The sequence below is a fragment of the Molossus molossus genome, unplaced genomic scaffold, assembly GCF_014108415.1.
Source record: "Molossus molossus isolate mMolMol1 unplaced genomic scaffold, mMolMol1.p scaffold_m16_p_4, whole genome shotgun sequence".
Lineage (NCBI taxonomy): Eukaryota > Metazoa > Chordata > Mammalia > Chiroptera > Molossidae > Molossus > Molossus molossus.
In genome coordinates, this window is record NW_023425377.1 from 47,019,031 (window position 1) to 47,140,926 (window position 121,896).

A 121,896-nucleotide genomic window follows, 5' to 3' on the forward strand; every position below is an offset into this window, starting at 1 on the left:
AAGGATATTATAAAGGCTACAGGTGAACAACCAGATGAAGAGACACAGGTCTGGAAGCGTACTGAGTGTGGGAGCTTTTGTCCCCGCAGAGTTGGAGTGTACCACTCTCCCTGTACATGGATGTGTTCAACTCAAAAGCTCTCCAAACCATTAGTTAGAGTTTTATGGAGATTCCATTATCAAGGCAAGACTCACTAATTATTGGCCATCAGTGATTAATTGAATCTCCAGATCTTCCCACCCTGCAAGATGGTGGTGAGGATGAAAGTTCCAATTCTCTAATCACATGGTTGGGTCCTCTGGCCACCAGCCCCCATCTTGAAGCTGTCTAGCACCCTTCAGTCACCTCATTAGCATACAAAAAGGTGTGCTTCTTTCTGTAGAGTACAAAGTTCTTTGGGACTCTTGTGTCAGGAACCAGGGATGAAGACCAACTATATATATTTCTTAGTATATCACAATATGGCAAAGTCCTTTGCCCATTTTAATCAAGTTGTTTTCGTTGTTGAGTTATAGGAGTTCTTTATATATTCTTTCTCTTAACACCTTATCAGATATATAAATTGCAAACATTTCCTGACTTTTCACTCTGTTGATGGTGTCCTTTGATGCACAGAAATTTTTAATTTTAATGCAGTAAAATTTATCAATTTTTCCTTTTATTACCTGTGCTTTTGGTGTCATATCCAAGAAATTATTGCTAAATACAATGCCATGAAGTTTTCTTTTGTTTTTAAATTTATCTTTATTATTGAAAGTATTACAGACTTTCTCCTTTTTTCCTCCATCGACACCGTCCTCCCTACTCTGACCTGGGGGGCCCCCCTTTACTGCACTGTTGTCTGTGTCCATTGGTTATGCATATATACATACCAGTTCTTTGGTTTGTCACTTCCCACTCTCCCTCACCCCTCTTCCCTCTGAGGTTTGTCGGTCTGTTCCCCACTTCTATATCTTTGGATCTATTTTGTTTGTTAGCTTATTTTGTTCATTATATTCCATAAATAAGTGAGACCATGTGATATTTGTTTTTCTTAGACTGGCTTATTTCACTTAGCATAACGCTCTCCAGATCCATTTATGTCATCTCAAAGGATAAGAGATCTTTTCTTTTTTTAACAGCTGCATAGTATGCCACTGTGTAAATGTACCACAGCTTTTTTTTTTTTATACTCGAGGACATTTTTTGCAATTATCTTCAGATAGAGTGGGAGGGAAAGAGGAGTGAAGAGAGAGAGAAACATCGGCACATCGAGTGTTGCCACCCACACGACCCCAACTGGGGCCGGGAACAAACCGCAACTGAGGTACGTGCCCTTAGCGAGAATCAAAACCAGGACTCTCTGGTTTGAAGGCTGATGCTCTAACCACTGAGCAAACCAACCAGGGCTGTACCACAACTTTTTTATCCACTTATCTACCGATGGACAATTGGGCTGTTGTAAATAGCGCTGCTATAAACATAGGGGTGCATATATGATTTCTGATTGGTGTTTCAGGCTTCTTAGGATATATACTTAGAAGTGGGATTACTGGGTCAAATACAGTTCCATTTTTAATTTTTTGAGGAATCACCATATTGTTTTCCATAGTGGCTGCACCAGTCTGCATTCCCACCAGCAGTGTGCTAGAGTATCCTTTATTCCCACATCCTTTCCAGCACTTGTTTGATGATTTGTTGATGGCAGCCATTCTGGCAGGTATGAGGTGATACCTCATAGTTGTTTTAATTAGCATCTTTCTGATTATTAGTGACATTGAGCATTTTTTCATATGTCTCTTGGCTATTTGTAGTTTCTATTTGAAGAAATTTGAAGAAGTGTCTATTCAGGTCATCCACCCATTTTTTAATTGGATTATATTTCTTTGGTTGAGTCTTTGTAAGTACTTTATATATTTTGGAAATTAACCACTTATCCTATGTATCATTGGTAAATATGTTTGTTTTTTTTTCAATCCTCACTCGAGGACATTTTTCCATTTTTTGTTCAGATAGAGTGGGAGAGAGAGAGAGAAGCATAGACGTGAAAGGGACACATTGAGTGGCTGCCACCCACATGACCAACCAGGGCTGGGGACAAACTGCAACCGAGGCTCGCGCCCTTAGCGGGAATCAAACCCGGGTCTCTCTGGACTGCAGGCTGACGCTCTAACTGCTGAGCCAAACCAGCCAGGGCGGTAAATATGTTCTTCTATACAGTGTATTCACTTTTCCTTTTGATGCTGGTTTCTTTTGCCATATAAAATCTTTTTAGTTTGATGTAGTCTCATTTGTTATTTTTTTCCTTTCTTTCTCTTACCCTAGGCAATGTATCAGTGAAAATTCTACCACAGGTGATGTCTGAGATTTTGCTGCCTACATTTTCTTCTAGGATTTTTATAGTTTCATGACTTACATTTAAGACTTTTATCCATTTTTAGTTTATTCTTGTGTATGGTGTAAGTTGGTGGTCTAGTTTCATTTTTTGCCTTTACCTGTCCAATCTTCCCAACACCATTTAGTAAAGAGACTATCTTTACTCCATTGTATGCTCTTGCCTCCTATGTCAAATATTAATTGAGCATAATGTCTTGGGTCAATTTCTGGGTTCTCTATTCTGTTCCATTGATCTGTATGCCTGTTCTTGTGCCAGTACCAGGATGTTTTGATTACAATGGCTTTGTAGTATAACCTGATATCTGGTATTGTGATCCCTCCTACTTTGTTCTTCCTTTTCAAGATTGCTGTGGCTATTTGGGGTCTTTTTTTGGTTTCATACAAACTTTTGGAGTATTTGTTCTAGATCTTTGAAATATGCCATTGGTATTTTAATAGGCATTGCACTGAGTCTATAGATTGCTTTGGGTAGTATGGACATTTTAATGATGTTGATTCTTCCAATCCATGAATATAGTATATGCTTCCACTTCTTTATATTTCCTCTCTCTCTTTTGTCAATGTCTTGTAGTTTTCTGAGAACAGGTCTTTTTCCTCCTTGGTTAAGTTTATTCCTAGGTATCTTAATTTTTTTTGTTGCATTGGTAAATGGAATTTTTTTTTTTAGTTCCTCTTTTTGAGTGTTCATTATTGGTACATAAAAATGCCATCAATTTTTTATGTTAATTTTGTATCCTGCTACTTTGTTGAACTCATTACTAAATTTAGGAGTGTTTTGGTAGAGTCTTTAGGGTTTGTTGTTGTTGTTTTCTTTATTGATAATAGAGAGAGAGAGGAAGGGAGAGGGAGACAGAGATAGAAATATCAATAAGAGAGAACATCAATTGGCCAACTTCTGCCTGCTCCCACTGGACCGGGAATCGAACCGGTGACCTCTTGGTGCATGGGTTGACGTTCAACCACTGAGCCACACCAGCTGGGGTAGGGTTTTTTTTTTATGTACAATATCATGTTATCTGCAAATAATGACAATTTCATTTCTTCATTTTCAATTTGGATGTCTTTTATTTTTTCTTCTTGTGTGATTGCTGTGGCTAATACTTCAAGTACTATGTTGAATAAGAGTGGCAAAAGCAGACATCTTTGTTTTGTTCTTGTTCTTAAGGGAAATTCTTTTAGTTTTTGCCCATTGAGTATGATGTTATCTGTCATATATGGCCTTTGTTATATTGAGGTATGATTCCTCTATTCCAACTTTGCTTAGAGTTTTTATCAAAAATGGGTGCTAGATTTTGTCAAATGCTTTTTCTGCATCTATTGGTATAATCATATAATTTTTATCTTTCATTTTGTTTATGTAGTGTATCACATTTATTGATTTGTGAATATTGTACTAGCCTTGCATTCCTGGGATAATTCCCAGTTGGTTGTGATGAATCAATTTTTACATTTTTGCTGTGTTGGATTTGCTAATATTTTGTGGAGGATTTTGGCATCTATGTTCACCAGGGATATTGCTCTGTGATTTTCTTTCTTTGTAGTGTCTTTATCTGGTTTTGGAATTAGGATTATGATGAGTGCATAAAAAGAGCTTTGGAATCATCCTTCCTCTTAAATTACTTGGAATAGTTTGAGGAGAACAGGTATTAATTCTTCTTTGAATGTTTGGTAAAATTCCCCTGTGAAGCCTTGTGAACCAGGGCTTTTGTTTGCTGGGAGTTTATTGATTACTGCTTCAATTTCCTTGGTTGTTATTGGTTGGTTCAGGTTTTCTGACTCTTCCTGATTGAGTTTTGGAAGACTGTATGATTCTAGGAATTTGTCCATTTCACCTAAGTTGTCCAATTTATTGACATATAATTGTTCATAATATTTTCTTATAATTCTTTGTATATTTATGGTGTCAGTTGTTACTTCATCTCTTTCATTTCTGATTTTATTAATTTGGGTCCTCTCTCTTTGTTTCTAGGTGAGTCTGGCTAAAGGCTGATCAATCTTGTTTATCTTTTCAAGGAACCATCTCTTGGTTTCAATGACCTTTTATTTTATTCATTCATTCATTCATTCATTCATTCATTCATTCATTCATTTTTAGTCTCTATGTCACTTATTTCCACTCAGCTCTTTATTATTTTTTTACTTCTACTTACTCTGGGTTTTGTTGTTGTTGTTGTTGTTGTCTTTCTAATTCCTTAAGTAGTAGGATTAGATAGTTTATTAGAAAATTTTCTTGTTTCTTGAGGTAGGCTTGTAATGTTAGGAACTTTCCTCTCAGGACTGCTTTCACTGGTCCAATAGATTTGGGGCTTTTGTGTGTTTATTTTCATTTGTTTCCAGGAAGTTTTTTTTTTTTTTTCCTTGATCTTCTTGGCAAACCATTTATTGTTTAATAACATGCTATTTAGCCTCCATGTATTTGAATGTTTTTATTGTAATTGATTTCTAGTTTCTTGCCATTTTTATCTGAACAGATGCTTGATATGATTTCAATCTTCTTGAACTTGTAAAGACTTAGTTTGTGTCCTAACATGTGGTTTGTCTTTGAGAATGTCTTGAGTGCACTTGATAAGAATGTATATTCTGCAGCATTGGGTGAAATGTTCTGTAAATGTCAATTAAATCTATCTGATCCAGTGTGTCGTTTAGGATCTCTGTTTCCTTGTTGATTCTTTGTCTAGAAGATCTATCCAGTGATGTCAGTGGGGTTTTAAAGTCCCCTACTATGATTGTATTGCTGTCAATCTCTCCCTTAAAGTCCTTCAGCAGTTTTTAAATATATTTTGGGGCTCCTATATTGGGTGCATATATGATTACCAGGGTTATATCTTTTTGTTGGATCCATCCTTTTAATATTATGTAGTGGCCTTCTTTGTCTCTTGTTATGGCCTTCATTTTGAAGTCTATTTTATCAGATTTGAGTATTGTTATTCCAGCTATTTTTTGTTTGTTTGTTTCCATTTGTATGAAAATTTTATTCCATCCCTTCACTTTCATCCTGTGTGAGTCTTTTGTTCTGAGGTGGGTCACTTGTAAACAGCATATACATGGGTCATGTTTTCTTATCCATTCAGCTACCGTATGTCTTTTGATTGGAGCATTTAAACCATTTACTTTTAAAGTTATAATCAATAGGTGTTTATTTATTGCCACTTTTATTCTTTATGCTTGTGTTTTGCTCTCTTTCTTTTTATTTCTTCTTCTTACAACAGTCCCTTTAGCATTTCTTGCCATGCTGGTTCAGTAGTAATAAACTCCTTTAGCCTTGTTTTTTTTTTGGTCTGGGAAGCTCTTTATTTTCCCTTCAATTTTGAATGATAGCCTTGCTGGATAGTCTTGGATTCAGTCCCTTGTTTTTCATTACTTTGTAAATTTTTTGCCATTCCCTTCTGGCCTGTAGTGTTTCTATTAAGAAATCAGCTTACAATCTAATGGGAGCTTTCTTGTAGGTAACTTTCTGTTTCTCTCTTGCTACCTTTAAGATTCTTTCTTTAGCTTTAATGTTTGCCATTTTAATTATGTTGTGTTTAGATGTGGGTCTTTTTTAGTTCATTTTTTTAAAAATCATCATTGGAGGAATTATCCATTTATCTTCAGATAGAGTGGGAGGGAGAGGGAGGGAGGGAGGGAGAGAGAGAGAGAGAGAGAAACATTGACATGAGAGAGACACTTCAACTGGTTGCCTTCAGCGTGACCACAACCAGGGCCAGAGACTGAACCATAACCAAGGCATGGGCCCTTGACTGAAATTGAACCTATGACTCTTTGGTCCATGGGCCAATGTTCTAACTGCTGAGCCAATCAGCCAGGGTGTGGGTTAATCTTGATTGGGACTGTGTATGTTTCCTGGACTTGTGTGGCTCTTTTCTTTACTAGGTTAGGGAAGTTTTTGATCATTATTTCTTCAAACAGGTTCTCTATTCCTTTCCTTTCTCTAATTCTTCTCCATCTGGTACACCTATGATGCAAATGTTGTTACATTTCATATTGTCCCCAAGCTCCCTGAAACTCTCCTCCTTCGTTTTAATTTTTTTGTCATTTGCTGTTTAAATTGAGTGTTTTTTTCCTACCTAGTTTTCTAACTTGCTGATTCAGTCCTCAGCTTCTTCTAAACTACTATTGAATCCTTCCAGGGTATTCTTTATTTCAGCTATGTCATTTTTCATTTCCACTTGATTCTTATTCATAGCTCTACCTCTTTTGTTCATGCTGATGTAGTTTCCACTGAGTTCTTTATAATTCTTAGTAAGTTGTTTGAGCATCTTTAAAACCATTGTTTTTATTTCTTTATCTGATAAACTGCTTGCCTCTGCTTCATTTAGTTTCTTTCCCAGTGATTCCTCCTTTTCTTTCATTTGGAGGTTGTTTCTTTCTATTTTTAAATATGCTTTCATTGATTTTTTATAGAGAGAAAGAAAGAAAGAGATAGAAGCATTGATGTGAGAGAGAAACATTGATTTGTTGCCCCCTGCACACCCCCTGCAGGGGATCAAGCCTGAAACCTGGGCATCTGCCCTGACCGGGAATCCAACCAGGACCTCTCAGTCCATGGGATGATGTGCATTCTACTGAGCCACACTGGCCGGGCTAGGCGTTGTTTCTTTGTCTTACAATTTTAGCAGCCTGGTAGTTCAGGGCCAGGTGAGGTGCACCGCATTGCCCTGGCAGGTCAGTGCATCCAGAGGCGTTGGGTCATGGAGTGGCTGGATCTCAGATCCAGTCCCATTATCTAGGGGGTGCTGGCAGCTCTCAGAGGTGGCAGTGGTGGCGGAGCAGGTGGCTCTCAGTGACAATTGTGGTTCTCAACTGCAGTGACAGTGGGGGCCAGCAGCTCTTGGCTGCAGCATGGCTTATGGGGTCAGTGGCTCTGGGCTGGTGTGGAGATGTTGGGGCAAGTGCCTCATCTGCTGCAGGTCTGGGAGGACTGACAGCTGGTGGCTTGTGTCCATGTGTCACTGGAGGCATTGCTGCCTTGCATGGGTCTGATGAGGGCGTGGCTGGGGTACACAGGTTTGGTGGATGTATGTCAGTTGTGCGCAGGTTTGGCCAGGGCAGGGCTGATATGTTGGGTCCCACTGACTCGGGACCGGTGTTCAGATCTGGCTGGGGATGGAGCTGGTGTGCCTGGGTCCAGCTGCTGCTGGGGTGCCTGGCATGGCTCAGCTCCCATGGCAGTGCTGCTACTGGGTGTGGCTCATGTGGCTGGGTACAGTTTCCTCTGTGGTGCAGCTACTGTGTAGGTTGGTGGTGGCACAGCAGAGGTGGCTGCCCTGGTGGTGCTGGGCACATTCGGGGCCTTGGAGCGCTGGGCCCTAGCCACTCCCTGCTGCCTCCTCCCTAGGAGGATCCAGTGGATCTTCCAAAACTGTGGCACTTTCCAGCCCAAGTGTGGAGAAGCTCCTTGCCAAGCAGCATGCAGCAGTAGCGGCCACTCCCCAGCCCATAGCACCAGAACCGTTCACCCTAAGTTCCTGCACTGCTGTACAGATGCTTACCTATACTCACATCCACTCACACTCTCTCTTGTACATGCTCACCCACTCACACACTCACCCTTGCTTTGGTCTTGCCCACTGCCATGTTCCTTATGGCCATGAAATTTTCTCTGATGAATGTTATGATTTTAGCACTTACATTTCAGTCTTTAATCCATTTTCAGTTAATTTTTGTATATGGTTTAAAGTAATGCTCTGACTTCATTCTTTTTGCATGTGGATATCTAGTTTTCCCAATACCATTTGTTGAAAACAAAAACAAACTCTTTCCCCCATAGAATGGTCATCACATACTTGTCAAAAATCATTTGACCATATATGTGAGGGTTTATTTCTGGGCTCTCTATTCCATTCCATTGATCCACATGTCTGTCTTTATGCCAGTACCACATTATTATGATACCATAGCTTTGTAGTAACTTTTGAAATCAGGATATATGAGATCAACTTTGCTCTCCACTCACTGCATATCTTTTTAATTGTCTCCATAGTTTTGCCCTTTTCCAGAATGTCATATGGTTGGAATCATACAGTACATAGTCTTTTCATGTTGGCTTCTTTAATTTAGCAATATACATTTAAGTTCCCTCCAAGTTTTTTTTTGTGGCTTGATAGTTTATTTCTTTTTAGTGTTAAATAATATTCCACTGTCTAGATGTACCACACTTTATTTGTCCATTCACCTACTGAGGGACATTTGCTCCCAAGTTTTGGCATTTATGTATAAAGCTGCTATACCATAGACATGTAAAGTGATTATTGAGTGCTGGCCGGTTTGGCTCAGCAGTTAAAGTGTTGGCCCACAGACCAGAGAGTCCCGGGTTCTGTTCCCACTAAGGGTATGTACCTCAGTTGCAATTTTTCCCCAGCCCCGGTTGGGGTCATGTGGATGGCAACCACTTGATGTGTCTCTCTCACATTGCTATTTCTCTCTCTTCCTCCCTCTCTCCCTCCTGCTCTATCTGAAGATAAATGCAAAAATGTCCTCATGAGGATAAAAACAACAATAATAAAATAATTAAAAATAAAAAATTAAGTGGTTATTGATATAATTGAATTAATATCTACTCTATCTGTTACTGTTTTCAATTCATTGTTATCATTTTTTATTCCTTTTTTATTTTTTGTCTTCCACTATTTTTCTGTCTTCTGTGGTTTTTTGTTTTTTTTTTGTTTTTCCTTCCCCCAAGGACATTTCTGCATTAATCTTCAGATAGAGGGAGAGGGAGAGAGGAAGAGGGAGAGAGAGAAACATTGATGTGAGAGACACATCAGTGGTCACCACCCACACGACCCCAACCGGGACTGGAGACAAACTGCAACCGAGGTACGTGCCCTTAGTGGAAACCGAACCCAGGACTCTTGGGTCCGTGGGCCCATGCTCTAACCACTTAGAAAAACTGGCCAGGGCTGTCTTCTATAGTTTTATTTGAGCATTTTGTATAATTTCATTTTCTCTCCTTTTTTAGTTTATAAATTCTTCTTCTCTTTTTAACTGTACAACTAGAGTCCACTTTAAAATAACATTATACCACAGGTAGAGCAAATACCTAATTTCTCCCTCTTGTCCTTTAATTTCTGGCTTTCATTTCACTTATCCATAAGCAATAATCATCATATACATTGTTATTATTACTATTTTATTCAAATCTGCTAGATCAATTAAGAATTAAAGGAATCAAAGGTTTTTTACTGTCACTTATTTTTTCTCTAATGCTTTTTCTTTCTTTATGTAGATCTGATTTTCTGATCCCATTCTCCTTCTCTCTGAAAAACTGCTTTGAACATTTCTTATAAAGGAGGTTTAATGGTGACAAATTCCTTCAATTTTTGTTTGTCTAAGTAGGTCCTTATTTCTCCATTACTTTTAAAGAATAATTTCCAAATTGGAGTGTGTGGGGGGATGTTCTCTCAACACTTCAAATATTGCATCCCACTATCTTCTTGTTTGTAAGATTCCTAAGTAGTTGGATGCAATTCTTAACTTTGCTCCTGTATAAGTAAGATGTTTTCTTTTCTCTGGCTGCTTTCATGATATTTTCTTTATCTTTTACTTTTGGAAGTGTAGTATAATATGTCTAGGTGTAATTTGGTGGGCATTTATTCAGCTTGGTGTTCTCTGGGGTCCCTGGATCTGTGGCTTGGTGTCTGGCTTCAGTTTAGAGAAAGTCTCAGTCATTATTACTTCAGATATGTCTTCTGTTTCTTTCCTTTCTCTTTTTCTTTTCCTCTGGTATGCCCATTACGTATATATTATACCATTGAAATTAACCCACAATTCTTAGATAATCTCTTCCTTTTTTTTTTTTTTTTTTGGTGTTTTTTGTTTGTTTGCTTGCTTGCATTTTAGTTTGGGAAATTTCTGTTGATATGTATTCAAGCTCATTTATTCTTTCCTCAGCTGTATCCACTCTACTGATAAGTGCATCAAAGGCATTCTTCATTTCTGTTACACTATTTTCTTTTTTTTTTCTTTTTATTTTTTTAAATTGATTTTAGAAAGAGAAGAAGGGAGAGGGAGAGAGACAGGAACATCAATGAGAGAGAACATTGATTGGCTGCTTCCTGCATGCCACCCACCAGAGATTTGGCCCACAATCTGCGCATGTGCCCCAACCTGAAATCAAACCAGCGACCTCTTGGTACATGGGTCAATGCTCAACCACTGAGCCAAACTGGCTGGGCTTACACTATTTTCAATTTATAGCATTTCTTTTTTATTCTTTCTTACAATTTCCATTTCTCTGCTTATATTACCCATCTGTTCTTGAATGTTGTCTACTTTTTCTATTACATCCCTTAGCATATTAAGCATAATTTATTTAATCTGATCATTCCAACATTTCTGCCATGTCTGAGTCTGGTTGGATGCTTGTTCTGTCTCTTGTGTTCTTTACCATTTAGTATACCTTGTGATTTTTTTTGTTTAAAGCTGGACATGATATACTGAATAAAATAAACTGGTTTTAGTAATGTGGTGGTAAAGTTTGGGGTGAGAAGAAGCATTGTATAGTCTTATGATTAGTCCTGTCCTTTTCAGAACATTAAGAGATTAGAAACAACATGAATGTCCATCAGAAGGGGACTGGTTAAATATATCATGAAACATTCGTGCAATGGAGACCTATCCAGATGCAGAAAAGATTAAGGAACCATGTTAATGCACCACTATGAAATAGTCTCCAAAATGTATTGCTAAATGGGAAGAAACCTACCAGTATAAAATAAAACAAAGAGAAATGCTGCATCTAGTGCACTGTCCTTTGTATAACAAAAAGGGGGTGGTGGTGATGTGAACATATTTGTTCATGGGTGCATAACATATCTCTAGAAAGATAAACAAGGCACAGATAACACTGGCTGCCTTTGCCAGTGGGAGCTGGGGTTCTGGGAACAATGGTGTCAGGGATTCTCACTGTATATCATTTTATACTTTTTAATTTTTCTTTATTAATTATTATTTTAAATACTTTAATTGATTTTAGAGAGAGAGGAAGGGAGAGGGAAAGAGGAAGAGAAAACCATCGATGTGAGAGAAACATTGATTGGCTGCCTCCCACACACACCCCAACCAGGGATTCAGCCTGCAACCTGCACCTGTGCCCTGACCGGGAATTGAACTAGTGACCCTTCAGTGCATGGGACGACACGCAACCAACTGAGCCACACCAGCCAGGGCAACTTTTTGATTTTTAAATAGTAGAAATACATTACCCTAGTGAGTGAATAAATGAATGAAATCTAAAAGATTTCTCCTTATCCTGCAGCTTAGAGTATAAGGAGATTGTGAATGGAGAGATCCACACGTTATGGAATACTTATGCCACTAGGCTAACCTACTTATCATGTAATGCTTCTGATACCTGGAAGGTAGATGGTTTACACCCATTTCACAGACGAGGAAGTGGGGCTCAGGGAGAGAAGAAGCTTGCCTGAGATACGCTGCCACCAGTAAGTTGCAGAGCCAGCCTGGAGCCCAGGTCTGACGCTGGCTGATCTAGCTCATTTATTTCCCTGTGGGAGGTAGACAAGTCAGCTTGACTTCCTACATTATAGTGATATGAGCAGATCCAAAGTGTTGTGTCTCCAGCACGAACTCAAGTTGCTCCCGGGGGAGCCAAGTCCATGGCGCAGGCAGAACACCTGTACCTTCAAGTTCAGCCACTCCCAAGGCAGAATCATCTGCTTCCTTCCCTAGCGACTTTAGCTGCTGGATTAATCCTAGTGTTCTCACTTTCTCCACCTCTGTAAATAAGATCCAGTATAATTTAGGGAGAAAAAATTCACAAAAACCATAACACTTAGTTTATCCCTTAAAATGCAATCAGCTAAAAGAAAGAATTAATTTTTAATTCCATCTTAATTACTCAGAGGAATAATTTATTGGCACAGCCTGGCCCTGCGATGCCCCTGCCTGAGCTCTGCCTGCTGCTGTGGCCCTGAGCTCACTCCAGGCACAGATAAGAAGGGGCAGAGTTGGGGCCAGGGCTGGTGCCCCTGCACACTAACCCTTGCTGAGAGAACTGTGAACTGAAGAAATTCACATGTTATCTTTCTTTCTGCCACCGCTCAGAATTTCTTTAATAAAGCCATGAGATTTATTCCTCGGAAATACACAATAGAAGGGTATGCAGGGTGTGCCAGATCATTTGTGACCCTGGGCTGAAGGGATGGAGCTGTGTCTTCCTCATTATTTCCCTTTTCTTAAACAAATGTTAATTGAACACCTACTTTGTACCAGGCATCTTGTGGGAGCTGAGGATCCAACAAAACAGGTCTCTGCCCTCATGGAGCTGACATTCTTGGGGGAGGGGACACAGACAATAAACCACAAGCAAATAAATATGATCATCTCAACTGGTAAAAGTACTATGTGGTAAATAAAATAGGGCAGCAGGTTGGCGAGTGATGGGCAACAGTTTGCAATAGCAGACAATGAGTCAGAGAAAATCTCCAGAAAGGAGATATTTGGAGGTGAGAGATGGGTAGGGCATACGAAGCAGGGGACATGGCAAGTGAAAAGGCCCTGAGGCAGGGGCAAGACCATGTCTGCAGAGTAGAAAGGTTGGTTTAGTTGGAGTGGCTGAGCTGGGGACACAGCTGATGACTTGCCCCAAGGAAAACCACTGAATGCCAATACACACACACACACACACACACACACACACACACACACACACAGTAGGTGCTCAGTAAGTGCTTGCTGTGGAAACCCTCCAGACTGATAGCATTTGGGAACCCATTTGTTGCCATTTTTTCCCTTCCCAGTTGTGAGGGAAATCCAGATAACTACTTATGTCCAGGAAGCTACTCTCTGCCAGCCCTTACCAACACTGTTTTGATGTGCTAACAACTCTTAATGAGGATACTAATGAGTCACTAAAAAGGCATCATTAGGTTGAGAACAGAACAGTCTACACAAGCAATGTCCAGAACAACCTGGCAATTAGCCAGGAAGCAGACACTGCACCCATCCAGCCTGTGCTGGCCAGCCGCCCCCTCCCCAGACAAGCCAGACCCTGGGAACCCGTGGTTCTGCATGGATCTCCCTGGACTCTGAGTCCCCAGGCCGCACACTATCACGGACCATTTTGTCACTACCACATTAAGCTGTTAGTCTAAGAACTGAGGGAAAAAAAGGTATAAGGATTTGCTTGAATGTATAAGTAGAAGTGAAGACATGACTTGAGGCTGGTCAGGACTTAAAGTGCTAATGTATCAGGACAGAGGTTCTGAAGGGAGGTCTGCAGGCTAAATCTGACGCACATATGTTTTATTTGGCCTACACAGCAGTTCCAAAAATTTAAATCACTTTCCTACTTTAAATTAGTGGGAGACTTTACATTAAAATGTGGATGTTCTGCTTCTCGTGAAAAGCCAAAAGCTCTGACGGCCCTGGACCTCAGTGCTGGGCTCAGGTTGGGTGACAGCCAGCCAGCCCTGGCTTCTTTGTCACAATCCCAACCAGGATCTCCCTATCCTGAGGACAAGTGTCAATTGCCATTTATCATTAAGTTTCCACAGATGATTTTCTCTTTGGAGATTTAAGAAGAAAGGAATCTATTTCTCAAGGCTCCTTTTATCAAAGGTAGGCAAACAAAACACAGACCAAGAGAGAGAAAAGATAAAGGAGAGACTATTTCTTGAAGAAATAGAGACAATTCTTACATGTTTAATATACAAACAGAGAATCCACTGGGAGGCATGGGAAACCAACCCCAGCAGACCTACCACACCCTAGGCTGGCCACCTGAGAGACCTGGGGACTATTGCTCCTCTACAGGCAACCCTAAGAACTAAGTTTTCACTGTTGGGACTTTAAGCGTGTGACTTGCTTTGAGTCCGTTGAATTAATAGTGTGAGTTGCATTCTTAGTGAACTTGAGATTACCATTTTTTATTTGAATATGTATTTCAAACCCCATCAGCAGGTCCTTCCTGACACCTGCTATGGGTCTAGCTGTGGAGCCCACTAAAGACATTGATGGCCAAGCCCTGCCCTGGGGAGCTGAACACTCTGATCAGGGCCTCACTTAAGGGCAGTCAGTGAGATGATGTGTGCAAAAGACCTTTTGAAGGTGCCCAGAAAATTGACTTGCTGGATTACTTATTGCTTGAAGTCTATCAAAATAGGTAAGGTGTGCTCTTGGGACAGAAATCAAGCAATACAGAAAGGGTTATCGTGAAAAGCAAGTCTTCACTCACCTGGACCCCTGGTCTCTTGGTTTCTTTCCCCAGAGGCCTCTGCTCTCCCATGGAGCTGGAATTGGACATGGAATTGATGTCATTTTACTATTGACTATGTTCTGCCAGAAAATATTTTGGTCAAAGGGCATAATCAAATCAGACTTAAGAATTCTACTAAAAGATTATTTTTATAATGAGAAAAAAAATATGGTCCCTAAAATGATATACTCGTGTCCTAATCCTTGGTACCTGTGAATGTGACCTTATTTGGAAAAAAGGTCTTTGCAGGTGTAATTAAGTAAGGATCTGGAGATGAGAATATTATCCTGGATTATCCAGATTGGGCCCTAAATCTACTGAAAATATTCCTATAAAATAGACACAGGGAGGAGGAGGAGGCCATATGACTTTAGAGGCAGAGACTGGAGTGATGTAGCCACAAGCTGAGGAGTGCTGGCAGCCACCGGAAACTGTGAGGCAAGGAATGGGTTCTTCCCCAGAGTCTCAAGAGGGAGAATACTCCTGCTAACATCTGGATTTCTGATTTGGCTTCCAGAGCAGTAAGAATAAATTCCTGTTATTTTAAGGCACCCAGTTTGTGGTGATTTGTTATGGCCACCATAGGAAACTAATTCAGAGTTTCTGCCCATCTCTCTGTATCCCCTCCCCCATTTTCATGCTGTTACTTCCTCTTGCTTTTTTCATTTAAGTGGTGCTTAAAAATCTTTCTCACAGATAGCTACTATGGTCTTCTTTATGCTTGCATAGTTTTCCACGACATAGATGTACCGTTGCTTGGCCCACCTGCTCCCTTATTGATGACACTGAGGTTGCTCCCAACCTCTTACCACCACGAACGGTGCTGCAAAGGGCATCTTTTCCCACACAGGTGTGTGTGTGTGTGTGTGTGTGTGTGTGCAAACACCTGCAAGACCAATTCCCACAAGTGGGATTACATCCAAGAGCATATGCTTTCCCTATTTTCATAGGTATTGCAAATTGCTCTCCAAGGAGGCTATATCACAGAATCGTTTTTTAAAAGTACATTTGTCTCATGATAAAAATAATCTTTCAGTAGAATTATTTTTTTTTAATTTTTTATTGATTTTAGAGAGAAAGGGAGAGGGAGAGATAGAAAGATCAATGAGAGAGAAACATTAATGAGAAACATCCATCAGCTGCCTCCTGCTCACCCCCTACTGGGGATCCAGTCTGCAATCTGACATGTGCTCTGACTGGGAATCAAACTGGTGACCCCTCCCTGCATGGGTCAATGCTCAACCAACTGAGCCACACTGGCTGGGCTTAGTAGAATTCTTAAGTGTGATTTGATTACACCCTGTAACCGAAATCTTTTCTAGCAAAACATATTCAATGGGAAAATAACATCAATTCCCTGAAATTTTCTTGCCAGCCTGTCTGGGTTGGCTCCCTTCTATAAATGAGGGTGCTTAAGTTATGTGTCTGTCTGTCCTCTACGTGACTTCTGTCTGGGGCTCTGAGGTAGGGTGCAAGGACATGGCTCTTTGAGCCTGGACAGCAGTCTGAAAAACCCCTTCCCCTCTGGTCATTGACTAATCCCAACCACTCCATCCTAACCCCATGTCCCTTCTGTGAGAAGAGGAGAAAGGGAAACAGAAAGCCACTGTACCCACCTGGATACTCCTATACTGAGTGTTGAATGTCCAATTTGTCCATGTTTTTCATGACCCTTCACAAGCCTTTGGCTCAGAGGACAGTTCCTGCTCCTTCCCAAGGCAGAGAGGAAGAGGGCCTGGTTGCCTGAAATGCCACCCAGAGGGGCCCCTCTCTCCCCACCAGGACAGATGGCCTCCTCTGGGGTGTGCCCACCCCCGTCAATCCCCCACAATGGTTTGAGAGCTAGAGAGACCCTTAAAGACTTTCTTGTTCATCCCTCATTTTAGGGATAAACCAAGGCCCAGGGAATGAGTTAATCAGTCCCAGGCCACACCCACAAAGACCCCCCAGTCACCTGCTGGTGAAATCTATGTTATTTATTATTTTGGGGGCAAGTCTCTTAACTTCTTGAGGCTGCAGTTTCCTCATCTGCAAAATGGTGTGACTTGACGACCTCAGTCAGTAGCTTCTAAGCAACAAACAACTCTCGGACTCTGAGCGACTCGTGTTTTCGCAGTTGCCTGTGTTGGCTGATTCCACCTGGGCATCACGGGGTGGCCGACTCGGTCTGGCTCTGCTCCATGTGTTTCTCATCTTCCTTGGACCAATGAGATAGCCCAGAATAGGCACTTCTGCCCACATTCCACTGGGATATATGGTATATGGCTGAATTCAAAATTAAAGGGCAGGGGGACACTCCGTTTTGTGGGGCAGGGTGGGGGGGACTTCAAAGTCACATGAGAACGGGTGTAAATACAGAGGGGGTGAAAGATTGGCACCACAACCCAGTCTGCCCAGGGTGTGTGGTCTCCGAAGGCTGTGCAAGCCTGGCAGGCTGCGGTCCTGAGATGATCCGACCCCTTCTCTTCTCTGTGCCCTCGTGTCCTCCTGCCTGTTGAACTGCCCCCGCTTCTTTTTGCCAACTTGGGCCCAGGTCTCCTTCAGTGGATGTTCTGTGCATATAGTTCTGTCTTCTCCCCATCTCTGCTTGTGGTTTTCAACCCATACCAAACCTCTGCTAAAATCTGCTCCCTCTAGCAGAAGCACAGCCACCCGCTGTCCTCTCTAACCTGAAACCTGACATCTGCCTCCCTCCCCCCTAGGCACTCGACAAGCCCCCACAAGCCCTGAAATGTAACCTCCTTGGTCCCTCCTGACCCTGCCACCTCCTCCCAGTCCCACCCACTTTGCTCTGGTTTAGGCCGCCTCCTGGCCCCTGCCCAGGCCCTGTTCCCTCCAAAGGCACCTTCCTTGCTATTACCTGCAAAATCTTTATAGCGGGTTGATCTTGAGTGAAACAAACACATTTTACTGGGTCCTCACTGCTAATGACAGGGACAGCCAGCCAGGACATGTATGGCTTTGTAGGGACAGGATGGGTGTTATGGGTTAAATTGTTTCTCCTTCCCAAAAATACGCTGGAGTCCTAACACTAATCACCTTAGATGTAACCTTATTTGGAAATAGGGTCTTCCCAGAAGTAATCATGTTTCAATGAGGTCATTAGGGTGACCCTAATTCAATATGACTAGTTCCTTATAAAAGAGAGAGATTTGGACACACAGTATGAAGACAGAATGTGTGCACCATCATTTCTGAGGCCTCCAGGAATGAGGAGAAAGACATGGACTAAATTCTCCTTCACAGCCCTCAGAAGGAACCGACCCTACTCACATCTTACTCTGTGAGACAGTAAAGCAGTGTGGGGTCACAGACGGCAGGGGTCCTCTGCAGCAGAGCTGATGGGCAGCGCTGAAAGCACGACAGAGACAGAAGCTGGGGTCAAAGGCCAGAGAGCAGTTTGGTGCAGCTGAGAGGAGAAGCCCTGTCCTCGATGACTTGGAGTCTGACACCCACCTTTTTGGCAGGCACGCCTTGGTTCCTGAGGCTTTTGCTGCTGGGAAGCTTCTAGTGGGCTGCCAGTCTTCCTGGGGTTGCTGCCAGATAGCCAGGGGGTGAGGACACTCATCCCCCCTCAGGGGGTTCAGGGCTGCTGCTCTGAGCAGATGTGGTCCTAGCCCTCAGGACCTCACTTTCTAACTGGGGCCAGGGACAGGCCCTTGCTCTTTTCACTGGGCTCCAGCACAGGGTCTGGTCATGGAGGGGCTTCGGGAAACATCTGTGGAATTAGGGCAGCAGCTCTCACTGCCATGGAGAGAAGCTGCTTTTAGCTGTCCTGACCATAACCAGCTGGGTGACCTTCACTTAGTCCAACCCTCTCTGGGCCTCTCGGTTTCCTATCTGTCAAATGAGGGGGTTGGAACAGCCGGGCCCCAAGTCCCTGTCCAGCTCTAACATTCTCTGGCTCTCTGGCCAGTGCCCATGCAGAGGGGAACCTGCTCTGGCGGCCACAGTCTCTTCATCCCTTCTGAGCCCCAGCTCCTGCCCTTCACCGCCCTGAAGGGGGGGGGGGAGGCATTCGGGGCCCTGTAATTATTGTAAAGAAGAGAGTTTAAATGTTTAGTTTTATGAGGTAGCCTGCCCTCTCTGTCAGCTGAAAGCTGCGCAGCTCCCTGGGTGTGAGTTAATTTCCTCCGTGGCTCGTTTCCTCACCCACTGTCATTTTTCCTTGGTTGCTTTATGGCTTTCAGGGCCTTCAGAGCAGTGTGTGGTGGCGGTGGCTCTGAGCACTGGAGTCAGAAGCCTCCCGGGTCAACCTCCACACTGAGCCTATGGGTGGCCAGGTCCTGCAGTGGGCAGTGGGGCCAGTGACCCCTGTGCTGGACGAGACTCAGAGGCAGCAGGCTGGGAGGGAGGGAGGAGCAATGAGGCTGGGCCAGGCTGTCCCCAACCAGGCCTGGCACCTCCTTGTCAAGCTGGCAAGCAACAAGTCTAAATTAAATTATGGTCAGGCCAGCCTTCAGCTGTCCCGAGAGCCTCAATTAAGCAGCAGAAGATTTTGCCCTCTGGCTTGCAGTGAGCAACGGAAGAGGGAAATGTATCAGCTTTGGCCTCAAACACACCTGGGTTCAAATCTTGACTCCACCAGTGCTCTATCACTTGGACAAAGTGACTTCACCCCTGGGCTATCATTTCCTGGCCTACAGAATGGGGGTGGCCATGGCACCTATCTGGTGGAGCTAAGGGGATGAAGGACAATCATATATATGCAAAGCATTGATATGTGAGCTGGTTTTCTGAGCCACACTGTTACTCGGGATAATTCTGCCTCCTCTGTGGGCCGTGGGGAAGTCAGCCTCTGCTGGGAAGAAGCAGGGTCCTGATGAGCGACCTCCAAAAGATGCTGTGGGTCTGCCAAGACTGGGAGCAGCCTCGCACTTGCATTGGGCCTGGCCATGCACATGCAATTGTCACGACAAGAACCCCCGGAGACCCCTGAGCAGCCTTACAAAGGAAGGCTTGTTATCCTCATTTCAGGTTGAGGGCCTACGCCCTGGGAGAATCACACGGCTCACAGGGAGCCAAGCCAGGAGCCGGGCAGTCCCTAGGATAGTGTCCTTAGAGGCACAGCAAAAATGGGCTCCCTTTTAGAGGCTTTAGACGGGCAGCTATGTGACTCCTTCAGCTGGCTCTAAGGAATGATGGCAATAAAATAAAGGGAGGCAGCTCTGTGTGCTGTGGAGAGAAGGGTTGTGTGGAACCAGACCAGAGCTTGAACCCACTATGCCACTTGTGATCTTGAGCAAATCATAGATTCTCTCGTCTGCCCAATGGGGATGGCAGCTACATCTCGGCACAGGGGAGGATTCAGTTAAATGAGACGAGCCGCGTGGACTAGCTTGCACACCATGAGAATGCTGGTGGTGACATCCCTTCCTGGAGGGGTTGGGAGATCAGGTTTTCTTCTGGATTCTGCTTCCAGCTTTGAGCATATAACTGCTCCTCTCAGTGAACCTTTTAGGCCACAGACCCCTGTGAGGACTCATGAAGCTGTGAATCCTTTGCCCAGAAAAGTGCACACACAGGACCCCTTGGATTTGACAGATTCATTAAATCTGTCCAAGGACCTTTGGTTAAGACCCCTGAGCTGATGGTTCCTTCACTCCTAACCTTCTATGTCTTTGTGGGGGGGGTGGGGGCTGGAAGTGGGTACCACGTGGTTAATCTTGTTCTTTCCGGACCCAGCATCACATCATTCACAGATGAACCCCAGCCTGGAGCGGAAAAGAAGCTGTTAAAAAAGTCCAATGAGTCTCAGTGGCCAGCTTGCTTGACCTACCTCCTTCATATTCAGGACATCTGTGGTATCCATCCCTTCTTCCTCTGGAAACAGTCCTCCCAGAAGTCCCCTGGGGAACACCCCTTCATGTCTCAGCCTATGACTGGTGAGCTGATTCCACCTGCAGGGACAGACCCGGATTGGCCGCTCAGCACATCCTCTCCCCCTGGCTGTGGCTGTTTCAGAGATGGTCAGGCAACCCAGTCAGAGCCAAGGAGACATGACTATATTCCCAATGTTTCTGGGAAAGCAAGGTCTTCCTGTCCTGCATGGATGTCAGGAAGAGATCTTCACTGTTTTCCTAAATGATATGGTATAAGATTAGAATGAAGGCAGCCATTTTGCTACCAGGAAGCAATAACCTGGAGATGGGCAGTTCAAGGTGGGGTCAGGGCAGGCTCTGTGAGGAGCCTGAGGTGGGACTCACAACATGGAAGTCAGACCAGAGAGATGGAGAGAAGCAAGGTCTGCTGACGTCTTTGGAGCTGCTGGGCCAAGCCTCACCTGATGTTAATGCTACCTGCAGACTAAAACTATATAGCTCACTAAATTCTCCATGATGTAACCAAGTGGACCTGCATTTCCTGTCACTTGCAACATAAAGCATTCTAACGCAAACTCCCCGTGGCTGGGCCAGACAGAGGAAAGATCAGGACTGCAAGCTCAGGAGGCAGGAAGACAACATTCTTCCTAAAGATGTGGAAGATCAGCATATCCAGCCACCCACTGTTGCTGGGAAAATTTCAGGCAAAAGCCCAGGGTGAGAGGGCAGATGAATTTTTTGTTATTATTAGTCTGGACAGCAACAAGTTTTGGCTATTTGGAGTTTAATTAATCACCAACTCCATTCAAGTCCACAAATGATTCCTAAAAACCAGTCACATTGAGACACTCTGCCTAGTGATGGAAGTCACATGGACAGTCAGGACTCCCAGTCAGGCGAGGAAGACAGACTCAGACCAAACTCACAGTGATGCCAACAGGATAAGGATAAGTGCTGCGGTGGAGATATGACCCACAGGCCCCACAGGGGTTAGGGTGTTACCCCCACCCAGAGAGATCACCTTTTCCCAATTTGCACAAAAACACCTTCGGTACTAGAGCAGCCACAAATGCCAGGTGCTTTGGGGGAGCACTCTCTCCATACCTACCACTACCAAGTTCTCCAGATTCTGTGTTCCCTGAAGTGTGAGATGAGGACTATGGCAGGTTGGATTTTCGGAGGTGCTGAGAATGGACTCAAGTTACTGTCTCAGTCAGATGGTGAGACAGTTACTCCTCATGCAGTTCCCTCTGAAACTTTCTACCAGGGACCAAGCCTCGGTCTGGCGCCTCTATTGCACTCACTGCCCGCTCCTCCCAGCAGAGAGCAGGCCTCAGCCCCTTGCCTTCCACAGGCAAGCGGCCCTTGCTCAAATTTCCTCACACTACTTTATTTGTGTGGCATTTATTTTAACAGTTGTCTTCTATTTATAGCAAGTAATATTGGCTTTCCGTCTATGACAGTGATAAAAAGCTTCCTTTCACATTTCATTTCTTAAGTTTTTAAAAGGTGGCTGGTTGAAAGGCAAATATCAGATAAAACAGGTGGGATACAGACATGACCAAAACTGCGAAGGCAGGATGCGAATGACCCGAGTTCAGGGAATAGTCATTGCGTAACCGCCGGCTGCCTGCTGTGTGCAAGTGGGGGATGCAGGCAGGAACCAAGCAGGCAAAACCCTGCCTTCAGCCTGGCCAGTTGCTTAGTGGTTAGAGCATCAGCCCAGAGACCAGAGAGTCCTGGGTTGGGTTCTCACTAAAAGCATGTACCTTGGTTGCAGTTTGTCCCTGGCCCCAGTGGGGGTCATATGGGTGGCAACCAGTCGATGTGTCTCTCTCACATCAGTGTTTCTCTCTCTCTCTCTCTTCCTCCCTTTCTCCCTCCCGCTCTATCTGAAGATAAATGCAAAAATAAAAAATGTCCTCGGGTAAGGATAAAAGAAAAAAAACACAAAACCCTGCCTTCATGGAGCTTACAGTCTAATGGGGACAGAAAGGGGAAAGACATTACCAAAATAAATAACATGCATGGTGTGCTAGATGGTGGGCAGTGGTCTGTATGCCTATGTGTCCGGGAAGGAGATGTGCACCTGCTGGGTCAGCTTCACTGAAACCCAGCAGTGAGTGCAGGCTCGGAGGTGAGGCTGTGGCTTCACGGAGACCCTGGTAAGGATGCAGCAGGCTGAAGGGACAGAGGAACCCAGGCATGCTACCATCCCTCCTCGTTGAGGCTGGTTTTGGAGACTCCTACTGGTCCTGATGACATACTGTAGGAAACTCCACATCAGGGCACCATCCCTTTTTCTTCAAAACAAAAAAACAAAGCAGGGTCTGCAGAGATGAGAGGTGTAGCTTAGAAGGTAGCCCCCAGGGCCCAGCGGAGTCACTGTGGCTTTAACCTGGCCCCACACATGAGATCAGGACCCAGCATGAGAGGACCCCATGAGGCTTGAAATCATCACCTTCTGAGTCATCAAAGTGCCATTGACTTGTGCTCAGTAATAGTATGGAGTACGAAGTGCACTTATCATTCCACTTGTTTGAAAATCAGTCATCTGTCTGTGGTCCATCAGCAGCCTGGTGGACAGGAAAGCCAGGGATCTGGACCACAGCTCCCCTGCCTGTGAGCAGTCTGCTTCAGTACAGGTCCCTTTATTCATTTGAGCATCCATTTTCTTGCATATAAAATAGGATAACACATTGAATGAGGTCACTTGTACTGCTCTTGGCATCAGTGGCCAGTCAATAATTGTCCTGTTCTTCCGTATATGTAACTCTGGGTTACTAGAACATCCCAAATCCTTTCCACAAATGGGAGCTGGCGGGAAGAGGAGATGGGCAGGAAACCCATTCATTCATTCAACAAGTATACATTAGCCCACGCCAGACACTGTCCCAGTCACTGGAAAAAGAGCAGCAAACAAAACAAAGACGGATAATTTCCTGCTCCTGTGGGAACATATCATCAAAGCAACACATGAGATTTGTTGTTGTTGTTAATCCTCACCCAAGGATATTTTTCCATTAACTTTTGGATAGTATGGAAGGGAGGGAGGGGGAGAGAGAGAGAGAGAAACATCAATGTGAAAGAGACGCATTGATTGGTTGCCTCCCGAACAACCCTGACCGGGGCCGGGATCGAACATGCAACCCAGGTACGTGACATGCCCTTGACAAGGAATCCAACCCGCAACTCTTGGTCTGCAGGCCAACACTCTAACCATTGAGCAAAATTAGCCAGGGCAACATGAGATTTTAGCTCGTCACAAGGAGCCATCAGTTTGGGCATACAGGAGGGCTTTACTGAGAGGTGACATTGAGACAAGAAGTGGTGACCTTTGTAAAGGTTTGGGGGAAAGCACTCCAGGTGGAGCAACATTTCCTGGGAATTGTCTTTCAGACAGAAAGAAAGTCTGTTGCTGGAGAGAATGGGTGTTGGGACTTTATTATGAGAAGAGGTGATGTCAGCCCCTGTGGGAGAGGCCCCCGGGGACGTTGATGGGCTGTTTCACTGGGGGGCGGAGCCCCTTCCACAGCGTCCTGAGAAATCTCCCATTGGAGCAGGACCAGGGGCTGTCACCTGCCGGGCCAGGTTCTGCCTGCTGCCCCGCTGCTCTGGGGTCTGTGTCACTTTGACCAGATCCCTGAAGCACTCATGCTGGCTGAGCTTCCCTCCCTGATTCCAGCTCTCCTATGGGTTGGATGATATCTCTGTGGTTTGGATAGAAGTAGGGATGAGGAGGGGAGAGAGCAAAGAGTGTCTGCTGGCACCAGAACCACAGCAGAAGCCGATGCTGGAAACCATCCCAAGTGGTTAGAAATTAAAATAATAAAAGAAAACTAAGCATATGGAGTTTTTAAAGTGCTGTCCATCTTCAAGAAGGGACATGACTTGCTCAGAACACATGGGAGAGCTGGTGTCTGGGAGGAGGTGTCCGGGGGTAAGGTTGGACATTTGCCTCCCAGGTGGGGACATGGGGCAGTGAGCCATGCAGAATGTAGGAATCCCCTTTGGGTTTTACTTTTGAAAGAGGAGACAGAATGTTCTCTATATCCCCTTCCTAACTACATGGGAGTCCCTAGTCCTCCCTAGCCCAGAGAGTGCCCCTTCCTCCCATCTCAACCCCAAACTTATCATTAATTCTTCCTCTTCCATATTCAACACCAGAGCAGTCCTGCACACTCAACCTCAAAAACACACCCAGATCAAACTGCTGCTCACTTCCTCTCTACCTCCACTCCAGTCCAGCAACTGCCTCTGCCTGATTTCCCGATGCCTCTCTCCCTATCTGGTCCTGTGTGTCCTCCCCACAGCCACCAGATAGACCTCTTCTCCAAAGGCTTTTCATCTCACTTAGGATAAATCACAGCTCTTTCCCATGGCCTTCAGGTCCTGCATAATCCAGGCCCTACCTGCTCCCGATGTCACTGGCCTTTCTGTCTCAGGGCCTTTGTGCAGATCCCTCTGCTGGGAACACTCTTCTCCCACTCTTCTTATGATCAGCTCCTCATTCAGGTTTCATCACAAATGCCACCTCTTTGGAAAAGCCCTCCCTGGCCGCCTCTCCAGTTCCTTTTGACATCACTCTATTTCTACATAATCTAGCACTACTTAAAATTATCTTGTTTGTTTGACTTGTCCCTCTGCCATGTAAGCACCGTGAGCCCTGGACTTGCCTGTCCTCTTTCCTGCTGTGTCCTCCACACCTGGAACAGTGCTTGGCCCAGAGTAGACCCTTCACAGATATCTAACAAATGTGAACCAAATGGATGCCAGGGCCACCTGGTTTATTTGTCTACCAACTGGGTGTTTAGGTAGCACCACGCACAGCTTATAGTTGCTGAGTGGCAAACGTTACCTCCCTCAGGCAGAATTCATGAGGTTCTGGTGGAGCCCATGTGGTCATGAGCCACGGCAACACAGAGTGAACGTGTTCCCAGCCAGGTCACCAAACACCCCAGTGTGTGTTGAGGGCTCCCATCAGGACAGAGCAAGAAGCCAGTCAAGAAAACTTGGCCTGCCGCTCCTGGACTGGGGAGCCCACCTGAGGCCCAGGTGCCTCCCTTCACCCCAGGTGCTCAGGTGTTGCCTATGCCAGGCAGCCCAGCTGGCACAAGCTGGAGATGTGAGCTGGCTAGAAGATATGGGCAGCAGGGTGAAGGGGAAGGCAGGTGTCCTTTGGGGTAGGAGACCTGGCCAGCCTATGGGACCTGAGAGTCCTTGAAGGCTCTTTGAGGGCCTGGGTATACAGAGGTGGCTGTGTGGGCACATGTAGAAGCCTATGGGGGAGAATCAGAAGACCTGTCCCAGGGGTGGCTGGGCCTGTGGAGTCCCCTCCCCACAGCTCCACCTCTTCTCTACTTCTCCATCCTCCCCCTCTGCTGGCTGCTCCTCACCCATTCTGCTGCACACTGGCCTCCACATGATGAATTTTCCTAGCTGTGCCAATCTTGCTGCCACCTGTTCGCTGTGCTGGAGCCAGCAAAGTGGCTCAGCTTCAAACCCAGAGCAGCTGTGCGAGCGGTTGTCAAGCCTCGTCATTTCCCTTGCTCCCATCCTTGGTTGCAATGGCAGCAGCTTGGGCTCCTGTCACCTGCTGTCAGCTGGGCAGCCCCTTCTCTTCCCCCACCATGCTCCACCTGACCCCTCCAGACCTCCTCAAACCTCAACCTCTCAAGGTAAGACTGCAGAGCAGGGCACAAGCTGGGGCGTTCACTGTCACCCTCGTCACCCTGCCTGACACCATCCCAGCCCAGACTCTCAGTCCCCTTTCCCTCCCCAACTTCCTGTGTTGTCCTCCAACTTTCTGCTCCCAGGAGCCTCCTGCAGGAACTCCAGACAGAAGGACTAAAGCTGAGATCGGGGTTTGAGAGAGCCAGGAGGTGACCTGTTTTACCCGCTGAGCCGTGACAGAGCATGTGGCCAGGGAAGGCAGAGCAAGTTCTAAGCCTCTGGGAGAGGGAGGGCTCCGGACACTTCCTGCAGCAGCAAGGCCACCCACTCAGAGGCTGAGTCCGGGCCCTGCCCACAAAGCTCCCTCGCTGAGGGCATGACCTTGGCAAAGCCCCTCTGAGTTTCAGTGTCCTTGGCTGCCCATGAACCGGGCCATTGCCTGCCCACCCCACAGTGTTACTGCAAGGAACACACAGAGGACTGGAGCCTCAAACTCCTTCAGGAACAAGATAGGGATATAATTAAACATGTGTGGGACAGAGAAATGCAAACTGTAAAGTACTGTGCTGAGGAGCTGGTTTTGCTCTTTCTCACAGGATGTGGACCAGCTCCCCAGAGAGGCAGCGGGGCTCTGTGGCCAGAGCATGTGCCTGGCCTCTGGGAGGAAGATGGGGGTGGTGTCTGTCTTCAGAAACACTAGCTCCAGCTGAGGGGGGCATTTGATGGCTGAGAGAAAGACATACCAGACGACAGAGCAAGACACAGGCAGACAGACAAATAAACACATGAAATAGCTGGTGAGGCCCATGCCTCTCCTGATGGGAACAGACAGGTGGGGAGGCTGGATTCCCATAGCCGGGGGCCTTTCTCTGCTTTGCCAGGATCCCTCCCTGCCTCCTGCCTTAGGTCAGTAGCTCTCACAGGCAAGGGCTGTGAGCACATGGGCACAGCATCCTCAAGTGCACACAGTGGTGCTCACACAGCTGCCTCTTGCAGCCATGGAGGGCAGGGGAGGAGGTGAGGTAAGGGGAGACTAGACCCTCCAAATCCTGAGATGCTACTGAGAAGGGAAACAATCTCTGGCATTTGGGGAAAGAAATCTTCCCTTGGCACACTTTGTTTGGGGTCTTGCTGATGATAGGGTACGACTGGCTCCATCTGAACCCTAAAGCACTGAGTGATGGTGGCGAAGGCTTTCCAAAGGCCAATGAAGGTTCTGCTACCAGAAGAGAGGATCTGGGAGTCCAGCCGGCAAGCAGATGTTCATGCGGAGACCAGTGGAGGCAGCCTCCTCCCTGCAGCAGGCACTGCAGAGCAGCACTCTAGGGCTCCTGGGCCCCGGGGCTGCCACTCTGCGACTGCTCTGGGGCTGCCACTCTGCGACTGCTCTGCCGGGGCTCAGAGGCCACTTCCAGCGAGAGGACTGACTGGAGCTGCTTTGAGAGTTAAGCAGAATTGTTCCGTGAACGTGATCTGTAAACAGTGAAAACACCCTCCAAATGTTAGAGATTGTCCTTCACATTGTTTTAGAATATGAGCAGGGTGGGGAACTACAGGATTCTGGAACTGAAAGATGCTTAGAAATCATTGACCGCCACACACACACACACACACACACACACACACACACACACCCCTTTATAGTCATCAGTACAAGGCAGCCAGAAGAATGAATTTCAGATAGAGATCACATCCTGTCACTCCCCTGCCAAACCCTCCACTGGCTTCCTTTTGCTCTTGGAATAGTTGAGATTCTCCTCCCTGTCTCAAGGGCCCTTGAGATCTGGTCTTTGCCTACCATTCAGACTCCCCCCCGACTTTGTCCCCTCCTGCTATCCCCATGTGCTCCAGCTGCATTGCCTTTTCGTTGGTCACACAAACACATCAAGCTCATTTCCATTTTGATATTTTGCACTTGCTGTTCCCTCTGCCCAAAACACTTTTCCCCAAATCTCCAAATAGTTGGTACTTTCTCATCACTCCACCAAAAAAATCACCTTCTCAGACACTCCTCTGGCCACATTTGGATTTCACATCCTCCACAACTTCTCCCTCCACTCTCTCTCACTTTACTCATTTTACATTCTCCTCTAGCTGGGATTATCACGTTGTTTATTTTTTGGCTTATGTGTTGTTAGTTCCTCTCTTGCCTGCCATCCCCCAACCCCTGGGATAACCAGTTCAAAGAAAAGAGAATCTATACACAGTACAAGGGCCTGACATATTGAAGGGGATCTAGAAATGCTTGTTGTTAGCCCTGGCCGGTTTGGCTCAGCGGTTAGAGCATTGGCCTGCAGTCCAGAGAGACCTGGGTTTGGTTCCCGCTAAGGGCATGTACCTCGGTTGCAGTTTGTCCCCAGCCCAGGTTGGGTTGTGTGGGTGGCAGCCACTCGATGTGTCCCTTTCATGTCAATGTTTCTCTCTTTCCCTTCCACTCTATCTGAATAAAATATGGAAAAATGTCCTCAGGTGAAGATTAAAAAAAAAAAGAAAAGACATGCTTGTTGGCCCTGGCCAGATGGCTAAGTTGGTTGGAGTATCGTCCCATACACCAAATTGCAGATTAGATCCAGTCAGGACACATACCTAGGTGGCAGGTTCCATCCCTGGTCAGGGCTCATATGGGAAACGATAAATCAATGTTTCTTTCTCACATCAATGTTTCTCTCTCTCTCTCTTCCTCCTGCCTTCTCTCTCTAAAAATCAACAAACATATCTTCAGGTGAAGATAAAAAAGAGAAGAAGAAATACTTGAATAAATGAGTGTATGGATAGTAAGTAGGTGGGTGGATGGTTGAGTGGATGGAAGGGTGGAAGGGTCAGTGGGGAGATGAGTGAGTGAATGAGTGAGTGGATGGGTGGATGGCTAGATGGCTGGGTGAAGAGCTGGGCAGCTGAGTAGCTGGGTGGATGGGTGAATGGATGAGTGAGCGGATTCCATCAATGATGTCTGATTGAAAAGAACATCAACTCTTCACATTGTTGTTGGGTAAGGGGGGAGCACACTGCATAAAGACACATACAGCAAGATGCCATATTGTAAAAAATCTAAAATTAAGCAAAACTGTTATATCAACATAGGTACCTGTGTATGTGCAGAGAATGGCCCAGAAGCCACATGGTGCATTTTAACAGTGGTTCCCTCCCTAGAAAAACTGAGATTTGAAACCGAGTTATTTGTAGCCTACTTTTTTATTTTTTACAAAAATAAGTTATTCCTGTTTTATATGTAAAATTTTAAATTAATTTTAAAAGATAGTCACCAAGGATGTAATTTAGAGTGTGAGGGTCAGAACTAACCCTTGAAGGAAGTGGCATGAAGGGTCATGAAAGGGCACGAGAGGGTCCCTGCTGGCAGAGAAGCCCTCCCTCCAGCTCAGGTTGGGCCTTACTGCAGACAAACCCTGGAGATTCCCTGGGACAGGCACCTCTGGCTGCCTTCCCAGACCCAACCCTCCTTGCAGCTCCCTCCTGAGGTGCCTGAGGCAGAGCCAGGAGCTGGGTTCGGGGTGAAGGGAGCAGGAAGAGTGAGGAGCCAGGCCACAGGAGGAGGGAGCATTCTGCCCCCCGGATGCCACAGCGCCAGGGTCACAGCAATTCTGCTTCCTCCCAGCCCAGTGACAGCGCCCAGGTGCTTGTGGAAGGGGGATTATTTTTTTTAACCAGCTAGATTAAGCATTTGTCCCTCTAATTACCAGTTTAATTAACCTTGGCACACAGCATGTACTAACCCCTGAGGGACTGAGTCAGAATTGCCAGGCTGGCTGAGCATCACCCATCTGCTGTTCACAACCTTCAGCTGGCCCTCAAGTGGCCAGGGTAGTGGGCCTTGAGGGCCAGGGGTGGAGCTGAGGAAAAGTGTGCGGGGGCTGTCAGAAACCTCTTAGGAGGATCTTGTTATAGGTTCTGGATTCCAACAAGGCTGCCTCTTTAGCAGCCCTACTGCACGTGACCCTTCACAAGGAGGCCACAGGAAACTCATCCTGGGCCACCCTACTTGGGTCTCCCAAGTGCCTGTCAGGTAGCAATGTGCCCCGGACAAAGCCTGGAACTGACTAGAAGACTTTGTTCAACTATCACTTGCTGGATGGTGATGGTGCAGGTGCTTCCTTAAATGCCCCGAGCCTCAGTTTTCTCATCTGGAAAATGAGCATGGTAATACTTAGGACACGGAACAAATTATGAGGTTTAATTAAGAGAACAGAGATCAAGATTCCCTGTAAATGATATCCAGCCAGCTAGCCAGCACATATCTATGGAGCATGCATGATGTGTTGGTAAACGCCAGCAGTGATGAACAGGGAGGATTTGGCTAAGAACCCGAGAGTCACCCCCCATGTGCGCGTGCAAACATACACATTCTTTCATGACCTGTCGCCCACCCCACATTCAGCATACATTTGACAGACATGTGCACACCACACATGGGCACACACATTCTCCTTCACAGCCATAAACAGAGCATGCAGCATCTCAGAAACATTCCTACATGCATGAAGATGACTGCTTGGCTCCTGTTCTCAAGAAGTGAGAAGGCCCTGATAAAGTCCTATATTTATTAATTTGAAAGCTTATTAAAATCCTCACCTACTCTCCTCTTCACTAATGCAGTGTTACTGGAGCCTCCTGATGTCTGCGTGGGAGGGTGAGGATGGGAGCGTGTGTATCTGCATATACGTGAGGGAGAAGCCTTTCCATGCATTTGTATGTAGGGTGTACCAGCGCATGTGCATCTATGTGTGCATGTGTGTGTCTTGGTATGGAGTGTAGGGTGCATGTTATGCTCATGCTTCTTAGGACCGTTCTCAACCTATTGTTTTTCAACCTATTTTTCACTCTCACCCCCATAAGGAGCCTAGTAGACATTTTTTTTCTTAATCACCCCCTCTCTGAAATTGTAATGCCACAGATACACTGTATGTCTGTTTATGTACTGTGTATAGATCTGTGCTTTATATAAAGAAAGTAAGACTTTTCCACCCACTTCCACCCCCAAAGAACCAATTTATGCCCCCATGGAGGCAATATTGCCCCTGTTGAGAATTCATGATGTAGAGCAAGAGTTTCTGGTTTCAAGGGCCTGTGATCCTGACATTATGTGCTGTGATTCCCAGTCTTGGGGTCCTCGGTGAAACTCTATGAAAATGCAGATTCTGGAGCTTCGCTTGGAGATCTTGTAGCAGGCCTGGGAAGGAGTCCAGAAACCTGGCTTTTAGCATGCTCTCAGGGGATTCTGATACTCTGGCTGAGGGAGGACTCTGGGGCAGAAAGGAGTTTAGAATAATCAGGGACCACCTAGTCTGAGGGGATAGGGTCTGTCTGGAACCCCCTCCCAGTCCTAGAGAACTTGGAATCAATCCACAAAGACTGGGGCCCTGGCCATCAAAGACTCCTTGTATCAGAGCTGCCCTAGGACTCCCCAAAGATTTGGTGGCTGGACCAGAACTTATCCCGCTGACCAGGAGCTAGAGAAAACATGGGAAAGAGTGTGTTCCCAAGACCAGGACCATGTGGCTGGAGTCTATAACACTGACCCAAGGTGCCTATACCCCATTTCCATCTGTTTCATAGAGCCACAGATGCCCCTCTCTGCTGACCTGGGCCTCCCTTCTGGAATCCCCAACCTCCCTGCTTTCCGGGGTATTCAATGTGCCAGGCACTGGGAGAAAAAGTCATTTATGTTGTCCACCAGACCAGCCCTGGGACTGGAACTGGAGCTCCAACCTGTCAGGGGTTGGAACCTGGTCTGGGAGTTGCCAAGGAAGTGGTAAAATCAGTAAAAAACAGAGACCCCCTACCTGGACTTGTCCTTTGTGGGTGCCAAAGAAAGGCTCTGCCTCTTTGGAGGACTGGACCAGTATACAGGGGACCAGATCAGAACACAGGGGACTGGATCAGAACACAGGGGACCAATTGACTTGCTGTGGGCAGTGGTCCAGCAAGGAGTCACCATGGGGCAGATGGAAGCCTGGAAGAGGTGGGGAGGTGCTATCATTGTGGCTGAAAAGTGAGATGGGCTGGGGGTAGAAGTGAGTCAGGGCATGATGGCAGGAGAGGGGAAGGTAAGATGAGAGTGGATGAGAGGTGGAGATGGAGGGAACTTGGAGAAAGAGCAGGGAGAGGGGGACACTAGGGTCTGGTGGGGAAGCTAGGAAGGCATCCTTCTCCCTCTCCTAAGCTTTTAAAGGCATCAGAGCATCTTGCTAATTGTTCATTTCCCAGAGACGCTAATTAAATTAACTCTGCAAAAATGCTCATAAGGTCATCTGCAGAGGGCACAGTGCCAGATTTCCATTTGGTCCAATCCCGTCCTCCTCCTCCTCAGCAACTCCTGCCCCTTCCTGATAATTTTCTGCCCCCCTTTTCACAAGGCCCCTCAGCAGGAAACACCTCCAAACCTGCCTGAGAGTGCCCACTAGAAATGGGGGCTGCGTAGCCAGGGAAACCTGAAAATCAGAGGTACCACAGAGCTCATGGAGCTAGAAAGGTTGTCTCTGGGTGTGAGCGTGCGCGCGTGCATGTGCGTGTGTGTGTGTGTTTCTGAGTGTGTGTGTATGACAGCACATATATCATAGGAGCATGATATAACACCGTTTGTTAGGCTGAATATTCTTGCAATCACTCAGCAAACATTTCTAAAGAAGCATCGAGATTTAAATCCTTGTTCTATCCCTGACCAGCTGAGTGGCTTTAGGTAAATTACATCCTCTCTTTGTGCCTCAGTTTTATATCAGTACAATGGGGACAATAATAGCATCTATTTCATAAGGGTTCCTGAGACTTGAAAGAGATAAGCCAGGTAAGGAACTTAGTCCTGTGCTGGGCACTCCGCGAGAGCTCACGAAATGCTAGGCATTGTCCTTGGTCCTGAAGGCTACAAAATGGGATCTCAGCCGCTGTGCTAAGGCACCAGAGAGGTCCAGGCACCAACGTGAACAGTCTGTGCAGGAAAGAAGTGGGGATATGTGGGAGTATTTTTACATGTATGTAAATATATACAGGAAACATGCATTTTTAATTTATTGTGTTCAGTTGCAACATGTGTAAGTTGAATGTGGAAAGTGCATTTATGTTAGGAGCAGAGACTTAGTGGGTGTTGGCATGCTGTGTGTGTGTGTGTGTGTGTGTGAGAGAGAGAGAGAGAGAGAGAGAGAGAGAGAGAGAGAGAGAGAGATTCGGGATATGGGGGTTGGGTGTTGGAGTTCTTTATGAAAAAGGGACTAGTCCAGTTGCTAGGGGTCTTCTGAAAGGATTTTTTTCCAGTTCTCTTTTCCCTCTTAACCCCTGCACATTCTTCACTTGCCTGCTGACCCGGCTGTCATTCCACTCTAATTTACCACTTGGAGGACATCTATATCTTCTCCCACAGACTGCGGCTTCCTCCACTGGGTAGCATTGAGCCTTGAAAACAATATGCACTAATAAATGTCTGCCTTATCCTGGGAAAGGCTCTAGAACAGGCATCTAGAAAGGATAGTTCTGTATTATGGTTTCAAATGCAAACAAAAGAAACTAAAATGGGCTTAAACAACAAAAAAGAAATATATTGACTTGTGTAACTGGAATAGCAGGGACATATCTGACAGTTTCAGGAGCAGCTGGATCCAGGAGTCTTGAATAATGAACCAGTGTTCAGCATCTCTCTTTTTCTTTTCTAGGCTCTGTTCTTCTCTACCCAAGCTTCAGTCTCAGGCATGTGCTCTTCACATCATGGCAGCTCCAAAATCTCCTCTTCCCTGCACCAAGTTCAGCAAGAAAAAATTTATTTATCTCCTTAGTTCTAACAAAAGTCCTAGAAATGAGCCTCAGTGGCTTGGCTTGGGTCATATGTGCATCCCTGAAAGAACCCTTGTGGATCAGGGGATAGTGAACGCTGAGTAGCCAGGCCTGAAGCACGTGCCATCCTCTGGAACTAAGGTGGGATAATACTACATTAATCTCATGCACTGACAGTGAGGAGGGTTGTCTCTCAAAGGAAAGACGTGAAGATGTTGCTTCCAGAGGACAGAAACTGGATGCTGAGTAGTGGAAAGGTGTGAACGCTAGGCCTGGGGCAAGGACCATCAGGAGCCAATGTGGGGTTGCCAAGAGAAAGTCCTGCTTGCTGAACTAACTCTGTTTGATTGGGTTATTGGCCTGGTGGATCAGGGCAGTGCTGTATGCTCCTGAGTCTGGGCTCTGCAGGGTATTTCCATTTATTTGATGGGTACAGCAGTGAAAAGTGAGTTGAACAATGGTGTGGTTAGAGGTTTCCTAAGTGGACGAAAAGAGAAACTGACTTACTGCCCTAGTGCAATTTGCAGCGTAGTCTGGAGTGTGGCCCACTAAGCTCTGTCCTTGGTCTTACCCTCAGCCACCTGTTTAGTAAGGACTTGGTTGAAAGTATGTATGGTTTCCTCATTTCATCTGAGAATGACAGGAAGCTGAAGAATATAATAAATACCCTGCCTGACAGCCTCCACAGTTTGAAAGAGCTGCATTTGGAAAAGAGGGATTAGTTGTAATACAATGGAAAAGAGTTGTGATGAAATGAAGTCTCTGCATTTAAATTTTAAAAGCCAGCAACTCAGTGGTAGATAGGGAGCACCCAGTTGTTGGCAGCATCTATGGCACAGATCTAGGGCAGTGTGCCTCGAAGTGCAGTCTTCAGATCACCAGCACCAGTAGAAATAGCTGGGGTGGGGGACTTGGTAAAAGTACAAATTGCTAGATGCCTCCCAGACATAGTATTGGGATAAGGCATGGCCTGGATATCTGCATATCAACTAGCATCACAGCCACTTCTGGCACATCTCCAAGTCAGTCGCGGCCTCACCACAGGCTCTGAGAGCTCCCAGTCCAGTGGACATTAACAGTGTGATGTCCCGGCCAAGAACTGATTGGGACACATCTTGTGCATCAGGCCACGTGGGCAGGAGATGTGCCAACTCCCTTCAAGAGGCACCTTCAGAGGAGCAGCCTTGCTGGAGAGCACCTGCAGTGGGGCCAGGGTGGCCAGGACAGGGTCCCAGAGCCCAGCTGCCATGCCAGTGACAGAAGCAGAGCTATACAGCCCAAAGGGAAAACATTCAGGATAAACCCAGGCTCTGTGTTCTGAGGTAAAAGAAGAAAAGGTCTGAAATAACAGAAGAAAAAGAGGGAGCAGACACACTTGATGTGGCCCCAGAAAGTGAACCCAATGAGGGGCAGATTCTTGTTCCCTAGAGAGAAGAATGGTTGGAGGTGAAATCTATGCCCTGTCATTGGGATATTTCAAGGTGACTTACAGACACTTGTTGGCAGGTACCACCTAGATGGGATTTGGCCCCTCCCTCCCTTTGAGTCTGGGACTCGAGGGCAAAGGAGTTGGGAGATGTTGAGAGCCCTCCTTCCATTTGGCCAACTACCCTCAGGTCTGAGACAAGTCCTTCTTGACAGCCCTCCTGATATGTAAGCAGAATTCAGGTGAAATGTGTGTACTCCTTCATCTCTGCAAGGACACCCTGCCCCTTTCCTGACACTCCCTTGAAGGGGGCAGCTGAGCTGAGATCTGCATGACTGAAAGGAACCCACATGTGATGATCTGGGGACAGAGTATTTCAGAAAGCAAAGCAAATGGGAAACGCAAAGGTGGGATGAGCTTGGATGCTGGAGAAACACAAGGGAGGCCACGTGGCCAGGACAGAGGTAGGCAGGGGGCAGGTCATGCTGGACTTGAAGACTGGTCATGATAAACACCACTCCCCATGTATTTCAGCTGCTGCCTTCCAGGCACATGGCAGGATTGCACTTTCTGGCCCTCTTAGGATGGGGCTGGGGGGCCAGTTCTCACCAATGAATTGTGATTAGAAGTGTCATTTCTGGGCTGAGCCATTGATTGTTGGTGGGTGTACTTCCAGAGCTCTAGTGTCCTCTTCCTCACTGACCAACAGTATTACAGAGAGACTCTGCTTTGTCAGCCTAGGTGGGCAAGTGAGGACAATCTGGAGCTCAGACCCATGAGGGACAAATGAGAAATAAACCTTTTTTGATTTAAGCCACTGATATTTGAGGACTTTTTGTTATCACAACATAACCTAGCCTATCCTGACTGCTCCACAGCTAAAGAGAGAGAACCAAATAATGAACAGATCAACCAAACTGAACAGAGGAGACCATTTCCTTTCCTGTACCCTAAAACTTATTCCAAAATTTTAATCCCAGAGCAGAAATTGCAGCAGGAGGAAATGTAAGGAGAGTGGACAATGAAATAAAACCTCCCAGAGATCCACCTTAGCTGCTCTGCAATCATTGAATAAAGTTTGCCTTAGGCATAAAGCACTTCCCTTCCCTCAAACCCAAGTTACCTCATATGTATAGTGGGGATATTATGTTCATTTAACAGAAATGTATTTGAGAAACAAACCAAATCATAAATGTAGGAAAGGACATAGTAGAGTCTAGCACACACCATTATGATATCATCTCACATTTTAGCCCTCAGTCCTAGTCCTTCATCCTCAACCACTTCCTGCCAGTGCCCCAAACCCAGTTCCTAATCATTTCTCCCATCCTAAGAGCCCCCAATGCAGATTCTGCTACTGTTTCACCTCACCTACCCACCTCTTCCCTGGAAGCAGGGGTCTGGGCACACACTGCTTCCCCCTAACACACACCACACACACACACACACACACACACACACACACACACACACTCCAGTTGGCTATATCAGGCCCTCCTGACAGAGTACATACAAACGACCCCCAAAGCAGAGTTAAAAAACCAGAAGCTGGTGCATATTTATGGACATTTTCATCTAGGCTCACAGAAAGTTTAAATATTTTTATTTTTCTGCCCTAGCCGGTTGCTCAGTGGTTAGAGCATCGGCCTTCGAACTGAAGAGTCTCAGGTTCAATAGCTTTTCAAGGGCATGTACCTCAGTTACAGATTTGATCCCTGACCCCGTTGGGGTTGTGCAGGAGGCAACCAATCGATGTGTCTCTCTCACATTGTTATCTTTCTCTCTCTCTCCTTCCCTCTTTGCCCCTCCCACTCTATCTAAAAATCAATGGGAAAATATCCTCTGGTGAGGATTTAAAAAAAATTTTTTTTCAGTTAAAGATTTTAGATCAGAAGATTTTATATACAATGGCTTTTATTGAAATCTATGAAAAAATGGGAAGATGTGGCCAGTACTGGGCCATATTCCACACACTCCCAACTGACACCTGGAGCAGAAGAACCAGCTGTCCTTTTAGATGTGCCCAGTCCCCAGTGCTGGTGTTCCTTCTTGGGCACTGAAGCCCTGTGCCTGCAGATGTGTATCTGGACATTGGCTGATATTTGTTATAAAAGAGTTAAGAGGAAAGCAAAAACATTTCTCATAACCCTTTTCTATCACTAGTGGGAAACAAAAGACAGACCGAGAGAGGGCCTGGTGTTTTAAGAAATATAGATCTTGTCCTGGTCAGTTTGGCTCAGCGGTTAGAGTGTCAGCCTGCGGTCCAGAGAGACCCGGGTTCGGTTCCCGCTAAGGGCATGTACTTCGGTTGCAGTTTGTCCCGGGGCCATGATTGGGTCCTGCGGGTGGCAGTCACTCTATGTGTCCCTTTCATGTCAATGTTTCTCTCTCTCTCTCTTCCTCTCCCTCCCGCTCTATCTGAATAAAAAATGGAAAAATGTCCTCGGGTGAGGATAAAAAAAATAAATAAAAATAAATTAAAAAAAAGAAATATAGTAGATCTCACATATCTGGAAGCGAAGACCATTCTTATCTAGCCTAGCGTGCAGCGAAGACCATTCTTACATTATCGCCAGTCCGCTGTAGGCATTTTAGTTTGGGACCCTGCCCTCACCCTTCTCATCCCCCTCCCGACCCAGTGTAGGACCCTCTTTTTCTGATCGCTCGTTTCGTGCGCACGGTACGCGTTTGTCATTTCCTTTCTCTTTCAAGGCAACCCTCTGTTTACTTTAACCCGATTAGGGAATGGGGGTGGGGAACAGGAGACTTCAGCAGCGGTCATTTCTGGAGGCTTCGGGAGAGGATGTAACTTGCCCAAGGTCAAAGAGGTAGCAGGCAGAAGCTCCTAGGCCTTACTCCTGGTCTCTCTGGTTCCCAAAGCTCAGCTGGTTCCAGGTCTCCAGCGGTGTGCGCACTCGGAGTGCAAACACTGCCCACCCAGTCAGATATACTGCACCCTGGGATTGTTTCCCTTAGGCGAACGATGCCGTGGGATTAGGGAAACCTTGGTAACGCGGGATCCAACAGCCTACGTCCTTGGGACTGCGTAAGGCCCCGAGTCTGGCCTGCCAGGGCACCTCTGCGGGCTGGCCGGGAATCCGAGCGCTCTCCCGCAGTCCCCTACCCAAGCCGCTGGCTGGTGGCGTACCGCAGCGCTCTGATGGCCTCGGAGCGCAAGCTGGGAGGCGGGAGTGGGGTGGGATGGAGGAAGAGGACTGCAGTGGAACCTGCCCCGGAACCCCTGCCCCGGGCCGCTCTCTGCAGGCTAGCGCTGCTCTGTGGTCGCTGCAGCCCTGGGCCCCTCCCGAGCCACCTGTGCGCAGGCCGGCGGGCCCAGGAGAGCCCGAATCCGAAAACTAATCCACTCCGGGTTTCAGACTTCTGGCCGGGTCCCTGGAGACCTTGAGGGGCGGTGGGAGGCCTCTCCGCTCACCGCCCCAATCCCTCCCCGGAGGAGCCGAGTGCACCGCCGGGAGGGATCCCCGCAACTGGCGGTGGCCCGAGCGCAAGGCTCGGGGCGGCCCAGCCCCTCCTTTCTTCCCCCGCCCCGCCCTGCCGTCGCCCTGCTCCGATACTCCAGTCCGGGTTTTGCGGCGCCCGCCGGCCCGCTCCCCGGCTGCGGGCTCCGCGCGGCGGCTGGCTCGGTGTGCGGCGCGGCTGGAGCTGCGCTCCGCCCCGGCTGCATTGCTGCGCTTGTTGTGCCCAGGGGAGCCACGCGCCGTGTGAGCCCCATAGCCGGCCGCCCGGAGGCAGCGCAGTCCGCTGGCATGGGCCCTGAGGGCGCCCGGGGTTGGGGCTCTGGGCTGAGGCGCTGAAAGCCATCCTCCCGCCCGCGGGGCCCCGCGCCCGGCCCGCCCGCTCGCGGCCATGGCTGTACGGCCCGGCCTGTGGCCAGCGCTCCTGGGTCTAGTCCTCGCCTCCTGGCTCCGCGGTTCCGGTGAGTCACGTGCACAGTCTGGGGAGGCTTGCCAGGGACAGTGCGCGCGAACGCTCGCTGCTCTGGAAGGGTGTGTGTGTGGGTCCCTGACCCGCGTTACGGGACCCAGTTGGGAGCCCCCCGAGGCCAAACTTTGCGAGGCAGGACGCGGTGGGGAGGGGGCACCGTTCGTTGTTGCGCAGCTTCCCCGCGCGCTTCCAGGAGCAGCTGTCAGAGCGTGGGGCTGGCGAGTGTAGACGCCCCACGCCTCCGGACGGGGGAAGTTTGCTGGTTGCCGGCCCCAGAGCAGGGCCATAGGTTTGAATCAACGCCCTGGGGAGCCTGACTTTGAGTGTCGCAGATTAGGGGGTTGTGACCACATCCCAGTCCCCAGGAAATTGAAGAGGACGGTTAAGATACCTCTTCCCGGTAGCTTCGGCCTCAAAGAGCTACTCACAGTTCCTAGCTTGGCACCTGGCCTCTGCCCACGTCCAGAACACAGTGTCCTCCTCTGTCCCCGCCACACATGCTCGCACACGTACACACTCAGGCGTGGAGGCACATACACCAGCCCCCAGCCCGGTCAGCCTGCACCGAGCACTGCGGGGGGGGGCCACTGGCGCTATGACTCCTGGTCCCCCTGGTGAGTCGGGGCCACAGTTGTGTATGGTGGGTTCATTGCTGCTTCCCCTCCCTTTTACTACACAGGTCCTCCTCTTCCCTTTATGCCCCTTTGGCCACCTTAACCTGCTTGGTAACTCAGCCCTCAACCCACCTCTTTTGGGGGGATCCCCTACATCCTTTGTCTGCTCTCCCTGAGCTTCCATCCAGGTTGAGCTATTGAAGCCTCCTGATCTCTGCCCCCTACCCATGCACTTAGCAGAGCTGAACTTATTTATGTGTGTATGGGAGGAGGGGTCATTTATGCCATCAAGAGGCCAAGGTGCTTGCCCTAGCAATTCTTGATTTTTGTTATCCCAAGAACCTGTGAGGTGCCCCTCTGCCTAGCCAGGCTATTTCTGATACCAGGGGTGTTAGGAGGGAGTGTTGGGATTCCTGAAATTCAAAGCCAGACTGATCAGAGATCAATGAGTGATTGCTTACAGACCAGCTGATGACTGAGGCTGATAGCTGTTCCTTAAAGGAACTCTACAATAGCACATCTTGCACCACCACTGTCTGGCCACCCTCATCCTGCCCCTCAGTCCTCCTCTACCGCATCCCATCCACTCTATATGCCTTCTCCATCACCCCATTATCGCCCCCACAAATTCTCACTTTAACAAACCCTTCTGCTCCACAACCTCCTCTTCTAGTCCTGATCTAGCTGGGAGGCTGCACTGTCGCTCGGTATGTGTTCATATTGCACACATGTGTGTGCTAGGAGTGTGTATGTCACTCAGAGGGTGCGGGTTGCACCACTGACCATCATGAGCTGGAAGTGTTCATGCTCCTGAGCCAGGGAAGGTGTTGCTGGATTCCGAGTAGGTGCCCAAGAAAGGTTTACTGAGTCGGATGTGTGAGAGGACTGTGTGGTCATATCTGCATGTTGCCCACGTACGCACGCGTGAGGGCTATGAGTTGGCATGGGTGCCCTGGTGATGATGGGGCCTGGCAGTGTATGCAGCACTAGTATGTGTGTGGCCTGCCGTACATGTGTGACAGTTATGAGCAGTTGTACAAGTGAGCATATGTAGGTAAGGGGTTGATGGATGCTGGTGAGACAGAGAACCACAGCCATGGGGGTGCCACATGGATTCCTTAGGAAGCTGTGGAATTGAGGACTGCATCCCTGGTTAGTGGGCACCTGTTGGGGCCTGGCCCAAGATTGTCCAGGGAGCGAGCAGCTGGGCCCCCTGTGTCATAGGACTGCCCTGGAGCAGAGCCTCCAGGCATCCACTCAGGCCTGTGGGAGGGGCTGCTGAAGGGCATGGAGGGGCCCCCTTCTCTCCTGGACTCCTTACTATTGTCCCCCACAGGCTCTGGGCAAATGTGCCTGGACAGGCTGGCCCTACGATGACCCCGGGTCCTCCTGCACTGCTCCTCAGCTCCTCAGCAACAGCCAGTGAAAAAAATGTGTCTGTGAGTGGCTGAGGGAGAGACAGCCAGCAGGGGGCACTGTGGGGGACCAGCACGATGACAGCCGCCTGTTTCCCAGGCTGAGTGTCCACCCTGGGTCACACAAAAGCCTCTCCCTTCAGCACAGTCACCAGGTAGGCCCTTCTCTGTGCCCCCGCACACAGGGACCCACCTGTCTCACAGGATGTTCCCATTCATACCCAGGCAGCTGGCACCTGCCTCCCTGCCCCTGTGGGCCTTACAAACCTGTAGGTTTCTCTTCACACAGATCTCTGCAGTCCTGGGGGAGGGGCCAAATCATGGGGAGCTGGCCCATCTTGTCTCCAATAATTTGTCTTGGTGGCCTCTTCCTCAGGCCCCACCCCCATCCTCAGGGCTGGTCCTAGACCCCTGTGTCCACCTCTCACCCCCAGACTGGAATAGTTCGTTGGGGGGAGGGTGTCTTAATTCTTTAGGGCTAAGAAATACCCTGCTCTCACTCTGCCTTGGGGATGGGATGGGCTAGGCTTTGAGGCCCCCGAGGTATCCCCAGAAGGGGGCTGGTCTTCTGACTCCCTTTGCCTCTGTTGGGAGAGGCTTCCCTCAGGAGCCCAGGGATTGGCATTGATTCAGGTACCACACCCCAGTCAAGAGGTACTGGCCTGGTTCCTAGGAGCAGCCAACTTTGGCTGCAGGCAGGAGCCAGCACTCCCCCAAACACCCATGGCCCTCACTGTCTTACATCCCTTCCTCCTGCCTGGTGCTGCTCCGGACCACAGATCTGCAGACTCAAGTCAGTCTAGAAGGTGGGGGACCACTTCTCCAGATGAAGACCACAGTGTTGGGCTTGGCTGCCGCCTGGGAACCCCTGTCCACACACATGAAAGCCTGGGCCTCCTCATTCCAGGCCAAACATCTCCTTCCAGGGGCCCTGCCATCCCCCCTCCCTCTATTTCCCAAGCCCGGGCCTGGAAACCTTAGAGTCTCCCTCCGTTTTCCCTTCGCCTTCATGCTTCGTTTCTAATTTGCCACCAAGTCCTCCAGCTCAGTCCTACTTGTAACATTGCTTGTGTCCTTCACCTCCTTTGTCACCCCCCACAAGCCCCTTTCTCCCTCACCCTTCTCACCTAGACCAGTGCCATAACCACCCCCACTTATCCCCCTCCTGAGTCCCCACCAATTATACTAATGACCCTGGTGCCCAGGCTAGAATCTGTGCCTCCCCAATGCGTGCGTCCAACCCCGAGCCGGGGGTTCCTTAGGGAGCCCCAAGTCACCACACTTCACTGGGCTGATCCATTGGGTGGGAGGTGTCCTCCCTGGCTCTGACGGCTGGTGGACTGCTCATCCACACCCCAGACAAGCACCAGCTCCCTCACTGTAGCTCTCTTGCCTTGCAGAACCTTGTACCCCTTGACCCTGCCAGTCACACTCCCCATCCTACACCCCAACATCCTCAGCTCTCTCTGTACTGTTCTGCTTATCACAGCCCCCAGCTTTAATTTAGCCCCCTCCAAAAGGCCTCCCCAACTCCTCCCAGGGCCCAGCAGGGGCTACGGCATAGTGATAAGTTCTGAGTGGGCTCCAGGACAGAGGTACTGGTTCCCAGCCCCGAGAGGCGTGCATAGCTTGGAGCAGCTGCCAGAAGCCTCTGGCCTGAGCCACCTTATTCACTTCAGTGCTTCCCACAAGTATTGCCACTGGCTCTCGCGCCAGGCCCCTGTTCTCAGCCCCCAACATACTCCCAGTCACAGCCAGCCAAGTGCTTCTTTATTTTCTCCACTTGAGTTTGGGTTCTCTAGCTAGGCAGAGCTGCTGCAGCTGGGGAGGAGAAGAGAGGTTTGCTCTGCCCCCTTCAGCAGCCCTCCCCATTCCTGTCCCCAAACACAGATTGCCCTTATCCACGGTGGCTGGAAATGGCACCTGCCCAGGGCAGGGATGAGCAAGGTAAGACCCCCACCATGGCATAGCTGTGCCCCAGCCCCTCACTCTGATGGCAAGCCAGCTATCATGAGTGTCTATGTTTGTGGGTTCTTCACACAGGTTGTATGTCCATGTCTGTTGACTAGGAACCTCTCTGCTCACCCTTACCCCTCCCAGGCATAGATGTTCCCAGATGGGTGTCATCTGGTGCGAATACTGTCATTCTGGGTCCAAGCGCTTCAGACTCAAACCCCTGAAAGGTGCTGAGGGGCACCAAGCCATGGTATTGCTCATCCTGAACACACAATCTGTCCTGGTGGCCTCTTCCTCAGGCCCCACCCCCATCCTCAGGGCTGGAGTTGACACCAAGACTTAGGCTGTTCTGTGCAGCATCTACTTGGGGTTCCTGGTTGAGGCTGAGCCCCAGGAGAGCCTGCTGCTGTCCCCAACCATCCTTGCCACCCAGATGGGTGCTCAGCTTTGTTCTTCTTGTCTGCTCCCATGGAAGTGGCACTGGAGGATCCTCCTGCCTTTTGAGGAGTCTCAGCCCCCTCTTCCTATCAGGTGAAGTAAAAAGGGCAGGGGTTTTGGAGGCAGATGTGCCCAGGTTTCATTGTAAGCCACCTGACAAATAACTTTCACTCCTTAGCCTGTTTCACATCTGTTGAATGGGGTCACTTCTGTTTCCTGGGGTTATAGTAATAAGTTGATGGGCAACATAGAGAGAGCTCCCCTGGGTGGTCCCTGATTTGGAGCAAATACCTATGGCTTGTTGGTCTCCTTCTTCCATTTTCCTGGCATTTGAAGGGGCACAATTTAGGACAGGAGGGGTCCTAAACTGTGTCAGGGCCCAAGCCGAGATAGGAGAGAAGGTCCTTCATGTGAGCTGCTTGACTTCTTACTGCTTCAGCTCCAGGCAGGAGCTCCAGGCAGAAGCCCCAGACAGAAGTAATTGCCCCCACCCCCCACCTGCACACTCACCACCCCCTGCAGGGACTCAGGCCTGATTCAGACACAAAATCCTCCAATATATACAGAGATTTGTTTGGAGGTTCTGTGAAGGTGATGATTTGGGCTCAGCTTGTCCTGGAACTATGTGCTGATGATCATCTTTGACACACAGAACATGGCAGTGAAGGGGGTGGTGAGTGTGCAGCCCTGGATGGAACTCAATTCTAGTCTTGGCTCTGCCATTCGAGGGCTTTGTGATCTTGGACAAATCACTTAACCTCTCTGGGCTGTTTGCCTCTTTGTATACTGAAGGATTAGACTTGATGACTCTACTGGGGCAGAGGCTAATGCCCAGGGGGTTGTCTTGGGAGTCTGTGGTGGACTGTGCACTCAACAGCAGGTTCCCCCAGGAACTGCTCACACCTCCCCAGTACCTGCCAAAGCCACCAACCACTCTGGCAGCAGCTGCCTGCATTGCTTTGGAGCCAGGTAGCTGCTGCCACAGGACTGAGGGTGACTGTGAGGTAGAAGTAGGAATTTTGAATTCCTACACCCAAACCAGGAAGCAGGGTTCTGCTTTAGCTGGTAAACACCCCCAGTGGCAAAAAGAGCCCTTCTTAGGGCCCCCTGAAGGTCAGAGTGCCAGTGCCTGAGGCCCACCCCCTTCCCAGGCACTAATGTCAGATGGAGCAAGCAGCCTTTTGGCCCCAGGAGCCAGAACCCCAGACACATGAAGGAGTTGGTGGGTTGAGTTGGCAGGCTCTAGGGTCTTGGTTTGGATCAGGGCAAGGCAAGGGAGGTGTCTTGGGTGCAAACTTTAAGTCATGCAAGTGCAGGGTTAGCTCCTGAAGGTGAGTGCCCTTGGCACCCGCCATGCCTCACTGAGTCCTGGCTGTGGATCCACTCCTCCCTGTACTTCAGTTTCCCTGTCACTCAGATGGAGTCATGAAAGGGTAGTTGTGCAGATTAGACAGCCTGATGCATGTCAATCCAAACATACAGTAGGCACTCAATAAATGTTTGCAATTGATGGTGATGGTTACAGCAGAGAGCACTGTTCTGTCCCTTCCTTGGAGGAGTGGGGTAGTCCTTGGTGCCCTCTTGTGGGAGAGGGTGCAGCTAGGGGTCCAGGTGGGAAGACAGGCCTGAGGGGAGGCCTTTATTTTGGGATGAGGACAAACCTGGCGTCTTTTCTCTGCCCCTTTGACACCCAGGGATGGGGCATATAGAAGTTCTACTGTGTACCCCCCAGGTGTGGTTGTTGGCTGGCCCATCCCAGCCCTGTTTGAAATTGGGAGAGGGGGCAACTACAGAGATCAGGAAAGGCCTGAGTGGCAGCTGCTCATCCCTAGAGTAGGTCACAAAGGAACAAATTTTAGGTCCCATTCAGGTGGGAGAGGGGGCCCTGAAGTCCCTGCCTGTGAGTGGGGCCATGGTGAGATCGTGGAGTGCCAGCATCCTAATGGTGAGTCCCCTAGACCAGCCCCTCCCCACGCCTGAATGTCAGAGCTGTATCTGTCTGGAAGGCTCAGGGTCACCTTGAGCTCCAGGCAAACATGTGGCTGGGATTTGGGAAGGGGTTATTCAGTCTACATGGACTGAGCCTGAGAAACAGCTGCAGGGTTCCTGGGGAGGAGCTCTGGACCCTGTATCCCACCTCTGCCCTACACCTCTCCAGCCAAGGTGGCAGGTGGAATTCCCGGCTCCCACCCCACCTTGTCCAGCTGGCAGCCTGCAGGGAGGTACACCCCGAATTAGACCCTACCCCTCTTAATTGAGACAGAGAACAAATGGAGTTGAGGGGCTGTTGGGTTTTCCCTGGTCTGCATCTTCCCAGCCCCGCCCGCCCCCCGCCCCCCGGCCCCCGGCCCCCCTTCCCCGCAAAGAGGCCAGACGCAGGCTGGCATGAGTGCTAACCCAGCATCCCCGCGTGACCAGAGCCTACCCCTTTCCTAGAACAACCCCACCCTGTCGCCCATGTAGTTGTCGGGCAGGGTCCCCGGCTAGAGGCATGCCTCTCCGGCCAGGCGGGCTGCAGGACGCACGAGCTGTCCTGGGGCGGTGGCGCCTGAGCCAATGGGAGCCGGAGTCGGGGTGGGGACCTGCGCGTCCGGCCCCGCGGCCCGGCCTCGCCCCCGCGCCGCGCGGGTGAGGACTGTGCGGTGAATTCGGCGGCCGCGCGGAGAAGGGGCGGGGTCCCTCCGCCCGCCAGCCCGCCCGCGGCCGCCCGCCGGATTAGCAGCTCTTTGTTCGTGCCTGTTAACAAGTTCCTGGCTGAGCGCTCGGCTGCTACCCGGGTAGCAGGCGTCCAGCCTCGGGGCAGGTGGCTGGCGGCCTCCGCCGCTCCGGGTTCCCGCGCCAGCTGCAGCCCCCGCCCTCGCCGGGCCGCCTTCCTGGGCCCAGCGACGTGCCTGGGCTGTGGGCCCCACTGGCAGTCTGGGGAGTGTAGGACTTGCAGAGCTCCGAGCTGACCTCACCGCGGAAGGAAGGAAAACGCCCCATCCACTGAGCACCTCCTGTAGGTCAGGGACTTCCAGTGCACCGCTGTGGTAGTCCCATTTTACAGATGAGGGAGGGCACGGCTTCCCAAATTCCTGGCCATCCTGGGGTTCCAGTCCAGGACTTTGACACCCAAACGTATTCTCTTACTAAGAGGAGAGAAGCCTGGTGCAGGAAGAGCAAGAGCCTCCTGTGGCTGTCTCATTTTTTATTCTTAATTAATTTGGTGGTGCTGGGCTCTCGCTGCATCATCTGACAACGCGCAAGGCAGGTAAGGTTAGTCCCATTTATCAGATGAGGACACTGAGGCTCAGAAGTGACAGAGCTTAGACCTTGTTACTGCTCAGCCTGACCCCTCCTCCACTATGGCCCCTCCCATGTGGCCATTTACTGTCAGGGCCTTGACTGGTGCCCCATGGATTTGAAAAACCACAAGAGAGCCCGGCCAGCTCAGTGGTTGAGCGTGGACCCATGCACCAAGAGGTGACCAGTTCGATTCCCAGGCAAGGCACATGCCCAGGTTGTAGGCCCAATCCCCAGTGGGGGGCATGCAGGAGGTGGCCATCTATGTTCTCTCTCAATGTTTCTATCTCTCTCTCCCTCTCCTTTCCTCTCTCTCTAAAATCAATAAAGAAAATTTTTTAAAAGCCACACAAGAGAAAGTCAGGGTACTTTGATTCTGGAGCTAATCCCCTCACCTCCTGGAGCCCATTTCCTGCCTTCATCCTGCCTCCTAAACCCCCACCCCCTCATTTCCTAAACCTGGGCAGAGTTGTTATCCAGATCATAGGATTTTTATTATAAACCCCACTGGGGGTTGGCATTCTGACTTGCCCAGGGCCACAGGCCACTTTCCTATAATAAGCTCCCCCAAATGGCTCTTTCTTCTGGGGCCACTCAGGATGTCTTTACCCCTTTTTATTTGTTTAAGACAGAGCTCCTGTCTGGCAACTCCAGTCCTCTCAGCTGTTCCTCATGTAGCATGGTTCTGAGCCCCTGCCCACCTCCCCACATCCTTGTAACCTGCCTCTGGATGTCAATCCCAGGAACTTACACAAGGACACAATGCCCCAATGTGGACTAATAGACTAGTATAGGATACTAAGTGTGTCTGTTGCAAATTGGAAACCCTAACCCAAATTGACTTAAGGCAAAAAAAGGGGGGGGGGCTTACTGGTGCATGTAACTAAAAAGCCAGGTGTAGGAGCTCTGGCTTCAGGCATGGTTGGATCCAGGGAGAACAATGTGACCAGGATCCATCTCTCATCTAGGCTCTTGGGGTACTGGTGCCACTCTCCAACAACCTCTCTCATCGAAGTCCCAAGGTGGCTGCCAGGAGTTACCAGACCTACATCCATGCAAGTCCGGTCTGGGGGCATGGGGAGTGAGGGGATAGAGAGAATCTCTTCTCTCAGCCATCCAACAGATGTTTAGATCTTTCTTCATTGGTCCAGCTCAAGTACTGTACTGAGTGTGAGCCAGTTCACACAGCCAGGGGTTATGGTTAAGCAGCTGAGCTTGGGCCCAAGCCACCAAGACCACTGTCCTGTTACTCAGGCTGTTTGCCACCACTCATAGCTTCCTGTCCACCGAAAAGGGATGGGCACATCTTCCTCAGATTTAACCGGTATATCATCAATACACTTTGCCCAAGTATTTAATAAAAATGTTGAGTACTGCCAGGGACACAGCCTGAGGCTCAAAGGTAAAGACCCGAGTCTGGTTCCACATTGGCTGTGCTAGAAAACAATGCTGGGCATTCAACAGGTTTTGCATTCCCTTAAATGTACTGTCATCTGGTTCATATATCTCCATTTGCTGATCCTGAGATATGTTATCAGGTGCCTAGCTGAAATCCAGACACATTGTTTTCACACTGACTCTGATCTGCCAGAACAGTAACCCTGTAATAAGGGAAGCTGATCTGGTGTGCTGGGTCCGTGGAGGTCCCAGCGTGTCCCTCAGTATCCCTGTTTCCCTTGGTCATCTGTAGCTGGCTGAAAAGCCCTACCAGAATTGTGCCTGAGGTTTTGCATCAGGTTCACTTGGCTATGGCTATTCCAGTTGTTGGGTTTTATATCTGTCCAGCTTTCATTCCGTCCCACCAGAATGCAGCCTTAGTGAGTATTTGGGGCCCCTTCAACTCAGCAGCAGGGCCCATGCGAAGTCATTTTCCCTGTCCTAGTTCCTTTTCTGCTCCAAAGCCCCCTTTTAAGCCTCTTTTTCCTTCTCATAACAACCCAGTACTTTCCCTTTTTTGATTGAATTTATGAGAATTGGTTTGTGTTGTTTGCACTCAATCAATCTAAATGATGCCTTCACCAAATCCAACTTTCTTTTTTGAAAACTAGACCACAGCTCATGCATCTCCTGCTCCATGACCACTCCCATCCCAACCCCACTTTCTCAGAGGTCAGCAGCGGATTCTGTAGGCTCCCTGCCAGGACGTGATTTACCAGGACCAAGACCTGACCTCATTCAGGACAACCAGTCAACCCGTCCTGACCTCACCTTCTGGTCTGGAGTGCCTTCTTACTAGAGTTTGTCCTCACTCTCCACTTCGGTGTCCTTGGGTGCAAAATGATGGACTGGTGAGGCCAGCTTCCCAGCGCCTCCCTCCTCCCCCCCAAGTCAGTAGGCCCTCCCTTTCCTGGTCCTCTTACTCCAAGCCCCTTCCATTCCCACATAGCTTTTGCATTTCCCACAAGCCTCAGCCTTCCTTGCTTAGTTCTCTAGTCCGTGTCTCTCACAGGTGACTTTGTGCCTTGTTTCAGGCCATCTACCTATGTTGGACATGTCTGGCCAGACTCTGGGCCTACCTGGATGTCTTGCAGCTGCCCTGACACTTTTCTAGACTCCTTCTTCCTCCAGATCTTTTGGGATCACACAGCCAGAGGTCCAACTTTGAGACTTATACGGTCCTCTCAAGACCCCTTTCCTTTCATACCTCTGGCTCCACTGGGGGGCTTGTCTTTGTTGTGAATTGCCTGAAGCCCACTTCCCATAGGCCAGGACACCCTTCTGAGGGTGGTCAGCATTCCCTCCCAGCAGAGATGTGCTAGTGAATTTAACAGAGGCTCTCTGGGAGGGCTGGGGAACTGATTTGCCAATTTCTATGGTGTAAAAACTCCCACAATAGCCTGTTTCAAGCTGCCAGACATTTTAACGATGGGCTCTCCTGAGCTAGGCTGAGCTGGTTCTAGCACATTGCTATTCCCTGGTCACAGGAAGAGAGTGACAAAGCCTCCTTAGGCCTCTGCCTACAAGATCCACTGACCTCCCCAGGCTTGGAGGGGCTGCTGCCTCCGGGCACCAGGCATTTTGGTGGGCTGAGGGTAAGAAATTCATTAGGTACCAGACGGTTGTGGTTGAGAAGTAGAGCTCTGCAGCTGATGGTGTAGGTTAGAATCCTAAGTGAGTGACCTCAGGCAGGTGATTTCTCTTCTTAGTGCCTCGGTTTCCTCATCCGGAAAATGTGGGAAATGAAAGGCTCCGACTTCAGAGGGTTTCAAGGATTAAATGGGGTATTCCATGCCAGACCTACAGTGACTGCTTTGTAAGTGGGCGCTGGTACCCATGCTGTGTGGATAGCAGCAGCTATGCTCACTTTGGCCTCCCTCTGTGACACATGCCTGAAGAGTGTGTATATTGGGGGGGGGGGGTGGGGAGCAGTACACAGGGTGCTTGGTTGACAGCACTGGCAGAGAGCATCAAGGGAAGGGCCTGAAGGTCTGAAATCTTGGGAAGTGCTCATTTTGGGGTGATGAGCTTTCATGAGAGGGCTTGATAACGAAGATTGACATGGTAAAGGATGTCTCACCCAAGAGGCTTGTCCAGGTATGACTCCTGACAGCCTGGAGGCCAGGTGAGTCCCCAGGACATGCAGGGGCCACATTGACATTGAAGAGCCCAGACAGGCCAGGCAAGAACAACTCATCTGCTGGCCTGCAGGCTGGCTTATGGCTTCGGGGCTGGTCCCTGGCCAACCTCCTCATCCTTTAATCCTGAGTTGTGGGGGCCCCAGGCCAGAGGAGGAGAAGGACTCCGCCTGGGACCTAGTCATGTGGGCCAGGCTGTGAAGGGAGGGGGAGGAGCGCATAGGCATTCCCTGGTGACAGCGTGTGTACAGGGGAACTGGGAGGCACAGCCCAGTTGGAGCAGACAGTGCCTGTGGGGGACCAGCAAGTGACAGGGCTGGCCACATTGTTGAGCTGGGGAGTGACAGGCAGTGAGCAGTGTTTAAGGAAGATTTATCTGGCAGCGCATGGAGGATAGATGGGAGCAGGGAGAGGCTGGAGGCAAGGAGACCAGCCGGGAGGCCATGGTGGTCATCCAGGCAAGAAATGATGAGGGCTCCCTTCCCAGCAAGCGGGCAACAGGGATGGAGCAGGAGAGATGGATGTGGGAAACACTGGAAAGGAGGAGCCTCTGGATGTTGCATGTCAGGGGTGAGGGATGGGAGAGAGACAAACATGATTCAGAGCTTTTGAGCCTTGGGAAGTGATGTCAGAAACAGAAAATGAATGGGGAGCCTCGATGAAGGAGAAGTTGAAAGAGCAAGAAGGCTCCATGTGGTGGGGGGGCTCCACTGGGGACTTCCCCTGCCAGGACCTACCCAGAGCATGGCCATCAGGTGGGCACTTTGTCCATAAGCAGTAGAAGAAATGGGCTCTGGCCAGGTTAAGTTAAGGGAGTGTAACTGGATGGTGAGAGTTCACAGATGCAGTGGGTAATGGAGGGACACATGTAAAGTCATGTCCTAGGAGAGAGGTCCTCAAAAGGTCAGGGTGGCAATGAGTTGTCCTGTTTAATTCAGGGCACTGAAGGCAGGAGGGACATGGATTTGCTTTGTTCTATGTAGCCCTAGAGGGAGGACCAGGGCCAGCAGGTAAGACACAGGATGCTAGGAAAGACCTTCCTAATAAGCCGTGAGCAGTGAGAGAGCAATAGCAGCCTGGGGAGGAGTTCAAGTTTTGAGAAGGAGGGGGAGGCGGCTGTGAGGAAGGCTGTGGGGAAAGGCCAGGTAAATGAGGCCTAGAGGATACCTTAACCAATCCCTGGAGAACCCCTGCGCCAACTGGAGGCAGGAGGAGCCACTTGAATGCCAGTGCTCAGAAGCTCGAAGCCAACATTAGAGAACTGGGAAGAAATGGATGGGCAGGATGTAGAGGCCACATGGAATTTGTAGAGCTGAGATGGAAGGCCATCAGAGCCAGAAAAGGCTGGAGTTCTTGAAGCCTTCAGAAGAGGAGGAGCAGGACAAACATGAGTGCTTAGCGTGTGCAAAGGACTTCACATAAGCTCCCTGCAGGTAGGTTCGGAGGGGAAGTGACTTCTTCACATCACACGGTAGCCACTGCAGAGCCTAGTCCCAGCCCCAACCCCTCTGAGCATCCATCTGTGCAAGGGCTTTTGAGGGAAGTGGAGAGGGTGGACTGGGGGACAGACCTAGGTGAAGATGGGGCACCTTGGTCAATAAGTAAGCATTGATGTAAATCCTACTGTGTGCCAGGCCTGCGTTAGGCACTGCGGATACTCAGTAAGGAGGGCACCATCCTCGCCCTCAAGGAACTCTAGTGGAAGAGACGACCATAAACAAGAGTCAGAGTTAAAGAAGGAGGACTGCTCTTCAGGAGTTGGAAGGCAAGCATTGAGGGCCACACGACCATGTGACCACAAATGAGCTAGATGTGGGCATGGTGGGTGGAAAGTTAGGCAGTTAGACCAGATGGTCAGGCCTCTCAAGGATGTGACATGTGACTTGAGACCTGAGTGACTGGAAGGAGCCAGCTGTGGGTGCAGCTGCCCGGAGATGGGAATTAACCTGGTTACTGGAGGGCCCATGTGGTCTGGGCACAGGAAAGTGTAGAGCTGGGTGAAGAGGAAGAATATGACTTTTCTCTGTGTTCATTTATATTAAATGCACCCTCAGCTTCCAGAAAGGCACAAAGTTGCTGAGGCAGGTCTGGTAAAACCAGTGGGGGTGAGGAAGTGACTCAGAGGTGGGCTTGCTGTGTGAGAGAGCCCAGGTCTGGGGTGGCTGGACACAGTCCTGGACTGGGGGTCAGGAGGCCTGGGTCTTAGATATGCTTTGTGTTCAGAGTGTGAGCCCCAGACCAGACACACTCTGCCTCATTTGTGAAATGGGGAGGATGCCCAAGTCTGGGCTATCATGGAGCTGATCCTGAAGCAGGGGCAGGGGTGAGGGCAGAGACGGGAGAGTGTGGGAAGGCAGGACTGGCCATTTCAGCACCATGCTTCCAGTCTCAGTGCCTCTGTCCCCACCACCTCCCTGTATCAACTACTGGCCTGTAAAATGAGCTGAAGTCGCCCTGGCCGATTTGGCTTAGTAGTTATAGCATCGGCCTGCAGTCCAGAGAGACCGGGGTTCGGTTCCCACTAAGGGCACGTACCTCGGTTGCAGTTTGTCCCTGGCCCTGGTTGGGTCATGTGGGTGGCAGCCACTCAATGTGTCTCTTTCACGTCGATGTTTCTCTCTCTCTCTCTTCCTCTCTCTCCCTCCCACTCTATTTGAACAGAAAATGGAAAAAATGTCCTCAGGTGAGGATAAAGAAAGAAATAAAAAAATTAATAAAATGAGCTGAAGTCCAGTGAAGTGGAGTCTCACCATCTTCTCGAGCACTTTGATGCATATACATACATACATATATAATTAAGGTGAACTTTATATAACATAAAATTAATTATCTTAAAGTGTACAATTTAGTAGGACTTAGTACATTCACAATGTCGTGTAACCATCACTTCTTTTTTTTCCCCTCACTTTATTTATTTATTTATTTTAAATTTTATTTTTGTTACAGATGTTTCTCCTTTTTTTACCCCATTGGCACCCCCCTCCCCCCCCCCCACCCCGCCCCGTCCCCGGCTGTGTTGTCCATGTCCATTGGTTATGCATATAAGTTCTGTGGTTTATCTCTTCCCACCCTCCACTACCTCCTCTTCTGGGGATTGTCAGTCTGTACCCCACTTCCACGTCTCTGGGACTACCCCATTCCTCAGACTGTTATGTTCATTATATTCTACAAATAAGTGAGATCATATGATACTTGTCTTTCTCTGTTTGGGCTTGTTTCACTTAGGATAATACTTTCCAGGTCGCTCCATGTCGTCTCAAAGGATAAGAGATCTTTCTTTCTTACAGCTGCATAGTACTCCATTGTGTATATGTACCACAGCTTTTTGATCCATTTGTCTACTGATGGACACTTGGGCTGTTTCCAGATCTTAGCTATTGTAAATACTGCTGCTATGAACCTGGGGGTACATATATTCTTTCTGATTGGTGTTTCAGGCTTCTTAGGGTATATTCCTAGAAGTGGGATCACTGGGTCAAATGGAAGTTCAATTTTTAATTTTTTGAGGTAACACTATATTGTTTTCCATAGTGGCTGCACCAGTCTGCATTCCCACCACCAGTGTACTAGAGTCCCCTTTTCTCCACACCCTCGCCAACACGTGTTGTTTGATGATTTGTTGATGGCGGCCATTCTGACAGGTGTGAGGTGATACCTCACTGTTGTTTTAATTTGCATCTCTCTGATGATTAGTGATGTTGAGCAATTCTTCATATGTCTCTTGGCCATTTGTATGCCCTGTTTGGAGAGGTGTCTATTCAGCTCCTCTGCCCATTTTTTACTTGGGTTCTTTGTCTTCCTTTTGTTGAGTTGTATGAGTACTCTATATATTTTGGAAATTAACCCTTTATCTGATGTATCATTGGCAATGATGTTCTCCCATACAGTGGTTTATCTTTTCATTTTCGAGGTTGTTTCTTTTGCTGTGCAGAAGCTTTTGAGTTTGATGTAGTCCCATGTGTTCATTTTCTTTTTTGTTTCTGTTGCCTTAGGTGATGTATCAGTGAAAATTCTGCTGTGTATGATTTCCGAAATTTTGTTGCCTACATTTTCCTCTAGAATTTTTATGGATTCACGGGTCACATTTAAGTCTTTTGTCCATTTTGAGTTTATTTTTGTGTATGGTATAAGTTGATGGTCAAGTTTCATTTTTTCGCATGTAGCTGTCCAATTTTCCCAACACCATTTATTAAAGAGGCTGTCTTTACTCCACTGTATGCTCTTGCCACCTTTGTCAAATATTAAATGAGCATATTGCCTTGGGTCCATTTCTGGGTTCTCTATTCTGTTCCACTGGTCTATATGCATGTACTGGTGCCAGTACCAGGCTGTTTTGATTACAGTCGCTTTGTAGTATAACCTGATATCTGGTATTGTGATCCCACCTATTTTATCCTTCTTTTTCAAAATTGCTGTGGCTATTCTGGGTCATTTTTGGTTCCATATTAACTTTTGAAGTATGTGTTCTAGTTCTGTGAAATAGTCGTTGGTATTTTGATGGGGATTACATTGAATCTATAGATTGCTTTGGGTAATATGGACATTTTAATGATGTTAGTTTTTCCAATCCATGAACAAGGTATGTGCTTCCACTTTTTTATATCTTCCTCTATTTCTTTTTTCAATGTCCTGTTGTTTTCTGCAAATAGGTCCTTTACTTCTTTGGTTAAGTTTATTCCTAGGTATCTTAATTTTTTTGCCGCGATGGTAAATGGGATTGTTTTTTCCGTTTCTCTTTGTGTGAGTTCATCATTGGTGTATAAGAATGCCATCGATGTTAATTTTGTATCCTGCTTCTTTGCCGAATTCATTTATTAAGTCTAGTAGGTTTTTGATGTAGTCTTTAGGGTTTTTTATGTATAATATCATGGCATCTGCAAATAATGATAGTTTCACTTCCTCCTTTCCAATTTGGATGCCTTTTATTTTTTCTTCATGTCTGATTGCTGTGGCTAAGAATTCCAGTACTATGTTAAATAAGAGTGGCAAAAGTGGACATCCCTGTCTTGTTCCTGTTCTTAAGGGAAATGTTTTTAGTTTCTGCCCATTGAGTATGATGTTGGCTATAGGTCTTTTATATATGGCCTTTATAATGCCGAGATATAATCCCTCTATTCCCACATTGCTGAGCGTTCTTATTAGAAATGGACGCTGGATTTTGTTGAATGCTTTTACAGCGTCTATTGATATGATCATGTGGTTTTTATTCTTCGTATTGTTTGTGTGGTGTATCACATTTATTGATTTGCGAATATTGTACCAGCCTTGCATCCCTGGGATGAATCCCACTTGGTCATGGTGAATAATTTTTTTGATGTCTTGCTAGATCCAATTTGCTAGTATTTTGTTCAGGATTTTGGTGTCTATGTTCATCAGGGATATTGGCCTGTAGTTTTCTTTCTTTGTAGTTGTGTTTTTCTGGTTTTGGAATTAGAATTATGCTGGCCTCATAAAACGAGTTTGGAAGTTTTCCTTTGTCTTGAATTTTTTGAACTAGTTTGAGGAGAATGGGTGTTAGTTCTTTTTTGAATGTTCAGTAACCCCACCCCACCCCCCCCCACCCCCCATGAAGCCATCTGGGCCTGGGCTTTTGTTTGCTGGGAGAGTCTTGATTACCTCCTCAATTTCCTTAGTTGTTATTGCTCTGTTCAAGTTTTCTATTTCTTCCCAGTCCAGTTTTGGGAGACTGTGTTTTTCTAGAAATTTGTTCATTTTGCTTAGATTGTCGAATTTGTTGCAATGTAATTGTTCATAGTAGCTATTAACAATCTTTTGTATTTCTGTGGTGTCAGTTGGTACTTCTCCTCTTTTCATTCTGATTTTGTGTATTTGGGTTCTCTCTTTCTGTTTCTTGGTGAGTCTAGCTAAGGGCCCATCGATCTTGTTTATCTTTTCAAAAACCAGCTCTTTGTTTCATTGATTCTTTGAATTTTTTTTTTTTTTTTTTTTTTTGGTCTCTATATGATTTATTTCTGCTCTGATCTTTACTAGTTCCTTCCTTCTACTTGCTCTGGGGTTTTCTTTTTGTTTGCTTTCTAGTTCTTTAAGTTGTGAGATTAGACAGTCAATTAGAAATTTTTCTTGTTTCTTGACGTAGGCCTGTAGTGCTATGAACTTCCCTCTCAGAACTGCTTTTACTGCATCCCATAGATTTTGTATTGTTGTGTGTTCATTTTCATTGGTTTCCAGGAAGTTTTTAATTTCTTCCTTGACCTCCTCGGTAACCCATTCATTGTTTAATAACATGCTCTTTAGCCTCCATGTGTTCCAATGTCTTTGCATGTTTTTGTTGCAATTGATTTCTAGTTTCATGCCATTGTGATCTGAGAAGATGCTTGATATGATTTCAGTCTTCTTGAACTTGTAGAGATTTAGTTTGTGTCCTATCATGTGGTCTATCTTTGAGAATATCCCATGTGCACTTGAGAAGAATGTGAATTCTGTAATTTTGGGGTGTAATTCTCTGTAGATACCTATTAAATCCATTTGGTCTAGTGCTTCATTTAGAGTCTCTGTTTCCTTGCTAATTTTTTGTCTAGAGGATCTATCCAGTGGTGTCAATGGGGTATTGAAGTCCCCTGCTATGATTGTTTTCTCCTTTGAAGTTCTCCAAAAGATTTTTAATATATTTTGGTGCTTCTATATTGGGTGCATATATGTTTATCAAGGTTATATCTTTCTGTTGGATAGATCCTTTCAATATTATGTAGTGGCCTTCTTTGTCTCTAGTTATGGTCTTCATTTTGAAATCTATTTTATCAGATATGAGTATTGCTACCCCAGTTTTTTTTGTTTGTTTGTTTGTTTTTGCTTTCCATTTTCTTGGAAGATTTTTTTCCATCCCTTCACTTTCAACCTATGTGAGTCTTTTTTGTGAGGTAGGTCTCTTGTAAGCAACATATAGATGAGTCATGCTTTCTTATCCAATCAGCTACTCTGTGTCTTTTTATCAGAGCATTCAGTCCATTTACATTTAAGGTGATTATTGATATTTACTTATTTATTGCCATTTTTGTTTAGTTTGGTTCTATTTTTCTTCCTATTTCTTCCACTAATTACAGCAGTCCTTTTAACATTTCTTGCAGTGCTGGTTTGGTGCTAATGTATTCCCTTAGCCTTTTTTTTTTTTTTTTTTTTTGGTCTGGGAAGCTCTTTATTTGACCTTCTGTTTTGAATGACAGCCTTGCTGGATAGATTAGTCTTGGATTCAGATCCTTGTTTTTCGTGACCTTGATTACTTCATGCCATTCCCTTCTGGCCTGTAGTGTTTCTGTTGAGAAGTCAGCTGATTGCCTATGGGGTTTCCTTTGTAGGTAACCTGTTGCTTATCTCTTGCTGCTTTTAGGATTCTCTCTTTGTCTTTAATTTTTGGCATTTTAATTACTATGTGTCTTGGTGTGGGCCTGTTTTGGTACTTCTTACTTGAGGCTCTCTGTGTTTCTTGAACTTGAATGCCTTCTTCCTTCTCCAAATTAGGGAAGTTTTCTGTCACTATTTCTTTGAATATATTCTCTGACCCTTTCCCATTTTCTTCTACTTTGTGGACTCCTATGATGTGAATATTATTGCGTTTCCAGTTGTCCCACAGTTCTGTTAAGCTGTCTTCCTGTTTTTTAATCGTTTTTTTCCTTTTGGTTTTGTGATTGGTTGATTTTTTCTACCCTGTCTTCTAATTCACTGATCTGGTCCTCAGCTTCCTCTACTCTGCTTTTTAGACCTTCCAATGTGTTCTTTATTTCTGATATGTCATTCTTGATCTCTTCTTGGTGGTTTTTTATTTCCAGTTGGCTGCTTTTCAGCATCTCTATGTCCTTACTCATGCTGTTGAGCTTCCTCAAGATCATTGCTCTGAATTCTAGCTCTGTTAACTTGCCTAACTGCTCCACATTTATCTCAGCTTCAGTGGAGGTTTCTTGTTCTTTCATTTGGCTTTTGTTTCTGTGTTTCACCATTTTGGCTATCACTGTGGGCTTTGGAGCCTGCCAAGTTTTCCCTGTGGGTGTTGGTGTTCTGCTGTTTGTGGCTCCCTCTCCTGGGTTTAGATGAGTGAGGGAGGACCCACGTTAAACATCACTGTCAAGTCTTACTTTCCTGGTTAGAGTTGCTAGCCCAGGAATGGTACTGTTATCCTCTAGCTTTTTGCCTGGAGGCTAGCAGTTGAGGTTCCTTGAAGAGTTTTGGATTTTCAGTTCATTGAAAAACTCCTCAGGTGCTCAGCATATAGGGATTTCCTGAGGGTGGGGCAGATGCTGGTTGTTGATGAGCCTCAATTTGCATTTCAATGGCCCACAGGGTGGGGTTGGATCTGGGGAAGAAGGGTCTGCTGCCTCTCCCCAGAGCCCTGGGAACGAGCAATGTGGCCACCATCCTGCATGGCTACAACTCAGCAAAAGCTCTGAGCGCCCTCCAAATCCCAAGCGTCCCCACACAGCTCCAGTCCAGTCCGCCCTCCCTCTGACGGAGCCCAAGGTGAGTGGCTGTGGCTTTTTGAGCCTCTGTCCCGGCTCTGCGCTGTGGGGCCGCCTGGGAGTGTGACCCGAGGGCGGTGCTCACAGCTAAGGCCGCTGCTGTGGGCACCCAGCCCCCCTCTTGCGCCTTCACAATCCTACTAGGATCTAGTCAGGGTCCCTGGTTATATGGTCCTCGCAAGCTACTTTTTCTGTTGCCTTTTCCCGTTGATTTGTCTGTGTTATAGTTGTAATTCCAGTTTGGTCCTGGGAGACGGTCTGTGTAGCTTCCGTTCACTCCGCCGCCATTTTGGAATCTTCGAGCTTTGTGCTTTGAATGGAAACTTGGGCTCCGGCAGAGGGAGGACAGACTGAACTGGAACTGCGTGGGGACCCTCGGGATCCGGAGGGCGCTCAGAGCCCCTGCCGAGTCGCAGCCACACAGGATGGTGGCCACACTGTTCTTTCTGTAACCATCACTTCTATCTAGTTCCAAAACACTTTTGTCAATCCCAAAAGAGACCCCGTTAGCAGCTACTCCCCATTCTCCCGCCCCCAGCCTGGCAAACACCAACCTGCTTTCTTTTGTTATAGATGTGCCTATTCCAGATACTGTGTGTGAGTGGAATCACATTGTGTGGCCATTTGGGACTGTCTGCTTTCACTTAGCATCCTGTTTTCACTTAATGTTGCCCCACAGTGTAGCATGTGTCAGTGCTACATTCTTTTTTGGGGGGCTGAATAATATTCCATTGGATGGAGAGACCACTTCTGGTTTTTCCACTGTTTTCCTCAGGAACTACACCCTCTTATGTTCCCACCAGCAGTGCACATGGTTTCAGTTTCTCCACATGCTTATTTCTTCTTTTTTTTAATGTTTAAATATATATAATGATTTGTATTTATTTATTTACTTTTAATTTTACTTTTTTTACAGATGTTTCTCCTTTTTTACCCCATTTACACCCTCCTCCTCATCCCCCTCGCCCCATCCCCAGCTTTGTTGTCCATGTCCATTGGTTATGCATACATGCATATAAGTTCTGTGGTTATCTCTTCCCTCCCCCCACCACCCCCTCTTCTGAGGGTTGCCAGTCTGTACCCTACTGCCTATTTCTGATATATTAAATTCTTGGGGAAATTATTTTCCTCCTCTCTTGGTGCTCATGCTTTGTAAGTGCTGGAGTCTGGGTGGAGCCTGCCACCAGGCCATCCAGCCCCACCTGGTGTAGGTTTCATGATCCAGGATTGGTATCAAAGGGCAGGTCAGGGCGACTGAGGCATCTAGGGACATGAGACCCTACTAATTCTCCCTGACTCTCTGACCTCAAACAGTGGGTCAGGCTGGCTGCCAGGGGAGGGGCCAGGCTTCTCTTCTCCTCTGGGATCTGGGCTCCCTCTACCCCTTCCCTCTTCCTCTAAACACTGCCAGCCTGGAGCTGCCCTCGCTGCCCCTGCTCCATTTTGTGTGTCGTGTCACCAGGATAAATGTAGCTACAAACAATGCAGCGGGTGGATGCTAATTTGTCAGACGCAATGCATGGCTGTGATTCTGAACACATTAACATTTTCACATGAAATCATTTCAATTTTTAGTGATTAAGAAGTATTTGTTTTAAAGCCTTAGGGTGATTTACTGCAGGCCTGGTGAGTAGTGGGGGCGGGGAAGCCTCTAGTGTGATGTCATTCATGGGCTCCACAGCACGCAGAGTGCACACCAGTCACTACCCTGTGCCCACTGTGGGCTTCCTGGGCATGGGGCTGGAGGTGGCAAAGAGTGAGCAAGTCATAGGACCTGGGGTGGGGGAGAGTGTTGGGTCTAAGGGTCCCTAAAGGGCACTGTGTCCCAAATGCCTTAGCCCCTGCTACGTTCTTCCCTCTTCTCCACATCACCTAAGCCTCACTCAGAGACGCTCCCCCTGGCCCTCTTACCTCAAGTAGCAGCCTGACACTGTTTTAACTTCTTCATGGCACTTAACCAACATTAAGAATGACCTTTATTGACTTATTTACTTCTTTATTTTCTACCCACCCCCTTCATTAGAACATAAGCTTCCTGAGGGACCGTGGCCTGCTCACTGTTGCATCCCCCAAGCCTAGAACAGTGCCTGGCACCAGAAGCTCAGTATTTGTTGGCTGGACAGATGATGGATGGATGGATGGATGGAAGGATGGATAGATAGATGGATGATTGGTAGGAAGGGAGGGTGGAAGGTTGCTCAGAGGACACAGAGGAACTTCACCATACCATGTATCTTATCATTATTGAATCAAGCTCCCTCTGGGACTTGAGGAACCCCAGCCCAACCCAGGCAAGCAACCTCTGGTGTGTCAGGCTGCCAGGTACCTGGGAAGTACTAGTTCATTAACACTAGGGCTGGTACTCAAATGCTTCAACCCCCTCATTCTTCCTCATCATCCCCACTCTTTAGAGCCTGTCTGTGCCTCCCTCTCTGAGTGGATGGTAGTTATTGAGGGGTTCCCTAGGACTTTGGATAAACCAGCTTCTCCAGGTCACAGCCGCTGCCAGCCTTCTTGGTCAGGCTCCCAAGCAGGGTAGCCCTCTCCAGAGCAGCTCACAGGACAGCTAAGATCTGGGCATAAAGGACATGCCTGCAGGGGGCATATGTGTGGCACGTACCTGCCTGTGTACCGGTGTGACAGGATATGCTCAGAGCTTTGCTGAGTGAGAATCAGGCTCCTGCAGACTGCTCTCTGTCATGGCCACACAGAAGGCCCTTCCTCATCCTTTTGGGCCTCCCCAACTTCTGTGGCCCTGCACCCCATCCACAGATCAGACCACTCCCACCACCTACCCCAGTGAATGGCAAATAACTAGAAGCTTTTATTGTTCAGCAGAAACATCAGAAAACAATTATTGTTTTAATTACCTGCTGTCACATACAAGACAGTGAGGCTGTAAAATACGATAAAACCTTTTATGTTAATGGACTGCCAGCCTGGTCCAGGGTGCGATTTACGGGACTGCAGCTGGCAGTGCCAGTCAGCTGGTATGGAGTCCCCGGGGCCCCTTCTCCCTGTTCCTGGGCCCAAGTCCCCATTGCCAGGGGCTAGGGCACCCTTTTTGTCCATCACACTTCTGACACAGGAACACTTGCCTTCCCTGCCCAGGAGTGCTCAAAACAGCTTACACACAGGAGTGTCCTGGAGGCTCCATCCCCTGCAGGGTGCACCTTGGATGGGCCCTTCTTTCTGCTCTTTGGAAGACATCCCATTTTGGGGGTTGGGGTTGGGGCTGGCATATGGGCCTGTTTCTTAAATAGGCCCTCTCTCCACAACCCTGCTCTGCTGTGCCCCCAACCCCCATCTTCCAGTCACTCAGGGCCAGGGCCCTGGCATCATCCTAGATTCCTGTACTGCCCAGAGCTGGTCCTCCTCAAAAACCTGTTAACCGTGAACCTGGCTCCTCCTCCCTTATCCCCTTTACTGCTTAGAGCCTAACCACTGACTACTTCTGGCAGAGTTCCTCATCTGTCATCCTGTCCCCAACCAACCTAGCCCCGCCACTGTGCCTACAACTTTCAGAAGCCCACTGTGGACACTCCACTCAGGAGCCAGCCCTGTTTTGTCCTAAGCACTTTCACATGCGGTCTCATTGAAACCTTACAACAGAGCCTTGAGGAGTGCTGTCATCATGTTCCCATTTTATAGATGTGGAAGCCAGGATGTGGAGAAGGCAAGTGTTTGGCAGGCAGGCTGACTTCTGAGGGCTGGTCTGAAGACTAAATGGGGTAACAGTTGTGAAACACTTGGAACAGTGCCAGGACTAGAGTTTATTTCCAGTGTATTTCAGCTCCAATAATAATTCTCATTGTTGCTATTGCTATTCAGCCTGGAGCAAATCACTTAACTTTTCTAGTTACCTCATTTTCTTCATCTGTAAAATGGGACAGTGCTCACCTATATTGTAGGATGAAAGGATCAAATTAGTCAGTGTCATTGCGTGTGGCTGAGGCCAGGGTGTGTGGTAAGAATTCAAGACCCGTTAGCTGCTGTCCTTGCTGTTGCCATGGTAATGGTGGCCTGAAGTTGAGGCTGTGAAGATAAGTTGAGTCCCACATTTTGCAAGGCCCTAATGCCACACCAGAGAGTTCTGAGCCATTCCAGAGACAGTGGGAAGCTGCTGAGGATTTTAAATCAGGAAAGCCACATGATCAGATCTAGATTTTCCAAGGATCTTTGTGGCAGTTCAGTGAGTGAGAGAGCAAAGCTCAGTACTAGAATGATCCAGATGAGGGCATGGCAGGAACTGTACCAGCCAGGGTGAAGGTGGACAGGCAGGGCTTGGTCAGCCCTCAGGTAGAAAAGGAGTGAAAGCATAGTCAGGTCTGCAAGGGGATGACCTCTGCCCAGACTCATACCTTTTCATATCCTCTCTTCCTTTTCCAGTCCCAAGCACAGGACTGGCATGCATGGTGGCCACTCTTGCCTCCAGGGTGTGGGTAGTTGGCTAAAACCCAGGGCCCAGCAGGAACATCTGGAGCTGAGGCCAAGTCAGAGTAGGGAGGGACTCAAGAGAATCTTTAGGCCATTGCCTGGGACTCTGAGGTGGGGCTTCTCTGAGTGACCGCAGGAGCCTGGTTTTGTCTCCTGGATGGGCTTGGGTGCAGCAGGCTGGATAGCTTGGGTCTGCCAGGATGGCTTCATTCATTAATTTGTTCATCACCCACTCACTTGTTTATTCCTCAACTCATGTCTTCAGCAAATGTGTGTTGAGCACCATCTCTGAGCCAGACCTGGAGAGGCCAGGGAGATTGGGGGGGCTGCACGCATGCCCTCTCGGAGCCCGTCTTCTTCTGGAGGAGATGGGCAGTGAGCCAGAGAACAAATGAAGAAATGAAATCGTTGCATGCTGTCAGGAGTGCAGAAGAGAACACAGAAGGGGCTGAGACAGGGTTCCCCTCCTCTCTCCTCTCAGTCCCTGTCCTGTCTGCCTGTGAGAAGTGGCTCATGCCCCCCAGCCCTGAGATGCATGGTTGGCACTAGGAGCCTGGCCTGCCCCATATGTCTCTCTGTCTTCCCTGGATTACTCCCCTATTCTGGCCATTACTTCAGAGCTCTAATATATTCCCTAGGGCCCAGGAGGGACCATTTATTTAAAGATCTTTCTATGGAGCCTTCTCCTCTGAGGACTCTGAGAAGAAGAAAAATGCCAGGAGAGGATGAAAAAGAGAGCAAAGAGGATCTTATTTCAGAACTTCCAAGCAGCAGGACAGATGCTGAGAGGAGCAGGGACCTGCTTGCTCAAAGACAGATCTATCTGGAGGTGTAAGCGCCCCCCCATCTTGCCCTCTGCCTGTGTCCCTGCAGGAGTCTGAGGCCCCATCCTGCCCTCCCAGGGAGAAGCTTCTCCCAGGTGCTGGGAGATATCCCTGATTATAGTTTAGTTTGCCAGTCCCTTGCTTATCCCTCCCAGTTCTCTGAGGAGCCACATGTGTGCTGTGAGGGTTTCTGTGGGGACCAGCCTCAGTGTGCTCCATCCCCTGTAGCTGGGCCAAAGGGCTGGCAGGCTAGGCCCACCCTGTGCCAGGTGGCAAGGGGGACATATGCCAATATGCCTGCCCCAGAGCAGAATGGAGTATGAGAAGTTGACAGGAGTCCTCTGGGTGTTGGTTGGTGATCCCAGGACTCTCTAGGCTGGGAGTCATTACTCCTTTGGGATTTGAGGAGACAACTCCTTCTCATGGAAGCATTGGAAATTCCAGGCCCCTGCCTTGCACCATGGGCAACCCTGTACTCTGCAGGCAGTGTGGCCAGGGAGAGAGGTGATCTCAGGGTAACCTGATGGGGTGACAAGGGTTCTCATGCACTACATAAGCCTCTGATCTGGGGCTGACTTGACACCTGGGGGTGGACATTGGCATTGTGTGACTGAGGAAGTGTGTACCCATGGGTGAAGGTGCCCTCGCTGCAGGCTTGAAAAGTAGGAATGCTTGCCCCTCAAGGCTGGCCCCTGGGAGCTCAGGACCATCTGCCAGGTTTGTCTCTGTTCTAAGTATGAGCAGAGGCTGCCTGCCTGGTCAGGTGTGTGCTCAGTGTGTGAGTTTCACATGAATGCTCCCAGGTGGGGGCAGCTGGGCAACTAACTGGGCCCCTGCCCATGGCTGAGAGAGGTCCTCATTTAGTATTCTCTAACCACCCAGTCCAAATTTCAGGGAATTCCCTGATCCTCTCCCAATAGTTCCAGATGCTGCAGAGCCTGTGATCCATTTCTCCCATGTGCTGGCATTTCTCTGCCTGGCTCCATCCCCTCTCCTGTCAAACGTAGGAAATCACTGGGCTCCTCAAAGGGCAGCATGAGTCCCCCTGCCAACATGCAGGTGTGTGAGTGAGGGGAGTGAGTGTGGGGGAAATAGTGCCCAAGGGTGGTATTCAGGCACCAACACCAGTATCAGTGGATGATTTGATAAAGGGTGTGTATGTGTGTCTGTCCTCCAACTGTGTTTTTCTGAAGTGTTCTGTTGTGTGGGTCACCTGTGTAAGTAAGTGTGTCTTAAAAATGGACTCATCTGAAATTCAGAGCAACTGTTTTATCATTGATAAGGAACTAACAAAGAAAGAAAACAAAAGGTCTGAATGAATAAACAGTCTTCAGGATAGAGAAGTGTAAGATGTGAGCTTAGCCAAGAATTGGAGCTAATCTTTTTTCTTTTTAACATTTAAATAAAAGGTCTGGAAGAGGCTGTGTACAGTGAAACCACCAAGTTTTCAGTGAAATCTAAACTCTCACGGGTGGTAGTAAAATATCAAGCTGGTGAGGGACAAGCTTTAGGAAAATCTTATCATGAAAGATTTTATGCCTAGTAGACTGGGCATAGAATGGCCAGTGCGTTACAGTTTGGGGGAAAGGGTGTGGATAGTGTCCGGGGAAGAGTATTTGGAGCTTCTTTCCTAAAGAGGGACCCAGATAGGCAATAGAAGGCTACATGTTGGGAAGGGAGTTTGAAATAAGCCATAAATATTCCCTTTTCCCAACACATGTGTGAGGGGTACCTGCATTCAACAATTTGGTGTGCTTGTGGTCATGCCTTTATAGGGGACCACCAGCCAGAGATTTAGGGTAACCTGGGTTTTAATGCAGACTTACATGATCGGAGTAATTCATTTCCCTTCCTTGACCCTCAGTTTATATATCTACAAAATGGAGGTAAAGATCCCTAAGGGCCTGCTTCACATGGTGTGAGAGAGACTGAGATTTCACACAGATGACAACGTGTAGGTAACTATAAAGTTCAGTATAACTGTGAGTGGTTGTTATCAAGAGAGTTGTGATGAGAAGGGAACTGTCATATAAAATCACTAGCCCATCCCGGACAATTTCAGCGCCCAGAGAGAGGCTAACAACAAATATGGTAGAAGTCTATAAAATCAGAAGGCACAGAGAAGGAAAGATGGGCTTCTTCACTAAATCCCACCCTGACAGAATGAACGCCTCCCCACTCCTGGCCCCCACCAAAGCTCAGGAGAAGTAAGTTTAAAACCTGTAACAGGAAATTTCCTATAGCACTCAGCAGGGAATAAGCTTTGAAAACCATTTCCCTGGAGGTGATACGGGTTGGAAATATAAATTGCTTCCAGAAAGGTTTAGATAAGTTCATGGATAACAGAGTCAGAGTAATTCCTGGGAAAAATTAGAATGTCAGGAGGCCTCCGCCCTGTGAGGATGATGTCATGGAGAAAGTCCCCAGCAGAGCCAAATGCCCGGGCCAGCCTCAGCAACCTGTAAACCTATTATCTGTATGTGTAGTGTGACAGAGTCAGTATTTAAGACCAGCTTGACCCTGGTCCGTTTGGCTCAGCGGTTAGAGCGGTGGCCTGCGGTCCAGAGAGACCCGGGTTTGGTTCCTGCTAAGAGCGCGTACCTTGGTTGCAGTTTGTCCCCAGCCCTGGTTGGCCGTGTGGTGGCAGCCACTTGATGTGTTCCTTTCACATCGATCTTTCTCTCTTTCTCTCTTCCTCTCTCTCCCTCCCACTCTGTCTGAACAAAAAGTGGGAAAATGTCCTCCGGTGAGGATAAAAAAAAAAGACTAGCTTGTCCTTGCCCAGCCGATGTGGCTCAGTAGATTGATCATCATTCCGTGGACTGAGAGGTCCCAGTTCAATTCCCAGTCAGGGCACATGCCTGGGTTGCAGGTTTGATTCCCAGTAGGGGGCATGCATGAGGCAGCCGATTGATGTTTCTCTCTCACATTGATGTTTCTATCTCTCTCTCTCTCTCTAAAAAAAAAAAAAAAAGACCAGCTTGTCCCTATCTGATGAGGATGGCTTATGGCTTCTCTCTCACCACTTCCTTTACTTCCTCCCCAGTCCCTCACCCCCATTGCCACTTCCACACCCCTGTTAAACTCCATTCCACAGAGTTCCCTAACCTCACTCCCAGATTTTCACTCTCACAGTGCTGACCTGTATCCAGCTCACCTATCATCACAGAGCAACCACCCTTCCTCTGTGTACTGTCTTCTAACACAGACACCTTGCCTGGTGGTGCCTGTAGGCCAATGAGGACTGGAAGCTCCTGTTAGTTAATGCTATTAGCATGCAGCCTCTCTCTCCGGCTACCTGCCCAGAGCTTGTCTCTGACTGACTGCCTCTCCCAGGGACCCCAACAGAGGGTGGCTGAATGGAGACTGACATTCAAGCCCCTCAGAGACCCACAACCCTGGAGAGCTTGTGCACCTGAGGACAGACTCATATTCACACTGGAGACAGTCACCATCGGGTAACAGGACTGCTTGGGTCTGTGCCAGGTTATCTGTCTTGTGCAGACAGTCTCAGGGGACTGGAATTAGCAGGTGAGGTAAGGTTACGGAGTCAGCTTCCCCATCGTGGTTCCTAAGATGCTTTGAGCCCTTTCCAAGTCGCCACGGAGAGGCTGTGTAGCTTGTTGTGAGCTCTGTTTTAGCACCACGGATAGCGGTCTTGGACGCGGCGTGCGCGCTTTCAGAACCATGGACAGCTCTGCCTGGTGCCACTGCCAGTTCTTGGGGCTGCACCTCTCCTGGTTCGCTACCTACCTCTGCCAGCTACTCTGGGAAAATACCCACCAGTGCCTCCGGAGAACTGATTTATCCACTCGCTGAGAGTTATTGAGCACCTGCCTACTATGTGCCAGTCACTGTTTTAGATGCTGGGAGCACCTTACTGAACACAAACTTGCCCTGTGAAGCCTCCATTCTCTGGGATATGGACTCCCACCCCACAGGCTCCCACTGACATCCCCAGAGCTTGTTCTAGGCAAGGTGGCCTGGTAGGCCCATGGAGGATGAACAGATTATGCTTTTTTGCAAACTTCATGCTGCTCAATTCATGCGAGGGAATTGGAGAGGTATGGAGTAGGGATGGCGAGGCCCAATTCAGATGGTATTTTAACATTCTAGGATTCCAGCCCTGGCCGGTTTGGCTCAGCGGTTAGAGCGTCGGCCTGCGGTCCGGAGAGACCCGGGTTCGGTTCCCGCTAAGGGCACGTACTGCGGTTGCAGTTTGTCCCCGACCCTGGTTGGTCGTGCGGTGGCAGCCACTCGATGTGTCCCTTCACGTCGATGTTTCTCTCTCTCTATCTCTTCCTCTCTCTCCCTCCCACTCTATCTGTACAAAAATGGAAAAAAAAAAAAAAGATTCTAGGATTCCAGTATGAGCCAGTCTTGCCCCTGCTCAAAAGTCTTCTATGGTTCTTAAGTGTCTATGGAAATAAATAGCAGTGCCTGTCATTCAAGCCCTTTGGTAAAATGTTCCTGTTCCATCTTGCCAGTTCTAGTTTCTTACCTCTCTTCTCTGTCTCTAACACTCCAGCCAAACTGAATTCTCAGTTAAGAATATTTTGGTTGCGTGGCCGCCATCAACAAATCATCAAACAACAAGTGTTGGCAAGGGTGTGGAGAAAAGGGGACTGTAGTACACTGCTGGTGGGAATGCAGACTGGTGCAGCTACTATGGAAAACAATATAGTGTTACCTCAAAAAATTAAAAATTGAACTTCCATTTGACCCAGTGATCCCACTTCTAGGAATATACCCTAAGAAGCCTGAAACACCAATCAGAAAGAATATATGTACCCCCATGTTTGTAGCAGCACTATTTACAATAGCTAAGATCTGGAAACAGCCCAAGTGTCCATCAGTAGACGAATGGATAAAAAAGCAGTGGTACATATACACAATGGAGTACTACACAGCTGTAAGAAAGAAAGATCTCTTATCCTCTGAGACTACATGGAGGGACCTGGAAAGTATCATCCTAAGTGAAACAAGCCAAACAGAGAAAGACAAGTATTATATGATCTCACTTATTTGTGGAATATAATGAACATAACAGTCTGAGGAATGGGGTAGTCCCAGAGACGCAGAAGTGGGATACAGACTGACAATCCCCTAAATGGGGGGGGGGGAAGAGATAAACCACAGAACTTATATGCATGTATGCATGAACAGTGGACATGGAAAACAAACTGGGGAAAGGACAGGGAGGGAGGGGGAGGGGGGAAATCAGTGGGGGGGGGGGGACGAGAAACATCTGTAACAAAAATTAATTAATAAAATAAATAAATAAAAAAAGAATATTTTGGTTGCAACATGACAGAAAACCCAACTCAAACAGACTTAAATAGTAAGTGGGTATTATTGACTCTTGTAACTGGAAAGCCCAAAGGTCCGGTTGACTTCAGGCAAAGCTTGATCCACCAGTTCAAACAATATTGCTCTGGAGCTGCTCTCTCTGTGGCTCTGCTCTACCTTTTCTGGTGTTGGCCACATCCTTGGACTCTTCATGGCAGCCCCTGACAACTCCATATTCTCCCTGCCTTGGAAATGAAATAACTATTGCAGCCCAACCCCCACACCCTCCCCCTCCCACCACCACCAATAAAGGAACAAATGTCCTCATTGACTAGTTCCCGTGCCTCTCCCAAACCAATCACCACAGCCAGGTCAGAAAATACAATTGGCTTAAGCCAATCAGAGCCCACTCCTGGAACTGGTGGGGGTGTCATTTCCATCCAGCCACACAACTAAATATGGAACAACGGGATCCCTAAAGAAATGGGGCTGATTTTGGGGGGAGTGGGAGAACTGGAATCTGGGGAGTAGTCAACAGGTGTCCAATCATTGACCGTGCTGTTTCATTTTCTGCTTTTGTGAATTTGTACCTGCTGGTCCCCTGTTGTCCCACCTACTGATAGCCTTGTGCCACCTTCAAAGCCCTTCTCAAATGCTTCTGACTTCCAGACCACTCTTGTCGCTCCCTTCATGTCTGCTTGCTCTGATCCCTGCCTGCACTTGGCTCACGTCTCCCTCCTGTCTTCTCACCATTACCTGATAACAGGCGGTGAGGGGAGTGGACATGCATCCCAGGGCACATGTGCTGGAGTTAGGTGATGGATGGGCACTGTCACATTGGCTCAGTAGGGTGGGATAACCACATCACTGAGCCACAGGAAGGCCAGAAGGGCCAGCTGACTAGGCAAAGTCAGGGCTGACCCCGGTGCCCAGGTCCACACTGCTTTGGCTGTCCCCTGCCATCACCCCTAGTGAAAGCTCAGACCTGCCCAATCTGTGGATAGAGCCTTTGCCCATGAATCTGCCCTGGCAGGACCAGTCTAAATGACAGGAAGACAGAGGATGTTCATGAAGGAGGTGGCCTAGCCTGAGAGGGGGGCTCTTGGGGGAGTATCTGTGGGGGTCCCAGAGCAGATACTATGAGGCCGGCAGCACCCTGGGTTCCTCTTCCCACTGTGGCTTCACTCTCTCCTCCTTCTCCTCAACATGTTAACCTTTTTCAGACCTCTCTAGCATTGGCCAGGGGTGGGGAGTTGATGGGAGAGGAAGGACTTGTAAGGAACCTGCTAGTCTAAGGGAGAGAAGACTGGAGCTGAGTGTCGGAAGGAGGAGGGAACAAATTCGGAGGCGCTGGGAGTGGCAGATGTGAGCGGGTACAATGACGGCGCCTGGGCTGTGAGTCTGGGGAGGGCTAGAACCATTATTCATTCCTACCACCAAGTCTTACAGCTTCCATCAATAAAGTAACACTCACATCCGTACTTTCCTTTCCATGCTTTTGTTTTAACAAGTGATGCTCACTAAGAGGGTGACCACATCTCCTGATCTTTTTCACTGTTTGACAGGGACCCTCACTCAGTCCATGAGCCACTGATCTGGAGCAGATTTCAGGTTGGCCAAGGGCTCATGTGAGGGACAAGTGGGGGTTCTCTGTCCCTAGTGAGCCCTTTGAGCACACTGGAGGGAGCTAGTGGGCAGGACAAGAGGGAGGCTTTTCCCCAACCTGCCTCCAAGCCTCCTTGATGACAATCTTCTAAATCACTAACCAAGGGGGTTTAGTATGTCCAGGCCTACTTCAGAGAAATCTAATTCTGTGGTAGGCCAAACAGGACCAGATGACAGAAGACCTGCCCAGGTGACCCCACATTGATGGCCTTGCAAAGTAGGGGTGGGGCTAGGGAGAATGTCGTGCTTTCCCCACTCATGCCCTTCTCCTGGGTGCCCCAGCTGTCCTTGAGCAGCCATGGTAGGGAGGGCTGCTGCCCTTTAATTGCCTTACTCTGGGTCTAGCTTTAGTTTCCTCACTGGAAAACATCATCCTGCAGACAAAGGGGTCTCAGTCCATTTGGACTTCTATAACAAAAACACCACAGACTTGGTGGCTTATAAACAGAAATTTATTTCTCACGGTTCTGGAAGCTGGGAAGTCCCAGATCAAGGCACCAGTGGACTGGGTGTCTGATGAAGGCTGGCTTCCTGGTTATAGAGGGCTGTCTTTTCCTTGTGTCCTCAGTGGTGGAAGGGGTGAGGGACTCTCTAGGACCTCGTTATAAGGGCACTAATCCAGTTTGTGAGGGCTTCACCCTCATGTTCTAATCACCTCCCAAAGGCCCCACCTCCTAATACCATCACCTTGGGGTTAGAATTTAAACATAGGAATTGGGGGGAGGGGACACACACATTCAGTCTATAGCAGAGGAGGGTGAGTGACTAGGTGTTGAATGGATGCAGTATGACTTGGTCGTACATGAAAGCCATGGCAGACAATGGGAGTGTCAGGAACCATTCTTGTCTCTTCTGCTAAACTTATAAGGCCCTGGAGTCAGAACAGCATGGTAATGATCTCAAAGCTAAAGTTGCAGGGAGCACCAAATGTCTGCTCCAATACATTTCCTTTGAGCCACAGAGCCGCTCAGTGATGCAGGCGATCGTGGGCACCACTTGCAGGCAGGTGTGCACCGGAGTCTGAGTCACTTGAGTGGGCACACTGCTCACCGGAGGTGGAGGTGGAACTCAGACTCGGGCCTTTAGTCCCAGGTCAGAGCTGTGCCCACCAACCTGAGCCTCACCCAGGGCCAAGTGGCAGCATAACTAGAACCTTAGAACACAGACCCTAGAGCCAGGCTGCTGCTCTGCCATGTCTAATAATGTGACCTTGGGTGAGTTACTTCCCCTCTCTGAGACTCAGTTTGTCATCTGTAAAATGGCAATAATGACAGTAGTTAATTCAAGAAGTTGAGAGTACATAGTGTATGAAACAAAGACAGAATGTCTAATCAAGTTAAACAATGTTTACCATATGCCTTTGCAATCTCACAGCTAAGAGAAACGAAGACGTGTGCATCCAAGGCCTGTATGTGAAAGTATGCAACACCCTTGTGATAGTCAAAACCTACAAACAGCCTCAGCGAGTAGGTAGACAAGCGGCGGCACACACCCACAGTGGAATACTGCTCAGCAATGAAAAGGGCCCAACTCTCACATTGCAACATCAGTGACCCTCAGGGCATGGTGCTAAGTGAAAAAAGCCAGACACAAAAGACTGAATACTGTATAATTTCATTTCTTTAACATTCTGGAAAAGGCAAAACTGCAGTCGCAGAACGCAGACTAGTGGTTGCTGGAGTTGGGAAAAGGGGCTGATGGCAAAGGGGCTCAGCGGAATGTTTTGGAAAGAACAAAACTTCTTTATCCTGATTGTGGTAATGGATATATTTGATGAAACTCATCAAGATAATAGATTTAAAGAGGGTGAGTTTTATTGTATTTGGAAAAGAAAAAGACAATTTTTAAAAGGTAGAGCTGGACCTAGTAAACACTACGTGTTAGCTGTTGTTACTGCTATGATTATGCTCACCCACAGGAGAGTCTCTGGATTGGTCATTCACACCCCTGGCCATGCCCTGGCACCCACCTTCTACCCCATTTGCCAGAGGGAGACTTACCTGAAGGGTCTTCTTGGCCCATACCGCCCCCAGGTGCGGACAGAGGGGCACTCAGGGGGGCACTCGGCTGTTTCCTGAGTCTGGTTTCCCTCCTGCTGACCCTGCGAAGCTCTCAGCAACATGTTATCAAGAAAGATGCCATGAGAAATAAAGTTTGTTATGAATGATTATATTTAGGGCTAATTATAGGCACAGAGGACAGGATTATTTACAAGCAGGAGGCAGCAGGGAGGTAGAAGGGCCCAGAGGCATGGAAACCAGGTGGAGAGCTGGAGAGAGTTAAGCAAATGGGGCTGTTTGGAGGAGTAAAGTACTTTTAAAATAAAAGCTGTAACTAAACTCAGGTCCAAGCTAATGGAAGTGTCTCAGCAGACAGATCAGAGGCTAGGCCTTGTCACGTCCTCAAGACGGCCTGGGATCCCACGGGCACCAGGGTTCTCTTGGTAGGGTGTGGGGCACACATGGGACCACCTCCGCTGGAATCCCAGGGCTGTGGGCGCATGACTGCACCAACACCGGGCCTTGCTGTTCTCCTTGGGCTTTTCCTTGTTCCTGCTCAGGGACGTTTATTTCCACCCACAGAGGTGGGAGGAGAGGCCAGCCTGAGCCCAGGGTGGGCGCCCACTGATTCTAGCAGGCTGGTGAGGGAAGGGCCAGATGGAACTTGGGTGAACTGTGCTATGCCTAAAGAATATAGCCACCTGCCCTGGCCGGTTTGGCTCAGCAGTTAGAGCGTCGGCCTGTGGTCCAGAGAGACGCGGGTTTGGTTTCCACTAAGGGCACGTACTTCGGTTGTAGTTTGTCCCCAGCCCTGGTTGGGTCGTGCGGGTGGCAGCCACTCGATGTGTACCTTTCACGTTGATGTTTCTCTCTCTCTCTCTCTCTCTTCTTCCTACTCTATCTGAACAAAAAAATGAAAAAATGTCCTCAGGTGAGGATAAAAAAAAAAGAATATAGCCACCTGTGGCTCAGGGGAGCATGGGCCTTGTGTACCCCAGCTTCTGCTTCAGAAACCATTGTTTGTATAAACTTCCTAGTCTTTAAATGTTGATTTAAACCTGTGGACCAATGGGTTGCAGCCTCTGAAAGCCAGCCTGGTCTTCTGTTGTCCCAGCTGGAAGACAGAGGCCCAAGCAGGGCTGAGGCTCAGTGACTTACCTAAGACGTGCCTTGCTCTCAGCCACAGCCATCAGAGCTCAGTCCGGCTGTGGACTTGTGGCCCAGTGCTCTCAACACACAGTGGTCATTACACACTTGGGCGTGTGGCAGGGTCTTTCAGCTTGCCAGAGGGCACTGATCTGTCCTTCCCTGAATGCCAGCAGTGGGCAAGGCTTTTCCAGTTATTTACACCTGACTACATCACCATCTACCCACTCAACTCAGCAGAAAACAACAAAGGCATCTTCTGCTGCCCCCTCCCAGCCAGGAGGGTCACTCTCCTCACCTGCCTCCAGGTGCTTTTCACATCCACTCCTCATCTTCAGCCCCCCCATTCCAGGCCGCAGACCCCTGTGTACTGTGGCAGTGGCCCTCACTCTCCTCCTGCCCCCACAGCAGAGCCATCTCCACAACTGTCCGATCCCATAGGCCCTGCTCCAAAAGAATCTTCCCTGCTTTCCCATGCTCAGTGTCCTGGCACAGATCCAAACCCTTTCTAATCCAACTTGCTGCCACCAGGTATGTCCTGCCTCAGATTTTTTGCTTTTTCTATTTCCCCAGCCTACAATGCCTTTCCCTACTGCCCTACTGTTTCTGTGGTAGAGATACATACTGCATACAAACATGCTGATTTCCCTGGGGCAGTGAGCATCCAAAAGCTCACAGGGCTTGGGCCCTGGCATGGAGCAGATCCTCCAGAAACGTCCTCATTCCTTCACTCAGAAATATGTGGTAGGGCCTCTGGTGTGCAAGGCCATTCTAGGAAAGTGAGACAGATAGGTCATCCACACCTGGAGCTTCCTGTCCAGTTTCAGGCAGTTGGACAACAAAGAAACAAGCCAGACAGGGAACCTTTCAGAGGTGGTGGGTGCTAGAGAGTGCTGGAGGGACTATTTCAGACGGGGCGCTCAGGGAAAGCCTCTCTGAGCAGGTGCCATGAGCCGGTACCTGGACAGTGAGGAGTGGGCTGTAGCATCAGGGGAAACAGCATTCTGGGCAGAGGGAACAGCCGGTACAATGGCTGCCAGGCAGGACCGAGTTTGGGGTGCTAGGGGAACCGATGGAAAGCTGGATGCTAGACGACAAACTGATAAAACAGTGGCCCGTGACACCTGAAGGGAGAGGGGAAAAAGGATGGAAGAGGCAGATCCACCAGGTTTCAGCTATGTGCTCTCATTGCAATCAGTGCGTCTTTGACAAAATTGACTGTGAGTTGTAACCTTGAACGTACTGCTCTGACACCTAGCCAATGTCTCCCACCAGTGGGTGAGCTCTAGAGAGGGACCTGGGTTTGCCCCCCTTGGTAAATCCAGGCTGCAGCCCAGGGCCTGTCAGGAGAAGCTGAAGACACCAGGAGAAATGAGCACAGTCCTGGTGACAGACCCCCGAGGGAGCCGAGGCTGCTGGGTGGTGAATTGGCCTAGGAGGAGGTTGTGCTGACCTTGAAGTGAGCTGGCTGTGGGCTGTGTGTGCGTCTCAGCAGGGGCTAGACGCAGCTGCTACACAAAAGTTCTGCCTGCCCCGAGCTTCCACAGGGCACCCAATTCCTACCCCCACCCAGCTGCGCACCCCTCCCGACCTCCCACTCCATTTATACTGCTAATGGCAGCACTCGCGTTCTGGTTTAGGGGCAGATGAAGGTCTGCCTGTCCATGTCCCGCTCAAGTCGGGCTCCACACACAGCAGCTGGGATGCCCATTCCCACGCAGTGCCCCTACAGAAGAGGGTCAAGGCTGGCCTCAGGGACTGAACGTTGTCCCCACAGCTGGTGTGTGTGGCCCACACGTTGACCTGTGAACCCTCCTCCAGGGCCTTCCTTGGATGGGGGCCCCCACCAGGAAACAGGGGCTGAGGTGGGGGGCCCTCAGCAACATTAGCTTCCCTCAATTCATTGAAACCTGTAAATTTCTCATTAATATACTTAAAGTTTGTTCTAAGGGAAACAAACACAGAGATAATTGATGATAAACCCTCAGTTAATATCCTCAGTTTACTGTGTGTAATTTACATCCGCTGATAGCATCTCTCACTCCCAATTACCCATTTAGCTGTGGCAATAACAGCAGTTCAATCAGACCAATACCAACTTTTATATATTCCAGCCCAATTGCAATAAATGCCCACACAGAGACTCACTGGGCCCAATGTATTTTTTTATTAAGATTTAAATATTCCTGCAATTATTAGTGATTTATTAAAAACTAATGACACCTTCAAGAAGCTCTAAATCTTTACCCAAAGTGACCCTTGCCCTTCCCTCCCACTTTGCCGCCATCTCTCCTTACTGTCCCCTTGCAAATCAGAGAAATGAGCTGCTCTTCCACCGCCCGCCCGGATAACAGCATCACCCACGTTTCCATAGCAATGGCAGGCAGGTGAGGCAGAGGCCAAGGATGAAGGTCAGGCCCGGGGAGGAGCTGGGCTTCATGAGGGCAGAGGCACCTGCTCCCTCTCCACCACACCTGGGGACCATGGGGACAGGGAGGCCTCTCCCGAGCCCCAACCAAGCAGCAGCCTCCACACTGCAGCCTTTTCTGAGCTGGTCTCCAAGAGCATTCCCTCCCTTCCTCATTCTGGCATTAGTGTTGCCCCAGCACTCCTCCCCTCCCCCACACCCCTTCTGCCCTCAGGCTTGTCTGAGTCCACCCATTCCTTGCAGGGCTCTTGGGAGGGGTACACCAGTTTCTCTCTCATCTGCTGCCCTTTTCTTCCTTATTTTCATTTTAAAACGCCCCACCCTGATTGCATCAAGGACAAGAGGGTATGCAGGGATCTGGGGTTCTGGGATCCAAGGCCCAGCGAGGACAGTGGCTTGCCTCAGGCTGCACAGTGAGGCCAAGACCACCTCTCTTCTTGCTCCCTGTTCCCTCTCATCTCTCCTGCCCCCCCCCCAGCTCCCCTTCCTCCAGCCCCTTCTTCTCAACCTGCAAGACCTCAGAGCCCACTAAGGGGGCAGGAAAGACAATGAACAAACCAGGAAAACATGAAATCAATATCTGGAGGAAAAAATATGGCTGCCATTAAGTGAAATAAAAATGCTAATAATTATTTGGAGAGCAGGTAATTAAAATTGGGTGAGGGCTCATTACTGTCTTGTCAGGGGTATGATGGGTCTGGCCAAACACCCTCTTTCCAGCTAGAAGTCCACAGCCAGGCCTAGGCTCCTGCCCACCCATATTTGTGGGGGTCATTGCAGGAGGTCTCCTCTGTGGAGTGCCTCCCCTATCCACACACACACACACATACCTACATCCCTATGTCTCTGTCTCCAGCAGCCTTCTGGGTCAGGATCTGAGGCCCCAACCAAAGGCAGGCAAGGCAAGACAAGCCACAGTCCATTCCCTTCACCTGACTCCACTATTTTCTCAAGCAGGGAACAACTCTTCTTTTTTTTTATTTTATTTTTTATCCTCACCTGAGGACATTTTTCCATTTTTTGTTCAGGTAGAGTGGGAGGGAGAGAGAGGAAGAGAGAAAGAGAGAGAGAAACATTGACGTGAAAGGGACACATTGAGTGGCTGCCACCCGCACGACCAACCAGGGCCGGGGACAAACTGCAACCGAGGTACATGCCCTTAGCGGGAACCAAACCCGGGTCTCTGGGCCACAAGTCGACGCTCTAACTGCTGAGCCAAACCGGCCAGGGCAGGGAGCAACTCTTTCTGAGATCCTCAGGTCTCAGCCAAGGGTGTAGCTTGTGCTGACAATTAAATCTCAAACACCTGGGGTGATGGACAGACCCTTCCCCCCCCCCCCCAGCCTCTGCCCAGATGCCAGGGGACTTCCTTCAGGAGGCTATGATGAAGAGGGGTCCTGGGAAGGAGAAAAGATGATGGGATGCTGGCAAGGATGGGAAGGGTGGGGAAGGAGGAGACCAGAGCAGTGCTGAAGGGGGGACTCCCTGCTTCACCCTGCTATATATGTCCCTGATCCTTAGGTTTGTAAAGTCAGAGGAGACCGTGGACATTGTCCGGTCTGGCTTTGGCCTGCCAACTTGTTTGGCCCTCACAGTGTTTAGATGTTTAAATTAGTTGTCATCATTTTAAACATGAATTTTCACATAAAAATGATTTCCAGTTTCTCCTGAAAGAAAAATATCCAGCACCTCTTGGCTGGCCTGCCTCTAGTGGCCGCAGTTGGCTGGGCTGAGCTGACCTCTTGGACAGGCATTTTACTCTCCACTTTTCCTGCCCTGTCCCAGCCCCTAAAGGCACCTGAGTTTGCCACACCTGACTTTTCTGAGGCCCAGAGAAGGCAGTGACTTGCCCAAGGCCACACAGCCAAGTGGAGACAAAGTGGGTAGAGACAGGAGACCCAGTCTCCTGATACCCAACTGAGGTCTCTGCCCCCTTTCCTCAATGAGTATGTGCCATGGACCAGTTACTGACAGGGACAGAAAGGACACAGTGTCCACCCCCAGTGCTTGCAAAGACTGGAGAGAACACTTCGACTCAACCATAGTCACTGACCCCCAACTTACCAGTCCCTGAGTTGGACACTGCTGAGAACAGGTGGCTTAGACCCCTTGAGGGTGCACAGTCTGACGGAGGAGGAAGCCCCCTGCAAATCAGCCTACACTGGTCAGATAATGGTCTCTCAGCACAGAGCCAGAGGAGTGAGCTGTGTATCCCATGGGTAGAGGAACCAGGGAGGGCGTCTAGAAGAGATGACACCTTGAATTGTGAATTAACAGGACTGGGGAGCATTGGGAGTAGGCAGGGTACCCTGCATGTGCAGGGAAAAAAGTTAGGGTGAGGGGCCCATTGTGCAAGAAGAAGGGATTAGTGGGTGCACTGAGCTGGCTGCAAGGTGTGGGCCAGTGCCCAGGGATGAGGCTGCTGAGCCAGATTTGGGGGTGTGGTGGTGTGGGAAGCCAACCTTTACTCTGCAGTCATTGGAAACCCTTGCAGGGGTTTGAAGTATGGGACCAGATTTTCTTTCTAGAAATAGCTCTGTGGCAGCGTAGTTGACAATGGCATTGAAGCCAGCAAGTGTTCACAGAAAGACACGTTCGGGGCTGGGGGTGAGTGAGTTGGGTAGCCATGAAGTAAGAGAGAAGGGAGTGGGTAGGAGAGGCTTGGGAGCACTTGGGGGCTGCGGTGGTGGATGGTCAGGGAGCAAGGAGGCTGTGAGACTCTCCTTGAGGCTTCTTGGGGGCCTGGCCCTGCTGACAGTAAACCCTGGGTGCAAGTTTGGAGGAGCTGCTGAGCCCAGCTTAGGACAGCAAGTGCAAGATTCTAGGGGATGTTCAGAGACAGGGAAGGTGTCAGGATGGAGCTCAGCAGAGAGGAGAGCGAGGCCCTACTTGAGGAGGCTGGCACAGGGGTGCATGGAAGCAAGGTTGCCCAGCAGAGGGATGAACACAGCCAGCTGGCTGCGTGGATGAGGAACAGGAACTGGGGTGTGTGCCCCACCACTGGTGCTACAAGTAGATGCTGGATCTGTGACTGGGTTTTCCTGTGGTCCCTATGGAGAGTCAGCTGCTGAAAATGGGGTCACGGGATGACTGGTGACCAGGGCCTGCCAAGTCACCATCCTGGGAAGGGCAGCAGCCGTCCCAGCCAAATTTAGCCTGGAGGAGAGTGGTCAGTGGTGGTGTGCAGTGTGTGTTTAAGGGGCTTGGTGTGTGTACCCAGGAATGGTGAGTGTGAGTCTAGGATGCTATGTGCCCAGGACTTGCTGGGTGGGCCTGTGGCCATTGGACACTTAATGGGGTGGGGACTCGAGTCCATCTTGGGCACCGTTGTGTGGCCTGTGGCTCGCACAGCAGCTGGCATGTTGTGTCCATCACATATTGACTAACTGCCAGTGTCCTAGTTAGGAGCATGGGGGCCCTGTGGTCCTTCTGCCTTGGTAGAAATCCATTCCTCACTGCTTACTACACCTCTCCGTGCCTCAGTTTCATTTTCTGGAAGTTGGAATTTTAAAATAGTTCTTTGGCCCTGGCTGGTTGGGCTCAGCGGTTAGAGCGTCGGCCTGCGGTCCAGAGAGACCCGGGTTTGGTTCCTGCTAAGGGTACGTACCTCAGTTGCATTTTGTCCCCGGTCCTGGTAGAGGTTGTGTGAGTGGCAACTTGTCAATGTGTCTCTTTCGCATTGATGTTCCTCTCTCTCTTTCTTCCTCCCTCCCTTCCTCCTGCTCTATCTGAAATGCAAAAATGTCCTCGGGGGAGGATAAAAATAAATAAAATAAAATAAAAAAGTTTTTTGGCTCCTAGGATTGTCATGAGAGTTAAATAAGAAAATCCATGTAAAGTTAGTTGTAATGGCATGACTGTGTATGTGTGCATGTGTGAACATGTGCACGTGTGCGAGAGCCCGTGGGTGTGCAGGTGTTCTCTCTGCTCATGGGGAGTGTCTCCTAATGGCAGGTCATCGAGTGGCCTCTTGTATCTAGGCTTCGTCCCAGGACCACAACTGGCCTGCTCTGTGCCCGCCAGGCTGAGGAGCAGCTGCTCCTGGACACACCGGCTCCTGCTCTGGCCAGCCTCCCATTAAACCAGTGAGATATGAAATGGCACCATATCTGGGACAGGGTCTTTAATTAAATTAATTACCAGCAACATTGTAAAACTGCCGATGGGTCATAAACAGCAAGTTGACTGTTACTATGTCCCCTTCCCCTGAAATGGGATTTGCTGGGGGCTGGGACTGGGGCTGGTGTGCTGGGCTGAGGCCAGGGCCTTGGGTGGGGGGCCAGCCTTGGGAGAGGGGAATGGGAGGCGGGGCAGGGAGCGCTGTGTCTTAAGCGTGCATGTGTGGCATAGTCATACTGTCCTTATTTAGTCCATCTGGTGAAGGACAGGAGTGGAAATAGAGAGAGTGCCTGCGGACCTGCTGGGGTGGGGGCACATCCTCCAGGTTGCTGGCCAGTCTGAGCTACCCTTGATCCATTGGCAATCTGAGAATCTGGCCCAGCCTGGCCACTGATCGCTGTGCGACCTTGAGCAAGTCCTTCCCTCTCTGAGCCCAGTTTTCTCATTAGGAAGAGAGGAGGGCCACCGTTCTGCAGGGAGCTGTGCCAGGGGTCCTTTCGGCTGGTGCTGCCACAGACCCTGGCAAGGCCCAGAGCCTATATGGCGTCAACCTCCCACCTCGTGGTGGCGAAGGAGCTGTGCTGGGGCCACCTGGCTACCTCTGCCAGGTGAGAGGTGGAGGAAGCTGTTCTCTCTCTCCCTCTCTCTCTCTCACACACACACACAAACACCACACATACACACACAACCACCCGAACCAGAAACACACGCATAGCAGCACATGCTGCACCAGCAGAAGATTCCAGAGCAGAAGAAAGCCTTCCTCCCAGTTCTCTCTGGGCTGTGCAACCACATAATTACCTTGGATTCCATTCTATTTAATTGCAGCTTATTAAATTCTAACCAGCCAATTATCAGCCACAATTATAGCTTAATTCGGGGACACAATAGCTATTTTATCGTTTGTTAATCAAATGCTTATTTAGGCCTCAACTTTATTAACTATTTCTCTGGCCTGAAGTAAGACCCTGGGGCAGGAAGGAGCTTGGGAGGGCATTCCTGGGGCCTGTCCACTACAGCACTCACCCTGGGGCACCCTGGTAGTTTTGAAGTCTCCTTTGCTGTGGGTGTGGGGCTTCAAGCGATGGCAGAGGTGCTGCACCTGGTGTGGGCTCTGGGCACAGAGCAGGAAGGCCCGATTTGTTTGTTCATGCTTTCAGCACATGTTTATCAAACACCTGCTGTGTGCCAGCCCCTGTGCCAGGTTCTGGGACTGCAGCAGTGAAGACAAGTGTGGCCTCATCGTTGTGACCCATTTCAGGGGAAGGGGACACAGTGACAAGATGACTTCAGATGGTGGTGAGTGCTGTGAGGAAAACAGATGGGGAAAGGGCAGTCAGGGAGAGCGTCTGGGAGGAGGTGGCAGTGCAGCTGAGCCCTGAGGGATCAGAGGCAAGCATCCATGGAAGATCGGGGCGGTGGAAAGAGCAAGTGCAAAGGCCCAGTGCTGGAATCAGCTTGGAAGGTTTGAGAAATAAAGTCAGAGAGTAAATGGAGTGAGCAGAGGGCAGTGTGGTAGGCGGGCCAGACACTGGCCTAGGAAACACCCGGATCCCTGCCCGCCCTGTGCACGCCTTGGACTGGGAGATAACAAGAGCCCACTCTGCCCTCTGTGACTCTGTGACCTTAGGCAAGTCCTGAATTTTACAGTCCTCATCTTCGAAATGAGGGGTGGTTGAAGGTGCCTGAGTGCCCTGCCTGGTCTGTGGCTGCTGGCAGTGGGCAGTGTTGCCCAGCCATGCACTCCACTCAGTGTGACTGTCTTCTGAGCTGGTAAGTGGTGCCTTCTCCACACCCTCCACTGCCCTCTTTGTCCTTTGCAGTTTAGCCTGTATGTGTGTCCCCCTCATGGTGCCTGTGTCTGTCCTCGGGAGGTGGCTGCTGCTTCTGATACTTTCATGCATACGTTACCATGGAAACCAGAGTGCTGCACATGGGGTGTGAGCACAGGCCAGGAGAGCAGCCATCCTTCATGGCACACCATGAGGGCCTGTCACCCCCACCCGGTCACCTGCACTTCTTGCACACTCCTAGGCAGGAGTGACTACAGTCATCCTCTCCCTTGTTCACTGAACACCACCTGGGGAAAAAGAGCCTGGGCTCAGACCTGCCCCTGCCCTCCAGGAAGTCCTTGCTGTCGGGAGAGACAGCCAGGGCAATAGATGACGAAGGGATATCAAAGGGCTCCTCGAGACCGTGGGCAGGGAGCAGTCCTGACTCACCTTGTCCTGGTGCAGGGTGCACCCCCCATGAGGAAACAGGCTTGAGAAACAAGTGGCCTGCGTGGGGCTGGAGCGATCAGTGAGCCCAGGACACAGCTGGCAGGCAGTGCAAGGGTGTTTTGTGTCGGATTTAGAAGAATTCTGAGACGCACACCCAGCTGGCTCTGGCCCCATTGCATACTGTCATCACCTCCAGGCAGGTCCATGCCTAAGTTGCCTCCTAGAACCTCTGGGTTCTTTGTGTGGCCCCCAGATCTGTCCTCTCAAGGGTTTCCACCCTGCCATTGCTCCACTCCCCCACCCTCTGCAGCTGTCTGTCTGACAGCAAGCACAGATTCCATCTCTGCTCCCCAGAGCCTCTGAGTGAAGCTCCGCAGTTTAAAAAATAACCCATGAAGCCATCTTAGGTCACCAGGGTGCTGGAGAATGCAAATCCCCACTCCCCCACCTGTCTGCATCCCTGCAGCCTCCACCACTGGACATGGCTCCTGGCCCTATCTGCCTCCCCTGGATCCTGCACATCAGCCTCTGCTTCCCCTGAGTCCAGCACAGGTTTCTGGGATGGATGGATGGAAGGATGGATGGATGGATGGAAGGAAAGATGAGCAGAGTTAGCTCCTAGCCAAATCTGAATGTGTGTCCTCCACTTCTAACCCTCCTTTCTGGGCTTTGGTCCTGGATGATGGAATGCTGTTCAACATTCATTCATTCAACAAACATTCGCTAGACACTCACTGTGTCAGACCCTGGCCAGTCTATAGGGATGCACTAAGGGTGGGAGGATGTCACCATTTAGTCCCTGCCCTCAAGGTGCTGACAGATTCCTAAATGGTGACAATATGATGTGTGAGGGGCTGAGGCAAGTTCGCCCAGGCTTGTAAGAGTGAAGGGGAGGTGTGGCTGGATCTGTCTGGGGGTCAGGAAGGCTTCCTGGGGGAGCGGGTATTTGAGCAGGACTTGAATCAGGACGAGTAGAAGTCACTCAGGCAGAGACAGATGGGCAGGTGAAGCAATGCAGTAAAAGGGTCTCACTCCAATTGGCTTCAGCCAAAGAAAGGGATCCAGGGGTCTGTGGAATCCCAGGCCTCATGCTGCCAGGAGGAGGCCATCCTTCTCATCCCTGGTTGCCTCCATTCTCCAAAGCCCTTCTTCAGACCTGTGCATGGCCTCCCCTTCTGCTCAGTTCCCTATGCCTGCAGTGCTAGCCCAGCAGAAAGCCCAGGTCCCAGAGTCCCATCTGTTGGGATGAAGTGGCCTGCTCTAGGAACCAGTCAGTGCCATATGCTCCCTCTGGGGCCAGAGATAGTCAGCCACCTGGACTGAATGACCATATGGGGTGGGAGTGGGCATTTTCTGCAGAAAATCTGGTGCTGTTAGCTAAAGGGGTGAGGGGGACAGAGCTGGGAACAGAATGTACACAAGCCCTTGAGGAACTGCAAATAGTCAGGAGGCTTCCTCATAGGGCGCACATGGAGGGGGTCCTAGAGGCAAGGCCAAGTGATAGCTCCGGCCCAGGCCACCAGGGCTTCCAATACCAGGCGAAGGGCACTGTGTGTTGGCCTATGGCATTCTGTCCTCCCTGCCTGGGCCTGTGGAACACAACACTGAGGCCCCAAGTGGACCTCCCGAATGCACATCTGGCAGGGCCGGCTGGGACCTCCCGAATGCACATCTGGCAGGGCCGGCTGGGACCTACCGAATGCACATCTGGCAGGGCCGGCTGGGACCTACTGAATGCACATCTGGCAGGGCCGGCTGGGACCTCCCGAATGCACATCTGGCAGGGCCGGCTGGGACCTCCCGAATGCACATCTGGCAGGGCCGGCTGGGACCTACCGAATGCACATCTGGCAGGGCCGGCTGGGACCTCCCGAATGCACATCTGGCAGGGCCGGCTGGGACCTCCCGAATGCACATCTGGCAGGGCCGGCTGGGACCTACCGAATGCACATCTGGCAGGGCCGGCTGGGAGTGCCAGCGCCTGGAATGAGGGCCTTGGCGCTGTGTGAGCAGCACGAAAGGGTCAGGATGAAGACAAATGGAGACTGCTGGGCCCCTAGCCCCTCCTCCACCTTTTTTCAAACAGAACATTCTCAGGGAAGTAGAATAAGCAAGGGCTTGCCGCCCCACCCCCTTGCTGTGTCCTCAGTGTGGGCTGTAGTAGGATGAAAGAAGCAGGGGAGGGACGGGCTGGGCAAAGCTGCTCCTAAGAAGCGGTGAGATGACACCCTGCCCCCAGCCCTCCTACCCCTCCCAGGGACTGAGTCCTCACTCACTAAATACAAGTTCATTAATAGCTTGATTAATCACACCTCATATTTTCGTAGTGTCTTTAAAAATAAAACATTTGAAAGTATTTTCACACCCACCCTGGGCCTCAGAGTTACACAGGGAGATCTTATCATCCCAGACTGCAGGTGAGAAAAGGAGGCTCGACCTCAGAGCAGTAGCATGTTGGGGTTTGGCAGGGACAGCCTGGAGTACAGAGCCCTCTCTCTGCTCATGACTCTGCCTGTGGGTGGCTCTGTACCTCCTCTGGGTCACCCAAAAAAACAAAAGTAAAAAGGCCACTCCTGGGCAGATCTTCATTCAGTCACTCAACAAATACTCCTGCAGTATCCGGGCCAGGCCCTGAGCACAGGCTGTGCAGACAAATCTGCTCTGGTCCTGAATGTGGTGTGTTCCTTGGAGGGAGGTTCAGAGGACAGGGTGGGCACTTGGGCAGGTAACAAAGGTCCAAGAAGGCCTCTTGGAGGAGGTAACACAAATGCTAAAACTAAAGACTGGGTGGAAGTTCCCAGATAAACCATGTGAGGAAGGCCCACCATGGTCTACTCCACTGATCTCTTATCCACCCCCTTCTTAGCCTCCAGCCTCCCTACTCACATGGACACACACACACACACACACACACACACACACAGATCATGGCTAGGACTTTTGCTTCCACCCTGAATGAAGCAGACAGAGCAGGGGTGCCAGCGCCCTCCTGAAACAGATGGGAGCCAGTGGACTAGCCCAGGGCTCACTGGAAGTGGGTTCCCCCTTCAGGGCCCGAGCCATCCACCCAGCCCCGTCTGCAATACCCAGTGACCAAGAACCCCTCAAGACCGCTAGTGAGTGAAGGAGATCTATTTGAACTCCAGGGGGCAGCTAGGCCACGTCCTGGGAGGGTGGGAAAGCCTTGGCCGGGTTGTGGTGAATGGAGCACCTGGAGAACTGGGGTGTGGGGTTCCGGAAGTGGCAGAGCCTAGATAGCCAGTGGACCCTGCGCTCGCCTGCCCTCCTGCAACCCTGTGCATCTGCCCTGGCAGAGCATTTCTTCCATGTTTATCACCTCGGCAGCCCCAAAGGAGTGGCGACAGGCACCCCACTCCAAGTCCCCAGTCCCTAACGGGCTAGGTGGCCTTGAGCTGGGCAGCAGGAGCCAGGGGTGGCCAGTTTGCGTTGGGGACAGAGGCCTCAGCCGCTCACTGGCTTCTCCTATGGCAGGAGCTCCAGTGCTAGTGGGGACAGTCCCCAGTGCAGAGAGGGCAGGTGTGGTTTCCTGGGAGAGTTGTGACAGTGGAGTGGGCCCTGAGGAGAAGGTAGGAAAGTGCTGCAGAGGAGGAAGGAAGGTATTTCAGACAGAAGACCGTGGGCAGAGACCTCGGTGGGAGGCAGTGCCTAGGAGGGATCAGTAGGTGTTTCTGAAATGCCCATGGAAGCCAAGCAGATAACAGATATAGACGCAAGCCAAGAGTGGGGCAGTAGGGAGTGGTGGGGACTGCTGTGAACCAGAGAGCTTTTGCCCTGTTGAAAGGATCATAGATCATTTGGCAGTGAGCATACACTGCTTTGTTATGTCTTTGATAGGTAAGTGCAGGACTCCCATCAGAGGGAAAAAATACTCCCTCTAGTGGCCTGCATTGTGGGCCTTGGTTCAGGTGAGAGGCCTAACTGGGACCCAGCTGCCAGGCAGGTTGCAGGTGCTAACCACAAGGGTGGAGGTCACAGAGTGGACCAGGGTCCAGAGGGAGGGGAAGGCAGTTCCGGCTGCCTAGGCATTTTCTGTAGCCCCAAGAGGACATCCAGTGGGGGCTGAATTTACCCCGACCCATGGTCTTAGTGTGTCCTTGCTAGAGGGCATAGCCGTAATCTAGAAGGTACCCTTGGGTTCTACCCAATAAATGACCTCCCCCTGGGGTGGGGGAGGGGCAGCCACCAGTGTGGCATGACAGAGGCCCTGGAGAAGTGAGCTATGTCCCTTATTGGTCACAGTACATTTATTTTTCATTAGCAGTTAAATGTAGACATGAGAGATTGTGCTGGGTTCAGCAGGCAGCTGACGTGAGCAGTGCTTGGTGCCGTGATCGATAGGGAGGCTGGAGGGCCATACACCCACTCCCTGCCTACACCCCCAGCCAGGATCCCTGCCCACCCAGGGCCAGCTCGTAGGCAGACACCAGCCATCGTGTTGAGTCTCACGGACCATCTGCGAGGTGAGGTCCCAGGTAGGCTAGCACCTGCCACTGGGGGCTCCCACACCCTTCTGGAGCCTGTGACCTCCGCCCCAGAGTCCTCTGTGGGCCCTGCTCAGGAGTCAAGCTTGGTCCCAGAGTCCGCTGAGATTCTGTGGCCTCCCCACTAAAGGTCTAGAGAGGCTGCTGGACCTACCAGCTCCCCGCTCCAAGTGCATACTCGGAAGCTTACCATCCAATTCATTCTCCAGACCTTGCGGCCTGAGCTCGAGACAGCCCCACCCTGGCTGAGCCCACTGCCTGGATCAGGGGCTTGCAAGTGGCTGCTAAGTGACAGTGAAGAGCATATGTAATGACAGAGGAGACACAAGGCTGCTCCAAGGTCGGAGCTGGGTTGTCTGGGGTGGCTCCCCTCAGGCTGCAGAGTTTCCATCTGTAAGATATCTAAATGACTTCTCCCCTCTGCCTGCATCCCCACCCCACCTCCATCTTGAGGGTAAGGCACCTGCCAGCTGTGTGCCTCATTTTCTCACCAGCTTTTACCCCTGAAGAGACTGCTGTGAGGGTTCCTGAGCCGAGGGAGACAAAACTCTGGTATCATCAGTGCAAAACCACTGGGTATTAACAGCAGCCACCATGTACTGAGCATCACTGAGTGCTTTTTTCATTCCCTGCCCACAACAGCGCTAAGAATTGGGTCCTATCTCCCCATTGTCCAGGTGGAGAAAGGGGCTGAGAGTTGGGGGACTTTCCTGAAGTCCCACCAGGTCTCTCAGCAGCCATTCCCATCACCTGCCTAGCCCAGGACACCCACAGGACCAAGCACAGGTCCCCTCCCCAAATCACAGTCTTGTGGGGAGGGGACTAACCCCACCTTAGAAAGATGGGGTCCCTATGCAGGCAGGAAAGAAGGGCCATGTGGATGGCCCTGGAGTGGGCCCAGCCCAAGGAGTCAGGCCTCCCCGCTAGAAGCCCTCTGAGTTTGGGGCTGCCTGTGCCAGAGTAGTGGAGCCAGGAGCTGTCCTGGTGAGGCTTCTCCAGACCCTCCGTGGGCAGGCACAGCTCCACAGCACAGGTGGCAAAATGGTGCCTCACCCAAGGCCACCACTAGCAGGGAGCAGAATGGGTTTCTGAAGCCCACGTTTCTGCCTCTTTTGGTGTAGAGGCCCTGTGGACTGAGTGTGTGCTGGTGGGGACAGCAGGCAGCCCTAAGGGAGGCCTGGCCTGCAAGGGCCTGTTGGGTGGGCGGCTGGGTGGGGTGGCTGAGGGTGTCCTCGCTCCCTCCTCCCACTTCCCCCACTGCAACCCCCGCCCTCTCAGGGGTCCTGCTGGTTTAGCAGCCTGTCACACTGCTGTGGGGTTTACCTCTGTTAAAGCCTCAGAGTCAATTACCTGTGTAATTAGCAACAAATGACTTGTGGGTTGGTTGTGGTTTTCAGTTAAAATTTGAAGGAAACCCAGATTCAGGTCTCCTTGCAGGGTGGGACAAGTCCCAGGTCCCTCGGGCTTCCAGGCACACTTTCCTGGCTCTCATCCTGTCCTGGCCCACCCGCAGCCCAGGCCACCTGCACCTGCCCTCCCCAGGGCTTCTCCCGTAAGCTCTGCCACCTCCCCTCCTTCATTCACTCGGTGTTTTCTGAGCACCTACGGTGTGAGGGGCCAAGAATGGGGATTAACCCTGAAGCAGCCCAGAGACAGCCAGGGCAGCAGGGGGAGGGACTCCTACCTTGCTGGGGTCCTCTTCCTCCCTCCAGCTTTCCCCTGGGTCCCCCTCACCCCAGGACGGTGGGTTGTCTGGCTGGATCCCTGAACTCCTACCAGGGTCATAACAGGTCTGACTACTGCTGCCGTTGTCTCATTAATCTCTCCACAGTCTTCAGCGGTGAGGGGTGGGGGGCAGTGCTGCTTCTTCCCCCACTTTACAGAGGGGGACACTGAGGGGGGGGGCATTCAGCAGTCCAGATTGCTGGGCTGGAAGTGGCCATCTGGCCTCACTCCTCCCTCAGCCCCAGCAGCTGGCTTCCCATGGCCTGGCCTGCCCCCAAATGAGCAGAGGACCCCCGAAAGCCCAGCGGAGGCCTGGTTCACCTTCCACCTTTGCCCTGCTGCAGGTGCCCAGCAGAGTGCCACGGTGGCCAACCCGGTGCCCGGCGCCAACCCAGACCTGCTTCCCCAGTTCCTGGTGGAGCCTGAGGACATTTACATCGTCAAGAACAAGCCAGTGCTGCTGGTGTGCAAGGCCATGCCCGCCACGCAGATCTTCTTCAAGTGCAATGGGGAGTGGGTGCGCCAGGTGGACCACGTGATTGAGCGCAGCACAGATGGGAGCAGCGGTGAGGCGGCCTGGGCAGCAGGCAGACCCCAGGAAAGGGAGGCCCAAAGAGGGGCCTGCAGCCACCCTACTGCAGCCTGTGAGCAGGAGGCCAGGATGTAAACACTCTGTGCCCACCGTCCAGATCCCCAGGGGAGGCAGGACTCCACACCAAACGCTTCTGTACATATACCAACACCTGCCCTGGGAGTCCCCCTCACCAGACCTCACAGCTTGGTGGGGGAATAGTAGGGAAGACCCTGAAAATGCCTTGGGGGCCATGGATGAAGGAGTGGATCCCCACCACTGTGTCAGCAAAGAAAAGGGGTTTGGAGAGAGTGAATCTCAAATGATTGAAGAACTCACAGACCTCACACTCTGTGATTACTTAATTTTTGCGTCCACTCATTTATCCATCCATTTACACACCCTCTGAGCACTCGCCCTGTGCTGGGGACACAGCACCTGCAGAGAGGTGGGCAGCACAGTGACCTCTCAGCAAGGCCTGGGGGCTGTGGCAGCCAGAGGAGGGCAGCCTGAGGCTGCCCGGCGGGGGACATGGAAAAGGAGGGGCATAGTAACTGGTCGGAGAGAGAAGAGGAGGAGGGTGTCCCAGGCAAGGGACATAGCACAACAAAGGCCTGAAGACAGATAAGCAGTGTGCAGGTCGGAGGTCAGCAGGGAGTGTGTAGGGTTTGCATAGGGGGCAGTGGTGTCATCCAGCAGCCTCACCCATTCAGCTCTGGCGTGAGGTCACAGTTCCACAGGATTTCCAGTTGTCATGTAGCATGAATAGAACTATGGGTGACATTGGGGGCCTGAAGGGAGGGGCAGATCCAGAGATGCTGAGGAGAGAGGGGTTCCAGGGCAACGAACAGACCCCAGAAGCACCCCTTCTGACGGAGACCCCGTGCTCCGCCCCCAGCCTGGCCTCAGGTTGCAGGTGGGCAACAGGAACCAGCACTTCCCATGAGAAGGCCCTCCTCCTCGCTAACTGAGCCCCAGATAGTTCCTCTCCTCTCCCTTAGCTTTGGTGCTTTGTGGAGCCCTTAGGGTAAGTCCTGAGCCGCTTCCCCTGGAGGCCTTAACCAACCTGAGACACAAAGCACACACTCCCTGTGGAGTGTACGGCCACCGGAGTGAGGCCAAGGTGGCAGTGCAGCAGGGGACCACGGGCCTAGAGGTGACCCATGCTCCAGGCAGGAGGCACTGGGTGACCAGGAAGGATCCTAGAGAAGAGTACCATCCAAGTTTCATCTTAAGTCCAGCCGGAAACCAGCATTTCCCAGGCCAAGGGCCAGAAGTGCCGCTGTAGTGACGGCAGGCCGGCAGAGGGGCAGGCGAGCCAGAGAAGAGGGCTGTGACCAGGCTTGCCCTGTGGGAAGTTGGTGCTGGGCAGAGGCAGGCTGGAGGACAACAGGAAGCGCTCCCAATAATCTGGATGAGAGCCAACAAGCCCAGAGGGTAGGCCGAGTGCAATTCAGTCCTCAGAACCAGCCCGTTGGTTAGAGATGAGATGGAGGCCTTGGCTCTGACTCCTACAGGGCCCCAAAAGGGCTCCAACCAGGCATTCTGGCCCACAGTCCTCACACCCCATCCTCCCAGGGTCAGCAGGGGCTGTCTCCTTCCCTGCAAGTATCAGCAACCCCACTCCCACCCCCACCGCAGTGATTCCTGCCCAGGCCTGTGAGCCTGGTGCTGCCCTGGTCGAGCCGAGCCCACCGCTGGCAGCTTTCTTCCTGGGGTCTAGGTGTTCATTGGGCACCTGCTCAGTGCTGGGCCTGGGACAGGTGCTAGGAAGGCAGCCCCCAAGGCTCTTGGGACAGGTGACCCAGCTCTGCCCTCCACCCATGGGAGGGGAATGGAGAAGGTCAGTGATCTCTGTCACCCAAGAGAGTCCCTGGCCCCATCAGCACCTCCCAGAGCCAGAGCCTCTGCTCACATTACCTGGCAGAGGTACCAGAACCTTCTTGCCCACGTGGGCAGTATTAGGGCTCACACTGTCCCAGTGGGAGAGTCTGCCCTACCTAGGGCAGTTCCCCTCCCCCTCTCTGATCTGTAAATGGGGATGAGGAGGGACCCTTTGCACCTTGGGGGGAAGCCGAGATCTCATACGCCCAGTTGGAGCCCAGTTCCAGGCCTTTGCACCCACCCCACACCAGGGCCCTGTTTAGGCATGAGTCCTCCCACTGCTGTGGCAGATCCCCCAGGGGAAGGACAGGTGAGGAGGAAGCCACAGCCAGAGACCTGACATTCTGCAGCCTTGAGGGTCTGTCCTAGAACCTCTGGAAGGCCCCAGCCAGCCCCCTGCTGCTCTAGCCTCCCCTTCCTTGCCTCCTGCTATCATGAGGTCTGGAATCCATGGCTTGGCTGAGACCCAGGCCCAGCACGCATGTGAGGGCCCCCAGCCCACAGTCCTCAACAGGCTCTGCTGGCCTTGCACCCTTCCAGCCAGACAGAGTAGCAGAACTCATGGGGACATGTCCCACTCATAACCCCAGGACTTTCACCTGCTCTGAACATCCAACTTCAGGTCTGCCATGGCCAGCATGGAATTTTTATGGATCTTATTGATTTCTCAATCCAAACCCACTGAGTGTTTTGAAGCTTAGAGATAGGCTTCCCTTACTTGCCCACAAATGTCACAGCCATGGCACCATGCAGGCACACAAACCAAAGACCCTAGGCCAGGAATGTTCTGTGGTCAGGCAGGTGTGGCAGCAATCAGCAGCAGCCCAGGTCCTCAGCCACACCCATGCCTGTGTGGCACTGAGGGTGGCTGGGTGATACTCCAGGAGAGAACACCCCTGTGCCCCATCACTTGCTCCCATCCCTATTCAGAAGACCAGGGGTTAGGGACCAAAGCCTGAAACCCTCAACCCAAACCTGCTGATGTTGGAAAAGCCTCGAAATTTTCTGAGCCAAGCATTGGAGTCCAGTCCGGGTGTGTAATTTATTGTGTTACACAAACTTATTGGTTATTAGACAGATCGGTGAGGTGAGAACTTCAGCCCCAACTTGGCCTCAGAGCCCCCACCCCCACCAATCCTCTACCTCCCATAAATACTCCGCACACACTCCCCCCAGGCCTCTCCACGTGCCCCCTGCTCACACCCACATGCTCCTGGGCCTGCAGGGACCCCTCCCCCTTCCTCCCCCCCCCCCCAAGGCTGGCATCTGCTCACACTCACCAGGCAGGTGCAGACACAGCCATGCCCAGAAACTACTCCCAGGATTTAGGCTGCTCAGTGGCCTGCAGGGAAGCAGGCACAGCCCCTCACCTCATGGACTGGTCAGGGCAGAGTCTGAGTCTCCCTCTGGGTCTGCCGCCCTCCCAGAGCTTGTGGGGTTCGAGGGTGCTGCCTAAAAGTGGGACATGGTGGACAAACTTGGCCCTTATTTGTGACAGCAGGAAGGAGAGGAGGTGGTGGGAGGAGGCAGGGAGAAAGAAACAGGCACACTTAAATGTAATGCTGTCTCCCAGGCTGACTTGCCGGATGGTGCATGAGCACCCCCACCCCCACAAGGTATGGAGTGGCCCACCCATAGACCTGTCTACCCAGAGAGAAAAACTTTCAGTTCAGAATGTGTGGGAGGACTACACACCTAGGGTGTGTGCATGGCTTCTACCCAGATGCCTCAAGACTCAGTGTGTTTGACAGGTGGCTGGTGCCCAGGGCCCCTCCTCACAAACCCTGTGAGGACCCCACTGTTCTCAGCCCTTGCCACACCCCCAGAGGAACCCAGTTAATTCCTCAGCCAGAGGCAACACTGCCCCCGAATCTCCTGTGAGAACTAACCAGGGGCAGGGACCAGTGAGAGGGACCTAGGTGGGAGCTGGAGAGACTGAGGAGGGGTGTGGGCAGGGGTCGGGGAAGGCACAGTAGAGAAATGAGAGAGAACAGCCTTCCTGCCAGCCGGACTGCTGCCCCTCCTGCAACGCAGCCCTAATTGAATCTCTCTGTTAACAATGGAAACACATTGCCGCCCAGCCTCTCTCCCTCTTTCTGATAAGTCAATGACCCGAGGGAAATTGGGGTCAGGAGGAGGAGAAATTGGAAACAGTCTTTTTCTCACTCCTGGGACACTGGTTTTGGCTGAAGGCCAGGAGGCTGGAGGAAAGCTGCTGTCCCCTCTTCTGGGTCCTCAGAAGGTCTGAGTCCTCCTCTCACCCCCATTCCCTGGGTCCCAGTGTGGCCGAGGGCAGGGGCCTGAGTCCATTCTTGAGGGAGGTCCTCTAGCCCAGCTGATGCAGAGCAGGTCCCAACACCCATCACAGGCCAGCCTCCCACTGTGGGTCACCTCTTCCCCCTTCTTAACATTTCTCCCTAAGCCCTGGGTACTCCCAGCCTACCCCAGGGTGACTGCAAGGCACCCTCAACATGCTTTGGGTTCAGACAGCCATAGCAAGGACTTGTGAGCCTGTTTCCTTATCCGCAGAGTGGGGGCAATGCAGGCCAGGGCATGGATGCAGAAGATAACAAGCCAGCATGTGGGAATTGCTTGCTAGGCCCAGGGGTCTATTATCATACTAGGCAATGGGTGTAATTATATTGTTAATAGCTGCTATTATGTTATCACATGTCAGGATCCACCTGCTAACCCCCAGGGAGCTGAGCCAGATCCTTCCTCACCTTTTTTTACCCAGAAAGCCCTCAGTCAGCCCCACCCCTTTTCCCTAGGGTCCTGAGAGGCCAGCCCCTGCTGCTGGAAGCCCTGTTAGGGACTTTTGTGTAAGTGACTCCTGGGTAACGAAGCGTGAAGAATGGAAGTGCTGCCCTGGCTGCTTTGGCTCAGCAGTTAAAGCATCGGCCTGCGAACCAAATAGTCCCTGGTTCAATTCCCGGTCAAGGGCACATACCTCCGTTGCAGTTTGGTCCCCAGCCCTGGTTGGGGTTGTGAGGGAGACAACCCATGGATGTGTCTCTCTCACATCGATGTTTCTCTCTTTCCCTCCCTCTCTCCCACTCTATCTGAAAATCAATGGAAAAATATCCTCAGGTGAGGATTTTTTAAAAAAGAATGTAAGTGCTGCCCTGCGTGGTGTGATTCACTGGTTAGAATGTGGCCCACACACTGCAGGGTTTCGGGTTTGAAACCCATCCCCAGTCTGGGCGTGTGCAGGAGGCAACCAATCAATGTCTCTCTCACCTCTCTCTCTCACACTCTCCCTCCTTCTCTCTTCCACTCTCTCTAAACAATGGAAAAAATATTCTCAGATGAGGATTAACAACAACAACAAAAAGAATGGAAGACTAAGAACCTACCCTTGGCCTTCAGGGCACATGAACTGAGCTCCCCATGGGTCCCCCAGAGTTCCCAGCGTTGCCCCAGTGTCTGCTTTGGACTGGAACAGGGAGGCTGGGTGTGGCCCCAGGTCCTTGCTACCCACACTTCCCGTCCCCAGGCCTGCCCGTCATGGAGGTCCGCATTAATGTCTCGAGGCAGCAGGTGGAGAAGGTGTTTGGGCTGGAGGAGTACTGGTGCCAGTGCGTGGCCTGGAGCTCCCAAGGCACCACCAAGAGCCAGAAGGCCTACATCCGAATCGCCTGTGAGTCCTCAGGAGGGGTGGTCCAAGGGTGTCACTGGGGAGGAGTCCTGTCAGAAAGCCTCAGGACCTGCCTTGATGGCAGTATCTATGAACACTGTCCAGCCACCCCATGACCCCCGGACATTTGGCACATCCTTTTGCCATGTACCATGACGCCTGTGGGACCAGGGGACAGTGCTGGCCAGACTGACTTGCATGAGGCACTCAGTCTGGAGGATACTCTGTTCTTCCAGATTTGCGCAAGAACTTCGAGCAGGAGCCGCTGGCCAAAGAGGTGTCCCTGGAACAGGGTATTGTGTTGCCTTGCCGCCCGCCAGAGGGCATTCCCCCGGCAGAGGTGAGGGGCTCCCAAGCTCAGGTCCTGCCTGCCCCGTCCCCAGGCTGACTCCCCAGGGGCCACTCTCGCTTGGCACAGTACAGTGGTGTGGCTCCCTCCCCCAGGTGGAGTGGCTCCGAAATGAGGACCTGGTGGATCCATCCCTGGACCCCAACGTGTACATCACTCGGGAGCACAGCCTGGTGGTGCGACAGGCCCGCCTGGCCGACACGGCCAACTACACCTGCGTGGCCAAGAACATCGTAGCTCGACGCCGCAGTGCCTCGGCTGCTGTCATCGTCTATGGTGGGCCCCGGCACTGGTGGGAGGAGGGAGAGGCATGGAAGGTGTCCTCAGGGTGGCACTGTGACCAGCTCCCCAGGGAGCCAGGGCCAGGTGGGCCAAGTTGAGGCCTGACTGGGAAAGGCAGGGACCTTGCTGTGGCTGTCAGGGAGCCAAAGGGCATGTCAGCGAAGGTGTGGGGTGGGTTGATGGTCATCTGTGGCCACACCATCCCTTGGCTTACTTATAGGCAGGGGCCACTGTGCAGAAGGAGACGAGGGTTCAGAGGGAGACTAGGAAAGGTGACGCAGGATGGAAGGTGGTGTCCAGGGCAGGCAGCGGGAGGGGGTGCAGCAGTCGCCCCTCTGAGAGGCTGGGGTCCGAGCTGGAGGGGCCTAAGAGCTACAGTTAGGGCTGGCTGTCCCCATTGTCCACAATGCCTACTGAGGGAAGAAAGGGACCGTGGAGTAGGTGCCGCCCAATCCCAGGGGCCGTTGGCAGAGATGGCCTCCCCTCCAGGGCTTTCCTTCCAGCCCTCCTGCCCGGGTCCCTGGCCAGCATGTCTGAAGAAACCCCCGCTCCCTGACCCCAGTCCTTCTCTGTCCGGCCAGTGAACGGTGGGTGGTCGACGTGGACCGAGTGGTCCGTCTGCAGTGCCAGTTGTGGGCGTGGCTGGCAGAAACGGAGCCGGAGCTGCACCAACCCGGCGCCTCTCAACGGGGGCGCCTTCTGTGAGGGGCAGAATGTCCAGAAAACAGCCTGCGCCACCCTGTGCCCAGGTACCAGCGGCTGCTGCCTCCCGCATTGCTCCTCACCTCACCATCTCCGTGCCCTGGCTCCATCACACCCACTAGCCTGCCCCCCATGGCTCCATCCCACCCGCCCACACGCAGGGCCAGGCTCAGTCCAAGGCCGGGATGGGGTTCAGTGTGATGGAGGCAGGGCTCGGTCCATGCCCAGCTCAGTCTCGGCAGAGGGTCTGAGTCCCAGGGTCTGTGGTACAGTTAGGACAGGTACAGTCAGTGTGGGGCAAGGGCAGGGTTTAGCCTGGGGGCCCACATGGTCCCAGGGCCAGGACAGCCCCCTGGTGTGTGTAGAGCCAAACAGGCAGGTATCATTGTGCCTCCCATCATTAGCATGTGTCATCCAGGCCAGCTGGACACCAGAGGGCATACAGACGGTAGGCCTGGCGCTGGCCCTGGCCTTGCATTCAGAGCCTGAGCTGGCTCCCCGGGCTGACAGTGCCATTCTTCTCTCTCCGTGTCTATCTCTCATGTAGTGGACGGCAGCTGGAGCCCGTGGAGCAAGTGGTCAGCCTGTGGGCTTGACTGCACCCACTGGCGGAGCCGTGAGTGCTCTGACCCGGCACCCCGCAACGGAGGCGAGGAGTGCCGGGGTGCTGACCTGGACACCCGAAACTGCACCAGCGACCTCTGTGTGCACAGTGAGTCCTCTCTGCCCTGGGAGTCCTCTTGAGCCCTGCCCAGCTCCAGGGAGGTGGTGGCTAAGAAAGTTAGTCCCCTGCCATACGGGCTGCACACCCTTTTCAAAGCTCAGGACCTTGGGGTCCCCCATCCATAAACTCCCACACATGTGCCCTTGCACACCCCAATACATCCCTCGCCTTCCCAAAACATGCATACATTTGAGGTTTTTTTACTGGGCATCTGCTGCCCCTCCCCCACCTCTTCACCTCCTCCCTGTCCCCCAGTGCACATGCACATCCTGTGGAGACCCCAGGCTTGTGAGGCCTGTTAATTACAAGGCTATAACTAACAATTGAAGATCTCTGTTGGATTTTTTTCTCTAGAACACACCCTCCCATATTCTTTCAATTAAAAACCTAATTATCTGTGTCAATTCCTTTCTGATGGACATTTCTTCCATCATGCAAAGCCCTTCTAAAATCAATACAGCTTCCTCTAAGCAGTCAATCACCCCTCCCCAGCCCTGCCCCAGGCCTGGAGATGCAGACAAGGAGAAGAGCCTGGCAGGGACCTGCCAGGAACCAGATTGGCAAATGCCCCAGGAAGCACGATCCCCTGCCTTGGGGATCCTGGGAGCTCCTCACAGCTCCCACTGCCAAGGGCCCCAGAAGAGTGGATTCAGTCTAGCAGCCCTATCCAAGGCCACCTGGGGGAGTGTGTCTTTCCTGCCCTTCTCTGGGAGCAGCAACCTCAGCCTGAATCAAGCCTGTGAGAGATGTAATTTGCCCCGAGTGACAGAGAGAGGTGGTGGCAGATGCAGGGCTGGGGTACATCCGTGCTGACACCATACTCTCCGTGCCAGCATCCACTGCCCCAGTAGTGCTGGTGCCCAAGGAGTGGGAACCGCTGATTCCTTCCCCACCTCCTGCACCTGCCCCTCCAAGGCCATTCTCTCTCCTGCAGCTGCTTCAGGCCCCGAGGACGTGGCCCTCTACGTGGGCCTCATCGCGGTGGCAGTGTGCCTCCTGCTGCTGCTGCTCGTCCTCATCCTCATTTATTGCCGCAAGAAGCAGGGGTTGGACTCAGACGTGGCTGACTCGTCCATCCTCACCTCAGGCTTCCAGCCTGTCAGCATCAAGCCCAGCAAAGCAGGTGTTGTGTCTCCGCCCCCAGCACTCCTGCCCTGGCCCCCATGCCAGGGGCCACCCAGATGGGGACACCCCCAACGCCACTATGTCTGTCTTTACCCTACAGACAATCCCCATCTGCTCACCATCCAGCCAGACCTCAGCACCACCACCACCACCTACCGGGGCAGCCTGTGTTCCCGGCAGGATGGGCCCAGCCCCAAGTTCCAGCTGACCAATGGGCACCTGCTCAGCCCGCTGAGTGGCGGCCGCCACACGCTGCACCACAGCTCGCCCACCTCCGAGGCCGAGGACTTCGTCTCCCGCCTGTCCACCCAGAACTACTTCCGCTCCCTGCCGCGTGGCATCAGCAACATGGCCTACGGGACCTTCAACTTCCTTGGGGGCCGGCTGATGATCCCTCATACGGGTGGGAAGGGCCCCAAAGTTCCCCGGGTAGCTCTAAGAGGCAATACTAGCCTCCATGTCCCTCAGAGAAGAGGATGGGATGTCCCTGAGGTTCTTCCTGTGCCACTCAGCCTCACCCCAGATGCTGAGCCAGGCCAGCAAGGAGCGGAGGTGGAGTGTGGAAGAGGATCTGTTGTGGCTGGCAGTGGGGCTGGCACTGAGGCCATGGCCAGGGCTGTCTCCCTTCTGTGGCCTAGGACACAGGTCTGCTGTCCATTCATATACATGGCCAGCCTGCATGTGCCAGGCTCCGGGTGGGCCCTGGGCCCCGAGGTGGGGCTCCTCCACCCACCACCCCACAGAAACCCCTTCGCAGACCTTTTCCATGGTCATCTTTAAAAGAAGCACCATAGCCTCTGGTGTGGCTGGCCACTCCCACCCTGAAATTCTCTCCTCCCTTGGCTTAGATGACCCCACATAGCCCTGCTTTTCTGCCCCCTCTCCAGCTTCCAGGTACCTGTCCCCTAAATGCAGGTGTTCGTCAGAGCTCCCTCCTGGCCTCCTCTCCCACTCCATGGCTTTAATCGCCATGTCTGCAGTTCACTCCCACTCCTAATTCCCAGCCACCGTTCTCCTGGGCGACAGAATCATACACCCAGCTGCCTCCTGGGCAACTCCATCTGGATGTCTCACAGAACCTCAGATTCCTTATGCCTAAAACAGCATCGTCTCCCACCCTCCCCCAGAATCTCCTGCTTCCTGCATTCCCCACCTCAGGGACAACATGTTCAAGTCAGAAACGGGGAGGTCACCTTGACCTCCTACTCTTCCCCCTTCCTCGACACCAGCTTCAGTCACACATGCATCCCCCTGTTCTTCCTCCTCAAATGCTCCTGCATCCCCTGCCTCTCTTCCCCACTTCCTCTTCTGGCCCTGACCGCCACACCTACCTGTCGCCTGTTCCACAGCTCCTGGCATCACCCAGTGAAGCCACACTTCATCGTGTCCTTCTCCTGCTTGAACCCTTTCCAGGTTCCCCTGTGCTCCCTGCACAGCCCACATGACAAGGCCATGACGGCCCATTCCCAGCTGGCCAACTGTGGTGGCCTCTTCCCTCCTGAGCATGCTCCTCCTGCACATGGCAGCCACGGTGGGCTTAGCACCCATGCACACCGTGCGGCCCTCTGCACACATGAGTCCCTCTCCCCATCCTCTGGGTCTTGGCCTGGCAGCTCTCCCTCTCTGTGCTTCATGTCTCTGCCACAGGGGTGAGGTGAGATGGTTCATGCCAAGCTCTTAGGAAGGGGCAGGCTCATATGGGTGTTCAGTGACCACTGTGGGGTGGTCTCCCCCAGCACCCAGGACTTTTTGCTGCCATATACTTATTCTCCCCACTGGGCTGGGAGCTTCTTGAGAGTAGGGCCCATGGTTTTTCCTCACCTTCCTGTGTACCTGCACTTGGCATGAGCATTCATTGAATGAGAATTCAGGTGTGTTCACTGGGTCTCTGGGACTGTCACCAGCACTGGGAGCTGGTACCAGGAGGCAGCATGGGCTGTTGAAGGGAGCAGTAGCTGTGAATACCCCATCACTGGCTCTCTTCTCCTAAGCATCAGTTCCTGGAAATTAGTGACAGTCCAGCTGCCCCACCTGGTCGCCCACTCGGAAAGCATGCACTTTCAGATTTGGTGGGATAGAGTCATAGAATTTTCCCCTTCTCTTAATGTAGGGGCTCCCTGTCCTAAAGGGGCAGGGAGGTGGGGCACGACCACCCCTTGCCACCCCCAGAGCAACTTCCTAGCCCCTGTGCCTTGGAACCACTGCTCCCTTAGCAGGCACTTCCCCATGCAGCCCCTGCAAGGTGCTGGGCAGAGATGGAGCCGCTAGACAGAGGACATGTGCAATGGCTCCTGACCAGGGAGGGCTATCGCACACGCAGGCAAGGTTGTTCAAGGCCTCGGCCCCATCTGTAGGGGGGCCACTACGAAGTAAAGAGCAAAGTCATGCACAGGAGCAGAGAGCTGCCACCCCAGAGGTGGCCAGGGTCAGTGGAGGTAGGGGGAGCCTGGGCAGGGCAGGAGGGCAGGGTACCCAGCCAGGGCCGTGGTTCCAGAACAGCAAATATGCAGCACAGGCCAGGCTGGAGAGGCTGCTGGGAAGGCAACTGGGGCTAGAGGTAAAAGGCCTGAAATGCCGGGCCAGGAAGCTAGACTTTATCCAGTCGGAATAAAGGGAAGGTTTTAAGCAGGACAATAGGGGAGGCAGGTACCGCACACCTGGCACCTTTTGTTTTAGTGTTTGTGTGCCCGGGCTAATTGGGCATGCTTTTTCCACCCAAGTTCCTTTGGCCTCTCTTGAGGTCATGGTGATTCAGCTGCATGCCTGTGCAGGGAGTTGGATAGTCCCTGTGACACCTCTGTCCTGCGGCCAGGCTAGCATGGATCAGTCCTTAGAGGAAGACCCATGTAGCAGCTGGCAGAGTGGGATGGTTGGTGTCTTTGCAGCCTGGTAAGCCCAGCCCTCCTTCCGCTCTATCACAGGGATCAGCCTCCTTATCCCCCCAGATGCCATACCCCGTGGAAAGATCTACGAGATCTACCTCACGCTGCACAAGCCAGACGATGTGAGGTGTGAGCTTGGGACCTGCAGCTGAGGCTGGGTGGGTCCTGCCCCCTGCCTGCAATCACCAGGAAGCCCCCTGCCCAACCACTGTTGGACCTTGTCTGGGCTGGCCTGGGAGGGGGGCCTGGAGAAGAGCTACCCCTAAGCTCAACCCAGCTCTGCTGACCCCGGGTGCTGCCGCCCTGCCCCGTCCTGCCTGATGCCAGGACAGTCCATTGATGCCTTTCCCTCCCCACCCATATTTCCCCATTTGAGGTTGCCCCTAGCCGGCTGTCAGACCCTGCTGAGTCCCATCGTTAGCTGTGGTCCCCCCGGAGTTCTGCTCACCCGGCCTGTCATCCTTGCCATGGACCACTGCGGGGAGCCTAGCCCTGAGAGCTGGAGCCTGCACCTCAAAAAGCAGTCCTGCGAGGGCAGCTGGGAGGTAAGCCCCACTGCCCACCCAAGGGAGCCAACACATGCCTCCACGTGGAGCCCAGTTTCCCACCTGGCCCTTGAGCCAGGCCCCTGTCCCTGGTCTCTGGCCAACACTTAGAGCTGCACTTGGCCATGAGTTGATCCATGGGTCCCTACCTGCAGGACGTGCTGCACCTGGGTGAGGAGGCGCCCTCCCACCTCTACTACTGCCAGCTGGAGGCCGGCACCTGCTACATCTTCACTGAGCAGCTGGGCCGCTTCGCCCTGGTGGGAGAGGCCCTCAGTGTGGTCGCTGCCAAGCGCCTCAAGCTGCTTCTGTTTGCCCCGGTGGCCTGCACCTCCCTGGAGTACAACATACGAGTCTACTGTCTACAGGACACCCGAGATGCACTCAAGGTACTGCCCAACCTCACCCTGCCGCAGAGAGGCCATGTGCTTGGCACTGAGGGCTGAGCACCCCCAGACCGCGGGGAGGTGTGGGGGCTCTCCCAGCCCCAAACTTGGCTGACCACCTGGGGCACTGCAGGAGGTGGTGCAGCTAGAGAAGCAGCTGGGAGGACAGCTCATCCAGGAGCCTCGTGTCCTGCACTTGAAGGACAGTTACCACAACTTGCGCCTGTCTATCCACGATGTGCCCAGCTCCCTGTGGAAGAGCAAGCTCCTCGTTAGCTACCAGGTGAGGGTGCTCAAGGTGCCTGGAGCCAGGCACACCTGATGCCAGGCACGTCTGACGCTGCCCCTCTGCTCCCCCACCCCAGGAGATCCCCTTCTATCACATCTGGAATGGCACGCAGCAGTACCTGCACTGCACCTTCACCTTGGAGCGTGTCAGCCCCAGCACCAGTGACCTGGCTTGCAAGGTGTGGGTGTGGCAGGTGGAGGGTGATGGGCAGAGCTTCAACATCAACTTCAACATCACCAAGGTGGGCAGGGAGGCATCAGCACTGCCGTAATGTGCACCACACCCCCAGGCCCACTCTGACACCTCTCCTAGAGACAAGAAATCGCTTGGCCTCTTCCTCTGAGTCTCCAGGGAGAGGCACAGGTGCCGACAGGCAGTGGGACTTGGGAAAGGACTGAAGAGGAGTGGGAGCAGCAGGAAGGGCAGGGGCAGCCTGGGCCCCAGGCCTCCCTGAGGAGGGTCTCTACTGGGCCTTGAAGGATCAGTAAGAGTTAGACTGGGAGTAGCGAGGGAAGGGCAGCGTTCTGGCAGGGGCAGTGAGTTCAAGGACAGGCAGGAGAGGAACACAGAGAGTCCCAGGTGTTGAGCAGAGGCAGTAGTGACAGGGAGGGCTGGTGGGAAGGAAGAGGGGAATGAGGCCAGGTGGCTCCTGCTCACTAGCTGTGTCACGTTGGGCAGGTCACTACACCTCTAAGCCCTAGTGGGGGGGTGCCCAGGAAGCAGCAGTGCTTATGCGGCACCATGCTCTGGGGAGGTTTGGGCAGTCCCCAGCAGGAGGTTGCAGTGGGCCTGGGCCAGGGAGAGTTTTAACAGCCATCTTCACCCCTTCGCACCCCAGGACACAAGATTCACTGAGCTGCTGGCTCTGGAGAGTGAAGCAGGGGTCCCAGCCCTCGTGGGCCCCAGTGCCTTCAAGATCCCCTTTCTCATTCGGCAGAAGATCATTACCAGCCTGGACCCACCCTGTAGCCGGGGTGCCGACTGGCGGACTCTGGCTCAGAAGCTTCATCTGGACAGGTGCGTGGGATGAGCAGGGAGGGATTGCAAAGGCCATCTAGCCTGGCAGGGTAGGATAGGTGGGATGGACAGGACGCCCTTTGCACCTCATCCACCAGCAGCCAGGGCGTCCAGTGTGCTTGACGGAGGGGAGGCCCTGCCTTTAGGTGGGCTAGGGGGCAGGAGGCCCTGGGGTGAGACCAGGCCACTAACGGGCTCCCTTCCTTCCCTCCCCTCCACAGTCATCTCAGCTTCTTTGCCTCCAAGCCCAGCCCCACAGCCATGATCCTCAACCTGTGGGAGGCAAGGCACTTCCCCAATGGCAACCTCAGCCAGCTGGCTGCAGCAGTGGCTGGACTGGGCCAGCCAGACAATGGACTCTTCACAGTGTCGGAAGCTGAATGCTGAGACCAGCCAGGCCCCCAATACCTACACTCTCACCAGCTTTGGGACCCACCAGGGACAGGCAGAAGCCGGACGAGGCCCCTCCCCCACACCCAGGGGAGCTGTGTGGACAGGTCCCCTCATGGTGGAAACTGTCCCTTCGCATTGGCCCTTCAGACCCTGCCCATGCTCCCACCCCAACATGGCCTGCCAGGCCAGGCTGGCACTGCCCCCTGCTCCCAGGTCCCAGGTGGGACAGTCCTGCCGGACCAGGCCCAGCCCAACTGTGTGTGTGTATGTGTGTGGTGCTACCTCTCCCCCTGCCCCTGCCGGGGGCTGCACACACACGGCATGCTCGCATACACTGGGCTCAGGACATGGCCCTGGAACTCCTGCCTAAGCTGGACCTTATGCAAACATTTCTGTGCCTGCTGGGTAGGGGCACATCTGAGGAGCCCAGCTCCAAGCCTGTGGGACTGAGGGCCACAGCTGGACGGGGGCGGCCCCTGGATTCAGGCACACGACCCCCACATGGGCATGTGCCCATGCATGTCTCGTGTGTCATCTCACTGGCTTCCCCCCAACCCTCGTGCACACATCTCACTGTACACCGGGAGGCCACTCACATCTCTCACACCCAGTACCAGTCCACATCTGCCTCTCACCTGCTGCCCTTCTCCCACCCACCCAGGGAAACCCAACGGCTCCTCCTGAACCTCCCCCTCCCCCAGCCAAGAGGAGCCCTGCCCGATGGGGCATGTGAATATGCAACGGGAGTCCTGGGCTGGACAATGGCGAGTGTTCGTGCCGTGGTGTGCCCGCTCCCGGGGCCTGTCGTGTGAAGCTCATGCCCTGACTCTGTCTTAAGTGCATTCACGCACTTACACTTGGCCTTATGTACACAGCCTTGCCCGGCCGTCGGGGCACGTAGGGATTTTAGCGGACGTGAATGTAAATAAATTATATATATATATTGCTAACCCGAGTGCTGCTTCTCTCAGGGAAGCCGGAGGTTGAGGCCAGTGGCCACAGAGGGATCACACACTGGCTGTTCTGGGAGTCCTGGGTGGCTGGGCCTGGCTGGAGGACAGGTGGGGCCCCTGCCCTGGTCCAGGTTCCTGGAGCCTTCTTCAGACACGGGCCAGCCGGGCCAGGCGGCAGGCTACAGCAGTGACCAGGGCTGCACCTTTGCCCGACCCATCCTCCGACTGCAGGAAGGTGACCACACAGTGAGGGGCCAGCTCCTGTACAGTGGCTGCCACCAGGCGAGAGAAGCTGTGAGGAAAGGGGCTGAGGTGAGCTCAGGCCAGCCAGGCCCTATCCGGCCATGCTTCCCCACCCAGCCTGGCACCCAGACTCACTGGGGGTGCAGCTTGTAGAGGGTCCCATCCACACCCACAGACACAGTCAGCTCTTCCAGGCCCCTGTTCTCACGGATCTTCTCCACCACAGCAGCCACACCTGCCCCACAGAGCTGGGCAGCCCGCTGGGATACAGCCTGGCACACCTCCAGGACTATCAGGGCATCATCTGAGGTCAGGGGCAGCCCCAGATCTTCAAGGATGGCTCGGACCTGCCTCAGGGCCAGGCTGTCACTGGGGACAGGAAGGAATAGAGCACAGAGAGGTCGGGTCTAGCATTAGCTCCCCCCTCTCTTATGACCTCTATTCTCCAGGGTGGACCTCCCTCCAACCAGCATTCCACCCAAAGTGAACAGAAAGACCCCTCTGAGAGGTGGGAAGAGGTAATGCAGGTCTTAGCACCTTTCAATCTCAGAAAGAAACTTGGTCTTGAAAATGTCCCTGGTCTGAAGGAGCTGGATCTGCTGACCCCGGAAGAGAACTCCAAGGCTGGTCAAATGCAAGAGGATGTGGCGGACGATCTCTCCCAGGTACATGCCGCTGATCATCTTCTCAAACCTACACGAGAGTATGTGTGCCCACAGGGTAGGAGACCCCACCAACCACCATCACTAGTGAAGTCACCACCAGCCACCTCTGTCCAGTCAGTCCACACCTCTGTTTGCCCGGGTTGATGGATGCCTGGTCCACACTTGCATCAAAGCAGGTGCTGAGCATGTCCAGAGAGCCATCATCCCCGAAGGCGCCCCACTCCATGTTGATGCACATGTGGCCTGAGCTCCCAGCTACTCCTGCCACATTCCGGAGCTCCTCCATGTAGCAGGCATTGGTGCCAGTTCCTGCAGGAAGACCAGACGAAGTGGAGCCATTTACTAAGTCAGACAAGATCCTTCAGAGCCCTTCCTGCACTGACATGGCAAAATTTGGGCTCACTTTTTACCTATCGTCCCAAGCTCATGCCCTGCCCCAGGTCCTGGTCTTCTTTCCTGACAGTCTTTCTGCAAACCCTGGTAGCACCAAGCCCTCCAGGCCTCCACTACTCCCCCTACCAGTACCACCATCAGTGCATCTCCCATGCTACCCCAGGGCACACCTAAAAATGCCACCAGCCATGTCATTCCCCTGAGAGATGTAACAGCCCCCCGCCACACACACACACACACTGTCTACAGATGAGAGGCCTAAGTTTCCTGGACTGGTCTTCGGGTCTTTAGTCAAACTAGCAGGTGCTGGGCCAAGAACCAAGGATGTAGACAGTAGTCAGACTAGAGGAGCCCCACAGTGGCCAGAGGTGGGGCAATGAGCAGCCAACTCAGATACTGCCTATATGTGCCTAAATAAAGATGCAAACAAGAGCATCGTGGGAGTCCTGATGAATCTTCCTGCCCAGAGGATATGGAAAAGCTACAGAGAGCAAGTGACGCTGGGATTTGGCCTTGAAGCCAAGAAGCACAGAAATGGCACTCCAGGCAGAGGGCAAAGGCATCCCTTCCCATCCCAACACACAGTCAGCTCTAGGCAGGTGGACTCCTTGTCAGCCCCACCTGGACTTTCTCCATCCAGTGGTTTATTCCCATGGCAATCTGGGCACAGGTCTCTGAGCACCTCCCCATGCCAAGCTGCATGTTCAAGAAGCTCCCAGGCCCATGAGAGGCTGTCATGGACCTTGTACTGTAAGGCACTGATGCCTGAGGACCCGTGGGAGCCCTCCTCCTCCTGCTAGCCAGATCCCTTCCTTTCTGAGCTCAGCCTGTCACCCCGGCAGAGAGTCAGACTCAGCTCTCTCTGAATGCCACATGCTTATTCTGGGCTCAACCCCTGCTAAATGGTCAGTTCTGAGAAGGCATGTGTTTTCCCCCTTCTTTATGTCTCTTTCTGTTCCTTCATCCAGTCTCCAGCTGGCCACAGGATAGGTGTTCAATAAAGACTTAGAATCTGGATGACCTGAAAGACCCTCACAGCTCATTCTCTGTCAACCCCTGGCCCGCACCCAGCTCCAAGCACGGAGAGTATACCATGAGCCGGGCACTGCTTTGCCTCAAAATAAGTATTATTAGAGATGAGGAAACTGAGACTCTGGTGACCTGCCTGATGTTGTACAGGTGAAAGTGACAAAGCCAGTATTCTCACCCAAGTCTATCAGATATCAAAGCTAATTCATTTAACAGAAGGCTCAGAGAGCTTCATTGAGTCAGCAGCTGAGCTGGGCTAGACAACCCAGCTCTAGACTCTTAGCCCAATAGAGTGTTCCAGGGCCCTGCTGGGTCAAATGAGAATGATCCCACATCCCCAAAGCCAGGTTCAAACTGAGGAAGCAACAGGAGGCAATGAATTAGCATCAGGCAGTAGGGGCACACAAGAGCAGGGCCCTCCTCACCAACAATAAGGCCGACCTCACAACGGGGGTCCTCATAGCCACAGGACATCATGGTTCCCACTGTGTCATTGACAATGGCAACGACATTCAGCTTCACTGCCTGCACACAAAAGGATGATGCTAGTTGCTGGGCAACATGGTCGTCATGGCAACCAGTGATGGCCCCAGAGGTCTCACAGTAAAAGGTCCTCCTTTCAGAAAGAAAGAGACCCTTTGCTCCCCTCAAGGCCTGCCACAGTCCCAAAGAACCCCTGGAGGCAGACTCCTTACCTGTCTGCGAGCAAGGGCTTCCCGCAGCAGACACACCACATCTTGGCCCTCGCAATCTGATGCATTGAAACCCTTCGTCCAGTTCAGGAGGATGCCCTGGGGTGGGGCCAAGGCAGGGCAGGAAGCTGGGGCCCCTTGGAATCTCACTTGGCCTCCTCAAAGCCTACATCCCCTCAAATATACAATGTCCCCCCCTCCCTAAGCAGGATCCCAGGCCCACTCTGCCATACAGCTGAAGGTCTTGCACTCTGTCTCAGAAGCCTCCCAGTGTGAAGAAACCTATTAATAACCATTCGGCCTATGCCTTCTATACTAGTACCAGATGTTCAGATCATCTCAAGGTATGGACGTTTTAAGAGTTTGCCCAGAAGAAATGGCCTTTAGCAACTGGGGTAGAAAGGAATGAAGCTGGTCAAATGAGTGCTGTGTGTGAGAAAGGGGAGGACAGAGAGGCTCAGGGGTCCACATGGCAGTCGATTCTGCTCTTCCAAAAAGGACTAGCCAGAACCACTGGAGGGAATGAATTCTTGGAGCTGGGACAGAGTGTGTCAATGGGAAAGTCACTCATGTGTTACAGATGTAAGTGAAGGATGAATAGAAAAGCCAGAACCCAGACACATGGGCAAGACGGAGGGGACAAGACAGATATGCCTTTACTGTGAGAAATTGGCCTTAAATTGTGAATTCAGTAACGGGGGCTTGACTGTGCTTTTCTTGGTGTGCTTCCTCTGAGGGAGGGGCGGGGGTCACTCCACCACTGAGGGGAGGCAGTGGCTGCTCTGCCCCAAGTAGAGGCATGGAGGGCAGGTCTGAAGGTCCTGCAGGAGACTTAGAAATACTAACCAACATTTCCCCCAGTAATATTCTGTTTGATCACTTTTCTTATGTGACCACATCTAGCGTATTCTGTGCTCATTGTTCCAAAAACAGAAAGCAGAAAGAGTGAGGGAGTGAATGAGAGGGAGGCCAGTTTTGGGGAGACCAGATCATACAAATTAGCAAAGCTTCCTTGACCCCAGACAAGACAAAGAGCCCCTGGCCTGGGGAAGGGCAGGTGGGGCAGTCAGAGCCAGGTTTCTGCTGGCTTCCTGAGAAATGCCCTCCACCTTGGGCCCACGCTTCGGAGCACAGGGAAGGAGACAGGGTATTTGGGTGGTCTGAGAGCAGAGGAAACCTCTTCCCTCCTTCCCCAGGGAGGTGTCAAGACCCAAGAGAGGAAGTGGCAAATCCAGACAGTGGGGGCCTGGGTGTCTCTCCAAGAGTTTTCCCTTTGTGTCTGCACATTCTTTATAGCAAAGAATGAATGCTGTGCAGCTGAGAGGGGCCCCTACCTGGGGAATGGAGTCTCTGAATTGATCAATATTAAGTTTTCACCCCTTCAAAGAATGTGGGCTCAACACAAATTTAGTGCAGTGATAGAAGATCAATAGGTTCATGTGTCTTGCATGTCTGATTTTGCATGCAAGAATCCCACCTGCAAAATCCCACCTGCTTCCCTCCCCTTACAAGAAATAATCAAAAGGCACCAGCTTCTTAGCCTGGAGCAAGAGGACCAGCAGAGAGATGCTGTGGACCGTGCAGTACAAAGGAAGGCAGAGGGCAGAGGCATGCATCTGGGAGGGCAGAGCTGGGGCAGAGGGCGACAGCCACACAAGGGCTGATGGGTGCCGAGAAGGCAGTGCTGTTCAGTGGTGCGGGTCTGGAGTAACACAGCGGGCAACTTCAGGAACAGTGTGCCCTCATCATAGCAACTTCTCAGCAGAAGTTGGGGTTTTAAGGAGGGGACTCCTGGGAACTTGGACCAGAGGTCTAGGAGGAGCTGTTTCCCTGACAGGCCTCAAGTGTGCACGAAAAGTCTAGCGTTCTTGTTGAAGGACAGGCAGAGGTGTGTCCTGAATGCCTGCTGCTCTGCCACCCCAGTTAGGCACCCAACCCCCACCAGACACTGAGAGGGACTCTGGCCGGCTGGGAAGGGGGAGAGGGCAAAGAACCTGTGTGAGCACAGCCCCTTTGAGAGACTGGAGCAAATGATGCTCCCTGCAGGTCCCTAGGCCAGGACACCAGTGCTGCGTTCAGCGCGGATCTGGGCTCACAATGCTCCCAAGTACCTAGTGCTAACCCTGGTTCCACTCCCCTGTTTATTGGCAGTCCCCAGGGATACTCATGTCCTTCTCCATCCCAGGCTTCTTCATGACCCTGGATTTCAAGCCACTTTACCACATCCATCCCCTTGGGCATTCTACATCTAGGGAAACTGAGGCAGAGTGTAGGCTCTGCCTAATGGTGCCTCCACCTGCCCCTCACCCTAGTCCAGGACACCTGAAGTCTCTCCCCAGCCTCCTGCCGACTCCATGAGGAGCATGTGGGTGGGAAGCCCCTTGGGATGGCTTCTCCCAGCCCTCCATCCCTCACCTGGTCCAAACCAAGCTGCCTGCACGGGAAGGAGAAGGTGAAACCCAGTGGGAGGCTCTGCCCACTCAGGCCGTGCTTCTGCTGGAAGTCCAGGATGCAGTCCACGATGTGATCAAAGAGCTGAAGAGCAGGCAAGTCAGCGTGGTGGTGGTGGGGACACCTTGCCCTTCCCCACCCCAACTGAGACCCAGGCTGTGGGTACCTGTTGTCCAGAGCCCTGAGCCACGCACTCAGGGATGGAATAGACCTGGCTGGTGATCTCCACACCTTCTGTGGCCACATGTACTAGGAGGACTCGGAAGTTGGTGCCTCCAAGGTCCAGTGCCAGGAAGTCCCCCCGCTCTGTGGGGCAGAAACCCTCAGTGCCAGGACAGAGTGGATGGCCTCACCCCGGCATACACACTCAGGCTGGGTCCTCACCACTGCCATCAGGAGTGGCCCGGACGTAAGTGGGCAGCATTCGGAGGGAGGAGGCCTCCCCTTGGAGCCCCTTGGCCATGGCCTCCCGCATCTGTGCTTGCACCATTGCCAGCTGCTCGTGCTTCAGCCGGAAAGGTGCCAGGGTCTCCTCCAGTAGGCGCCGGTGGGCAGCCAGGCGGGCAGCCACAGCGGTCACCATTGCCACACCGCGACCGCCCCCATCCACAGAAGGGGTGAAGGAGACGTCACATCCAGGGGCCAGGAGTTTCACTGTCTCCTGCAGGATGCTGAGGAACCTACACAGACACATGCCCACCCTGGCTTGGCAATGGGCCCTGACCCCAGGGCTTACTGAAGCCTGGGCCCCATCATTTCAAATCAGTTTAATTCTAAATTTATCTGTACACCAACTACATGCCCAGTGCCACCAGGGACCCCTCCCTTGCACATCCAAGAAGCATCTTTTCACTCCTCTAGCCTCTTCTGGTCCCCTAGCCCTCATCTAGCCTCACTCAGCTTGTGTGCCATTCATACCCACCACCCTGCAGCCATGATACCAGAGTGCCCTTTGAGTGTGCGTCAAATATACATGTTCCTGCTACCTGCTCACACAGGATCTGTATTTTCCCAATACCTGGAGTGTCGCTCAAACACTCGGCCTCCAGTGGCCACAGCGATCTGAAGTGCCTGCTGCTCCCGGCTGTGCTGGAGGTGGGTGAGGACAGCAGCCAGGGCAGCAGCGCAGAGCTGGGCAGCTCGAGTGCACACGGCCACACACACATGCTGCACCAGCTTAGCGTCTGAGGCCCCTGGGCTCAGGCCCAAGTCCTGCAGGATAGCGTGCACACGGGCAGTCCCGGCCAAGGGGCTGGGGGGACAGGGTGCTGCTTTGAGGCTCAGATATCCCAGATATTTCCTGCCCCCTTCCCCCAAAGTCCCATGGCTACCTAAGGACAGAGCATCCTCCTTCCCCCAAACAGAGAATCCCATTGTCTGATCCCACTGGCTCCTCACACTCACTCCTCCATCTCAGCCACATGCTCCAGGAGGATGCTTCCTTGGCTCAGCAGGGCAGGGGAGGTACAGCCACCAAAGAGGATCCCGTGCTGGGCCAGGTGAGCCAGCACCTGTCGCACCAGCTCACCCAGGTACAGGCCGCCAATCATCTTCTCAAACCTGCAGGCCGGAAGGGTGGCTGGACAGAGCTTTCCAAAGCCCGTGGCCCACCTGGGCCCACCTGCAAGAGCCCTCAAGGAGGGATCATTTTCTTTGGGGTCCCCAGACTAGAGGTTCCAGAAGCAAATGGCCTCCCAGAAGACAGGTAGGTGTTGACTCAGATGTCACTGCCTCCTCCTGCTTAGGTTAGGTTTAGGGAGATTCTGGAGGGCGACAGGACCCAAAGGGGGTGGGGACACTTTGCTCAGCCACCCCCAATGTCCAACTCCTGTCAGGGCTAGCTAGAGTCAGAAATAAGGGAAGGCCAAGGGCTGAAAACTGAGTTCTAGAAACTTGAGCCCCTCCTTCTTAGAGCCTGACCAGGCCCTCAGGGCTGGAGCAGAGGGAGTGAGGAGCAGGGCAGGGCAGGGCCTAGAGCAGAAGCTCAGGCCACCTCTGGGCACCGGGATTCACGGACTCCTGGTCCAGGATGTGGTCAAAGGTGGTCAGCACTGGCCCGAGGGCCTCATCGTCGCCGAAGGAGCCCCACTCAATGCTGACGCAGACGCGGCCCCGGTCCTCGTCCAGCACTGCCACGTGTCGTGCCTCCTCCATGTAACACGCATTGGTGCCAGTGTCTGGCAGAGATGACCCCATCAGGGCCTGCCCACCAAGCAACCGTGCCCCCTACCTACTGCCACAAATGGCCCATGCTTACCTACAACGAGCCCGACCTCACACGGCTCAGACCCTGGCTCGCAGCCCATCATGGTTCCCACCGTGTCATTCACCACGGCAACCACATCAATGCTGTAGGCCTGGACAGTGAGGAGGCAGAGCAGGGGAACCTGGGGGTTGGGCAGAGCTGGGCCCTGTCTTTGATAGAGACACCCAGAGTTCATAAAACACATGTTCATGTGCCCCACACATCTGTGTCACAAACACTCTGGGTCCTCCACCCCATAGAGGAAGGTTCCTCCATCCCATGCTCCTTTGGCTCCTCCACCCCCAACTCAGGCCTTGGGGGTCTCAGTGGCTCCCACCCTCAGCGACCCTCTCCAGAACACCAGTGCTCCTCACAGGACCAGGACCAGGGAGCCTGGCACCTTGAAGACCACACTGGAGCCCCTTGCTGGCTCACTCTCACCCTGGCCTGACTCCTCAAGCCCCTTCCTCCCAGCCTGGACTTTCAGCCACTCTCACAGAACAGTGGCCATTTGTCTAGACAGACTGGCCTCCTCAGGCATCCAGACCTTTGCCCTTCTCTGAAACTACATCTTCCCAGCCCCAGCCTGTGCACCTGGCAAACTCCTCCTCCAGTTGCTGCTCGAGTCCCATCAGGTCCTCCCCAGGGCTCCCAGAGTCATCGAAACCACCTCCTCAACAGGGACCATTTTTTTGGAATGCTTTCCCCATCAGACCGTGAGGTCTTTGAGGACATGGTCAAGACTTTTCATCTTTGTTTCCACCCTCCACAGTCCTAACCATTCATCGATTTGACCTTTCTTGGCCTCAGTCTCTTTACCTAGAGAATGGGAATGGTAGCAGCATTTACCCCAGGGTTAAACTGAATAAAGGATGTAAGTGGGAAAGGAAAGCAGGCCCTCCTAGAAGCACAGGGCAGGTCCTAGGCACCCAGCGCCCCTGTCTCCACTCACCCCCTGCCTCTCAATGGCATCTCGAAGCAGCTGGACCACATCCTGGCCTTCCACACCACTGCACCTAAAACCTTTAGTCCAGTAAATGAGGGTACTCTGGGGACAGAAAAGAGGGGTCACTCCAACAGCCTTCATGGGGCTGCAGCCCCTCCTCACACCATCCTAGGCTCACTCTGCCTCACCCTGTCCAGGCCCGTTTGGTGACAAGGGAAGGAGAAGTTGAACCCAAGCTGCAGGCTCTGGTTGCCCACAGGGAGCGCATCCAGGAACTCAGACAGGCAGCGAGCAGCAAAGTCAAAGAGCTGTGGGACACATAAAGGGCTCAGCTCTGTCACCAGAGCCCCAGCCACCCTGTGGTCCCAAAGCCCGGGCAGTGAGCCCTCACCTGCTGACCAGGACCCAGCATCACCTCTTGGGGGATCAAAAACTCCTGGCTCTGGGGCTCAATCCGGTGTCCCTCAGTGCCCGTCAGGGTCACCCACAGGACACGCAGTGAAGCCCCCGTGGCTCCCAGCTCCAGCACCACGAAGTCTCCTTGCTCTGAGGACAAGAGATCACAGAGAGGTATGCAGATGTTGATACTAAGCCCTCTGCCTCCAAGAAACATTCCCAAGACCTGCAAAGTCTTGTCAAGGGACCTTAGAAATAGGGACAAGAATTAGAAATTTCCTCCTCCCCAGATTACAACCCTCTCCCCAGGCCTGGCCACCTGTCTTAGTCTATGTCACCCACCAGTGCCATGTGGGGTGGACCACACATATGTGGGCAGCATCCGGACAGCAGCGGTGGGGCTAGCCTGGCCCCTCAGTGCCTGCTCCATGGAGCCCAGGAGGCTAGCTTGGATCTGCCGCAACTGTGTGCCCGTCACCTTGAATTGGTTCAGGCACTCCTGCACCTGGAGAAAAACAGGCTGACCTCTGGTCAGGAGCCCAGTTGGCCTAGCCAAGCTCCCCAGCTCCAACCAGGACAGGCCAGCCCTTCCCAGCTCATACCTCCTCTCAACTGTCCAAACCAGCATCTCTCCCTCGACTTCCCCAGGCTGGCCTAAACCCTTTCTGAGCCTTGCTGGTCTCAGCATCATCTAGCCCCGCCCTCACCTCTTTATACACTCTGGCTCTCTGGCCACTTAGAGTGGGCACCCAGCTCCTACACCCTCAGAGGGCTCATTTCTGGAGGGAAAACCTACCCATGTCCACCTGTTTTATTCCCTCATGGCTCCTCAGCTAACTACACCCTCACACCTTCCTACTTTATTGAATTCAGGGTTTGGTAAGGCCTTTCTCCCAACACACCACAACTGATTTTCTCTGGGTCCCCAATACCCAGAGCCAAGCTACTCGGTGGGTTGTCATTGAAGGAGCAAATGAATGAATATGTGCTTGAACAAACTTCAAGTTCAGGTGCTTCCCTCTCAAGATCCACTTGATTTTGGAGCCTGAACAAGCCCAGCCCTCGTGTGTGTGTGTGTGTGTGTGTGTGTGTGTGTGTGTGTGTGTGTTGAACACACCATCAGTGTTCATTGTTCTGCTCTCTCCAATAGACCAGTGCTGAACAGTGCTGAAGCTGGTAGGGGCTGGGGCTCTTTGAGGAGTGATTCATCTGGGGCCCAGTGTGGCCACCCAGGGGTGCTCTGAGGCTTGGTGGTGGTCCTAGGACCTATGAGTCCTCCCCCAAGGCTTTCCCAGCCCAGAATCCTTGTGGGCCTAGGACTATGTCACACCCCGGAAAGCTCCCTTTATGGAGGAGCAGGACATGTAGGGAGAGGTCACGTGATGTCTCAAAACCTGCCAAGCCAAACATCAGCATGTGACAGTAGGGAAACTGAGGTAAGAGGATAGAACTCAGAAAAACATGACAGGGAGTCTGAAGGTGACGTGGTGAGCAGAATTTGGAGGCCACACTGCAGAGGACAAGCCTCCCCTGTCGGCCGTCCCTCCCACACACGTTGGTTGAGGCCCACCAACATTCCCAGCACTATGCTAAGCGCTGAACGCTGCACCACCAGCCAAGGCCTGCTCTCGTGGAGCTCAGACTCCAGTGAAGGGACAGAAAATAAGCAAGTAAACAGATAAGATGGTCTGGTAGCAATGGTAGTTTTTTGTTGTTTTTTTTTAAAGCAGGAATAGAAACTGAGAGTGACCAGGGAGGTAAAGGCATTTTTGGATATTGGTCTGGAAAGGTCTTCCTGTGGAGGTGACCTAAGGGAAGGAAGGGAATGAGACTTTTGAAAATCTAAAGAAAGAGCATAAAGGGATTTTCTTCAGTGCAAGGGGATAAATTTGGAGGAAGGCTGGGCCAGGAGTAGATCAGAATGAAGGGAGGGTGAGTAGTCAGAGAAAGCAAAGGACAGGATACCCTGGGTTCTTCTCCACCAGAAGCCCACTGTGGGGGAGCTTAAAGAGCCCTTCTACCTCCCCTCTAATGAAAACTTCCTCTGGACAACCTTCTGGCCCACCCTTCAAAGAGGCCCAGCAGCCTCTCTGGTTTCAGTGGAAGGTCCCAGCTCATGACTCCATTCTCCTGGGCTTAGCCTTTCCCAGACCCCTGCCTCCTGTTGCACAGGAATTCTGTCCCTGTAACCTGCTGTCCCAAACTGTATTTGTTAAGTAACCACTAGGGCACTTGGATAAGGAGACCGGGAGAGACTGGAAAGAGAAGCTGCCCACTGAGGTGGATGGGATGACTCTGTCCCACCCCTGCTTTAAGAATTGACGGAAAACAGAACTCTAAGGCAGCAAAGGACCCTAATAGGAGCCAGACATTTGGCTCCATGTTCACATCAAGCAGAGGCTTACAGCAGTCACGAATGTGCAGAAGGGTCCCTCCTGTTAAAATGAGGACACTGAGCTCAGACAGGGACAGTTGTCTGCCTGAGCCAAGCGGCTATTAAGGCGCAGGGTGGGATTTGGACCTGGATCTGTCTGACTACAGGAATGTTTCTACATAAGTGTGAAGCTTATAAAAGCTAGCGGTTTCTGAAAAGAACCCAAAATTTATGAAGATTGCAGTGAAGAAACCCCCTAGGATCTGGGCTGAGAAAAGTTATATCTCAGTGTTGCCGCTTCCTGGCTGCGTGGCCCTGGGCAAGTCAAACTTCTCTCTGAGATAACAAGTTGCCTCTTATGCAAAACCCAAAGAATAATACTACTCAGAAGGCCTCAAGCCTCCAGTGCTAGGCCCATGTCTTATTCACAGCTGCATCTTGAGGCTCAAGGCTGGCAATACTCAGGAAGAATTCGTCAATTGAGTGGTTGTGGGGGCATAAGAATTAAAGGGGATCACGTACATGAAAGTGTAAAGTACTGTTCAGGTGTGAAGGATGTGTTTCATTGCTTAATGATAACAGCAGAATTATGGATTTGGAGGCTTGGGCAGATGGGTGTTTTTTCTTTATTTTCCTCCTGGGTCCAGTGAAAGGTTCAGGAGGAATGATAAGGAGATGGCAGAAATCACAAGAAAGACAGGAGGACTTCCCTGACCAATTGATGAGTGTGTAGCAGCCAGGAGAAGCTACTGGAGTCTACCCTCAACCTCTCCCAGGGAAGAGTGGGGAAATACCTCAGCCAGGAGAGCAAGAAGCAAAGCATTTGAGAGAGGCTGAATCTAATATGGCTTCACAGCTGGCTCCTCGACCAACTTGCATGTAGGTTAGTCTGGGCCCGTTGCTTCATCTCTCTGAGGAGGTTCCATGCTCTACCCAGCAAGAGAAGGAATAGCACCCATTCTTTCTATGAGGACTGAGAAGGGGTGGAACAGTGGCTGGCCTATAGGACAAGCTCACTGAAATATGAGTTTCCTTTCCTCAGAGCACAAGGTAAAACTGGCCTGGAGAGCCTGATTTATTGCCCCTCAGGTGACAAAAAGAGACCTGGTGGGAGGGAATCTGAGAAGGGGTTGTGCTCTGAGCAAGCATGGGAAGAGGAGCCGAGGTGGGGCCAAGGCCATGGGGCTATGGCATTCCTGTGAAATCTCCCAAAGCCGAAGGGAATGTCTTTAAACTGCAGGTGTGTGCAAGGAAGTCAGCAGGGCAGACGTGGAACCAACATGGGAGACTCAGGAAGCAGGGACATAAAGTGAGTGGGAGATGGTGGCAGGCATTGCTCACTCCTGTGGCCCAGCTCTGGGTACTGCACAGAGGAAATGTGTCCAGTAGGGTCTGGGGCAGAGGTTGGACAACGGTGAAGTGGGAGCATGAAATGCAGTGAGGGGTGACACCCCCACAGTTTGGGCAACAAGTCAAGTGCAGCAGATGTCAGAACAAACTGGAAAAGTAAAGAAGCTGCAGGGACTGACCAATTGGAGAACCCTTTCACAGGGCTGCCTCTGTCCTTTATATCTCCTGTAACTCACTTAACCCTCCAGGTGGGGGGAGGACTTGATTTTCTTTTTCTCCATTTTACTGATGAGGAAACAGAGACTAAGAGATAGGAAATGGCTTACACAAGTGTTTCCTGCTCAAGGATGTGGTATGCAAGGACTCTAGATCTTGGTCAAGATGACAAAAGAAAGCAAGACTCACTTCTGGGCTAACCGGAAACATATGTGGAGTAAGTTCCATTGTAACCTCATCTCTGTGTGCCTGACTACATGGCTGTGTGGAGGGGAGGGAGACCTGCAAGAGTGTCTAGAGAAGTGGGGAAAGAAAGGGCCTTAAGAACACAGCTTTTGCCCGGTCAGTGTGGCTCAGTGGTTGAGCGTCACCCAATGCACCAAGAGGTCACCAGTTCAATTCCCAATCAGGGCATATGTCCAGGTTGTGGGCCCAGTCCCCAGTGGGGGGCATGCAGGAAGCAGCCAATTGATGTTCTCTCTCATCAATGTTTCTGTCTCTCCCTCTCCCCTCTTCTCTCTCTAAAATCAATAAAGAAAAAAAAAAAGACCACAGCTTTCTACCAGAGAATGCCAAGAGGGTCCTTTCTAGACTTTGAGGCAGAGTTGGTATCTATATAGCAAGCAATATATTTGAGACTGAAACACCTCAGCTCAGCTCAGGCTCCTGTCATGCCTTAACCCGAGGCACATCACTTCTCTAAGTCCCCTTTCCTGGATCTGAAAAGTGAGGAGCTAATCCCCACTTTACAGTTGTGTGCAGCCTCGTAGGAGATAGTTACCAGATCAGATATGAAAAACTCTGAACACTGGAAGGGGCTACCTACGTGTGATCCCATGGTCCCACATCACCTTCAGTCAATCCTGCTTTTGGCAGCCCTCAATGGATATAGGACAGGAACCCAGTGCTGAACTTACCAGCTCAGAGCTGTCCGGGGAGCAGGAAAAGCCCTCCTGAGGGCAGCCAGAGGTTCCTTCGTCTTGCCACAACTCTACAGGCTGAATGGAATCCATGTGCTTCCACAATGTGGGTTGGCCACCTATGGGAGGAAAGAGGCAGCCTGGGTGAACCACTTACTCTACAGGCCCTAGGAGGCTGTTACTCAGACCCTTAACTTTCTTCTTTCTGAAGGGGACAGGAAGGAAGCTATGGGCAAAGCTCAGAACCTCTGACCATCAAAGATCCCTTAGTAATCAACCAGAAGGCTTTCAAGTTTCCAGAAGCATGTGTAATAAGAGAGCACCAGGAAGGCTGATTTCTATTCCCAATGCCTTTCATTCATTGTCATTCGTTCACATTTACTGGTTCCTGATGCCTACTCTGCTGGATGCTGGGGTACAGATGAAGCCAGTCAAAGCCCAACCTTCAAGGACTTCACAGCCCTACAGCAATCACAGTCGGGTTGACATAGGCATCAATCAAGATGGACATGCTGCTGTGCTTGGGAGTTCAGAAATGTGCTAGAGCTTTTGGAAGAAAGGGTGTGATGTGCTGGAGCAACAAGCAGGCTGGACTGCAGACAGTCTTTATGTCAAGCTGAGGTGCATGGATTTCTTCCTGAGGAGAGATGGGGGCTGGGGGGTGGATCTGTGCTTCAGTAAGGGCTCCCAGTAGTGGCACAAACTTTGGGAAAGTCATTTATGACTTCTTTGAACTTCATTTTTTTCATCTGTAACACAGAAGGAAATGTCTACCTGTACAAGGTTGTTGTGAGAATTATATGGAATAACACCTGGGAAAATGCTTTGGGAAATTTAATTTAAAGGGTCTCAGAGCCACTGCCCCAGGTAGTTCAGTCTCAGGACCTGATTTTCTTCATCTGCCAAATGAGACCAACATAAGTCAAAGGGCTGTGTGGAGCAAATGAGATAATGAGAACAAAAGAACCTTGCTTGGTGTCTTCAGATTTATTTAGCTGTATCTGAATGGAAACTCTATGAACCTCAATTCCCTCTTTTAGAATAGGAAAAAAAAAGCAGTTCCTGTTAGGATTAAAGGAGTTAATAATTTTGAAAGTCCTCCACACATTGTAAAGGACTATAGAAACGTCAGGTGCTGTGTTCACTCAAGCTAGAGGTCGTATTGCTGTTCCAGGAGGATCCCAAGGGAGCCTTCAGTGATCCAGGTGCCCTTCAGAAATGAAGGAAATGATAAATACAGTGGAGGGCCCAAGATGGGCAGAAGGCATCTGTCCACCGAATCACTCCATCTCTTCTGGAAAAGCAAACTGCAGAAAAGACACCTTCCCATCCCTGCCACCCCTCACACCTTCTACTCCCATCACTCCCTGTGTTCACCAATAGTCTCCTGACTGCCCAGTTCTCAGTCTCCACCAGTACTGCCTTCTCTCAGGCATGCAAAGCCATGAGCATTCCCTTCACTACAAAATCCTCTTGTCCTTTGGCTTTAACAGCCAGTTGCTCCTTGGTCTCCTTCCTAAATGTCTCATCTTCTTCATTAACTCCTTCTCTGCTTAAACGATGGGGTTCAGGTTTCTGATAGCTCTCCTTTCCACACTCACTCTTTATCTTACTCATCCCCAAATTCCAAATTCTATGGTCTATTAGACATCATGTCCCAGATGTCAAACTCAACAGTCAAAGCCACATTCATTTTCTCCTTCACTTTTGCCTATGACTCTTCTGTCCTCCAGCTTCTCCTGATCTAGTCTGTCCACCTCCCCACTCCAACTCTCAACATGTCACCAGAGTGAGTGTGCAAAGATAGATTTTGTCATGTCATTCCCCAGATCTATCTCCCCTAAGAAAAGAAGTCAAATGTCACATTGTGATGACTCCCACTGCAGAAAAAAATAAGTCCAAAACTCTTTGTTGTGACATTACAGGCCTCTCTCACAGTCCTCCAACCAAGCTTCCTCTCACTACTTCCCTTCATACTCAGGCTATACACTAACTACAAGCTTCACTCTGCCTCCTGCTATCTAGCCTTCGTTCAGCATTCCCTGAGTCTGGAACCACCATATCTGAGTCACCTCTGCATCTTCAATGCCCAGCACAGGGTTCGGCATATGTAGGTGCTAATACAGTTTTGTAAATCGCGTGGGCAGGTAGTCCAGTATGGGCCAAGCAGCAGAGATGAGGGTGAGGGTTTGAGCTGAGGCAGGTAGGAAATAAACAGAGGAGGAGGCTCTTACCTGGGGAAAGCAGCCGCTGGTCAGTCTCCTCAGGCCTGAGCTCTTTTCTCTCAGTGTGAGGCATCCCACTGACCTGGTTTGCACCCAAAGTGAAATTCACAAGTAACCTGAGTAATAATGTCCCCAAGCCCCACCCTCTTATTAGACAACAGCTAGTTCACTTCCTTTTGGGTCTGCCCTAAGAGGAGCTTGGGGTAGATTGGGCCATGGTGCAAACTTAAGAAAGATGACTGCAGGAAGTTGGAGACCTGATCTGGGCCAACGGCCCCAGGACATGCCCTCTCTATACTGGGAGTTCCGACCATTTTACATACACTCTGAGTCTGAGTTTTCAGGTAGCAACCAACCCCTGGAAAGAAAATGAAGGGGCCTAGCCTGGGAAATATGCAATCCAATGGACAATTTTGTAAAACGTGGAAGTACAGTGAGTTAGCAGTCATGTGAGCACAGAAGAGACTAACTGCCCTCGAGTGGGCAGGGCAAGTTGAGGTTCAAAGTAGGTCTTCTCTACTGAAAGCGGAAGGGGAGTGTCAGGCCATAGATAAGCTGTTGGCCACCAAGTTGGTTTTCTTCTGAACTAGTCTTGAATGCACAGAATCTTGGAGCAGCAATGGGTTTGCTGCTACAGTATGAAATGAGTGTCCCTCCAAAACTCATGTTGA

The 121,896-nt window shown here is 51.1% G+C and overlaps 2 protein-coding genes across 7 annotated transcripts; one reads left to right on the forward strand and one right to left on the reverse strand.

Moving 5' to 3' along the window:
- Nucleotides 1-39,158: 39,158 nt before the first annotated feature.
- On the forward strand, nt 39,159-104,121 carry UNC5A (unc-5 netrin receptor A). The gene is made up of 15 exons (XM_036282307.1): nt 39,159-39,228; nt 89,686-89,907; nt 95,293-95,436; nt 95,670-95,773; nt 95,878-96,058; nt 97,314-97,478; nt 98,425-98,613; nt 98,716-99,018; nt 101,537-101,624; nt 101,874-102,042; nt 102,198-102,431; nt 102,562-102,711; nt 102,794-102,958; nt 103,556-103,734; nt 103,956-104,121. Exons 1-15 carry the CDS (start codon nt 39,159-39,161, stop codon nt 104,119-104,121), a joined length of 2,529 nt encoding a protein of 842 aa, XP_036138200.1.
- On the reverse strand, nt 101,880-121,578 carry HK3 (hexokinase 3). 6 transcript variants are annotated; one of them, XM_036282304.1, is made up of 19 exons: nt 121,235-121,578; nt 118,998-119,119; nt 114,483-114,660; nt 114,160-114,290; nt 113,933-114,052; nt 113,751-113,846; nt 112,811-112,910; nt 112,547-112,730; nt 111,958-112,113; nt 111,572-111,805; nt 110,938-111,233; nt 110,720-110,859; nt 110,518-110,637; nt 108,106-108,201; nt 107,836-107,935; nt 106,114-106,297; nt 105,861-106,016; nt 105,459-105,692; nt 101,880-105,372 (listed from the first exon to the last, which is right to left on the reverse strand). In XM_036282304.1, the coding sequence occupies exons 1-19, from the start codon at nt 121,296-121,298 to the stop codon at nt 105,228-105,230; spliced, it is 2,856 nt and encodes a 951-aa protein (XP_036138197.1). In that variant the 5' UTR covers nt 121,299-121,578; the 3' UTR covers nt 101,880-105,227. The 6 variants fall into 6 exon arrangements, with proteins under 6 accessions (XP_036138197.1, XP_036138196.1, XP_036138194.1 ...); XM_036282303.1 differs by having other exon boundaries at nt 112,571-112,730; nt 114,136-114,290; nt 121,235-121,577; XM_036282301.1 differs by having other exon boundaries at nt 114,136-114,290; nt 121,235-121,577.
- Nucleotides 121,579-121,896: the final 318 nt, after the last annotated feature.

Excerpts from the sequence above, each read along its gene's own strand:
- UNC5A (XM_036282307.1), top strand. The coding sequence starts at position 39,159 with ATGGCTGTACGGCCCGGCCTGTGGCCAGCGCTCCTGGGTCTAGTCCTC. Across the intron at positions 96,059-97,313 it reads GGCTGCTGTCATCGTCTATG|TGGACGGCAGCTGGAGCCCG; the intron begins GTGGGCCCCGGC and ends TCTCTCATGTAG. Across the intron at positions 98,614-98,715 it reads CATCAAGCCCAGCAAAGCAG|ACAATCCCCATCTGCTCACC; the intron begins GTGTTGTGTCTC and ends TTTACCCTACAG.
- HK3 (XM_036282301.1), bottom strand. The coding sequence starts at position 121,298 with ATGCCTCACACTGAGAGAAAAGAGCTCAGGCCTGAGGAGACTGACCAG. Across the intron at positions 107,936-108,105 it reads AAGCCCTTGCTCGCAGACAG|GCAGTGAAGCTGAATGTCGT; the intron begins GTAAGGAGTCTG and ends TTTTGTGTGCAG. Across the intron at positions 106,298-107,835 it reads TGAGGTCGGCCTTATTGTTG|GAACTGGCACCAATGCCTGC; the intron begins GTGAGGAGGGCC and ends GTCTTCCTGCAG.